Source organism: Leucopleurus acutus (genome assembly GCF_964270905.1).
Source record: "Leucopleurus acutus genome assembly, chromosome: 16".
In the NCBI taxonomy this organism is placed as follows: Eukaryota; Metazoa; Chordata; class Mammalia; order Artiodactyla; family Delphinidae; genus Leucopleurus; species Leucopleurus acutus.
The window spans coordinates 20,719,240-20,863,418 of NC_139158.1; the positions used below are offsets into that span (position 1 = coordinate 20,719,240).

Genomic DNA, 144,179 nt, shown 5'->3' on the forward strand with positions numbered 1-144,179 from the left:
GACACGTCATGTGAACAGGTTGCAGTGGACATTTGTCATTTTTGGCTGCCCAGCTTTGAGTAGTCTTCCTTTTGGAGGGAATCTCAAGATGAATGGGAGGCAGCTCTTTCTCCCACTATGTGGTCTTCTCTCTTCCTAATTCCCAGCAGCTAGTAATCAGATCTAGGATTTAGCCCAACCAAATGGATGCTTTCACTTTGGGCTTAGAAATTTGAAGGTATGATAGCAAAAGTTCAAGGCAACCAGAAATTATTCAAGATTATTAACATCTGGTATAGCAGAACCAAGGGTCCAGAAGTATGGCTGCCACTGTTCAATGGCGGTACCAGCTTTGGTGGCAGCAGTGTGTCTAGCTTCACCAGTGGTGCCAACAATGACATGTACTATGTTTAAGGCAGCATCTTCTGGTGCAGGGTCCTGACTATGTACTGTCTTCCTTGGTTTCCCAAGTCTGATTCTGAAGCTCTTCTGACAGTTCTGTGAGCTGTTGGATATCCATCCTTCCAATAAACTCCCTTTCTGTTTAAGTTAGCTGAAAGTAGTTTATATTGTTTGCTACCAAGAACTTGCGATGAGTATACAGGTCAAAGGATATAAAAGCATATGCTCATTTCTGTTGGTGCCCAGAGGCATTTGATAAGATTCAAGATCCATTTCTGATAATAACACTTTCTGAAGTAGAAATAAATGGATACTACTTTAATGCAATAAATAATATATATCTCAAACCAAAAGTAAGCAGCATGCTTAATGGTGAAGCATAATGTCAGGAACAGTGCAGGCTTTCCCACTCTCACTGCTATTACTTAACAGAGTTCTAGAAGGGCAATTAGACAAGAGAAAGGAAAAAATGAGGTACAAATATTTTAAAGGAAGAGGCCAGGTTACTATTTCATGCATTGATATTAATTCCTGAAAAACACAAGAGAATTAACTGAAAATTATGAGAAACAGCTAAAGTACATCAAGGTGGTGGGTTACAAAAATAATTTTGTCCTAGAGATAAACAACAGAAAATATAACGGCACAAAAATATCCCATTCATAATAGCAAAAAACAGGAACAAACTTATTAATGTTACACAAACCGATGGAAGGAAACTGTAGTACTCTGAGGGACGTGGAGAGCCCTTTTCTAATTTTTAAAAGATATACTTTATTCTCAGGTAAGAAGATAAATATTATGATGATGTCAATTGTCCTTAAAGTAATCTATATAAATAATCCCCCCAATAATTAAATTCATCTGAGAGAATAAGTGAACAGCCAATAAAATACTAGGAGGCATTGCCCTACCAAACATTTCAATATATTCTATATATTATCATGGAATATAAAGACACATCAATGAGAAGAGAATTTTTAAAAACTCTAAATGTATGTGGAGTTTAATATGTGATAAAAAGTGGTATTTTGAAGCAGTGGAAAAAGGTTAGATTAGAAAAAAAAAAGGTGCTGGGACAACTAGCTAGCCATGTGAGTGGGGAAAAAGGCAAGATCCTTACCTCATTTCCTTCACAAAAATAAATTCCAGGTGGAACCAACATTAACAGTAAGAAAAAGAAAAAAATAGAAACCATAACAGCACTAAATGAAAAAAACAGATGAGTATTCTTTTTTTTTTTAATATATAAATTTATTTATTTGTTTTTTGGCTGAGTTGGGTCTTCGTTGCTGCGCGCGGGCTTTCTCTAGTTGCGGCGAGCGGGGGCTACTCTTCGTTGCGGTGCACAGGCTTCTCATTGCGGTGGCTTCTCGTTGCAGAGCACAGGCTCTAGGTGCGCAGGCTTCAGTAGTTGTGGCACGTGGGCTCAGTAGTTGTGGCTCCTGGGCTCTAGAGCGCAGGCTCAGTAGTTGTGGCTCACAGGCTTAGTTGCTCCACGGTACGTGTGATCTTCCTGGACCAGGGCTCGAACCCATGTCCCCTGAATTGGCAGGCAGGTTCTTAACCACTGCGCCACCAGGGAAGCCCAGATGAGTATTCTTATGATCTTGGAGTTCCTAAGCATGTTAAAAAAATAAATAAATAAAAAAAGAAAGAAATCTTTATAGAAAAAATTGATCAATCTGACTATATAAAATAATTTAAATTCTCTATTTGATATAAAAATACTGCAAATATGGTGAAAGGTAAATAACCAAATGAAATTGCATAGACCAAGGAATAACTCATATACAAAGTACTTTTACTGATCAATATTTATAAAAGAAACACACCAAAGAAAAAGTAAGCAAATGATGTATACAGGTAAATCACAGCAGCAAAAATACAAATTGCTAACTAAAAGGCATTACTAGTCATTTTCTTGATTGCAAACAACGGAAACTGACACTGGTTAGTTTCAGCAATAAAGAAATGTATAGGAAGCCTATTAGGTTAGCTCGCAGAATAAACAGAGCTGGAGAAACAGGCTTGGACAGAAAACGCAGGTAGGCAGACACCAGTAAGAACTTGCCACTAGAGCAGCCAGCTGGACACTCACTGCCACCATCACTGGCACCGCCACCACTGGACCTTCTGCTGAATATAGAGCCACTAGATTCACTAATTATCTCCAACTAAGCTTGTATCTATACACCCAGAGCCAAGGTCCAGCTGGGAGCATCTGACTGGTCTTTCTTAGGTGATCTTCCTGGGCTCTAGCTTCCAGGGGTGGGAAGGCAAATACTTTCTCCCCATCCCCTGCTCAGTTTTCATAATAGAGTTTGAATTGTCCTGCCTAATTTTGTATCCTCTTCAAAAAGGAAGTCTGTTTAGATGTTGGATGGTAGAAGACCAGAACATGTTGTTCAACTTCACTCCTACAGATAAAAGTACATTAATACGCCATCTTTTTTTCATTGTATTTGCCAATGTGAAAAAGACTGAAAAACTCAGTACTGTCTAGGGTTTGGGTAATGTGCACACCCCATTCATCGTTGACAGGATAAAACCTTTCTGGAGGTGAGCTTGACACAATAGGTGTCAAAATATGAAATTTGCATACCCTTTGGCCCAAGGTGTCAGCTTAAGGAGATAGTTGCAGGGATGGATCAAATTTACATCACGACACTACTCACTGCACTGTTGTTTCTAATTTGCGTTTCCCTGGTTTGGGGGTAAGGGGTGGGTATAGAGAGCGCAAGATTTACTATAGAATGTTGTTTGGGGTGGGTCTTAAAGAACGACCATCTGAGCGCTCCAACTAGGAATCCTTTTCCAAGCCTGTTCTGGTCAAGCTGGGAGAGGATGGCTTTGGAGCCCTTTGGGGACCAATAAGCCTGGAGTGGAATGGTAAAAGGGGCCCGATTTGGAAGAGGGTTCATATGTCTTATTAAGGATTTCAGATGTTATTTATACTGCTGCCAAATAATCAATATGCTATACAATGGCTACCTTACTAATTATCCAGTAATGGGTAAGAGGAGCGTCTGTTGGGTTGAAGTCTATACCTTAGGGCAAGTGACAGATTGTAAGCTGACTTCCAATATGGTAAAATTAGTGTCATGACTGAGAGGTGCCAAGAGAGCCTGCGGAAGGGACACCTCCTGGAGCAGGTGACACTTAAGATAAGACTCTAAGGATGGGGAGTGCCCAGGGAAAGGTGTCTGGCCTAGAGAATATATCTTGAGCAAAGGCCCATGGGTCTGGATCAAATTGCCTGAGGGTGTGGGGGAAGAACAAGACATTCCCTAATGCTGGACTAGAAGCAGTGATTGGAGGACACTCCCACATGAGTAACATCAGAGGGAACCGTATTTTACTGGACTCTGGTGACCAAGGAAACCAGCCTCCAATTACTGCTGAACTATAGCAACTACATTTTGGATTTCAGCTACATGCTGGTGGGAAAAGGTGGGAGTGACAACTAGCTGGTACTGGGCTAGGGGAGGGGGCAATGTTCAAAGGGGCATGGTGAACCATAGCTTGCCCCTGCTGTGTGGTGGTGCTAAGGAGGTGTTAAGGTGCCCTAATTTCTTCAAAGCACATGATAGCCACGGGATGCTGAGTAGCTGGCTCAGACAAGCGAGGAAAATGGAAAGGAGGGCCCGGGGAATGTGGTCATATTTTGCCTAAGGCTCCAGTATAAAGAAGACGGGCAGGGTGCTAAATTTCCACTGGTCTTTGACCACTCTCCGTTTTAAAGTTTTAAAAAAAGAACTCTTGTTAATACCCACTGTCTTCCAGGCATGCATGTAAAGGAAGGAATGATGTTCTGGAAAGCAGCTGTCAGGACAGGCACGTGGACAAGGTGCATTGGTGGAGAAGGCCAAGGATTGTTTGCAGCAGCTAAAAGAAAACCCCATCTCAACCAATCCCAGATCTGTCCTGGGTTTGAATTCCCCAGTTCTAATTAAAGTGACTCAATGTCTCAGTTTGGGTTCCCCTTAGATCAGAGCCTGAGACAAAGACCTGGGTGCAGATAGTCTGTTTGGGAGGTGATCCTGGAAGCAGGACTGAGGGAGTAGGAAGACTGAGACAGGGAAGTAAAGAAATCTAGAAAAGGGTGCATTATTGAACTGGTTACTATGGAGGGCAACTGGGGCTCAATCTTGCTGGAGAATCTGTGAAGAACTCTGTTGGATGCACCCCACAGTTGTCCATCCAAAGGATGGGAGGCTGGGATGTTTTTCCACCACCTGATACTTCCCACTGGTTGAAGGTTGCCCCTGCTTAGGGGAGGGGGCTTATTAATTCCACTCCACCTACTGAGTTCCCTGGCATTAGGGAGAGTCCTCAAGCAGAAAAGCAAAGAAACAGCAGGCTTTTGAAGTGGTGGGGGTGTGTGGGGGTGTGGTGGGTGGCTGCCACACAGCAATGACTTACACAGTTTATAGATGAGGCTGAAATTGTAGATAGCCTCAGGGCATAAGATGTGAGGGATGAAAAGCTGTTGCTATGCTCAGTTTCCTTCTAAGACAGTTTATTCATTCAACCAAACATTTATTAGAGCCATGGTCAGTGCTGGGCATCTATGGTCAGCAAAAGAGAGCTAATCTCTGCCTTAAGAGCTGACAGTCTTTTGAGGATTTTGAGCAAGTGTGACTGGTGCTATGGACATGAGTCCAAAATGGAGAAGTGCTAAAATAAATAAATAAATAAATAAATAAATAAATAAAGGCAGCATCGGGAAGCAAACCTTGGGGGCTAACTCCCAAGTCAGATAGAAATCTACAGAGAGACCACAGCCCCAAGACCCTTCCCATATACTAGAAACAAGCAAGCAAGAAAACAAACCAACTTTCAGCATAATGGCTGAATATTGTGATAAAATGTCGTCAAACTGTTTGAAATTTCACCAAAAGCTCTTCCTTTTCTTGTCCCTTCCTCCGCCACAATTTCATATTTGAAAAAATTTAAACACGTCTGCAAGGTGATTTGGGGACTAGTGCAAAGAATCCACTGGGTGTCAGCATAAGGGTCCTGCTTACTACGGGGTGGGAGGTCAGAGGCAAAAGCCATTTACTTTGAAATACGGTGTAAGGTGGGATTTATGTTTTGAAAAGAGGAAAGGCTCTCCTTTCCCTGATTTCTCCGTTCTGCAGTAACCAGGACTCAGGCGAAGGGTTAGCAAAGAGGAGAATCTACAGAGAGGAGGTCATAAACCAGTGGATTTGGCAGCACAAAGATGTACTTTTTTGCACTATTTTCTTCTTTTTTAATTGAACCAACATTTAAAAATAGGATTTCCACCTTCTCTTAAAGAATCAGATGATCTGAGCCCTCATTTCTGCATGGGAACAATTGGCTGGAGCTGAGTGGCAGCCACCCCCTTTAAAAGGATGTTGTGCAATTTGCCAGAGTCCCTGCCATTCCTTATATTCTCCGCAACACTAAGTCACTTAAAGTAATAATAGTATGATTGAAACACCAGAATTCTTCATTCGCTGATAGGACCACCTGATATTTGTGGGTCTGTGACCTTTTGTTTAGAAGGCAAGTCTAGGGGCTTTGAAACATACTAGGGTTTGAAATGGGTAAGAGTCTACCAATCTCAAAGGAATTGAATGGAAGATTGAAGGAGAGATTGCATGCTTAACGCAATGCTTGTAACGGCGGCTATTACCAGCATCCACTAACAAGAGAGCACGCAGAAACCCTGTTAGTTTCACACTTCGTCTTACTCCCAGCGTCTAGGACCGTGCTTGGCACTAACAGTAACTGTTGAATGAATGATGGTAGAGCTCAGGGGGGTCTGAAAAGGAAGGTATTCTGATAATATAGTTTCACCGCGACCCCAAAGTGCCGCCTGGAAGACAAGCCTGGCCGAAACGTGCCAGGCTCTGCGATGGCGTTCGAGTGGGCAAGCAGACCATCGGGGTCCCTCGGGAGCCTGGCGGGGCTGGCTTGCCCAGCATCGGTCAGGGCCATGTCCATCACCTCTTCCAGAGTATGGTAAGGGGGCGTCCTGATTCCTGCACTTTCCCAAGGCCTCCACCATCAGATAGGTCAAGACGGAGTCCTACGCCGGGGCATCCACTACCCAGCGCTAGCCCAGCGCTAGCCCAGCGATACCCCGCGGCGCCTGGACCTTGACCACACTAGACATGGCCTCCCTCGGGCTTCACGGAGCAGTACCGCGCCCGGAGCCGCCAGTCATCGCGTCTGGCTGGGGAGGCAGCTCCGTTCCCGGAGTCAACATGGCGGCCGCGGCGGCTTCAGCGCGGGGCGGGGGAGCTGGGAGACGGGTCACGTGAGCGGCCCAGCTGGGCGGATCTCGCGCGCTCCCGCCCGCCCCGCCGGCCGCGGCTCGCTTGCTAGCTCCGCGGCGCTCTGAGGTGTGCGGGGCATCGAGCCCCCCGTCCCGGTGAGGCGCGGCGCGGCGCGGCGGGATGCGGCGGCGGCCGTGGCGGGGACGCGGGCCGGGCGGGCGGACGCGGTGATGAGCGTCAGCGGCCACCGCCATGTCCAAGGTAACGGCGCCCGGGCCCGGGCCGCCGGCGGCGGCAGCGGGCGGGAAGGAGAAGCGCTCCTTCAGCAAGCGGCTGTTCCGGAGCGGCCGCGCGGGCGGCGGCGGCGGCGCTGGGGGCCCCGGGCCGGCCGCGCCCTCCTCGCCCTCGTCGGCGCGCTCGGTGGGTAGCTTCATGAGCCGCGTCCTCAAGACGCTGTCCACGCTCTCGCACCTTAGCTCCGAGGGCGCCGCCCCGGACCGCGGCGGCCTCCGCAGCTGCTTCCCGCCCGGGCCCACGGCCGCGCCCACGCCGCCGCCGTGCCCGCCGCCGCCCGCCTCGCCCGCGCCGCCCGCCTGCGCCGCGGAGCCGGTGCCCGGGGTGGCGGGGCTCCGGAACCACGGCAACACGTGCTTCATGAACGCCACGCTTCAGTGCCTCAGCAACACCGAGCTCTTCGCCGAGTACCTGGCGCTCGGCCAGTACCGGGCGGGGCGGCCCGAGCCCTCGCCTGACCCCGAGCAGCCCGCGGGGCGCGGCGCGCAGGGCCAGGGCGAGGTCACCGAGCAGCTGGCGCACCTGGTGCGGGCCCTCTGGACCCTGGAGTACACCCCGCAGCACAGCCGCGACTTCAAGGTGAGCCCCTGGGGCACCCGCCTGCCCAGAGCTTCCTTCTCCGCTTCCGTCGCGGCCAGAGGACTGATGCTCTGGTTGTCTAAGGAAAGAGGAGCGGGCCTCGAGTCCGGGCAGATGGCGCTGATTGCGAGGAACAGTCATTCACTCATTCATGCATCGGGCATTTGTAAGGGCTTGCTACGTGGCGGGCCCTTTGATGGGCACAGGAGAGGGATGGGACAATGGGCAAGACCGTCTGCCATCCTGGAACTTACATTCTTGAGGGTGGGAGTGTTGAGCTTGGGTTCAAATCCTTGTTCTGCCACTTACTAGCGGTGTGACCTCGGGCAGGTTACTCTACCTCTCTGTGCCACAATTTCCTCATCTGGTACCTACCTCATAGGTGGTTGTGAGCTGCTAACAAGTTGATATGTTGGGTTGAACCCTATGAAGTTACCCACTGTTGACCGTTCTGACTTACAGATTGGCATTTTTATGGCGTTCAACCTGGTATGTAAAATGCTTCCATTGTGTGCAGTGCTATGAGTATTTGCTGCCATTATTATTTTTAGTATTAAAAACTTTAACAAGTTAAAGAGGTGGTACCAGACAGTGGTTTGAAGGAAGTAAAACCTGGTGATGTGACTGTTGTGCTGGTAGGGTACGTTACATGGGTTAGGGTGACTTCTCGGAGGAGGTGATGTTCTGAGCCTTGAGTAACCACAGGGAGGGCCAGCCTTGAGGAGCTCAGGGGAAAGCGGTTCCCAGGTGTAAGGCAAGTGTGGACACCTTGAGACGGGAAAGAGCCTGGTGTACTTGACCCGCAGTGTTAGCTCCGGGATGGGCAAACTCTTTCTGTAAAGGGCTGCATAGCAAATGTTTTAGGCTCTGCTGTTCAAGATGCAAACTCGAGGATATTAAGTAGATACGTATATAACAAGAAAAGACACATTTCTACACATTTATTATTGCCTAAAATAAAAATGTTACAATAATTGAGTACAATATTTTGTAATACAGGTCTACTAATGAGAAGCATGGGACTCTTTTTTTGGAGAGTACAAAGTTTAACTTAATTGGAGTTCAAAATTAATGTGCCCTGTTGTCAAATTGATTACAAGCATTCATCTCTCCAAATCATTCGTAGCTCACAGGCCGTATAGAAACAGGCAGTGGCCTAGATGTGGCCTTGGGTCCTTGTGAGTGCGTGAGAGCTGAGAGGGGAGTGTGAGTGGTGGGCTGGGGCCAGGTGGTGTAGGATCATAAATTTAGGCTGTGGTACTAAGGAAATGGGCTCTTACTCTAAGCAAAAGGGGAAGATGATTTGAGATTGTATAAGGGATACTTTTAGGTGGGAAATGGATATAAATAGAACTAAATAGAATGAAATCACACAATAAGAAAGTTAATTCCTTTTCTGTTCTCTTTCTCTCCTGATCATGCCCAAGAGAAAGTCTCAGCTTGGTGGTTAGCTTGTCTTTAACACCTCTTGCTCACTCCCCCACCTTTTTTTTTAAATTTGTTTATTTATTTTATTTATGTATTTTTTGGCTGTGTTGGGGTGCCCCTGCTGTGCACGGGCTTTCTCTAGTTGCGGCGAGCGGGGGCTACTCTGTTGCAGTGCGTGGGCTTCCCATTGCAGTGGCTTCTCTTGTTGTGGAGCATGGGCTCTAGGCGCACAGGCTTCAGTAGTTGCGGCACACAGGCTCAGTAGTTGTGGCTCGCGGGCTCTTGAGCGCAGGCTCCGTAGTTGTGGCGCACGGGCTTAGTTGCTCCGTGGCATGTGGGATCTTCTCGGGCCAGGGCTCGAACCCGTGTCCCTTGCATTGGCGGACAGATTCTTAACCACTGTGCCACCAGGGAAGCCCCCTTTTTTTTTTTTTTTTAAATAGACAATAAGCTTCAAGTTTAGAGATCTGAATAGGTAACAGTAGCTAGAATTTAATAAGGTTATGTCTTCATTGGATTTGTCTTTTCTAAAATAAATTTATTTATTTATTTTTGGCTGTGTTGGGTCTTCGTTGCTGCATGCGGGCTTTCTCTAGTTGCAGCGAGCAGGGGCTACTCTTTGTTGCGGTGCGTGGGCTTCTCGTTGTGGAGCACAGGCTCTAGTTGCACAGGCTTCAGTAGTTGTGGCACACAGGCTCAGTAGTTGTGGCTCGCAGGTGCAGGCTCTAGAGCACAGGCTCAGTAATTGTGGCTCATGGGCTTAATTGCTCCGCAGCATGTGGGATCTTCCCGGACCAGGGCTCGAACCCTTTGCATTGGCAGGCGGATTCTTAACCACTGCACCACCAGGGAAGCCCTGTCTTCTATTTATGGCAAATGGTACTGGCATTCCATTGGTGCTATGAAGTTTCTTTCTAAAATACACTTATTTAAGTATGAGTAAATGATTTGATTAAAATATAAATTGGTCAGCTATCTAAGGGAATCAGCTTGGTTGAGGACCTACTGTCTTGCTGAGGAACAACACTGCCAAGGTCCACTCCTCTCCTTTTAATACATTTTACTTACATGTTATTTATATTTATTTATGTTCTACCCTGTTTTTCTCAAAAAGAAAAAAATGGTTGTTGTTTGATCTTGGAAATTTGAATGGAAATACTTGACTGGGATAGGGACTGGAAAAAAAGAGATTCATGTCAGAGATCTCAAAATAAGAAAGTAGGAGGGAATGGCAGCCAGCCAGCTACTATCGGTCTTTTTCTTTTTGCCTATACGTGCCTGCAGGTAGCCACAGCAGTTGCAGACTTTTCAAGGTCACAGCCTAGTGTTTTAAGTTTGGTTTTCCATTCTTTTCCAAAATGTGAAAATCAATTTCTATAGCATTTTTGTATGTGAACATTTCTATTGCTTTTTAAGAGATTGTGTTTACTTTTTTATCAATTAAAAAGCTGTAACAGAATTGGGTCAATAATTCTAGAAAAGCATGCTTTGGCAAAGTTGAACAGGTTCTTAGAGGCCTTTTTTTCCCTGAATTTTATTTTATTTATTTTTTTATACAGCAGGTTCTTATTAGTTATCCATTTGATACATATTAGTGTATATATGTCAATCCCAATCTCCCAATTCATCACACCACCCCTACCCTGAGGCCTTGTTTTTAAAAAATGTAATCTTCTGAACCGTTAGTAGATTTCACTTTGCATTCATTCATTCATTCACCTCCCTCTGTTGAAGGTTTATTCAGTCAGTTAGGAATGCGTTCAGCACCAGAAAGAAGAAGCCCTAATGATGGTGCCTTAAGCAATAAAGATGTTGAATTAGCTCACCTGTAAGAAGTCTGGAGGTAGGTGGTTCTAAGGTGGTGCAGTGGCTTTATGGGCCCAGCTAGGACCCAGACCATTTCTGTGTTTCCATCCTGTTGTCCTTAGCTATCAGTGGCCTTTTGTCCTTAATGTTTATCACCTCAGGGTTTTCTACCCAGTCAAGCCAGGAAGTCATTAGGGAAATAAAAGTTCTTCCAGAAGCCCCCTCAACAGGCTTCTACTTACATCTCATTAACTATAATCATGTCGCTTGACCACCCTGGCTGCCGTGGAGGCAGGAAGGTGGTGTTTGGGTTTTCCTGCCTTAATAGAAGAGATGAGTAAAGGAGGGGATTGCCTTGTAGGCAACCCACCAAAGTGCTTCTCCTACCACGTGCCAGGCACTGTCACGTGGGGAAGACACTGCGCCTGCCTGTGAAGCACAAAGGAAGTTGAAGCACCAGGCAAGAGGATGCGGGCTCACCAGTCACCACGCCCCGCTCACCTGCTGGTGATTTGATATTCGAGGCAGATACTCTTCTCTGCTCTTCTTGAGCTCACATTCAGCCTCAGAATCCCGTTGAATTCTGGGCTCCAGACAGCCACTACCGGTTGGCAGAGGAGATAAAACCAATTTGCCGTGTTGAGATAATTTGCCTTGAGGTCTCAGAAAGCACTTAGTATGTCTTTGCCTGTACTTTTATCGTCCTAAAACTTCTTTAAGTTCCTAACAATTTTGTTTGTAAGATTTTCAATTCGGATTCTAACCACATTGATTTCAGCTTTAGGAGCTTGCCAGGTAAACGGATTTTTGGTTTTGGATGAGCTAGATGGTTGTTATGGTTGGATTTTCGTTTTCCAGAATGAAAGAAGTTGACTGGTCCAATCTTGGTAAGCTTTAAGAAACTTCTCTAGCTGCCACTTACATCTTTTTCTTTTTTTGTGCAGTCCTTTTTCTCCTGCTGATAGAGTAGCGGTTGTCAACCAGGGCACTTTTGCCTCCCCTACCCCCTCACTTCTGGGGACATTTGGTGATGTCTGGAGACACATACTTGGGTGTCACAACTGGGGTGGGGTGCTACTGGCAACTAGTGGGGAGACTCCAGGTTTGGGGCTAAGTGTCACACAACATGCAGGACAGTATCCCTCAAAAAGGATAACCCAGCCCCAAATGTCAGTAGTGCTGAGGTTAAGAAACTGTTGGAGGAATGTTTTGAACTTCCTTAGTGCAAGTTTTCCTTACTTTCCCAGCCTTTAATGGTTATCTTGTTGCTTTTTCTTCTCTGTGTTTGCTGCAGCACTAGAGTAAAGGTTGGACTTTACTGGCAGGATCCTTGGATCACTGTCTTAGTAAAATTATGACAGTAAGTAAATCATTTTGAAACCTGAATGCTCAGTATGCTGTTGTAAGAGGAAATAAGCCTATTGTCCTAACTTTAACAGGATGCTAGCTTGGGTGCTCCAGGTTCGTACAGATGCTTTCTGATTTCTAGTACTCAGTGCCCTTTTGCAGCAAGTGAAAGACGGAAGGTCATCTTTCAAGTAACAAAGATGGGTTTTATAGCAGCAGTTTTCAAACTGTGCTTCCAAAGAACAACTAGAACAGAGTGATCTACTGATAAAAGAAATGTGGGGACTCCTTTCAAATTTGCAGGAAAACAAAAAGTAATTGATGAATCAAATTTTCTCTCCCACATGTTTTTCCTTGAACTTTGGTGCCTGGTGGTGCTTATTTATTAGTGAGAGTTCTTGGGTTACAAAGGGAGTACATGTGTGTTAATGAGTAGTGGCAGACAAGCTAGCAACCAGGGGCTTCCGCTGGCTCAGTTTCACACCTTACTGTGTCATGGACTCATGCTGGGGAGCTCTGATTTTATGCTGCAGACCTATGATAAAAGTTTTCCTCGTTTGTATGAAGCTGTTTAGTATGTTGACATTTCACAGTGGTTCCCAAGAAGTGATCTGATTTTAGGGTGTCCCTCAAATTAATTTGAAAAATAGGAAAAAAAATATGAAATAGTGTCGGTCACATTCAGATTTGTGATGGTATTAACTAGAAAGTATGTTTCCTCCTGGTCTGTTCTCTTGTCTGTCAAATGCTGTCAGTTCTGTTTTAGTGAAGTTGCACATCTTTGAAGAAGGGCGGTGAGAGAATCATCGAATTTTAGACTTGGAAGGAGATGTGGGTGAAATGTGAGTGGTCCTCAGCCTTTCTGGATGCGGAAACTAAGGTTCACCTGCTGGCTAGAGGCTGAGGGAGCAGAACCAGAGTTCTGACCACCCCCCGCATGCCGATGCACGCACTGAGCCCTGGTTCTGAGGTCGTCTTATTAGCACAACCACTGAAGCGACTCAACATAAAACATAAACAGGGAGGGTGGACGTGCTGAAACATGTAGCATTTTTTTCCTCTAAGTTTGCGGTGCTAAATCGTAGTGAAAATAAGGTCAGCTGCAGCTAGCTTTATATATGTGCTATTGCTCCTGAGACTTAGGCACTTTTGGAAGACTTCCTTAAAAAATTATCCTTTCAGACCATTTAAATGCATATATAAACACATCTTTTACATTGATGGGCTTATACTCTCCATAGAGTTCTGTAACTTGCTTTCCCTTATGCCCCTATACTGGACTTGAAAATATATCACGGGTAGCCATAGCTTTCATTGTTTTTTGTTAATACATCCAAGTCCACCTCATTCTTTTTAACAGTTGTATAGAAGCCCACTGATGGGTGTTTTGGTTGTATAAAATTTTTAACCATTATAGCCAGTCCTTCAACATATATCAAGTCTCCTTTTCTAAGGAGTGGGTCTTAGCTGTGGCGTTGCTGAGTCAGAGGGAACGTGCATTTACACTGTGGATGCACCTCACCAGACTGCCCAGCAAAAGCCCGAGTAGGACAAGACTCTGACCCATCCATGCTGCATGCTAGGGCCTCGCTGCTGACACGTGCTTCCTCTTTCAAGTGACTGCCCTATTCTTCAGTTTTCAAACTTATTTTCTTTCACGTAGGTCAGTTTTGTTCCTCTAGGTATGCCTATTCTCCACTCTTCTTAAACGTGTATGTCTCTTTCCAGACATGTCCACCTGATGTGTGCAGCTTCTTATCAGGTGGTAAAGGGGACTCATGAGAAAGTGCAAGAAAAGCATTGAAGAGGACTAGTTGGGGAATAAAAATACACAGGACAATTATGGACTTTCATGTTTGCTGACTTAAACCACATTTACTGAGCAATTATTGTGTATAAAGGGACTAGTTTAGGGGAGAGGGTTGGGAATAGAGGATTAAGTATGACGATTATAGGACAAAGTTCTTGCCCTCAGAGAACTTACCAGTTTTATAGGGAAATTTTAAAAAAATTGTATTGACTGGGAAAGTTCAGTGGGAGTTCAGAGAAGGGTGAAATCATTGTGAGCTGAAGTGCAAGTAGAAGATTCATTCATTCATTGTTGGCAGTTAAGCTTCTACAAATTTATGAATTTATGGAGCTCGTAACTCTATGCCACGTGCTGTGCTAGTCCTTGGGTATATGGGGTAAACCAAAAGGTATGGTAATGTAAAAAAATGGTGCCAGGTCTCGTGATCCATTCCTTCTTGGAACTTTTATTGTTACAGGGGAGGCAGATGTTAAACACACACTGGTAAATGTGAAATTTAAAATTATTAGAGCTAAGAAGGAAAAGATAAGGTGTATGAGAGAGAATGATGGGTGTGGCCAGGCAGGAGTGATAAAATGTATTCAAAAGGCTCTGCAGGGGACAGGGCTGGGGGTCCATTTGAAAGTCTGACAGGCCTTTTTCATGGCTTAGAGAGCTAGGAGGGGTGTGGGATAGATGAGGCTGGAAAAGGAGGTCAGGTAGGCAGAGGCGGGTCCTGTAGGACCCCCTTGTAGACCAAGATTAGGGGTTTAGATTTGGTTCTAAGAGCAGTGGGGAGCTGGTGCAGGTTTTAAGCAGAGTTCTGGCATGATTTCCTTGAAATGTGAAGTGATCATTCTGAGTCTGAATAGTGACTATAGACTGGAAGCAGGGAGGCCAGTTCGGAGGTTTTGCGAAGGTGGTGGATGGGATGGAGAAGCGGATAGATTTGATATGTATCTGGAGGTAGACTCGACAGGACTTGCTGAAGGATTGATTCTGGGGAAGGCACTGAGGCAGAGGGGAGCAGCCAGAATAACGCCCTGGTGTTTGTTTTGAGCAGGAGAGTGATTACTGGTGCTGTGCACTTACTTGAGGAGCAGCAGTTCTGGGGGGGTCGGGAGTTCAGTTTCAGATGTATTAAATAGGACACTCATGAGATATCTGGTTGGCAGCTGGATAAGGAAGTCTGGAGTTCAGAAGATTGGGACTGACTAGAGATAAAGATATGGGACTCCTTGGTCTATAGGTGGTATTTAAAACTGTGACATATTGCTTGGAATGGGATTTGAAGATAAATAAGGCTTGGATAGTTAAGGGAAAGAGAGATGCCATTCCATATTGTTGGGGAAATATTCTGAGCAAAGGCACAGCCATGGCACATTGTCTAGGGTCAGGGAGGCCACTGGGCTGTCTGCTGTGTGCAATTGATTTGCAGAAGTTTTTTTCAGCCTTGGCACTGTTGACATACCTGGCATTATTGGCTAGATGAGTCTTTGCTGTGGGGGGCTGTCCTGGTGTATTAGGATATTGAGCAGTGTCCCTGTCCTCTACCCACTAGGTGCTGGTAGTACTCCCCTGCACCCACCCCAGTCATGATAATCAAAACTGTCTCCAGACATTGCCACATGTCCCCTGGCGAGCAAGATTGCCCCTGGTTGAGAACCACTGATTTGGAGAGAAGGGCAAATAAATGTAGATGGCTGAGGAGATGAGAGGGGACAGATTATGGGTGCCCTTGAAAGTCTGTCACAACAATTTAGCCTTGAGGCTGCAATCAGTAGTGATTCAATTGAGGCTTTTTGAGCTGTGCAGACTCTGATTTGATGAAAAAAGATGTTTTAGAAAAATGGTTCTGATGGTGAGCAAAAACGAATCAGATGGAGGAGAAAGTAAGTGCGTGGAAAGGGCAGTCACAGGTGTGACATGCGGAAAAGGAGGAGGAAAGGGTGAATCCAAGAGACATTTTGGAGGACATCGTGACATCATTAAAGAGACTCCAAGAGATGGAGAGGTAAAGGAAACACCGAGGTTTCAGACCTGGGTGATGGAGAAAATAAGGGGATATCTGACAGAGGTGGAGCAGTCCAAAAAGGGCACTAAGGGCAGAGAAGATCATGAAGATAATTTGAACATGTGGGGTTGGGGGTCATAGGATATCTAAGGAGAGTCTTAATAGTTGGAAATATGGTGCGATTTAGAACTAGCTGTGTAGACTTGGATTCAGCTGCATAGAGGTGATAATTGAATCCAGGAGCATTGAGTGTGTAGTCAGAAGCCCAAGGCCAAGCCCTTGGGGGAAACTAAAAATAAGAGGATAGGAGGAGGGAGGGACTTCTTGGACTTGTTAAAGGGGCAGAGAGATAGGCGGAAAACCAGGAAAGCAGAGTCAGGAAACCTGGCTTATTTAGGTTGACTTCCTGCTCTTAGCCCTGAGTACAGTGTAGAGCTGCAGAAACGTCAGTTTATACCCAGTAAGAGGGGCTTCCCTGGTGGTGCAGTGGTTAAGAATCTGCCTGCCAATGCAGGGGACACGGGTTCGAGCCCTGGTCTGGGAAGATCCCACATGCTGTGGAGCAACTAAGCCCGTGCGCCACAACTACTGAAGCCCGCGCGTCTAGAGCCCGTGCTTCGCAACGAGAAGCCACTGCAACGAGAAGCCTGCGCACCGCAACGAAGAGTAGCCCCCGCTTGCTGCAACTAGAGAACGCCCGCTCACAGCAACGAAGACCCTACGCAGCCAAAAATAAAATAAATAAATAGATAAATAAATTTTAAAAAATGCTATATACCCATTAAGAATCAAATTCAGGTTGGTATATTGTAGTCATGATTCGTTAAGTCTACAGATTTATTGAGCACATTTTTGTGCTGGTCCTGTGTTGGGAGGCACTGAGCTGTGCCAGGATGACTGAGATGGTCCATGCCCTTAAGGAATGCAGGGTCTAGAAGGGAAGGCAGGGGTTAAGAAACAATTGCAGAAGGGTAGGATGAGTGCTGTGATAGAGGTATAGAAGTGCTGTGTAGACCCCAGGGAGGGAAGGGAGGGTTGGGGGGGACTGGAGTCTGGAAGGATTTGGTCGGAATCCTCTAGGTGGATAAGGGGAGAGGTGGGAAAGGCCTTTCCAGGGCAGAAAACCCATCAAGTGCAAAGGCTTAGAACCTCAAACAACTTGGCTTATTCAGAAAATTTCAAGGTCTAGTGTGGTTGGAGCAGAAGGGCAGGGTGGTGGATGGGTTGGGGAGGAGGTCACTGAGTGATGCTTTGGGCGAGGTTAGATCTCTGGCTTTGTTCTTTGGGTGCCATGTCAGAGAATAGCATCTTGTGAGGGCAGCACCAAGGAATTTCAGACAGGCTTGTGGTATCATTGTCTTTTTCTTTTATTATTTTTCAAAGAATGATCACTCAGAGGCCAGGGACATTGAGGATGGGGAGGTGATGATGAGAGAGGGCAGGGACAGAACTGGGGGGTTCAGGGAGAACAGAATATATCTTAGCCTCTTTGAGCCTGGTTACATTTGGGAAACTGAGGCAGCATAAAACTTTTCAGAGGTGCTAAATTCCACGTTAGCCATGTTGTATTTGAGGTCCCATGGTAACTCATGGAGGAAAATATTCAGTAGTGTAGGCTAGAGTTTCGGCTAGAGATTTTTATTTGTTATTAAACTCCCCTTCTGAGTTTTTAAAAATATCTTTCAAACCAGCAACATAAACTAGCACTAAATCTGTTATTTTGATTTGATCTAGTTAGGTTCTTTACACATTTGCAGGGGCAGAGCTTCAGCTTGAACTCAGGGCAGTGTGATGATAACATTTATGCTCTCACTGTACTGAACACATTGCCTTGAAGTGCCATCAGTTTACATTTTTGTACTTGTCCACATACATACATATTTTACGTAGTTGCTATTATCCTGGCCAGGCCATTTTGTATTATAATTTTTTTTCATGCAACTTACAAAACATTTTTCCATGTTTCTAAATAGTACTGATAATACTGTTTAATGTTTACTGATACATATGGTATCATATTGCTAAGTGATAATTTAATCATCCAGTCCTCTTTTTTTTTTTTTTTTTTTTTTATGGTACGCGGGCCTCTCACTGTTGTGGCCTCTCCCATTGCAGAGCACAGGCTCCAGACGCACAGGCTCAGCGGCCATGGCTCACGGGCCCAGCTGCTCCACGGCATGTGGGATCTTACCGGACCGGGGCACGAACCCGCGTCCGCTGCATCAGCAGGAGGACTCTCAACCACTGCGCCACCAGGAAAGCCCTCCAGTCCTCTTTTATTGGGCAATTTCCCCCATACTCTTTTTTATTATAATGAACATGAATCATGTGTATAGCTTTTTGTTTTGTCATGTTATTTATTTAGGATAAATTTCCAAACATGTTCTCAGAGCATCAGAAGCTTATGGACATCTTTTTGACTTCTTATTACAGAAATTACAGCGCTGCTAGTTTGATCATAAGCTTCACCCAGCCCAGTGAATGGTGCATGTTGGATGCTCACAAACCATTTTTGGAATGAGTTGGATTTTATAATTTAAATTTGTTATTGTCAGTTTATATTCATTCTTTGCTCATTTGTCTGTTGTCATTTTTTCCAATTTTTTGTTGTGGTAAAATACACATAACATAAAATTTACCCTTTTAGTTGCTTTTAAGTACAGCTCAGTGGCATTAAGTACCTTCACTGTTGTGCAACCATCAACCACTGTCCATTTCCAGAACTTTTTCATCGTCCCAACCAGGAACTCTGTATGCATTAAGCAATCACTCCCGTCTAGTCCCTGGTAACCAGTGTTCTACTTTCTGTCTCTATGAATTTGCCTATTCTAGGTATCTCATATAAGTAGAATTACACAGTACAATACACAAAATCCTTTTGTGTCTGGTTTGTGTCATTTAGAATAATGTTTTCAATATTCATCTGTGTTGTAGTATGTTGCAGAATTTCATTTCTTTTGATGGCAGAATAATATTCCTTTATACGTATGTACTACATTTTGTTTATCCATTCATCTGTTGATGGACAACTGCATTGTTTCTGCTTTTTGGCTATTGTGAATAATGATGCTATGAACATAGGCATTCAAGTATCTATGTGTGTCCCTGTTTTTAATTCTTTTGGGTCATGTAGTAATTCTGTGTTTAACTTTTTGAGAAACTGTCAGACTTTTCCACAGTGGCTGCACCATTGTACATTTCCACCAGCAATGCATGAGGGTTCCAGTTTCTCCACATCCTTGCCAGCACTTGTTATTTTCCATTTTTGTTTTCACATAATAGCCATCCTAGCGTGTGTGGTTATTGTGGTTTTGATTTGCATTTCTCTAATGACTAATGATCATTAGTCATTAATGACTTAACTGATGTCTTGGACTATCTTTTCAAGCAATAGGCTTATTGCCTGTTTGTATATCTTCTTTGGAGAAATGTCTATCCAAATACTTTCCTCAGTTTTGAATTGAATTTTTTTGTTGTTGATGCTGAGTTGTAGGAGTTCTTTATATATTCTGGATATTAATCCTTTATCAGATATATGATTAGCAAGTATTTTCTCTCATTCCGTGGGTGGTTGTTTCACTCTCTTGATAACTGTGATGAAGTCCAGTTTGTCTATTTTTCTTCTTCTGTTGTCTGTGCTTTTGGTATCATATCCAAGAAATCATTGCCAAATTTAATGTCATGAAGTTTTCCGTCTTTGTTTTTTACTAAAAATTTTATAGTTTTAGCTCTTATATATAGGTCTTTCATCCATTTTGAGTTAACTCTTGTATTGATGTATGGTGTAAGGTAAGGTTACAACTTCATTCTTTTGCATGTGGATATTTAGTTTTCTCAGCACTGTTGTTGAAAAGACTACTGTTCTTTCTTTGTTGAATGGTTTTGGTGCCCCTGTCAAAAATCAATTGACTGTATATGTGTGGGTTTATTTCTGGGCTCTTTATTCTATTCCATTGATCTATATGCCTGTCTTTGTTTCAGCACCACACTGTTTTGATTACTGTAGCTGTGTAGTAAGTTTTGAAATCAGAAGTTTGAGTCCTTCCAATTTGTTCTTCTTTTTCAAGATGGTTTTGTCTTTGGAGTTTCTGGAGATTCTATTTGAATTTCAGAATAGGCTTTTCTTTCTGCAGAAAATGGGATTTTTATAGGGATTGCACTGAAATCTGTAGATTGTTTTGGGTAGAATTGTCATTGTAACAATATTGTCTTCCAATCCATGAACATGGAATGTCTTTTTTAATATTTATGTTGTCTTTAATTTCCTTCGCTTAAGTTTTGTAGTTTTCAGTGTACAGGTTTTTCACCTCCTTTGTTAAATGATTATTCCTAAGTATTTTATTCTTTTTGATGTTATACATGGAACTGTTTTCTTAATTTCCTTTCTTGGATTGTTCATTGCTAGTGTATAGAAATGGAACTGGTTTTTGTGTGTTGATATTGTATCCTGCACTTGGCTGAATTCATCTGTTAGCTCTAACAGTTTTTTTGTGTGTGTGAGTCCTCAGAGTTTTCTACATATAAGATCATATTATCTGCAAACAGAGATAATTTTACATCTTCCTTTCCAGTTAGGATACTTTTTTTTTTTTAGATAAAGCATAGTCGGTATACAATGTTGTGTTAGTTTCTGGTGTACAGCAAAGTGATTCAGTTATATATATTCATATATATATATTCTTTTCCATTATAGTTTATTAAAAGATATTGAATATAATTCTCTGTGCTATACAGAAGGACCTTGTTGTTTATCTATTTTATATATAGTAGTTTGTATTTGCTAATCCCAAACTCTTAATTTATTCTCCCACCCTTCCCCTTTCTCGCCTAGTTCTGGCTAGAAATTCCAATATTCTGTTGAATAGAAGTGGTGAAAATGGGCATCCTTGTCTTGTTTCTTCATCTTAGGGGAAAAGCTTTCAGTGTTTCACCATTGAGTATGATGTTAGCTGTGAGCTTTTCAGATATGGTCTTTATCATGTTGAGGAAGTTTTCTTCTTTTCCTAGTTTGTTGAGTGTCTTTATCATGAAAGAATGATGAATTTTGTCAAGTGCTTTTTCTGAATTAATTGAGATGATAGTGTGGTAGTTTTCTTTCATTCTATTAATGTGGCATATTACATTGATTGATTTTCATATGTTGAACCCCTTTTCATTCCAGAAATAAATCCTACTTGGTCATGGTGTCTCTTGGGATTTTTTTTTTTTCCTTGGGATTTTGAAGTTTCTTTTCTTTTTTAAAAAACTTTATAATAGCTCTTTATAGAGTGTAGATGTAAGGTAACACCTTCATTAAGACTTGATACATTTGATATAGATACTTCTCTCAGACTCTTGCTCTTTTAGTTTTGTTAACTTTTATGTATTACAGAAGGTTTTAATGTTTTTGAACCTGTACCTTTGCCTTATTTTTTGTTATGTATAGCTGAAAAGTTAGGCTTTCATATAGGATAATTTTTCTCTTTTATTTTTTGTTAGCTTTTTCTTTTATGTTCTAAAATATTTCTCTTTCCAATAATTTGGAGTTTGGTTTAGTATAGTGCAACTGTAAAGTGGGGATTTATTTTAAGGTTTGAGATTTCCCATCTTGTATAGTACATTGAGTGGTTGAGAACCTGGACTGGGGAGCCAGACAGCCTGTGTTCCAATCCTAGCTGCAGCACTTATTAGCTATAGGTCCTTGGGCACTTAATTCTCTGGGCTTAGTTTCCTCATTTGTAAAATGGGGATAAGACTATATCTACCTCATTTGGTTGTTTTAAAAAGAAGAGAAAAACTTGGCTAAGGGACTGGCATACCGTCAGTGCTAAGTGAGTGTTAACTGGTATTGTTACCCAGCCTTGTTATCACACTGCTTATTTGTAAAAGTCTTCTCCATATTTAGAATTTTATGGTCTATTTCTGAATTGTGTGTTCTGTTTCATCAGTACTTTTATTGGTACCACATGGCATTGTTGTTGCCTGTTCTTTTCATGCTATTCTTTTTTCCCCCCACTGTGAAACATTTATTTTTCTTCTGCAATATTTTCTTCTGATTAAAACCAGTGCAGAAAAGTACTCAGTACCTTGGGTAAGAGATGAGCTATCTTGCTGTTCTTTTAAAGTTCTCCAGACAAATTTTAGAATCATTTTGTCAGGTTTCAAAAACCAATCCTGTGTGAATTTTAGTGCTAAATATCTACATTAGTTTGGGACAGATAACCATCTTTGCTGAATGTCTGCCTGTCACTGATAAAATTCATAACTTTAAACAAACCATAAACTAATAATAATGTTACAGTAAGAAAACCTGGTTGACTGATAAGTGAGGAAGAAATTGCAAGAGTTATTAAAAGAACTGCCTGTTCCCCCCAAAGATTACAGAATTGGATGGATTTATTCGTACATTTTTCCAAGGATCAGATAATCCCCATGTTGTATGACTGTCAAAAGTGTAGAAAAATTTCCTCTCCGAGGCAAAAGGATTCTGTTTCCTAAACCTGTTCGTGTCTGTCTCCTCCATTCCACTGCGAGGCCCTCGAGGGCAGTGAGTCTGTCTTATTCAGCATTGTTTTGTTGGAGGTGCACAATGTATTGGTCCATCTGAACTGAAGATGCCACAAGCAAGGAAGGACAGCTTGCAGACCAGCCTCAGTTGTAAATGTAGATGTGCTGATGATGGGCCACTTCTCTTGTACACATGGGTCAGACCTCACTTGAGGACTGTGATCACGCTTAGGCTTTAAGCTTTGCAAGAGGAGGAGGGAAACTGGAGATGGGTGGCATGCCTCAGTAACAGAATTTTTTGAGCATGTTGTCTGAAAATGGAATGAGATGCCTCACCTGAGTATTTTTATCATTGGACAAGTTGAAACAGAGCCCTGGGTAGTATTGTAAAGGAGAGTTACACACCCCATAATAGATAGGACTGGATTCAGTTTATTTCTTTCCCTTTCCTTGTCTCCTGCTCCTTTCCTCTGACTTTTGAACATATAAAAAATGTACATTTGAAGCAGAGTTGACAGTGTTTGGCAGCTTTACGTGAAGGGTGGATAAGATGAGGAGGTGAAAATAACTTCGAGGTTTTGAAACAGGGTGTCTTGGGATGGTGTTCTTCACGCCTGGAAGCACAGAATGGAAAACGATTCTGGAGGTGAGTGGATAAGTTCAGTTTTAGAGAGGTCACATAGTATTTGAACATAAGAGCCCTAGGAAAACTTGTTTGTTGTTGTTATTATATTTGTTGAATGTCTCTCATATGTCAGGCAGGCACTGTGTAAAGTGAATCGTTTTAAGTTTTTGGTGAGCCATGTAGAAATGTGCCGATCTGGTCAAAATGTGGAAATCTCTCTTAAACTGATACAGATGTAGTAATAAAGATGCTTGTGCTGAGTTACAGATGCTTATCCTGAGTTAGGTGTTTTACATCTTCCTTTGTGTGGCTTGAAGTTTTTAGTTTGACTCTGCCACTTTTGTTTTGTTATTAGTGTGTGGTTTGGTGCATTTTTCCTGTCCCCATCTATACACTTGTCACAATGAGGGGCTGCTAAATAGGGCAGTGTTCTCTGTTTGTGTAGTTCCCCACAGCTGTTTCCTATAGTGAAGACTCAGGAAAACAATGACCTCATGGTTTCCACAAAAAAAGCCTTTTATATATAGTCATGGAAAAGAAATCTTTGAAAACTGAGTAATTTAAAATTCTGTCCTCTGCAGCTTTTTCCTTCAAAAATATTCTTGTTTGCTCTGTTAATTGGCTGTTCCTCAAATGACCTTTTATGTTTAACAAACAACATTTTTGCAGTGGAGCACATCGGGATATCTTGTCTTTCATTTGATTGTGATCTTTCTCTATTTAGAAATCATTGTTTTCTGCCACGGACTGTGGCAGTTCCTAGAGGAATTGGCCAGTCACCCAACATCTGTTGCTTCTTCCCTCCAGTTGTTGAGCTTGGATGGTAGCAAACAGTGTGTCCACAAACAAACAGTTCACGCATTAGAAGATTGCATAGGACTGGTCAGGAAATGCCTTTGTTGCTTCTACTGTCAGGAACCTTTGTAAGCTCATCACCAGCTTAGTAAATTCTTTTTCTTTTTTTTTTTAAATTCCTTGACTTTAACTCTTGGTCTTCTCATCTTTAAGAGCAAGGCAGAGCTGTCTGATTCTCAGGAGATTTAAGAAATAATAATAATCATAATGAAAATACCATTTATTTGTGTGGAGCCAGATTATTGATTGATTGATTGATTGCGGTACGCGGGCCTCTCACTATTGTGGCCTCTCTCGTTGCGGAGCACAGGCCCAGGGGCCATGGCTTACAGGCCCAGGGGCCATGGCTTACGGGCCCAGCCGCTCCAGGGCATGTGGGATCCTCCCGGACTGGGGCCACTGTGCTACCAGGGAAGCCCCATTTATTTATTTTTAACCTTCTTTTAAAAAAATTTATTTGGCTGCGTCGGGTCTTAGTTGTGACATGTGGGATCTTTCGTTGTGGTGAGCGGTATTCTCTCTAGTTGTGGCATGCGGGCTCTAGAGTGTGCAGGCTTAGTTGCCCTGTGGCATGTGGGATCTTAGTTCCCTGACCAGGGATTGAGCCTGTGTCCCCTGCATTGAAAGGTGGATTCTTAACCATTGGACCACCAGGGAAGTCCCTGGAGCCAGATCATTTACACTGTACATTCATATACAACTTTTTCATTTAATCTTCCCAACAGCCCGTGAAAGAAGCATTGCTATTCCATTTAAACGATTAGGATATAGGGCTTCAGTGCTAGTACTTGCTAAGTAGCAGAGCCAGAACTCGAACCTTGCATGGTTTTTATGAGGTTAAAGGAGAAGATATAATTAAGGGTTTAGTACAGAAACTTGCACATGGTAAGTATTCCAGAAATGGAAGGTGGTGATGAGGAAGGTGCTCATTCCAAGTCTGTGGCCACCTGAGTACCCGTCCCCATTCTCAACTCTGTCCTATTGGCAGTTTTTCTTGCTGCCAGAGTAATCTTACAGCTTATCTGTAACTACATTATTTCTCTTCTCAAAAATTGCCTTTACTTTTTCTTTTATATACAAAATGTGGTATAAATTTCTTAGCTTGGCATTTAAACTTTTCCGGAAAAATAAAATAAAAAAGGCATGCATAAAACCAGCCCCATTAAAAATAATGGTTAGATTCAGTAGACACACAATTACTGTTGATTTGCTCTAAATGTTACTGATGCTTACTCTGATTTCTGTACTTATCTCATCATGGACTGGTGAAAAACGTTCACAGACAGGCACCTACCTGTGGATCGTACTGTGAAGAGCGCTGCTGTGCAGCTTCCCATGGTCTGATATTGTCTCTTTATTCCCATAGTTTCAATGAAAATGTTCTTCTGTCCTTGCTTTTCTTGTAAAATGGTAGTTAGATCTAGAGGCTTAATGAGATTCAGGTTTGAGGGTTTTTTTAAGCCCTCTTCTTTTTTTTTTTGGTAAAACTAGTTTGTGGGAGGTGTTATAAACTCCCATCAGGAAGCCTATCTTGTCTGGTCGTGTCTCTTGCAGTGTTAGTAGTCGTCAATGGTTAGTCCTTGATCCATTAGTTCAATAAGGGTTGAAAAATGGTGATGTTTTACTTTTAACATTCCTTTTTACTTACTAGCTGGAGAACTTCTATAGAGACTCTCGCCCTTGTCGGTTGTTTGGTTATCCCAAAGTAAATTTGGAGAAGAAAGGCAAAATAAATACGTGGTATTTTTTTCCCTTTATTTTCTGGATTTCAAAATAATTACTTGATTTCCAAATGTAGTTAGTGAGTTTTTTTTGTTGTAACTGTATGAATTAATGGAGTTAAATGCATATTTGATGTGTTTCAGTCAATTACAGTTATTAACCTTATTATGCCCAACTTGTCCCTTTTTTGGCCATTGGGACAAGTTGGCTACCAAGTCCTTTTGACACAATACTGCTAGTAGTCTGTGATGTCAAACCAAAATGCAGGAAGTTAAGATTTTCAAGGCTCATCTTATATGTTTCCTGCTCCAGATCTGGAATCAGTCATTTCTTCAAGGAGCCCTAGTTCCTTTTGGTGGCAGATGGTACTAAGACACCACAGTCTGGGCATTAGGGGTGTACTTGGTTTCTCTGTGTCTACGTAGGCAGAGCTAGGAAATGTGTGATTTATTTTAAAGGTGTAATAAATCAAGAATTCATATTGATAGTTCCATTCAGGATTTCAGGGTTTTTATTTAACCTCATTGATCTTACATCTGTTTTTCCTTTCTTCCATGCTGAAAATCCTGTTCTTAACACTAGTGTAAATTCTCATTTACATTATCTCACAGTGCATTCATAAGTCTCAGAATAATCCAATACTACCACCAACAGGATGAGTATTTGAAAAAGGTTTAAGATTTATTTATTTTTGTCCATAGGATATGTCCTACTAGGACTGTATAGTCATATTATTATGTTTTAAAGTCACTTGGAATAGTTCTCAGTGTGGCTTTGTCACCATTGTGGTATACAGTTAAATTGATTTGTTTCTTTTTGCTTTTGGTTTTGAAGAGTCGTTTTTTAAAATGTAGCTTTGTTGCATAATTATGTAAAAAATAAAATTCATTTGCCTGAAGTCAAATCTACAAAACAAGATCTGTTCAAAGAAGTCTAGTTTCTGTCTCTGATTCCTATATGCTATTCCCTTTCTCGTTAAATTTTATGATTTATTCTTTCATTGTTTTAATATAAGCAAATACATGTATTCATAATCTTCCTCGTATTCAGATAAATAGTAGCACACCATACGTACATGATTTTCTTCGTCTTGCTTTTTTCCTATAGATAATATGTGAGTGCTTACCATATGCCCTGCACAGTGGATTATTTTATGTATTCCTTATAACATTGTAAGGTAGATATACATATTATTATTTCTGTTTTACAGATGAAGAAACAGAGGCATTTCTACAGACCTTTAATTCTCTGATTCCCATTATTCCCCATAGTATCTGGTCCTGTCCTTTGTGTGCTTGTTCATGAGTGAATGAATGAGCAGGACCTCACTTTTGTAACTGCTTTACTTTGAGCAACGATGGGAGCAGAGGAAGGCTGTTTTTAAACTGTAGGAAAGGAGATTCAACCTTTTCTTTGAGGTCCATAGCTCTCTATAGCTGGAGAAGAACGCATAGTAGAAAGAACCTTTTTCCTGACCAGGGGTGGTCCCAGCAATTACAAAGATACATTAACTTGGAACATTCTTTAATGTTACCCTAAAATAAGAGTCCCTTTTTGACAGTGCAGTGACAGCTTGGTAAATCTCCCTCATTTTAGAGTCTTTATTCCACTGAAGTTATGATAAAGTAGGATAGCTAAAGAAAAGACAGACTCCTTTAAAAGCAATAGCTCATGGGAAATAGCTACTAGTTAATGATTTCAGGATTTTAATAGTGACAGGAAGGAAGGAGGGTAGCCTCATTTCCCTGCAGGCAGGAGAGAAAGAGGAGCACTGGCAGCTTTTTATCTCATATCCAGCAGGAGGAAGGGTTAGCTAGGTTGGAGGCCTGTTTGTCGTTACCCTTTGAGGCTCTGTTGTGACATCAGGCAGCTGGTTAGGCTGTAGTAACTGCCCCACCCACTTCCTGGTGATACCCAGTTCTCTCTCAGACTTCAGGTTGTCAGCATCAGAGGATAGTGCTGGGAGGAGGATGGGGCAGCCAGGGTGCAGGTCTGCTCCTTTCCTTTTGAAAATCTGTGAACCCATGAATTTTGAATTTAGTTAGAATCCTGGTATGGCCGAGATCTTGGGGTGGTCACTGGGCCTCAGTTTCCTTATTTTCCTTTTCATTGCCATGTGGTAATGTCAGCCTCACAGACTGTGGTGTTGAATAACCACTGGTTCCTTTACACCTAAGTGGTGGAAACACTTTAGCAGGAAAAACCCACCAACCCAGCCTGTGAAAGTAAGCCTAGAACCTAGGAAAGGGACCCTGGTAGGAAGAAGATGTGGAGGATCCTACACCACAGCTAAGTGCTGAAGAGAGATAAATGTGTTCCACCCCAAATTTTCTCTGGGTATGGCCTTGTGACTGTAATTGTTTTGAGCTCACCTTTCATGCGTGTGTGCTGACCTCTTGAGTTGTAGACTGTTTTTGAAAGGGTGGTATTTAAATCTCCAGTGTAACAGTGCTAGAGGACTCACTGAGGCATCTGTCCCCCAGGAGGGTATCTCTCACTATGATATATTCTGTGCCATTTTGTTGTCATTGTATGATCTTTCTTTTTTTTTGTTAATATTTATTTGTTTATTTATGGCTGCTTTTGGAAGCCCCTGCCTGTATGATCTTTCTTGAGTAACACAGTAATAACCCATTCATCTGGCTTTTCGAGGGAGTAAGTCTTTCATGTAAGTTATTTCCTAGATAATTATTTATTTAAATATCCAGTCTTTAAAGTTTAACCTTTTTTTGGATAGATGGCTTGATATAGCGTATCTTACACACTCGCTTTCTCAGGGAGGGAATCCTGGGCATACTTTACACTCCGGTGATTTAGAGCCTTTATCATGAGCACGGTCTATTGCACTCTTCTTCTGTACTGTGGAGGTTTCTTTGGGGCCAGTGGGACTATGTAGGACTTAATGAAGGGTCCTGGCTTGCCGTATTGTTTGAATTCTTATTTCTACTTTTTGTAATACTCCTTCTTGCTCCCTACAATCGTCCCTCAAGGTCCTTCCTTCGTTTTCTCTTGCTTTATCCTGTTTTACTTTATCCTGGGGGCCTGTACCTCCTACCTCCTCATTCCTGCATTTTGCAGTTTCTAATCTGCTTCTAGTTAAATAACCAGATAAATAGAATTGGCTCAAATAAGCCTAAATATGCTGAGTTAGGGCCTGAGAGTCTGGCTAAATTAAGAAACTTTAGGGTTTTCCTTTTTGAGGTCAGTTTTTAAGAGCTTCAAAATAAAGTATGGCCTACATACAGAAAAACGCATAACATCATTAGTGTACAGCTCAATGAATACTAAATCCTAATGTGATATCATATCACCCAGATCAAGAAACGGGTTGTCGTTAGCACTTCAGAAGCTTCCTCTTTTGCCCCCTCCCAAACCCTACCCTCTGCCTTCTACCCGAAGGTAACCACTTGCCTGGCTTCTAACACCACTGATTCGTTTTGCTTGGTTTTGAGTTTTATTATGAATGAAGTAAAAGTATATGTTCTTTTTAAAGAGAGCTTTATTGGGATACAACTTACATACCATATACTTCACACATTTAAAGTGTGTGATTCAGTGGTTTTTAGTATATTCACAGAGTTGTGCCTCCATCATCATAATTTTAGACCTTTTTATTATCCCCAAAGAAGCCCCATATCCGTTAGCAGTCATTGTTCATTGCCCCCAACCTCCCAGTGCCGGATGTCCATTAATTTACTTCCTGTTTCTGTAGATTTTCCTATTCTGAACATTTCATATAAATGGAATCATACAACACATGGCCTTTTGCATTTGGCTTCTTTCACTTAGCATGATGTTTTTCAAGGCTCATCATGTCATACCATGTATCATTCCCCTTTATGGCTGAAAAATAGTCCATTATATGAATATACCATGTTTTGTTTATCCATTCATTTGTTGATTGACATTTGGATTGTCTCTGCTTTTTGGCTGTTATGAGTAATGCTGCTGTAAACATTCATCTACACATTTTTGTGTGGACATATGTTTTTATTTCTCTTGGGTGTATACCTAGGAGTAAAACTGCAGCGTCATATGGTGACTCCATGTTTAACTTTTTGAGCAACTGTCCAACAGTTTTCCACAGCGGCTGCACCGTTTTCCTTTTCCACCAGCTGTGTGTGAGGGTTCCAGTTTCTCTACATCCTTGTCAGCAGTTGTTATTGCCTGTCTTCTGTTATAGCCATCTTAGTGGGTGTGGAGTGGTATCTCATCGTGGTTTTTATTTGCAGTAAGGAATCTTTTGTGTCTGGTTTCTTTTGTCAAAATTCATTATGAGTAACATCTATTTGGATAAGAGTAATATAATATGTAAAATATTGTAGAAAACTTGGACAATATGTAAAAGTTGAATGAGGAAAATTGAAAATGTATTTTTTCCTTTTTGTGTATGCTTTAACATAATTGGGATCAAACTGTGTATACAGTTTTGCATTATGTGATTGTCTTTTCATATTGTATTAGTCATTTTTTTCACAAAAACTCTTTAGATCACTGTATGAAGGTACTGTAAACCTTTTTTTGGATGGTTTCTGGTTGCAGTGAACATATTTTTTACATAAATCTTTCATTTTGACTGTATCTTTTGGATATTTAGAAGTGAAATTCCTTGGTCATTGTTTATCTATTTTGAAGGTTCTTAAATCATATTGTTAGTTTATTTTACAGAAGGGTTGTGCCATTAGCAGTGTAAGAATGTCTGTCATACCCCACTGTTGCAAAAAAGAAACCCTTAAGTTGATAAATGGAAAAGAGCATTTTATTGTTTTATTTGCATTTTTTTGTTGATAGTGAGGTAGGACAGCTTCATCTGTTCTTTAAAGTGGGAGGATATCTATATGAGAGTAACATTTCGATAATTTAGGGAATTACTCTGTTTTGATTTCACAGATTTCTCTTGTTTGCTCTCTGTGTTTTCACACATACCCTTCCAGTTAGCTTTCACATTCTACAGGCAGATGAACAAGACCTGTACCAACTAACATTGGCTGAGATTGGGGCAGTCAGACCAGGTCTAGACTGGGAAGGTTCTAAGTTGCACTTTTCTAGGAAAAGCCTGGAGCCAGGATAAGCTGGAGGCTTGCACCTGTGCTAGTTGTCTGCTACCTGATTCTTTTTTTTTCAATTAAAAAAAAATTGATTTTTTGGGGCTGCATTGGGTCTTCGTTGCTGGGCACGGGCTTTCTCTAGTTGCGATGAATGCGGGCTACTGTCTTCGTTGTGGTGTGCAGGCTTCTCATAGTGGTGACTTCTCTTGTGGAGCTCAGGCTCTAGGCGCTCAGGCTTCAGTAGTTGTGGCACGTGGGTTCAGTAGTTGTGGCTTGCAGGCTCTAGAGTGCAGGCTCAGTAGTTGTGACACATGGGCTTAGTTGCTCTGTGGCATGTGGGATTTTCTTAGGCCAGGGCTGAAACCCATGTCCCCTGTGTTGATAGGCGGATTCCTAACCACTGTGCCACCGGGGAAGTCCCTGCTACCTGATTCTTGTGGTGAGGGTTGAAAGAACTGGTGGAGGCCAGGACTGATTGGGAGACTACACCTGTGTGCAGTTTACTAGTCCGCCTGGCTTAACTATCAAACATGCACAGTGCTGGGTATGGAGAAGAGTGAGGCCCATGAGCAGGCCCATGACTTGAATGCTTCTTTAGCCAGTTAAAATTTATTTGGAGTGGTCTGGGTTTATGGCAATATGAATGCATAATTTATAGAGAAACTTGCTGTATCTCTGTCTGCTTATGAATAACATCTCTTGATTACTACTAATTGATGCTTTAGTTATCAAAATGCAATAACAGAATATTGATTCAAAGCAAGATTATTTCCAGAATACTTTGAACCCCTTTATAAAATTGTCTATTTGGTCAAAAACATTTTAGATCTGTTTATCATCAAATTCCAATATATTGAAAATCAAGAGGATGTATACTTTGCCAGTGAACGTAAACACACTGATTATGGAAGAAGTAAATGCACGTTTGGCCTTGGAGTAGTTCAAGGCTTCATGCCTACCCCACTCCTTGTCTTTCCCACCCTATTTCACCTCCGATGACGCGTAGGTCCCTTTACTTCCACCCCAGAGAGGTATGACGCTCAGCCAGGAACATCATTGGCCCCTGTGCTGGTGAGCAGAGCCATGTGCTGAGTTCATAAGCCAAGCCCACGTTCCCCCTCTTCTTCCCTCCACTTGATCAAGAAGCTGATGCTGCTATTCTTTTTTTCTCTTACTAGGGTTAAGCTTTCCCCTCCCACCCGGCAAGCCAGGGAGGCCTTTTAAAAAGGCCCCTAATGGGTGGCTATAGGCATAAATTCTTTTCTTTCTCTTTCCCTAATTTTTCTTTGATGCTGGCTGCTTTTTCCCCCAGTTGGTAAGATCCAAAGATTGATTTGGGCTTTGGGTTTAGGATTAATATAGGCAGAAGACTTTGATTTAAGGCTCCCTAGGTCTGTCTAGCAGAGAAAAAAATTCTTAGCATAGTGCATCCTGACTCTCAGGGATTTGGGGCCAAAACTTCAGCTAGAAATAAGGTCTGTTTTTGTTTGTTTGTTTTTGTCAGCCCTGTTTTCTTTGCATAGGATTTGGGTTCCTTGGTCAGAAATACTAGGGTATGCTATCAGAAGATCACCCTTACGTACCACTTGGTTATCATTATCAACAAATTCATTTTAGAAAACGTGGAGAATACTGAAATGTGTAAAGAAGAAAAAGAACACTCACCCAAAATATGCTACTTTAAGATAATGACTGTTCATGTTTTGGTGTATACTTACAAGGATAAAAAAAAGGTCTTTTAAAATGTTTTTTAAAAGTTTGAAATCAAGTTCATACGTAGTTTTGTTATCTTCTTTCCACTTAATTTTATTATGTATTTATTTCTTTGAATTTTCTAAAACTCTCAAACATTTGTAATGTTCCATGGTAGGAATATATAATAATTTCTTAGATATTTAGATGGCTTTTCCAGTTTTTCTGTTTCGAGTTTTAACTGCTGAAGATTATTACACTTCCTGTATGATGACCTTTTAGTCACATCAGGGCTGGGTGTTTGCTTTTTTGATTGTGTTGGTAGTTAGCCAAAATTCCCCATTTAAAAAAAAAAAAAGCTTTTAAAAAGCATTATTTTACTATAGTTGGGAAGAATCTTAGATTGTGTAGGAAAATGTCAAGGAGACTAAAAAGAAGACACTCTTGAGTTACTTGATTGTATACATAAACACATTTTGGTGACCCAAGCTGACTTTGGAGTTGGCTAGGCTTGGCCTGTTAGAGTGCTCTGGGAGGGACAGACGGCATCAGAATCATCTCCACCAGCAGAACAGCTTGACCATTACAAGGTGAACACTCCCCTTTACATTTGTTGACGAGAGACAGATGCAGCTCTCCGAGGGATGGTGGTCGACTCTGGTTTCCTTTCTCTAGCATCCTGGGACACTCAGGCAGGTTATAGTTCTTCACATGCTGCACCTTGATTTTCTGACATAGTCCGAATTCCTCCTCATTTCTCGAATAATAACATTTCAATTAGATAAACTGCATTTTTCTTTCTGGGCCATGTTTCAGTCATAGGAAAAAATGCAAATTATAACAAAACTGATTAACAAGGATTTATTTAAAAGCAAATAAACTCCCAGAAGCCTCAGGCTTGGTGCAGCTGTAGTTCAGTCTCCAACACGTGTTTTGTGTCTGCATTGAGAATGGCGTTCAGAATGAAGAACCTCAAGCCCAACAGGATCCTGAGTTCTCGAAGGGAAAAAATCATTTATTGAACAAAATGATTATGGGCAAAAATATTTTAAGGCCGTTTTAATCAGATGAGGTTGAAGAATAGAGGTAACTATAGACAAGTTACTTCACTTTACTGAGCCCAAGGTTTTTTATCTGTAAATGGTGATGTTAATACTTAACAGCCTAGGGAATTTCTGGGGATTCATTTTATAGGAAATAACACCTATAAACAATTAGTATAAAGCCTGATACATTACAGGCACTCAAATATTAACTTACTGTTATTCTTTGTGTCAAGTATTTTATTCACTAGGCTTGGGGGAAATAATATGGAATAAGACATTCCTGATCACTGTCTAGTGGTGGAGACAGATGTAAGATTATATATTCTGGTGATTTGAATAAAATGTAATAACTGATATAATACAGTTACGACAAAAGAGCCTCCCATAAGTTTTAATGCTTTTGGAACTGAAACTTCAGAGTTTTTCCGGTGTAGCATGCTCTTTCTCAGTCGCAGCTTCACATTAGAAATAGAATTGTGAAAAAAGAAAGTCACATTTGACAAAAAACTAGTGATGATCAGGTCCCACCATAGACCTAATTAAATCAGCATCTCTGGGCTGCTGCCGTGCATGGTTTTTATTAAAAAAAAAAAAAATTTCCCCAGGTGATTCTAATGTGCAGCCAAGGGTCAAGAGCCAATGCTTTAGATACTCTCTTCTCTTTTACTCTGGTGTTTTCCAGGATTATACTATACCATAGGGTAATTCTTTGCTTTTTACTTGACTTTTGAAACTTACATAACGGCAGGTGTTTAGAGTTTAAAATGCTTTTATGATCTCATTAAAGCCTCACAATGATAAATTTAGAAAAGTATTATCATCCCCATTTTGCAGAAAAGATAGCCGAAGCTCAGAAAAACTACACCTTAAGTAAAGAGTAGACTTAAACCAAGGTATTCAGAATCCAGTCTTTCTGTTTCTGTTGCATTTCTAGCAGAAACTTCCAACCACTGTTTAAATACTTAAAGGTCTTCTCTTGCTGCTGTGTTTTCTGCTGATACAGCTTTATGATCTGTTGAGAAATCTTTACTCATTGTTCATCTGGCTGAACCACTTGTATATTTCTTTTTATATTTCTTCCTTTTATTCTGGCTCTAATGCTCTTGACCATACTTCCACCCTCGGCTATAATTTCTTGAAATGCAGTAGCCATTTTTCAATCCTTTTTTTTTTTTACAGTTTTTTCTTTTATAAAAGAATATACCCTTTCCTATATTTTATTTCAGCGGTGAGTCCCTGCCACCAAGTCTTTGTGGTATATATAAGTTTGTTTAATACTGAAAACTAATCTTATAACTGCAAATATCCGTTGTTGTCCAAATCTGTTTTAGTTCCTGAGTTTGGATCTTGAGAACTTGGATATAAGGGACACCTGTACTTGAGGTAACCTTTGTTCAGTTCTCTGTCTGGAAGGATCAAGGAGCTCTGTATCAGAATAACTCACTTTTCCCTGTGGCCAGACATGAACACATGAACAGGTTGTGTGTGGTGTTCTCTACTGTTCTTCCCGAGTTGTCTTTCCATCCTGGAAGGAAACTCCTTTCCCATTGCTTCCTTCCTCTTCTGTCTTTCTCCTCTCCCACCAGGGTCCCAGCTCCATCTTGCTGAGGAAGGAGGCGGGGGCAGTGCATTTGGGAGATGGGAGTGGAGGGTATTCCAGGCGTAGGGAAAGTGTGTGAAAGTCTGGAGGCCTTACGGTCTCTTTCAAGGGCCCATAGTTGCCACGGCTGGCTAGTACTGAGGGCCTCTCTGCCTCATATGTACTATTATGTGAACAGACCTCCCCACCAGAGGTGACAATAAAAGGAGGAAAGGCTGAATGAAGGTCACAGAGAGCCCCGTTGAGTGTGGCTGTGTTCTGTACCCTGGCATGGAATTCTGTTGTATGGACACTTTATCACTGTTTTTTATGGGTCATATCTGGTTTTACAGTGTTCATCCATTTGTACCAATTTCATCCACGATGTTTTTAGTTAATTATTCTTCATCAGCTTAGGTGTCCAGAAAGTCAAATACAAGAGATGAAGCTTTTCTCAAGACAAGTGCTTATCATTCTGTTCTTTCCAGCACAGTCCAGAAACCAAGTTTCACTTTTAGATACCATCTATGAACCCAGCTGTTTTTTTTACACTTCATCTTTCTCTTAAGATGTAAATATATTGTCCTCCCAAGTTCTTCTGTTCTTTCCCAGAATCACTGAAAATAAATTCTACGTTCCTTCTGGCATAGAATCAAGGAAAGTGAGTGATGATTTGGTTTGATGAGTTTTGGCAAGCCGCCTTTTCCCCAAAAGAGTAAGCCAACTCCTGATCAGTCATGTCAGGCCGGTACTGCCATGTCCATTCCCCATGGGAGGCAATCACCAATAGCCATTACTTTGTCATCTTTTTGGAGTCAGGTAAATGATTGGTCTTGAACCAATTACTGTCTTTTTGCTGGAGCCCAGGATTCTGCTGCTTCTGTACTAGGGCTCTGTGGGAAGAAAGAACCTCATGTCTAGTTTTATAGCTCCAGTTGGATAGACTTCATTCTTTTCCTTTTCTGGACCATGCTTCCAACTCATTTTTTTTCCCCTTTAAGGGAAAAAAAAAGTTCTTTGTAGTTCTAGTCCTTAAGGTTTTATTTGAAGGGTAAGAAGAAATTTTATGAGGCTTGAAGGCCCTACAAATGTGTTTGACTTTTACTTTATAGTAGCTAGATGTTAGGGATCATCCTGAATGGAAAATTAGAATGATGGTTACATTTATTTGTAATAGGATGTAAAGGATTTAAAGCAACAGATTCAGTTTAATGTTTTTACAAACCAGAATCATACCCAAATTCTATAAAATAGACACAGATGTGTAAGGTTAATTTTAAGAAGGTTCTTCTCTACTTTTCATAGAAGTGTCAAATTTAATTTTAAATGGTTTCTCAGATTGTAGCAATGCTTATATTTACAGATGACATATTCTAGTGATAATCAACTTTTTAAAAAACTGCAAAAATACGGAAGTATTAATTTTAGGACATCAAATAAACCAAGATTTATTAGGAAGAAAAAATCATAAAAGACAAACCAAAGCAGTGTCAGATATGGCCCAAAAGAAAAACCAAATCACTTGCTGGGACTCTAGGGACAGAGCTTGGGTGAAGATATGGGATGCCAGGGTCTCTGTGGTGGTCCAGCTCAACTGCTTCATTGTATGACCAGGAATCAGGTTTGGTGAGTTACCTAAGATAACCACCCGTGTGTGGCAGAGCCATGCTTGAGCCCAGGTTTCTTTTCTTTTCTTTTTTTTTTTTTTTTGCGGTACGCGGGCCTCTCACTGTTGTGGCCTCTCCCGTTGTGGAGCACAGGCTCTGGACACGCAGGCCCAGCGGCCATGGTTCACGGGCCCAGCCGCTCCGCGGCATGTGGGATCTTCCCGGACCGGGGCATGAACCTGCGTCCCCTGCATCGGCAGGCAGACTCCCAACCACTGCGCCACCAGGGAAGACCGAGCCCAGGTTTCTTGACTCCTACTATGTTTCTTCCTTCTGTAACACACGCTAAAGGATGGTTACGAGGTTATTCTGTGTTATGGTTTCTCTGGGGAAGAAGTAAAATAAATAGTCCCTTGGGTCTCTGCAGTGGGAAGAAGTCACCATTGTGAAGGGAAAAAGGAGCCTTTGTGTTGTGTATGTTCAGTGAGGTTTCCTTTAAAATTTCATTTAGTTTGAGATGTAGTGATTTAGGGCGGGGTTGACCCAGAGCAGTTTTGGCCGTAGTTACAGAGGGTTGTAGAAGTCCTGTTGCTTGTTTAGTCGTGCCCAACAAAAATCTTGTTGAGCAGCTTCAGCACAGCACCTTTTACAGAGTGACTGGAGGATAAATGCTGGATGAGTTGACGTGATAGTGGCAGGAAGCATGAATCAGATTTAATGCAATCCTGATAAAGAACTGAGTGTTGTCTCCACTCTGGTGGCCACCGTGCATAAAATATCTGCTTTGACACAAAAAGAAGCATTTGATTTCAGCTAATTTGTTTCTTAGGATACATATACTGAGAACTACCTCTCCCTCCCCGTTGGGAGTAAATAAGGGAGAGGGTCCTGAACAGAAGCTTGTTATGCTTCTAGCATTTTGTGTGCCCCAACTATATGCCATGAGATTTGTCTTTACCCTTGCTGAACCTAAAACTTCCTCTTGGCAATTGGCCTCTGCTTCCTCCACAAAACAAACAAAGCTTCCCTGCCTTCCTGTCTATAACTTCTCTGAATCCATAACTATCCTTACCTCCTTCTCTTCTCTCTTACCTCCTGTTTAAGATAGTTCCTCTACCTCTTTTCTGAATCCTTCCTTCTCCCCTTACTGAAGAATCCTCTTTCTTCAAGTATCTCCTTTCTGTTAGCTTCTTCCCTCAGCACTAAGTCCCTCTGTCCTGTAGGTGCCCCTTCCAGAGAGTTACGGCATCTTTCTTCCTGCCTTTTGTAACCAAGCTTCTTGTATGTGAAGAGTGGTCTTCTTGTAACCATTCAGTGTCAGTACCTTTTCTTCTCCTTTAGCCTCTCTGATCAGTGTCACTGAAATTGCACAGGCAGTCAATCTCTTAATTTGCAATTCCAAAGGACCCGTCTCTGTGCTTGTCTTACTTGACTTTTCTGTGGTGGTTTACGTCGTTTCCATTTCCTTGGAGGTTTCTTCTCCGTCAGCTTGTGTGATGCCACTCTCTTCTGGCTGCTACCTCTTATCTTCTTCTTGGGCTTCTTTTCTGTGACTTGTCCCTTCTATAAGATTCTGCCCCAGCTGCCTCCTTTTCTCATTAAATGTTCCCTATTTCCTCTATGCTCATATGATAGGTGTATGTGCTCTGATTTAACTTTCCGGCTCAGATCTCTTTCCTGAGCACCAGACCTAACCTCACTTGAGCTCCTGTAGGTACCTCAAACTCAACATGTTCAAAGCTCTGCAGTCCCCAGTCTCTTCCTCAGTTCCCGATTTCGTTATGCACCGAAGCCCGAAACTAAAAACCTTGGTGTCATCCCCGATTTCTTCTTTATATCACTCAATATAGTGTCACCAGTCATCTCTTTCTCTTCCATCCTGAATCAGCCACAGGTTTACCTGCTAGTGCTGCTGATGTTTTTTTTTTACTGATTCATTTTTCTTTGCTAGGAGGTCTCTGTCTTCTGTAGCTCACTTTCTTTTGCTCTTCATGCCAGTGGCTTTAGTTTTGGTTCTCCTAAATGAGAACATAATCATGGCCGCAAGCCAAACCTTTTCAAGATGGAGTAAGATGTCAAGTATATAAAATGCTACAGGGAGAATGAAAAAGGTGAAGACTGAGAAAGAAGAAATTAGATTTGGTGATGTGGGTGGCGTCTGACCTCTGGGGTAAGTTTTGTAGTGTAGTGAAGACTTTTCCCCACACTCACTCCGCCTTTTGTGTACCTGTTTCTGAGGTGGCACCCAAGTGGTATCCTTCAAGTCACTTGAAATCTTGTTTGTTACCAGGGTCCTTTCTCTCCCTTGTTCACTTCGTTCAGTTAGTGAGTTTTGCCAGTGACACTTGTATATTCTCATTTGCATTGCTTTGATTTTTTCCTCCTTAACTTCTAATTTTGTAGATCATCTTTTTGTTATTCACATCTAATTGATCATCATGTTGTGATGGTTCTTCTTCATAATTAAAAAGGTACCCCTTCTTTTCATCTCTGTTATCATTAATTGGAAAATACAATGGACAGTTATTCGTTCTTTGGCTTACTTTGTCATTCTTCAACTTTTAATACAGTTGATCACTCTCTCCTTCGTAGCTCTCTTCTCTTGACTCTTGGGACTCCATTCTCTTGATTTTCTTGCCACATCTTTGATGGCCTTTTCTTAGTCTTCTTTTAGGGCCCCCTAAATATAGAAGTCCTCTGGATTCTGTCCTCTGGCTTGAACTCTCATGATCTTGTTTGGGCAGTCTTAGCCATACTCGTGATTTCAAGTGCCACCCATCTGTTGACCCCCAAACCTTTGTCCTGAGCGCAGACTCTTCTGCTGAGTGCCAGATCTGTTTTTTTTTTTTTAGTTGTTTGCCAGGTACTTCCATTTGGAGGTTCCATAGAACTTCAGAGATAGTGGATTCTAATGGGAACTCATCATCCTCTTTTCCAGACTTCTTCCTTTTTTATTTTGTCTTGATGAAGGGAACCACCAGTGGCCCATCATCCAGATAAGACACCTGAATGACATTAATGCCTCCATCCTCACTTTCCACATTCATTAGGTCACAAATCCTATTGATTCTACTGCCCCAATTTTGAAATCTCTCTCAAATTTGCCCTCACGGACTTAGTTTAGACCCTTATTGTTTCTTGCCTGATTGTTTCATTTGTCTCCTAACTGCTCTCTCTTTGTGCAGTTGTCTCCCCTCCTTTCTCCCTACTTCCAAATCCAATATTCATAGCTAAAATTTGAGTGCTTATTATATATCATTTACACGTGAAATGTTTTATATGCATTCTCACTTGACCATCACACTAAACCATTATTATCCTTTTTACTTTGGAGCAGAGTAGGCCAGGCCTCACAAATAGTGGTAGGACAGAGAGATTTGAATACAGGCTATATGCTCCAGAGTCCATAATCTTAATTAACCAGTTCACCTACAGCCATTCATGGCCACCCCTCTTTGCATACTCTAGTTTGGAAGCAAGTCACTGTCAGTCTATATTCAAGGTTGTGGGGCGGGGTTGGGGGGTTAAGATCCAACTCCTGGAGGGGGGATTATTGACATAAATTATTCAGAATTCTTCTTTAAGGAAGATTTATCTCTTCCCACTTATTTATTTACTCAGTCATTTAGCTTACGTAGACTTGGTTATTTTATACTTTGGTTTATAATCGAATACTGTGATACTTATTTAACCAATTCTCATTTTTTTCTTTTACTTTTTAAAAAATTGAGGTATAATTGACATATAACATTAGTTTCAGGTTAACAACATAATGATTTGATATTTATAACAATTCTCATTTTTAAGATGTTCAAGTTATTACCAGTTTTTTTGCTATTAGTGAATGAATATCTTAGAAGTCTTGGCATGCTGTGTTGATGGTTTCCTTTACATATATTCCTAAAAGTAGGATTGTTGGGTAGGTGCATTTAAAAGTTTTTGGTACATGGGTGAGGTTTTTACATTGAGCATCTGTTTTCATATTTGCTGTCTTTCCAGGAAGTACTCTCTAACACCCTTGAGATCTTGCATTCCTCTTTGGGATTATGAATAGTTTCTGTTTAAAGCCAGGAACTCACAACTCTTCATGCTGATTTATTTACCTGTGTAGAGTATTGTGTCAAAGAATGCACTGCAGTATCGGGGGAATTCCCAGCATGATGCCCAGGAGTTTCTGCTGTGGCTTTTGGACCGAGTTCATGAAGACCTCAATCATGCTGTGAAGCAGAGTGGCCAGCCTCCTCTGAAGGTAAGGGCGCGCCCTCAGGGCAGTCAGGGAGCAGTGAGTGGCTGCAGCACAGGCCACCGGTGAACCTAGTGAGGAGTGAGTATAGATTCTTCTTCCAAACCTCCTCTGAGGAGTTGTTGCAGTTTGCAGTGAGTTAATATAGTAAAATTGACTAAGCTCTGGGTGAGTATAAAATTCATGGATACTTAGGGACTATTTCCCCTGTTTACCACTGTGCTGGCAGTGTCAGATAGGAGCTTACACTCTCATGAGAGGGGACACATTTGCATGTATGACTACCTTTAGACTGACATTAAGGGATTCCATCTCGCTAAACTGTTTTTAAAGCAGAAATTTGCTTTCTATTCCAGTGAGACATAGTCTGTAGATCATTGGAATGTGAATACACAATCAAAAAGGAAATGTATTGATGTCTCTGCTGTTAGGATTTGATTTGAGTGTAGGAACTGAACCCTTAGAATATACTTACTGAGAAACAGTGATTCATTCTCAATTTTTATTTATGTAATCTTAGTATGATGGGTAAAATGATTTATATAATGCAAATAAAGTGTTCTCCTCTCACAGCTTTAAAAATTTTTGATAATTCTTTTCTATACCTCAAATTTTATTTTATTTTATTTTTTTTATATCTTTATTGGAGTATAATTGCTTTACAGTGGTGTGTTAGTTTCTGCTGTACAACAAAGTGAATCAGCCATACGTATACATATATCCCCATATCCCCTCCTTCTTGAGCCTCCCTCCCACCCTCCCCATCCCACCTCTCTAGGTCATCACAAAGCACTGAGCTGATCTCCCTGTGCTATGCGGCAGCTTCCCACTAGCTATCTGTTTTACATTTGGTAGTGTATATATGTCAGTGCTACTCTCTCACTTCGTCCCAGCTTCCCCTTCCCACCACCCCCGTGTCCTCAAATCCGTTCTCTATGTCTGCATCTTTATTCCTGCCCTGCCACTAGGTTCATCAGTACCACTTTTTTAGATTCCATATGTATGTGTTAGCATACGGTATTTGTTTTTCTCTTTCTGACTTACTTCACTCTGTATGACAGACTCTAGGTCCATCCACCTCTTTACAAATAACTCGATTTTGTTCCTTTTTATGGCTGAGTAATATTCCATTGTGTATATGTGCCACATCTTCTGTATCCATTCATCTGTCGATGGACATTTAGGTTGCTTCCATGTCCTGGCGATTGTAAATAGTGCTGCAATGAACATTGTATATACCTCAAGTTTTAAATTTCTGGTTTTGGTAAGTTGTTGAAGTATTCTGATTCAAGGTCCTTTGTGCCTGAACATCTGTACTCTCATATGACTATATGCTTGCGGCTGACTTTCCCACTAGATTGAGACGTACTCAAGGTCAGGCACTGTGTCTCATTATCTCTGTATCTTAATGCCCTTTGCATTGCTCTCTGCACGTGGTAGCTGATGCTCAGTAACTGTAAGGGGGAGGGACATGAAAAGGGTAAGTAAAATGTGAAGTAGAATAATTAGGCCCAGATAAGCAGCAGAGGTGATACGTGCCAGACAAAACATTCTCTTTAGGCAGGGGAGGAATGGCCACTTCTGAATAGTTGGGATTACTTCCTGGAAGAGGTTGGAGGGGGCCCTTTGAGAGTTGGAGGGGGATTGGAGCGCTCTGGGGAAGGACTGCCCGACTGCCTGGATGGGGTGGAGAGACGGATAAGCACTGTGTCTGGGAGAGCCTGTGAGGCGATGAGTCCATGTGACCCACACCCCGGCATCTGTGTTCTGGTCCCTTTAGCAGATGTCTTTCCCTGAAACATCTGGATCTGATGCAGATCTTGTAAAGGAGGTCAAGGACATCTGTGACATTTTTAGGCTCATCTTTAATCAAGAGCTGGCACTTTTAGTCTGTGAAATTGTACTTTATTTTTTTTTAGCCACCATCAGAGACTGATATGATGCCCGAGGGACCGTCTTTTCCTGTCTGTAGCACTTTCGTACAAGAACTTTTTCAAGCCCAGTACAGGTACGAGCAAATTAAAATTTCCCTTATGTTGTGTGCTTATGTAGTTCTAGGTGATCTTAATGTGAGTGTCTTACATTTTTATTTTTGCAGATCTTCTTTGACATGTCCTCATTGCCAGAAGCAGAGCAACACTTTTGATCCTTTCCTCTGCATTTCTTTGCCAATTCCACTACCCCACACAAGGTAAGAACAGAGTTAATACAATTAAGACTATATTCCTATATGTTCCTTTTCCTCTGTAGGCTCCTGTTGGGGCTTCTTGCATATTTAAACAAGTAATAGGCTTAGTGATAAATTGAATACAGGCATTGTTAAGGCCTTATAGAAATTTATAAATGCCTGTCTGAGTTTGCAGGGTGAGCAGGTGCATGGGGCAAGCAAGTCTTTTTGGTTGGTCTGGTTGTAGTCTGTTCCGCCCATAGGTCATCCACCTATAGTATTGGGGCCGGAGAAGGTTGCTGAATGCCTTCCAGAGCCTCTAGAGACCTTACGTTCCACTTTTAATTAGCTGCTTTATTTAAACTGTTCCTTGAAATTTCTAGGAGTTACGCTGTTATAAAGAAAATACAAAGCACAGAACCAAGTATTGATATGCTGTATTTTTGTTGTGCTGCCTTTATTATTATGCTGTATTGCCTTTTCCAAAGAGTTCTTGATTGTTGTTTGATAGTTCTACTTAGGTCCAATTAAAGGTGTGGGTTAGCTTTAGTTTTGTTGATTCCAGGTCAGGGTTGTCCTGCTTCTATATTTTAGTTGAAGTAAGTGACTAATAAGAATATCTGACTTTGATCTGTACAGGCCTCTGTATGTCACTGTAGTGTATCAAGGGAAATGTTCTCACTGCATGCGGATTGGTGTGGCCGTGCCTCTGTCTGGGACTGTCGCCAGACTTCGGGAAGCAGTGTCTATGGAAACAAAGATCCCCACTGATCAGGTAATAAGCTTGCTAAGACCGATTACACACGAGCCACAAAAGTGTTGCTTTCTTTTCTTCTGGAATTTTGTAACAGTTCTCAGCCAAACATGGTTGGAGAGAAATTTAAAACCAGTTGTTTCTAGTGTTGAGGGAAAAATGAAAAATTAGGATCCAAAGGAGAAAAATATACACAAAAACTTCTCATGCTTCATTTAATTGTATATATATATTTAAAAGGAAAAGCTATGACTTTACACCAAGACCTTCTTTCAGCTTTGTTTATAAAGTATAATTAGTTAACACCTCTTAAATCATTCTGTGGGTGCTCATGTGGGCAATAGGAAGAGCATCCTGTGGTATTTGAAGGTCAGAGAGGCTTAGAAAACTCAACCAGTGGCTCTTGAAAATCCCTTCCCATTATGGTGATAAGAATGGGCCTATTTCTAGTACAGTACATATAGGTGCTCAGTTTGGTTTATTTTCTGATTAAAGCTAGGCTAGAGTCTCTTACCTTGCTTAGAGAAGAGAAAGGAAAGTTGTATCTCCTCCCTTTCTTTTTTGGGTAAATTTTTGATAAGTAGTTATATTGACCGAAAATAATTTTGACCTGTTTGTGACTTGACATACTTTTGCATACTCTTTTACTCAATTCACTGTTGGGGTTTTATTTGGGAAAAAATTCCCTATTTAAAATTTACCAAGGAAAGATGATCCAGTGGCTGAATAGCTTTCCCTAGATAACTTCTGGAAGCTGCTGTGTAATCATGTGACTAATAAAGGTGTTTTGTACTTTGGCCTCCTGTGACCTCATTTGAGAAGTTACCACAGTAAAACAAAAACAACCAGCAGTGTTGCCCTGATATAGCAAATATCTCATATTTTCATAGGCCAAGTACTGGCAGATTGATAAAATGTTCACATTTTTCCTTACTTTGAGGTGCTCATTGATTTATTTACTTATTTATTTATTTTAAATTCAAGGTGAGGGAAAAGACAGAAAGAGGGAGGCTTAGGTGTGTGTCCGAGGCAGATCTGTCTGTATCTTTAAATCTTCCAGTGCTGTCTGGCTCTTTTTGCATTGTTTAAATGAGTGATGTAATTACAAGTTTGTTTTTGACCTCAGCTTGCTGGAGAAAGTGAATTATACTTGCATGTTCACCTTCAGGAAAACAATACGGTCATTAAAATCATTAGAAGAAAAAAGGGCCAGAAATGTTTTTCTTGGACTGTTTGTGGAATATGCCACCAAGCTCCTTTCACCTCATCAACTCATAGTATGTTTGTGATAGTAGAGGGGACCTTAGGGGTCCAGTCCAACCCCCTCATTTGAAGGAGGCCCAGAGAAACCATGTGACTTGTTCAAGATCACAGGGCTGGTTGGCGGTGGCAGGCCAGAATTGGAACTTCTTCAAGCTCAGTCCAGTGCTTTTTCACTAGAGGGTGCTGCTGAGCACGTAATGAGGTCTCTAAATGTCTCCATTGTCTTTTTCCCCATCTTCTGTTTTTCTTTCATTACAAAATACTCAACCATTTCAGAAACTTAACTTAGAAGTGAAAGTATCTTGTACTAAGTATCTTAAGAACTAAGGGTTACTAACTTTAATACTGTGTTGTATATTCATTCATATTTTTTCCTGTGCATGTACTATATTAATATTTTATGAAAATGGAACCGTGTAGTCACATTTTTCTTTCCCTACTTTTAATATTTACTTAGGAGATCTTTCCACGTTAGTGCAAATATATGCAGCTCATTCTTTGGAAGCGCTTTATAATTCCAGTAGAACTATAGTATAGTTAACTAGTTCCTTTTGTTGGACATTTGAGTTGATTTCATTTTTTTTCCAACACAAATGTCCATGATTATTTGACATTTTTTAATCTGAAAAGAAGAAAATTTAATGGTAGGAGAAAGTCTCGGAGTCAGATGTGGACTCTATCCTCGCTACGAGGCTGAGTAGTTGTATAACCTTAGGCAAGTCACTCCGTCTCTCTTTAGTTTCTTCCCCCTGTGAAAGAAGGGCCTTAGACTTTGTATCTGCTGAGTCTCTTCACCAAAACTTAGAGGAAACTCTGGATTTAGTGCCACAGCACTCTGAAATCAGAGTATGTTGTTATACAATCATAGAAGATATTGTGCTTCCAAGACTCTCTTATTAAAGGCAAATCACATCTGCTTGATGAGGTGTTTCCAAGCCCTCAGATCACTGCAGTCCTGCTGGTCTGGAGACGTTCACAGCTGGATTGGGAGATCAATTCATATTGACTTTCCAGTTATCCAACTATTTGCATTTTTCCCATTTTTAGATTGTGTTAACAGAAATGTACTATGATGGGTTCCATCGTTCCTTTTGTGACACAGACGACCTGGAAACAGTCCATGAAAGCGACTGCATTTTTGCCTTTGAGACTCCAGAAATATTTAGGCCTGAAGGAATTCTCAGTCAAAGAGGTAAATGAGTATCTGTTTCCATAATACCACCTGGGTTTGCAGGTCTAACAAATGTCTACCCTCTTAGATTATATGATGGTATAATTTTTTAAAATTGTGGTAAGATACACATAACACATCTTTTTATGATGGTATAAATTTTAGGTAACATATTTCCCTGGCAGAAGGCAGTTCTTGGGAAAAACTTTGTTCCTGGCCTTAGTGTTCTTCAAGATCCTAGGGCTTCTATTCTGTTTGCTGCACTCCAGTGGTTGTCAAAACATCAATGTCTCCTGGGAACTGATTAGAAATGCAAATTCTTAGGTGCCACTCGAGACCTGCTGAACAGAAACGCTGGGGGCAGAGCCCAGCAATCTGTTTTTAACAGGTGATTCTGATGCATGTGAAAGTTTGAGAACCGCTGCTCTACCCAGTCTTGCCAGTATTTTCTACTGGTGATTTTTAGAGCTAAACTCTCCACTAGCCCCCACTTTTCTTCTGGTTCCATTCCCTGACTTCCAGCTGTCCACTGGAAACTCTATTTATAGTCCTACAGGTATCTTGCACTGAGCGTTTCTTTCTTAGCTCCTCTTGCGTTTCTTCTGTGAAATGCGGCATCACCATCCTTCTCTTCACCCAAGCTGGACCCAAACACTTCTCCCTCAGATTTTGACTTAAATTCACAACTGAAGTTTTCCTCTGCATTCTACTGTGACTGACACAGTGCAGACCAGTCTCAACTGGGCTTTTCTAGTAACTTCTTTATCCCTGGGCTTTCTCCCGTTCAGTTATTTCTTCACAGCACCACCAGACTTATTCTGACGTACAGTTCTGACCACGTTACGTGCTTATTGATTTACCAGTGCTTCCCTTTTGTCTGCGATTAAATCTGAATACCTGGGAAGAATGCATGGCCCCTCATGATTTGGTCCTTGCCTTTTTTTCAGCCTCTACTATATTCCATTTTCTTCCCCATGTACCCTATCCAAGTTACTCTTTATTTCTGGAACATGCCACATGCTTTTATACTTTCCCTACTGTTCGCTTTGCTAAAAATTCATTCCTCCAGGTCCCGTCTCATTAGCTCCTACTTTGTCTCCCCTAAGGACACCTCCCAATCTCCCCATCCCACCCAGTCCTAAGCAGTCGTTATTCTACTTTCTGTCTCTATAGATTTCCCTAGTCTAGACTTCGATATGAATGGAATCGTATAATAAGTGGCCTTTTGTGACTTGTTTCTTTGCTTAGCATAGTGTTTCAAGGTTCATCCACATTGTAGCATATATCAGTCCTTCATTCCTTTTTATGGCTGAGTATTATTCCATTATCTGTATACACCACATTTTGTTTATCCATTCATCTGCTGATGGACATTTGAGTTGTTTCCACCTTTTGGCTATTATGAAATACTGCTGCTATGACCATTCATGTACAAGTATTTGTTTGAATACCTATTTTCAGTTCCTTTGTAGGTATGTACCTAGGAGTGGAAGTGCTGGGTCATATGGTAATTCTATGTTTAACTTTCTGAGGAGTTGCCAGACTGTTTTCCATAGCAACTGCATCATTTTTCATTCCCACCAACAATATATGAGGGTTATAATTTCTCCACATTCTTGCCAATGTTTGTTATTTTCTGTCTTCTTGATTGTAGCCATCCTAGTGGGTGCAAAGTGGTATGTCATTGTGATTTTTATTTGCATTTTCCTAATGACAGATCATGTTGATCATCTTGTCATGTGGTTTTTGGCCATTTCTGTATCTTCTTCAGAGAAATGTCTGTTCAAGTCCTTTACCTACTTCAAAATTGTGTTGCTTGTCTTTTTGTTTTTGAGTTGTAAGAGTTCTTTATATCTGCTGGATACTAGACCTGTATCAGATATATGACTTGCAAATATTTTCTCTCATTCTGTGGGCTATCTTTTTACTTCCTTGGTAGTGTTTTTTGATGCACAGAAGTTCTTAATTTTATGAAGTCATATCCAAGAATCCACCACCAAATCCAAGGCCATGAGGTTTACCTGTGTTTTCTTCTAAGAGTTTTATAGTTTTAGCTCTTACATTTGGGTCTTTGATGCATTTTGAGTTAATCTTTGCGTGTGGTGTGAAGTAGGAGTTCAACTCCATTCTTTTGCATGTGAATATTCAGTAGTCCCAGCACCATTGTTGAAGAGATTATTCTTTCCTCATTGAATGGCCTTGGTACCCCTGTTGAAAGTTCTTGTTTTGGTTCCTCTTTTCCTTCACCTCTACTTCTAGAGGTCTCTGGTGCCTCTAGTCTCTGAACCTTTGGTAATTCTGTATTTTGGGTTGGTCGGCTTTCTGCACTGCCAGCTTAGGATTCAGTTGTCTCTGGTCTACTCATATTTACATTATTATTTTTTTGAGTCTTATTTCAGTTGTCATTCTTTGACTTGGGAGCTTTTTTGTTTATTTTCTAGTTGTTGTGTTTTCAGGCATGTGCTTTTGTTTGTTTAAATTGTTTTCTAATTTTAGTTGCATTATAGTAAACAATAGCCAATCATCACCTTGTCCAGAAAACCTTTCCTCACTTCCCCCACCCCAGACTGGCTGACTGACTTCTGCTCTCCTGTGTTCCAGTGTAGCTTCTGCTCATCTCTGACACTGGCACGTTGTATGGAAATGCTCTGTTCTCTATCCTTCCTACCAAACTGTGAAATTCTCTGCAGTTGGGACTACACTTTGCTTTATCTTTCTGCACCTAGCAGTTTAGTGTACTTCGTAATACACAGCGAGAGCCCAGTTAACGTTTGTTTAACTGAAAATTTCCCCCAGTCCCCCTTCATACCCCAATTGCTTACGGTTAACACTAAGTTTCTATTTATAAATGAATTTGGTGAGGTCCAAGGTTATATAGTCTAGCCAGAGAGCGCCTTTGTTGGAAGAATATACCACTAGTGAATATGCATAAGCCTCTGTTCTTCACAAAGGCCTCATCAGTATTTTGTTGGTGCATATGAGGCTACTGTCTTCCCCACGTCACCGGCGAGGGAGCTGAGACTTAGAGAGGTTAGGTCACGGGCCCCGGTCACACAGTGGGTAGTGATGGGCCTGGACTGTGAATGCGGAGCTTGATTTCTGAGCAGTTGAGTGGTATCCTCTCATCTCATTGGGAATCCTGATCACTTTTAGCAGAACTGGTCTTCCCAGCCTTACTTCTGCCAAGAACCTGGGAAATGAGCCTGTTAATTGTCTCAGATTCAGACTTCTATTTATTTTTCTCATACCAAAGTTTAAGGTGGTTGTGAAGTGAAATCTGCTGCTCTTTTGTGATTTCTCTATGGTATTTAAGCTTAAAAAGTTTTCTTCCCTCTAATAGCTTGGTGAAGATTCAGTTCTTCCTTATTTCTAGTTTCTGTGTTCTCGTTTCTAGACTCTAATTAATCTGGAATTTATTTGAGTATTAACTCTGTATGTTAATAGGTTCAGCAAATCTCCTGTTGCTGGATATTTAGGTTATTGCTGGAGTTTTGCTATGGATACTTTTGTGTAAACCACCTTTTATTTTATTCCCCTTTTGGTGATATTGTTATTATTTCTTTGGTGTGGTAGTGGTGGAGGGCTTCTTCTGTTCTCCAGTTTGGGGTATCATTTCCTTAGGCTATACTTCCAAAGGATTAAAGAAATGATCAATTATTTAGTCAAGCATTTATTGAGTTCCTACTAAGTGCAGGACCTTGTGCTAGGTGCTGAATTGCTAAGTACCTCTGATTGACAGATAGCTCTGCTTTGGGGCATGTCTGAAGACCTGGTTTTTAGCAACCAGCACTGTGCCTGTCAAACATATATTTTTGTTCACTTTATTGTAGGTCAATCCAGGCTAGCTGATTGTATTAAAGTTCTGTAATGGCTGTGAGTTTCTTATAAGTCTGGGTCTAAAGTGGGGAAAAGAAGCTGCTATTGGAATATTGAAGATCATTCTACATGTACTAGTCTTTATTTTTTATTAAAATCTTTTTATTTGGTTGCTGCTTGTATGGTCTCACTTTAAGTTTGTCTTGGTGGGTCATCTCTGCAAACTTGCCATTCTAAAACTAATATTCATTGAAGTGAAGAGTTTTAATTTTCAGTTTTTAAGGTAGTAGGTAGGTAAGGCGAGTTTAAATGAAATAATGGATGCAAAAAAATTTTCTTATGACTAGATGAGTAATCTCAAAGTAGGTCATTTGTTCCTTTTTTCAGTTGCAGCTTAAATAACATAATGACAACTTCTTAATTTCTCTAATGGGTAAATTTTTTGTAATGAAAGAATAAAAAATTTTGAAGAGATAAAGTAAGTTTTCATTTTGTTTTAGGAATCCACTTAAACAACAACCTAAACCACTTGAAATTTGGCTTGGATCATTATAGACTGTCTTCTTCTACACAAGCAGCAGCAAAGCAGGGGAGAGCGGACTTAACCCCCACGACAGCAGGAAGCGACAAGATTGTTCTGTTAGTGTGTAACCGAGCCTGCACTGGGCAGCAAGGGAAAAGGTGAAGACCAACTTATTTTCCAATAGATATTGAGACTTTAAAAGTCTAATATTTTCACTTTGATTGAACAGAACATATTATGTGTTAGTTACAATGTCGTTCTTAGCTCAGTGCTTTGTACATAATAAATACTTAGTAAATAGTTATTCAATTATTGAATAAAAAATTTTGTACATAAAAAAAAAGTCTAATATTTTCAAATGTTTTAAAAAGTAGGGATAAAAAAATCCTTACTTTTAGTAGTTAATTGTTGATTCTGATATTTAGAAAGAGCATGTGTGTAAATTGACCTGATTTGAGGGGTTGGGAGGGGGAGAAGATAAAATTAGGATGATAAGATCGGAGTTAGAATGGCTCCCAAGCTCATGTAGTTTTTAAAGGCACATTTCTCTTGTATATTTTCAGCTCAAGATCCTCCTGGGTATCTAGACCTATAGACCTATATCCAGCTACTTTCTTTACAGCATTTTTTCTTCTATTAATTCTTAACAAATCTACTTGGATGGCACGTGCACCTCAGTCTTGTGTTCCAAACTGAACTCATTGTGTTTCCCTATAAACCTGACCCTCCAGTATTTCCTGGCTTGGCAAATGGCACCAGTATTCATTCAGCTGCATGTAGTCAGACATTTGGGAGTTAGAAATCTCTCTCAAATCTGTTTCCTTCTGTAAGAATTTATGGGAGTTACTTTTCTTTTTTTTTTTTTCTAAACATCTTTATTGGAGTATACTTGCTTTACAATGTTATGTTAGTTTCTGTATGGGAGTTACTTTTAAAGTAACTTTATCACAATAGTAATGGAACTTGAGTAATAACAAGATATGGATGTGTCTCAGGGAGGAAGGATACTGTGTTTCTAATATTTGTCGGAGTAGCATTTATATTAACTTTTTAAAATGTTGCTTTGAAATAAGTTTCTTATTTAAGAATGGTAAATAATGTAGAAGCAAAATGTGTTGATTTGTATGTTTATGATGTTCATTAGCAGCTACTTTAGTGTTTACAGTGTGTTGGCCACTATTCTGAACACTAGGGATGCAGCAGGATCTGTGTGTGCTCATGGAGCTTGCATCCTAGTTAGGACAGACCCACTAAAGACAAGTAAACACATTTAACTTCAGACAGTCGTTGTCACTTTGAAGATGTTAAAATATGCGGGTGTGATAGAACGTGCTGGTGGGGTCTCTAGCAAAACTGTATTAGAGAGGGAGGCGAGGGGGGCCTCCCTGAGGACGCAGCAGCTGGACTGAGCCGAGTGGGAAGGTGCGAACTGTGTGAGCCTCTTGGGAAGGGATCCCGTGAAGAGGGGACATCGAGTACGAAGATGCTGAGATTATGGCTGAGTAATATTCTATTGTATATATGTACCACATCTTTATCCAGTCCTCTGCTGATGGACGTTTAGGGTGCTTCCACGTCTTGATTCCTGTAAATAGTGCTGCTGTGAACATTGGGGTGCAGGTATCTTTTCGGATTATGGTTTTCTCTGGATATTACCGGGGGAAAGGGGGCAAGGGATAAATTGGGAGATTGGGATTGACATATACATACTACTATATATAAAATAGATAACTAATGAGGACCTACTTGTATAGCACAGGGAATTCTACTCAGTACTCTGTAATCCCCTATGTGGGAAAAGAATCTAAAAAAGAGTGGATATATGTATATGTATAACTGATTCACTTTGCTGTACACCTGAAACTAACACAACATTGTAAATCAACTATACTCCAATGAAAATTAAAAAGAAAAAAAGTTGCTGAGATTAGAAGGAGCTTGACATGTTTAAGGGACAGAAGAAAAGGCAGCTCATCGTATTTATATAAAATAAAGAAATTATGAAATCCCTTTCATGATGCTAGTCTCTTAAAAGTGAGGGCATTGTCATGTGAAAAATATGGCTACTGATTTACCCATCGTGCTTGTAACTTATTTCGCATCACAGTTGTCTTTAGGAAGGTAGGCTCACTCTTGAGTACTACTGTGAGTAAACTGGTACTTGTTAGGAGCGGGTTTCTTGGTGACCTTAGCACCCCTGCTTTGGCCTGAGTCAGGGTTTATCTGTTTGTTTATTCACTTGTTCATTCATTCATTCAGCATCTACTGTTGTCTAGGTATGGCTGTTTGGGCTAGGAAGATAAGTCGGTCACAGTTCCTGCTGTCAGGTAACACAGTCTGTTGGTGGAGGCAGCAGAATAAGCAGGCAGTATTTGTAGTGCAGCTGAGCTCAGGGAACAGATCAACAGGGTGCCAGTGGCTCCTTCTGCGGACGAGTAGGAAATAGCTTAAACGAAGAGTGAGAAGGGTAGTCCAGACTGAGGGAATTGGCTGTACGTTGGCGGTGTGAGTCGGACGCATTCAGAGCACAGCATGCAGGTCTGAATGGCTGGGGCTTGGGTGAGAGTTAAAGGCTAGGCCAGTGCTCCTCCACGTTGGCTGCATATTAGAATCACCTGGGGAGCTCCTCAAACAGCCTTAGTGCTCCAGCCACAGACCAGAGGGCTTGCAGCAGAATCTCGGGGGAATCATTGTGTTTTAAAGTTCCCTCGCTGATTTCAGCCTGCAGCCACTGCTGAGAACCATGGCTCTGCCTCTGATTCTCTTAACACCTGTGAGCTCAGCACTGGATAGGAAACCTGGCAGGGGCCATGTGACTTCTGCCCTAGGCTAGGAGCTGACTTTTAGTGTCACTTACTTGCCAGTGCCTTCCTTGTTGTCAGGCCACCCGGATGTGGCTGCCTCCCTGCTAGACCTTCCAGCCCTGTCTTTTCCTCTGGCACCTAATAACCCCTTATATGTTTGACCCATGCTGCTTGCTAGACTCGTGTCCACTCCCATCTGCTTTCCTCCCCATCTCCACTAATCCTGTCATCTTATTACCTGGCACCATACTCTATTAGAAGCCATTTTGGTGTATGAGTTGTTAAATTCCATTTAGAAATCTCAGTTTCCCTTCTGACTGTTTCATCCACTTATGAGAGTATTAAATTTCCTGTTTGTTTTATTTTGAGAACTGTCCTAAAACTAATTGTATTGTGATTCCATTTAAAAAGGTCATGAATAAGGAGTTACAGTATTAAAGGAATTGTCATACTTTTTAAGGTGATTATAATATTTATGTGTGCTAGATTTGGACTACCTTTTGTGCTGCACTTAGAGAAGACAATAGCATGGGACCTTCTGCAGAGGGAAATCTTGGAGAAGATGAAGTATTTCTTGAGGCCCACAGTTGGCATTCAGGTGTGTAAGCCTTTTGGTACTCCAGCATAGCATGTGTGTACCCAGTGAAGAAAGTCATTACAGTGAGATTGGAAGTTCAGACCTTTGCCCTTAGGGAAGACCAGACACTGAGCTGGAACGCTGGGGAGCCCTGGAGAAAAGCTGCGTAGTAAAATCTGCTGTGTTCAGGTTTTCCAGAATGAGGACTGTCCCTCATTTTATGAAGGGAGCTGACCACTGCACGGTTTTCCATGCACTGCCAGGTGTTCCTTTATAATGTTTGTCTAATAAAGTTTAGCACATGATCGGCTTGGAGAGATTTTGTAGACTATCTATTTTCAAAATTATGATTTCTTTGTTAAGGTATCTGTGGAAAACTTATATTAATGTTCAGCTAAAGTAATATATTACTTGTCTTGCGTAACATATTTGATATGTTAATTGCATTTGGGGCAGTCATACTTAAAGTGTATTAGAGTGGCTCAACAGCCTCGCAGAATGTTGTAGAGAAGCATTTCGCAAAACAGTTTGCTCTCGCTCTAATCTGTTTTGGAAATGCCCCGGTGAACCACATGCCCTCGAAGAGAAACTCAGCCTGATTTACCTTTGCCATTTGTTGCAGGTGTGTCCATTCAGTTTGCGAGTGGTCAGTGTTGTGGGAATAACATACTTGCTGCCCCAGGAGGAGCAGCCCCTGTGCCACCCAACAGTAGAAAGGTAAAAAAAAAAAAAATCACCTTCTAGACTTTTATATATGTTTGTGTGTAATTTCTAGTGATGTCTGATGTAATTTCCATGTAAGTGTGGTGGGTCCTCCAGGCTCACTTAGAAAGTAAACACTTATTTTAATTTTGATTCATATTTGAGTAGGGTATGTTTCATGATCTTTTTTGGAATCGGGAAAGCCTAGAGTACTGATGTTAGGAAAGTAAATTGATTGGTCTCAGGACCGCAGATGAATTGCACTTTCATATTCACCAAGATAAAAGTTTTCCAAAGTAGGATTCTAATCATAACACTTTCCTCCTTGAAATCCTTAAATGGTAACCCGTGGCCTCAAAGATAAAGCCCAGTTTCCACAGTATGTGAAGTTCTCCACAGTTTGAACCCTGACTACTTCCCTTCTGTCAGGCCTCTTTCTTCTCCCCACTGTATTAAACATTCAGCAGCATCAAAGTACTGAGGGTTGTTTGAACGCACAATACGGTTTTATGTGTGCCTTTGCACGTGTAGTTTCCTCTGTTGATAATTCATTCCTTTTGAGCCTCTCTTCACACTGTCCCTCCTCTCCCCCTTAGAATTATCTTCTCCCTCTGCTATCTCTGTGCTTTTACGTACTTCTGTTATTAATAAAGTAATAGAGATATGTGTATATAGACACATGATACATATATGGATACATATAAATATAAAAACACATTATTGTTTTTATTATAATGACTTTTTCAACAAATATCGTAGTGCCCTGCATTTCAGGATTCCAAAAAAGTATACAACATGGTTCTGTTTTAAAGCAACTCACTGTTTGGTTTTAGAGATTAGAGTTAATAGATTAGATAATGATCCAAAACATTGCAAAACTTAAAAACTATTTGATGGGTAATACTGACTGTTAATGCTGAGTATCTCAGGAGATGGCAAAGGAGCCAAGGAGCTCAGGGGAAATAAGTGAGGTGAAACTTGAGGGGTGCCTTGTAGGAAGGCACAGTTTACATTGGTGTGGGCATGGTCCAGGGACCAAGTGGCCTATGGGGGCAGGTGAAGAGATGCAGGAGCAGAGTTTGTTCCCAGAGAGACTATCGTCCCATCCAGTCTCTATTGATTTGGTGAGATATTGGACAAAAATTGGAAAGATCATAACATCTTAAGAGTTATTGTGGATGACCTTATAGTGTGGTACTAAATTTATTCCAATATCTTTATTTCCATATTGAATATTTTAATTTAAGGATTTTTCAGTCCAGTTGTAATCAAGTTATTAAATAAGAGTTTATAATGGTCAGAAACCTTTTCTGATGGGGAACGATGATGAAGATTTTCAGCAATCACACTATGATTTCAGATTTCAGATAGGATGTGTATTTAATTAAAATCATTTATTTAGAAAGTAATATGTGACTTCCTTCCCCATCCTATAGGGCACTAAAATCTTGTGGACCAGGTGGCACTGCTCATGTGAAATTAGTGGTAGAATGGGACAAGGAGACAAAAGATTTGTAAGTATTTTTTTTTTACTTAGTGTTTGTAGAGTCATTGTCTTAATTATCACTATAATAGCATACCTTTGATCTTTCAAATTAGCTGAAACACAAATCTCTGTTTTCTTTAGCTAAGTATCCAAGTGTGTTGCTGATCCTTTATTTAAGTAATTTATTATTTCTCTCCTACACATTCTGTCATCTGGATCCCAAAACCTTAGAACATTTGTTTGCTGCTAATGAGACAGAAGCTATATATTCATTAACTACTGTGTAGGTCAAATTACTTCTTTTATTACAGACCCATTAACTCTAGCAAGTTATGCCAAATGCATGCCCTTTGATACAGAGGACAAGAATATATGATTAATCAGTACAGTTTGTGCCCGATCCCAGAAAAAACAATTCCAAGTTATTTCTTGAAAATAACGTTATAGATAGAGAACGTCTCACGACATTTTGGAACATAGAAAAGTTGGATTGCCACTTTTACTTTCTTATATATTGACCTTTTTGGTTATGAATTTACAGCCACGTTGTGAAGCTGTTAATTGTATTTTGTATCAGTTTTCCAAGACATTCTCTAATACATGCTTTTTCTCCCCCAATTGCAGCTTGTTTGTAAATACCGAAGATGAGTATATCCCTGATGCAGAAAGTGTCCGGCTGCAAAGGGAGCGTCACCATCAGCCTCAAACTTGCACTTTATCCCAGTGTTTCCAACTCTACACCAAAGAGGAGCGGGTAAGGGTTGGGCAGCATTTGTTGGGTGGTGAGGGTAGTAGGGAGGGCCCAGGGCAAGATGACAGTGGGGAAACAAATTATGCACCAGAAAACTCCCCAAGGATTTTTGCATTTACATAGGTTTTGCACATGTGATGTGCATCTTAGTGTTATTCCTCTTAGGATTTTAACAAAAAATAGTTTAAATTTCTGGAAAACCTTGATTAAATGAAATGCTCTAGATGTGAACCTTTGTATAGTTCCCTTTTTTTTTTCTTTTTACTTTTTAATGGTTAATGATAAAGTTATATTTTTGTTTCAATTTAGAGATTTTAAATTATTTTCCTTAGTAACTAGATCAGTGGTTCTCAACTTTTTGGAACTAAGAACATAGGTGCCATTTTAATTAAAATTAATTAAAATTAAAAATTCAGTTCCTTAGTTGCATTAGCCACATTTCAAGGGCTCAGGAGACACATGTGGCTAGTGACTCGTATTGGACAGTGTAGATATAGACATAAAGTTCTCTTGGACAATGCTTTAGACTACTTAGCATAGTGTTTGCAGATCGTAGGTACTCAGTAAATATTTGAATGAATGGATGGACAAATAGTGGATAGGACCCTTGCCTATGTGTTTTTTTTTTTTTTTCAACAGGAATATTTAATAACAAGGTAGATAACATGTTTATCTAACATATATTTTTATATAACTGAAGCTAAAGCAAAACATCCTGTTATTGGATAAATATGGCCTGCTGTACGTGTATACACTGCAGTGCAATTAAAAAAATACTGTAAATATAATTTCAGAACTTCAGAATTTGAATAGGTGCCAGTATTCTGTCCTTTTTTCATATGGGAAAAGAAAATTCCTTTGAAAATCATTTGAAGCTTGGAGCAAAATTCTATAGCTATATTCTTCATATCACTCTGGAGAGTCTTCATGATTCAGGTGATACAAGGGAAGCTTCAGTTCAGCCTTCTTTTCGGAGAAGACATTCCAGCTTTCATGATCTCATCAACCAGGAGAATATTGGTGGCAATTACAGTGCAGGAGTGAAGAAGCTGTTTCTTTACATAGTAGTGTTCCCATATGCTTCCCATTGGCTTACCTGGGTTCAGGTCCACACCCACAAGCTGACCTGAATGTTCTGCTTGGACTCAAACTAGTGTTTCCTGAAGGTCCAAACCAGAGTTCTGAGCAAGAGCCTTGTGAATAATGAGCACTGCATTAGCAAATACTCGAACTCCCAAGTTGGGCCCTGCCCTTTACCCTGACTGGGCTTTTATTTAATCAGGGCTTCTTCCATTGCCACTTGCACTGCACCAGTACCTGGAATGACACAGCCATCATCAATAACATTTTTAACAGCTGTCAAGCCACCTTTGATTGCATCTTTGATTTGCATGAGTGTGTACTTATTTGGTCCTTTGACCAGTAATGTGATGGACATTACGTTTCTCAGTTAAGTCAAACTTCTCTTCTCCCAGTGTGTAGTCATAGACAAGTCCTGCATTTCCCAAACAATCAGGGTTTAGGTCATCAATAGAATTCAGAGCTACCCCACCACGAGCAAGCGTCAGCCTTTCCACATTTCTCTTAGGTCTATGCAGAGCTATTACGCCTTCTTTTGCAAGAGCATCTAAGGCAAAGGGGTCAATTCCCTTTTGATTAATAACAACAAATCCTTTATCTGAATCACCACCACACTTTCTTTCAAAGTTCTATTATTTTTTTAACTCCATCTCAGCGAATTTTCTTTCAGTCTTCACTAATTTCTCTCTTCTGCACCCTTATTAAAAACAAAGCCAGAATTCACTTCTGTTTTTTCATATTCTAATGGCACATTTCATATGAAGATGTATGCATCTTCTACTTTTTTTTTCATATCAGGATGCCATGTCCCATGATCCAAAACAAGACCTCTGATTAAGCTTGTATAGGTTTCAGATTTATGTTTCATCCCTGTGATCTCAACCATGAAGGGGTCACTACGTTCATCTTGTTTTTTAATGGCCAAAATGGAGTCCACTACAGCGTCTGTTAAAACGTCAGCAAGTTTAGCATGAATTTTAGTATGTAGAGATGTTCTGGCCACGTCTGTAAGTGTTTTTTTACTGTTCATCTCTTTGCATATTTTGACTAGTTGCCAAAACTGAAGTGCCTTTTTCTTTGCAGCTTCAAATCCTTCTGTTATTATTTTGAGATGAAGATCCTATAACAAACACATGGTTACAAAACCACCACTAATACTAGAGATCTTCAGTTAGATGCAACTATAGTTCATGATAAAGCAGATTTATGGAAGGATGTTCTGGATCATTCATACCCTTTAATACAACTAATATGATGTGCTGACTTTCTGAATACTTTACAAAGGATAAATAAGCTTTCAGTGTAGAGGAAAAGAACAGACATTGCTCTAGCACAGAGCTGAAACCAAGGAACTAAGGCACTCTTGGTGTTCACTGTGCAACAGGCCTTTGTGGTTTTTAAACCTCTCCAGGTTCAGGCGCCTTGAGAAACCTTGACGAGAGCTCTTGGAGTTCATCTGATTTTGAGTTGATGTTTAGGATCATAATTCTGGCTACTGATTCTTACTGCTCACTCTTGCATATAGGGAATCATGCAATTTCAGGGTCAGAGGGGGCTTTAAAATTTCTTTTTTCTAATGGTTGAGTTCTGCCTAATTTCAAATAGGTGATTATCCAGCCGCTGTTTTTCAGAGACACCATTTTCTCTTAGGGTATCTCTGATGGTGACCGACATTAACCTGAAATATGTCCCTGGTTGCTACAGCCAGCAGGTGAACTCTCAGGTCGTCAAGAACAGAGGACAGGTCTTCATTTTCTTCTACTTGTTTGTCCTTCAAATATTTGAAAATAGTTTTCATCTTCTAAGTCTTTTCTCCCCCAAGCAGTTAACAGCTAATTCCTTTAATAGTTTTTCATTAGACGTATTTTTCCTATCTTGGGCTTATATAAATAATTGGCTTTGAAACTGGTTGATCACATGCTGTATGTAGCACCTTATCCTATTTAGCTTTTTTTTTTTTTTTAAATTGATTTGGGAGATGTCTGAGAATGTCACAAAGCTTAAAGCTGAGCAGATCTACTAGATGATAACATTGGTATTCTACAGAACATCTTGCTGATCTTTCAAGCTAGCCAGATACATTTTAATAGGGCTTTGTTCATTCAATCCATGTCTGTTGAGTACGTACTACGTGCCAGGTACTGTGCTAGGAACTGGGAATATAGCAGGGACCAAGACAGACAACAGTTTTGCCCTCAGCTTGTTTACAGTGTAGTGGGGATAAACAGATAAGTAAAGGAAGCAAAGGTCTTGGGGTCAGAGGAAGGTTGAGAAAAGAAACGAGGCCATTGTGGCTGGGGCACAGCAGGTGAGAGAATCCATCCTGGTCGTAAAATAACCCCAGCATGTCTAGCAGTGTGTGGCCCATGGAAGGCATTCAGCAAATCTATGCCACAGTGAACGAATGAGTGAGTGTTCCTTGGGGAGCTCAGTCACTGGGTCCAAAGATAACAGTCCAGATATGGAAGAGGAGGAGGTCAGACTTAGCAGTGGGCTGTGTGACGATCACTTTGGGGTCGCGTTGTCTTCAAGCTCAGTATGATCAGCAGTGTCATGTGGGTGTCAGCGGCTGTTGGCTACCTAAGGATGCTTTAGAAACAGTGTCCAGAACTCAGATGGTGATAGCACTGCTCTTCTCATTACCTTAAATGTTCACTGTTAAGAGACTGACATCCCGGGGCACAAGCAGAGAGTGTGCATAGGGGATGGCGCGGCTGAGTATATCTTGACGAAGGAGACCTTAAGTGAGGATCTGATAGTTATTTTCACATACTTTGAGGGCCATCCTGTGGATAAGGGGTTGGCCTTAATTTTATCTAAAAAGCAGAATTAGAGATTGGAAATTACAGGGAGAGTGATTTTGTCTTAATAAGAGGAAGAACTTTGTAACAGACTGCCTGAAAATGGAACAGCTGCCTCTGGGGCTAGTCGTCTTCCTTGCTGGGCAGTTAGCGAGGCTGGCCACGCTCCAAGGGTGCTCTGCAGGCCTAGCAGCTCTTTGTGGCAGTTTACAACGAGATAAGTACAGAAGTCGAGCAGTGTTGTAGAAACTGTCAAAGCTGCCGGACATTGTCTTGACATTCTTACTGTATCTTATCAAAGAGTATCTGTTTATGCTGTATTGGAAATTAAAAAACAAATAAACAACAACCTGTTCCTTTACCGCGAGCACTGGGCTGATGGCCACATCTGTAGACAGCGTGTTAGCACAGATGTGGACATGCCAGATGACAGTTAGGTTCCTCCTGCCTAACTTTCTTTTTTTTTTTTAACATCTTTATTGGAGTATAATTGCTTTACAATGGTGTGTTAGTTTCTGCTTTATAACAAAGTGAATCAGCTATGCATATACATATATCCCCATATCTCTTCCCTCTTGCGTCTCCCTCCCCACCTCTCTAGGTGGTCACAAAGCACTGAGCTGATCTCCCTGTGCTGTGCCTGCCTAACTTTCTGATTCACTGCTATCCACCCAGACTTCTGTCTCCCCCCATCTTTCCTACACACATGACAGGATCTCCCTCTCAGGAAAAATAACTCCCTCACTTCTGCTTCCCTTTCAAACTACTGTGCTGGTCTTTCTCTTCTTTTCTGTGTAACTTTACCATTTAGTGATTTCAGGTCTTTCCCTTTCCTCCCTTCCAAACCTCTTGTCATCTGTCTGACTTGCGTTTCTGACATTGCTCTCCGAAGTTCTCGGGGCCCATAGTTTGCTCAGTTCAGTGGCCTCTGCTCAGTCTGCATTTGACCTCTCCGTGGGCTATGGTACTGATAACCACCCTGTTCTTGCCACTCTCTTTTCTTGGTGTGCATAAAAGGAATGCTTCTGATTTGCCTATTTTTCTGACTGTGCAGCCTCAGGTTCTGGTGGTTTCTCGACCTTTGTGTTTCCCTTAAAAATCGGCCTTCTGCAAGATTCTGTCCTTGGCTTCTTTCTCTTCCATCTGAGTGGGCATTGCCATCTGTTTCCGTGGCTTCCCTTACCTCATGGTGTTGATGGTCCCAGATCTGACGCATCTTCTGAAATCCAGAGGAGATTTTAAAAATCTCTCTTACCAGACATGCTCTGTTAGTACCTTTGTGCTGTCATCCTGAAACCCTTGCCTGCAGAGGTGACGTACGTGGATTCGAGGGCTCAGATGGATGTTGAGGAAGATCTTGTTGGTAGCAGGATGGGGAGGATTGCTTGGAGCAGTTTGATGCCTGGGGGAGAGAGGACAATTAAGAGACTTGAGGACGTCCAGGTAAGAGGGAGTGAGGACTTTGAATTACGGTGGATGGAGAGGAGGAGACGGGTGTGAGGAATGGCAGAGAGTGTTACCTCGGATGGACGTGGAGCAGAGGAAGAGGGAAGGGTTTGAGGCTTTGGGTTAACCCCCCGTGTTCTGCTCTTGACGGGTGGTTGTGGTATTTGCTGGGGTAGCACATACAGGAGGAGGAGAAAAGGGAGCTGTATTGATAGAAAGGCGACGAGTTGAGCTTGGGAGTATGCTGAGCATGAGGTGCTTCTGTGGCATCTAACATCTCTGTGCAGTATTTACCTAGTTGGTCATTCCTTTTGGAGAGGTAGTCTGTTCAGCAAATGTTCGGGTGCCAGCTCTAGCCAGGCGCCACTCTTAATTGTGTTTTTCTGTCGGCTCCTATCGGACATAGTTTGGGGAGATCCAGCGCCGTGCCACGCCCTGGCTGGGAAGTGTCTGGCCGTCTCCTGTAGCAAAGTCTTGCCTGAAGCGGCTCTTAACAGAAGTCGTGCTCCTTGTTTTCAGCTTGCCCCAGATGACGCCTGGCGTTGCCCGCACTGTAAGCAGCTGCAGCAGGGGAGCATTACCTTAAGCCTCTGGACTCTGCCTGATGTGCTCATTATACATCTAAAGAGATTTCGACAGGTAAGGAAACCCTCTGTCATAGGGAAAAAAGCTGTGACCAAGTTTCTTATGCCCCTTACTGGTGGGCTGTTGGGTGGGGAGTTCTTTGGTGTCCCTGTTTGATCCTGTGATCCTGTGTTGTCGCAGACACACATCTGCCCCTGCGTTTGGAGCCTGTGTTTTGCTCTTTCCCAGAGCAGTTTGCGCGTCCTGTGGCCCTTTAAATCCTCACCATTGTAGTTCATATGGCAGGTATTTTACTCTGTCCTGAGGATTTGCTTCAGATTTGTAAATGTTGTGCTCAAGTAAGTGCACGTTGGGATTAAAAAAAAAAAGTTGAGCGCCTTTCTTGGGGGTGGGTAGAATTCTATTTCTGCCTAAAGTAATAACGGGTGTTGTCCTGCTTCCAAGGAGCAGTTGTACAGTTGTGGAGATGAGTCATAAATATATACAAAGAAAATCTGCTTTGAGTTGTGTTGCTTTGTGAGTCAGTTTCCCCACAGAGGCTCTCTATTCCTAAGGTTAGAGTTGTCCTGGGCAGCCCCCTTGTAAGAGAGGTAAATGAGAGGTAAACGCTGGAGGAGTCTGAGCCTGGCGTAAGAAAGTTTGCATCTGAAAGATTAGGAGGAGGCCTGTACCGGGTGAGCTGGGAGCGGGGCTGCACACGTATAGTGGCTGAGGGAGCAGCGGGTGCAGAGCGTGTGCAGGAGGCTGAAAGCTGAGGCCAGTGTGGCTGCAGCTCCGGGGGGTCGGGGGGAGAAAGGCGTATGTTGAAGTAGAAGAGCAGGCAGGGGCTGGTCGTCCAAGCAGTCCTTGTAGGCAGAGTGGGATTCTGAAGCAGAGGAGCAACATGGCCAAATTTGTGCTTGGAAGAGACCATTCAGGCTGCTGTGTGGAGAATTAGAGGCTACAAGGATGAAGACAGGGAGACCTGAAGGAGGCCTTTGCAGTCGCCGCGGGCGCGGGGCCGGCCGATGGCTCGCAGTGGAGTTGCGGCAGTGGAGATGGAGAGACCTGGAGAGACTTGAGATGTCTAGGGCTGGCTGATGAAGTGAATGTGTCGGGGGTGTGCACATGGTCCCCAGGGTGGCCTTTCACACACAGGTTTGGGGTCCAGCTCCTGTAGTAGTGAGGAGTGGGCACTTGCCCTGAGTGTCCCAGCTGTACGCTTCCATTGGGATCTTTCAGGGGGACAGCCAGTTGAGGGTTTGAACCCAGCTTCTCTGTCTCTTTCCATACACACAGACTGGCTTCCTTTGCTTTCTGTTTCTTTTGAAGACATATCATCACCCTTCCAGCGCCCCAACTCAAAACTGCAGTGTCATCTTTGACTCTTCTTTCCCTGTCACCTAGGCAGTCACCTCTTCGGCCTGGTTGTGCCTCTCCACTGCCTCCTGTACGTGTCCCCTTCTCCCCATTCTTGCTGTCATCCTGCCAGTTCCAACTTCTGATACTTCGGAGCTGGTTGCAGTTGCAGTGTCTTTTCATTGGTTTCGTAACCTACACTGCTCTTCCCTTTCTACCATGTTTTGGGCACTACTTAATGACAGCTCTGATGGCATCACCTCCTCCCTCAAAGCCTCAGTGCTTGTCCCTTGACTGCAGAACAAGGTCCAGGTTCTTTAGCCTGACCTTCCTGACCATGCAAGACCCATCCTACCTTTCTCTTAGGAACCTTTTTCTTCCCTTAGTAGGTCCATAGTTCCTTGGGTTGGGAATTATCTGTGCCCGATTAATTTTTTAAAGCTCCCATAGACACAGGAAACATTTGGTAAATATCTACTCAACTGATGGTTGGATTTCCCAGTGGGCTTAATGGGAAATACAGATTGCCCAAGATTGTCAACTAAATGACTATATTAAGTTAAGTCACTGTTAACTGTTAATTTGTCGGAGGAGTTGGGAAGGAAAGAGTCCCTGTTCTGTGAATGGCTGTTCTGTGCCAACACTGTGCTTTCCCTTCACATATGTTGTTATTCCATTACTTTTCATGCCTCTTTCGTGACAGAGGTTTCAGGATGAACCCTTTATCAGGTAAGGCAATGAAGGCTCATTAACCCTTATATGTAGATCATCGCTGGTTCCATTTTTGGTGATATTAAAACCTGTTCCTCCAGTTAGATAAAACTGTTAATCTGTTTCCCTGTGTTGTATGTGTCTTTGGAAACATCAGATAGGTAACTCAACCCTACTTCAGTTGATAGGGTCTGCCTTTCACGCTAAACTGATCTACCATCTGCTTGCACGAAAATATCATCAGAACTTGGTTTTCTTCTTGCCACAGGAAGGAGACAAGCGTATGAAACTTCAGAACATGGTGAAGTTCCCTCTGACTGGCCTGGACATGACACCTCACGTGGTTAAGAGAAGCCAGAGCAGCTGGAGTTTGCCATCCCATTGGTCTCCATGGAGACGGCCCTACGGACTCGGGCGGGACCCTGAGGACTACATCTATGACCTGTATGCTGTGTGCAATCATCACGGCACCATGCAAGGGGGGCACTACACAGGTCTGCAGCGCGAGAGGCCGGGCGCCTGTGCTGACGATTCCTCCCGACATGTTTTGCTTGTGACAGGGTTGCTTTGCTTTAGAACCTCGCTTTCTCTTCCAGCAGGCAGTGTGCCAACCGTGAGGGCAGTTTTCATCCTTTGGTTCTCTGCCCTGAGTTAGATCGTCTGGTCGGGCTCTGACCCAAGCAGGGAATGGTGTGTGCAGATGGGTGACATCGTCTGGCTCACCCTGGACTTGCTTTCTTGACCTCACCTGCATGCTCCGTTTAAGGTTTTGCTCTGCTTCCTTGAGGACCTAACATCTCTTTTATTTGGAGTGGTTGTGAACCACTTTTGTAGTGTCTTTAGAGTGGCTTGGAAGGGGTTTTCTTTTTGCTGTATGGTTAAATTTACTTTTTCATTTGTCAAAGCAATAGTGCTCATCATATGAAATTTAGAGACTAGAGAGAGACAGATGGAACAGTGCTATCAACCCACGAGATTATCACTCAGAAATAACCCATGAGATTAGTGCTCAGGAAATGGTAACATTTTTAGAAACTGTGGTAAAATATACACAACAAAATTTACCGTTTTAACCATTTTTAAGCCTACGGTTCAGTGTCATTAAGTACGTTCGTATCTTTGTGCAGCCATCACCACTGTCCATCTCCAGAGTTTCTTTCATCTTCCCAGATTGAAACTCTGCATCCATTAAACAGTAACTTCCTGTTTACTCCTCGCCCATCCCCTGGCAGCCACCATTCTTTCTATGAATCTGACTGCTCTAGGTACCACATGTAAGTGGAATCATACAGTATTTGTCCTTTCGTGTCTGGCTTATTTCACTTAGCATAATGCAGTCAAGATTCACCCACTTTGCATCGTCTGTCAGAATTTCCTCTTTTTAAGGCTGATAATATCCCAGTGTATGTAGGTGACATTTTGATATGTGGTGTTTCCTTCCAGTGTTTTTCTGTACGTTCTGGCCATTATTTTATACTGTTGTGATTGGCCTGATTGGCCTTTTTTTTAAATGTCCAGTGCTCTGTTCAGGTGAACCTTTATGGAACACCTCCTCTACGTCCTGCTTGCACTGGGCTGTGTCACATCAGAGACACACTGGAAATGAAAAGATCTCGACCTCTGTCTTCCAAGAGTGTAATCAAGTGGCTGAGGCGGTGTAGGTACACTTAAAATGAAAGAGCAGGATGTATATTAGGTCCTGTGGTTGAAGTGTGAACAGAGCAGGGGCTGGAGGAGAGAGTGGTCAGAGCAGCCTCCTCCTGGAGGGTCAGGAGAAGCTGTTGGGATTAGTAACCTGCTGCCTACACGTGAGGCCCTTATGGGCTAATGGGGCAGACGCTTAATTTTTTTTTTTAATAAATTTATTTGTTTGTTTTTATTTATTTTATTTTTGGCTGCGTTGGGTGTTCGTTGCTGCACGGGCTTTCTCTAGTTGTGGCGAGCAGGGGCTACTCTTTGTTGCAGTGCACGAGCTTCTCATTGCAGTGGCTTGTCTTGTTGCGGAGCATGGGCTCTAGGCACGCGGGCTTCAGTAGTGTGGCATGTGGGCTCAGTAGTTGTGGCTCATGGGCTCTAGCGCGCAGGCTCAGTAGTTGTGGCGAACAGCCTTAGCTGCTCCGCGGCATGTGGGATCTTCCCGGACCAGGGCTTGAACCTGTATCCCCTGCATTGGCAGGCGGATTCTTAACCACTGTGCCACCAGGGAAGTCCCAACAGATGCTTAATTTTTGTAAATATTATTTTTAATGACCAAAGAATATTCAGTTGATGGAATTCTAATGTGATATAACCATTCCCCATTGTTGAACACATATATTGTTTCTGGTTTTTAACTTTGAAGATAACTGATGGACGTATTTGTGTGTAGTCACCTTTTCTGTACTTTAATTCTGTATTTCCTTGAGATTGAGTCTCAGAAATGGAATTATTGGGTTAAGGGCTTTCATGCATGCTGGGGAGGCAGGTAGATTTGGGGGCTTCTTGCTTGGACATCTGTATGTCGGGGGACTTGATGTGAGGGTCCTCCTACTGTATAGGTGGCCAGGACTCAGATTTCTGCGTGCTTCTCACTCAGCCTATTTGGCATGAACACTTCTCTGGGACTTTTTTTCCTGCAGTTCAGTGGTTTCTGCAGCAAGACCCCAGGGTGCTAGTGATTCATAAAGGTAGGGGGAGGTAGAGGAGGGTAGGCTGTGCCAGTTGGTGTTTCAGTCTCTCTGAGGCTGTTCCCCGGCAGTTAACCCTGAGACCCCTGCAACATGGTGAAGGAGCCTCTCGGGCCCCAGACCCCCTCCTTGGCCCAGCACAGTTACTCTCTCAACCTGCTCTTCCTCAGGAGACAGGGGACGTGGAGTGTGACTGGACACAACAATCTTTTGTTCTCGAAACCTGTTTAGTTCTAGTTCTTTCAGTACGCTGCCGGCAGCAGTCACTTGTGAGAGGAATGATCCCGACCTGGAGTGTATCTCGTAGTGGAGCCGTTTGGATGGCCTCTACTTGCCCTCGGAAGTACTTGAAGGAGAAAAAGGGGACAGAGGACCTATTGAAAAGTCCGTAGAAGACAAAGTTAATATTAATTAAATGCTTAAGTATGTTTTACCTTGTGTTTTGGTTTAAGCCAAGTTTTAATACTGTATTTTGTGTCTTACCTATGTTATATTTATATTTTGGGGGGCCACTTGTATAATAAGTGTTGCGTGTCTAGTTGGATTTTTGCTTTTGTGGCATTCCCGGTCATATCTGCATTCTTCGATACTGAGTCACAGAGTTATATACTCGGGGACTCTGAGAATTGAAAGGGCCTTAGAGGGAATTTAATTTCACTGATTAGCTGGTGAAGTAGTGCCTTTGCCAGCGTCACTGGTTCGCGTTCATGTAGCTTCAGCTTTGGTAGAGAATCTCCTGTGTGTAACAGTGTTTCTCAGGAAAATATGGGTGAGCACGTTGTGTGGTTTCTAGCAAGAAATTGTTGAGGCAAATCGGACAGTGCCAGATTTTCACCTGTCATGTTGCTCTTTGTATAGCATAGACTCTGGAAAGTGCCCGGAAACCCATAACTGCCTTGGAGGCAGTACAAATTAGTGAGAGGAGTATGGGTTAGAAGCTAGACACGTATTCCTAGCTCTGTGACCTTAGGTGGGTAACCTTATTCAAACCTGGTCCCCATGTGAGGGAGGCAGAAGTGCTCGTGCCTGCCTCCTGGGGCCTGTTACCGACGAGGGGCTCGGATATTTTCTGCGTTGTTATCCCTTTCCCGTGCTTAGGCCATACGGCTGCTTTTCTGATGAGAACATTTTAAGTACCTCAGCATTGTTGAGTTAAAGATATCTTGTTTTTAAGCTTTCATTTGGAGTGTTTATTTTAATGTGTTCTTTTATTTTGCACTGGTTCTAACTATAATTACATGGTACATGTATGGCTGACTTGCGTAAGGAGTCTAGAACAGTGCTTCTCAAACCATCTGTGATGAGGAACCTTTTAAAAAATTTCTTAAACCTTTTTTTAAAATGTCCAATCCTTCATGAACCATGAACCAGTACTTTTGCAAAAACACAATAAAAGTATCATACAGTATCAGATTGCTATGAATGTTTTTAAATGCTTACCTCGTTGTGGTGCTTATCTCATGGACTGGCACCGGTCTGTGAGCCACAATTTGAGTAGCACTGGTCTAGGAAATACTTCAGAAAATAGCGCTGGGAAGAAAAGCACATAGAATTATTTTATAAATACGTCATTGACCCATTCATGAGTCCCTGTGCTGCCTTAGTTTCCACACCGTGACGGAGGACAGACCATCCTCAGGAGAAACGGACTGAAGCTGGTACAGGCTGCTCCGTCACCTCCTCTCGGGCGCGTTCCCCCTTACAGACCTCCCACTCCCGCTCCCGAATAGCAGCCCCTCACCGGCTGGGTCGTTCATCCGGCAAGCCTGATGACTCCACTGACCAAGCAGTCGCTGTTTACCAGCTCCATTTGCTGCTTGTGTCTCCCTTTCTCTGCCGTCTGGTTCCAGTGAGTCCACAGCTGCAGACGACTTTCCTCCCTACAGTCAAAGGTCCTTCTTCTGCTCTTCTTTTTCGGGAAAAAGAAGAGCAGAAGTATAGCCCTTCCTCTTCCGGGTCCCTTTCGTCTCCCAGGAGTCCATACTTAGCAAAGTGGTTGTGTCCTATCGAGGGAGTCACTCCTGGTGCCACTCGGGGCCTTATGTGTCCTGCCCCCGGGGCCCTACTGAGCCCGTTCCAGCGTTCAGCTAAATATTCTAGCACTCGTTTATTTTCACCCCAATAAATGGGTCTTTTTAGAAAGAATTGTAAGCGTGTACGTTTCTGGATCAAGCTTATCACACTCCTGGATCGATTCACAGGATGGTGTGTCTCCAGGAACGCTAAGCTGTGTCCTTGCTGGTACTTGAGTGCTCTTTATTTTTATCTCAGCTTAGAGTTTGGACTGGAGGGAAGGCCGCATGCATTCATGAGCTCCAGTGTTCTCAGTTTGCCAGGGGCCTTCCAGCAGGCATCATTTGTGCTACCTCTGAGGGAGGCAGGGTGGGATAAGGCTTTAAGCTCAGGGACTAGATAATCCTGTAATGAGCTGGCCCCTGCCCTTCACCAGCTGCATGACCTTGGGCAAGCTGGTTAATCTTTTTGAGCCTCTGTAAAATGGCAATGATAATAGAACAAATTTCATAGGATCAAATGAGATGCACGTAATAAGTGCTAAACAAATGTTAGCTACTGCTCTCATTAATATCATCATTTCTAGTTCTGTTGTTTTCTGACTCTAAGAAAACACTAAACTGTTACAAATGCTTGAAACAGGGTTTCTGCATACTGGTACAGTAACATTTTTGCTGGGTAATTCTGTATTGTGGGGACTGTCCCGCGCATGGTGGGATGTGTAGTGGCGCCCCTGGTCTCTACCCACTAGATTGCACTAGCATCCTACCCTCCCCACGCCCCCACCCCCAGTTGTGACAGTCAAAAATGTGTCCCCTGGGGCAAAATCATCTCTGGTTGAAATCCACTGGTTTAAAGAAGTATATTGTGTTTTCTAAAATTAAATAGAATTTCATCCATTTGGAATAGTTTGGAATTTCTTGAAACATTTTGCCTGAGTGTGATTTAGAATTTGGATTTCTTACCTCTTTCTGTATTACTATCTGCAGCCTTAGAAAGTTCTTGAATTAATTATATGAGCCAAAGGCATGGTGTCTGTGGGTCAAGTGGAGTGGCCACTGCGGCCGCCCTGGTGCTGATCGCTGGTGGGCTCTTTTTGGCAGCATACTGCAAGAACTCCGTGGACGGCCTCTGGTACTGCTTCGACGACAGTGACGTGCAGCAGCTGTCGGAAGACGAGGTCTGCACGCAGACGGCGTACATCCTCTTCTACCAGAGGCGGACAGCTATACCGTCATGGTCGGCCAACAGCTCGGTGGCAGGTAAGGCCACTCTACTCTTGGGTGGTTTGTTTTGAGAGCAGAAAATTGTAGTTGATGGTCCAGAGAACTTCTCCAGGAGGTCTCATGATGCTGTTGGTTGGATCAGATTAATTCTCAGGTTTGCATTTAATCTGGAAACCAGAATGGTTGCAGTTAAAGGAAATGGGGGTGGAATGCCAGCAGCTGTGAACCAGGAGTTCCCGTGGAGGTGGAGTGGAGCCTGGCTCAAAGCACGCTCGTGGTGTTTACTTACGGAGTAAATAAACGAGTGAGGGAGCTAAGAAGCAGCGCAGCACACTGCTCTCAGAGTCGAGGGACTGGAAATAGAACTAAGACTTGGCTTTGCCATATTTTGGTCGGGTTATCTTCGAGCATGTCCCACCCAAGCCACATATGTGTCATCTGTAATATGGGTGTACTGATCCTACCTGCCTCATGGGGTCGTTGTGTGAAACAGATTAGGTAAATGTGCATTAAATCCTTTTGTAACGGGTAAAGCACCATTAGAAATCGTTCTTTTTTGCACTAAGGTTGGCCTATTCTGTTAGGGGAGGCTATAAAAATATTAGATGGCTTGGATTTAGTTTGACGGGATCTAGCCTGTTGTGCTTCTTAGTAAATGCAGGAACCAGTACCCACGCGTGACGTTGGTGCAGCCACACGCGATCCGAACAGGGGGGCGAATGCTTCCTAATGCAGAGTTGGAGTTTAGAGAATAGGACAGAGGATTGGGACATGGCAGTGTGTGATCCGTTATTAACCCCTGCTCCCCTTGAAGCGTGCGAGGGCTAAGTTGGAAGCCGCTAAAAGGAGGCATCACTGAAGCAGAGTGAGCCCTGCTGGAGTCAAACCCCACCCAGTACAGCCGTCTGTCCGTAGCTGCTCTTAGTTCCCAGAAAGTGGGAACTCCAGGGCTCTAGTGCCGTCCCTCAGTGCTTTCCAGAGTCTGAGATAGGCTCAGAAATGACACCCTCTTGAGATCTACTCTAGAAAGTCATGTGTCTTCATGTTCTCCATTTCAAGAGCAGTTTCTGTTGCTCCAGTATATATTTAAGGGCCTCCCTGGAACAGACAGGACACAATGGCACGTGGCCTTGTGTGTGCATGTGTGTGTGTGTTTATATATTAATATTGTGAAAATGATTTAAAAATTCCACCACACAGGCCTAGAAGATAACAGTACACCGCTGCTTGCTTTTTTTCCCTCTGTGTCAGAAGTATTCCTGCAAGTGCTTAGAACAGTGCCTGGGGTGTAGTGCTTAATAAATGTTTGTAGAATAGATGAATATATGCACGATTGTATCTGTTCCATTCTGTTGCCAGCACTAAGACTCGGACTTTGCGTTCTGAAGTAGCCATCCCTGTACTTGGATTTTATTACTGCAAACGTGTGTGAGCGTCTGTCCTTTTCATCCCAACAGGCGACGTTCGAGCGGGCACAGCGTGGGCCTGGGAGTTAGTGCTGACCTGGCGGTGAGGTCCCCCGCCGCCCGGGCAGCACCCCTTGGTGAGGGCGTGTGTGGCACAGGCAGGATTCTGGCCTGACCTCGGCGCCCACTTCCTTTCCTGCAGGCTCCACAAGTTCCTCCTTGTGTGAACACTGGGTGAGCCGTCTCCCGGGGAGCAAGCAGGCCAGCGTGACCTCTGCAGCTTCCTCCAGACGCACCTCCCTAGCCTCGCTGTCTGAGTCTGTGGAGATGACTGGGGAAAGGAGTGAAGATGATGGTGGGTCTGGGTTTCGGTGGCAGATTTCCAAAATGGCAACTCACGGACACAGCACGGGCTCCCTCATGTCGAGGAGCATTTTATATAACAGGGTCATTTGCTCTTCCTCTGTGACCTAGCACTTCTTCCTTCCACTCCGTTGTTTTCCACTTTTAAGGTCTAATGTGGAGGCTGGGGCTTTAACTCTGTACAGTAATGTATGTTTCTTTTCAAAGCGCTGTTTGAAATCTTCAGAGCAGCTGTGAGGGGACTCAGCGAGGTTGTGGTTTGCCGAGGGCTGCCTGGTGTGCAGGGCCTGGCGTGGAGGCTCCTGACTCGCTCAGCTTCTCGCCTTCCCACCACGCTCTCTCCCCTGGAGGGATCTGTGGTGTGCCCTTGTGGGTGCAGAGCATCTAGAACAAAAGCTGTTGCCTTTGCATAAGGGAGTTTTTAGGAATTTTGAAGATAGTCACAGTATAAAAGCTTTGAAAATCTGATAAAAATTCAGCTCCAGTGTTTTGCCTTCAGCTGCCGCTTGAGTAGTGGCGGAACAGCCCTCGGTTCTCACGGGGACCCCAGGTGGTGTGGGGAGGGTCGGGCAGCCGGAGCCCTGAGAGCTGGGAGGAGCAGGGGAGAGTGAGCTCAGCTTCTATAACGAGGACAGTGACTCATCCCCCAGCAAGCCTCATTCTGTGGTCAGCAGTTCCATCACGTCCAGTAGCCGCTCCTAGTGGCGCTCAGGAGGCTGGAAGAGGAAGGCCAGACGAGAGCTCTGTCGCAGCTCCAGCTCTACCCCTGCTTCTGGCTGTTGCTTCTTTTTTTGTAGAAAAAGAGTCTTGGGCTGTAACTGTGAAGCTTCTGTCTGTAGCTCCTGACATTTTATGAAAAACTGACCAGTGAACCTTGGCTTGTTAATTATTTAGAGGTTATTTTCAACACAGCCTTTAAACCTAGAATTCACTGTTGTTTTAATAGTAAGCCTAGATATGGTTTGGCTCCGGTCTGTTTTTAGGTCTGTTTTTAAACGGTGTAGTTGGCGAAATCGATATCAGCACCATCATCGTGCAGTGGTGCTGGGTGGTGCCCACAGAACAGGGCCTATCTCTTAGGATCTCATCCAGACAGAGTTTTATTAATACCACAGCTACAGCATCAAGTGTGTGGAGAATTTAATTTAGAATATTTTCTGTGGAAGTTTTAAGTCACTTAAAATAGGAGTATAGTGTTCTAATTATGAATATTTTCCTTGGAGGCTTTCCACTGATTGCTTTCATAGTCAACGATTACAGGCCCGCCTACCTGTGGCATTGAGTTGGGGGGAAGGGGTTGCGGTTCTGGTGTTAGCTCTGCCTCTGTTTGTGTGATCTTGGGCAAGGACTGCACTGCTGTGGGCCCCACTGTTCCTAATAGGATGAAGAAGCTGTAAATGAAGTAGCTCACATTTATTGAGCAGCTGTGCAGTGCCAGGTGCCTTGCTGGGCACAGGACTTTTAAGATTTTATTTAATTCTCATAGTAGCTCTGTGAGTTACAACAAGGGTCAGCAGACTATAGCCCACAGGCCAAATATGGCCCCTGCCTTTATTTGTGTAAAAAAAAAAAAAAAGTTTTCTTGGAACACAGCCACGCCCATTTGTTTGTGTTGCCTGCGGCTGCTTTCGCACTAGGGTGGCAGAGTTGAGCAGCTGGCCCACAAAGCCTAAAATATTTACTGTCTGGGCCTTTAGAGGAAAAGTCTGCTGACCCCTGATGTCGAGCAGGAAGGTGGTTTGCTGATCCCCAAGTTAGAATGCCCATATTTCATAGGTAAAGGAACTGGGCTCAGAAGAGTTAAAATCACATGACTACTCCTTGACCCCAGACCCCTTGATTTCCTGCCGTCTTAGATGGATGTCCTAGTAAGGACATTTGGTAGGTTTAGCTTAATGACACTCTCTTTGCTGCATTCAGGAGGTTTCTCAACTCGACCGTTCGTGAGAAGCGTCCAGCGCCAGAGCTTGTCATCCAGATCTTCTGTCACCAGCCCCTTGGCCGTCAATGAAAATTGCATCAGACCTTCCTGGTCCCTGTCTGCTAAGCTGCAGATGCGTTCCAGTTCCCCTTCCCGCTTCTCAGGGGACTCTCCGATTCACACCTCCGCCTCCACCTTGGAGAAGATCGGGGAAGCAGTGGACGACAAGGTTTCCATCTCTTGCTTTGGTAGCTTGAGGAACCTGTCCAGCAGTTACCAGGACTCAAGCGATAGTCACAGTCGACGGGAGCACAAGGCTGTGGGTCGGGCCCCTCTGGCTGTCATGGAAGGTGTGTTCAAAGACGAGTCAGACACCCGCAAGTTGAACTCCAGTGTTGTAGACACACAGAGCAAAAGCTCAGTACAAGGGGATCCATTGCCCCCCATATCGGGTCCATTTGATAACAATAACCAGATTGCTTATGTGGATCAGAGCGATTCTGTAGACAGCTCTCCAGTCAAAGAGGTGAAACCTCCAAGCCAGCCAGACTCCCTCGCAAAGAAATCGGAGAGCACAGCCAGCAGATCCCCCGGCTCCAGAGGCGCTCCTGAGCCAAACAGAAGCTTGCGGAAGGGGAGGCCAGTCTTGGCCAGCCAGGAATCATCTCTTTCCAGTACATCCCCTTCTTCTCCTGTTCCTGTAAAAGTGTCTGTAAAGCCCTCCCGCTCCCGAAGCAAAGCCGATTCTTCTTCCAGGGCCAGTGGACGGCATTCCTCCCCTGCCCGCCAAAAGGAGTCCTCCCCCAAGTCCCAGGACTCCGTGTCATCTCCTTCGCTCCAGAAGCAGAAGTCAGCTTCTTCCCTCGCTGACAGTGCTTCCTCCTCATCCGCCAAAAAAGCCTCAGGCCCTGCCCCGAGGGGCCCCTTCCCTCCTGGGAAGAGCAGGACTTCAGACAGGAGCTTAAGCAGAGAGGGCTCCAGACAAAGCCTGGTTTCCGACAGAGCCAGCGTCACCTCCAGCCCCAAACCCAGTTCGCCTCGCGTGAGCCAGGCCAGAGCCGGGGACGGCAGGGGGGACGGAAAGCACGTCCGCAGCTCCTCCATGGCCAGCCTGCGCTCCCCCAGCATGAACATGAAGGCCGGTCTGAAGAGGGACAGCAAGTCGGAGGACAAGGGGCTGTCCTTCTTCAAGTCAGCTTTGAGACAGAAGGAAACCCGGCGGTCGACGGATCTTGGCAAGACAACCTTGTTGTCCAAGAAGGTGGGCGGGAGCTCAGTCAAGTCCGTCTCTAAGAGTGCAGTGGATGACAAGGCAGAGAAAGGCTCCCAGGCGCTAGGCTCCCAGCAGCCAAATGTGAGTGCAGTTGGAAAAGAGCAGCTTGCCTCCAAGGACCCTGCTTCTGCTAAACACTCCCTGCTGTCCGCTCGCAAATCCAAGTCTTCCCAGCTAGATTCTGGAGTGCCCTCGTCTCCTGGTTGCAGGCAGTCTGCTGAGAAATCCTCAAAAAAGTTACCTTCTAGCATGCAAACCAATGCACGGCCTTCTCAAAAACCTCAGTGATATTTCTGCAATCCAAGTGTTTTATCTGTAAAGATGTTAATTTATTTAGAACCCCTTCCCTCCCACCAAAGCCCTCTATGCTTTTGTTTTGTATTTTTTGGGTCACGTGCCTGACGTACGTGTGTGTGTGTGTGTGTGTGTGTGTGTGTGTGTGTGTGTGTGTGTGTGTGTGTGTGTAGAATTCAATTGCAAATTGTTAAAAGCATCGCCTTATTCTGCCATTGAACCAAATAACAGCCATAGGCAAAGCATTGATACCCAGTTAACTGGAATAACTGCAGACGATACCCTGGACGGTCCCTTTAGCAACTGTACATATTTCTTTCTAGAGAACTCTAATGACTTTCGTTGGACACTAGGGATTTGAAACCTGTGACCCAGTTAAGCTGTCGTTAGCGTGCTCTGTAGAAGGATGAATTATTTGACTTGGGTTTCATCTGAGCGGAATTTGTCCTCACCGCGTGCGGATTGTCGTGTGGCACCAGAAGCTCTAAAAACTGTGACACTAACAGTGAAACAAACCGAGGGAAGACTGTTGCTTTCTGCACTTTGGCCCCATCTACCAGTCTTTGTAAAGGGCAATATTTTAACACTAATGTTTCTCAGGTATATACTCAGCTAGTCTAGGATGGGTGCGCACATCAGTGAAAGGATCGAAGAAGAAGGTGGCCTGTGGGTGGCTGTCATTTCTCCTACTGCCACAGATAGAAGTTTTTAGAGGTAGAAATGAAGTCCTTCACCACCTTCATATCTGCAAAGATGTCTGTACCATAAGCTGTCTTGACCCTTGGGGTATGTCCTAAGAGGTGGCAAACTGGATAGCTGGAAAGCCAGTCGCTAGTCGTTAAATTCTTTTTTTCCTTGTCAGTTTGCGAGCTAAGGTCATTGGGATTTTGAAGTGCAGTAGAGCAGTTAATACCTTTGAAAGAGTCCTGGAGAAAAAAATGGATTCTAAACTGGATGCATAAATCTGCCATTTTCCTTCTCTGGTGTTGCTTTTTTCCACGTTAGAAGTTGAAAGCTCCACGCTGCACCATGTGTGCATGCCTTTGTTTCCTCATCTTGTAATTTGGAGAGGAAAGAAGTTGCCTAATGCCAGCAGTTAGTGATGGTATGTTAGAACGATGTGTGACAAAGTGTTATATGCACACTTCTGGTCCTGCCTGTCAGTCTTAGTTGTGACTGTTTTTCAGGAACTCATTTATTTCTTCTTTGTGCTGAAGATTTAATCTCTTACCCAGAAACTCACAAGCAGGATGGAGCATGTTCCATCTGGCATTGTCAGTGCAAGTTGCATTTCTTGTTTAGAAAAAAAAGGGAACCTCACAGAAATCCAAAGATAAGCAAAATTTTATATATATATATATATATATATATATATATATATATATATATATATATATATATATATAAAATTTCAAGCTTTTAGGAGGTATTCTGGAATTTTGTGCTTTTTTTTTCTTTTTCACTTTTTTTAAATGTCAAGAGAGTCATAGTTCCAATTCTCTTTGAAAAGCATTTGTCACTTTGCCATGAAATATAGCATGCTAAGTTTATATGCTTTTACATATTAACTTTTTTTTAAGTCATGGACTCTTCAGGTTCTTCCTGAACTCTGTGCACAGATCCATTTATAATCTCCCTTTTCAGTATTGCTCTGTGTGAAGTGACTATAACACATATTACATGCATAGCTATGAATTCTGCACTGCCCTGTTTTTTTTTTTTTTCTTTTCTGTGAATACCTCTTGGGAAATGTTTCCAGTAAGTTACTTAACTTTATTTTGCTGCTAATTTGAGCATTAGCAGGTAACTTGCAGGTCTGGAGGCCATTTATGTTGAGGGTCGCTGGAATTTTAGACCCTTGCAGTGTTTTAAGACCTACACGTTCAGCCTTGTGAGAGTTACACTAGTGCTCCATGAAATTCACTTACTGTGAGCCTGTCGCCCATTGCACTCGATCCTGACTCACCACTTTGCTTGGTGTCCTCGTTTCACTGTACAGACGTCTGGTTTCCCAAAGCAGCCTTACTCTCCCCTGCTGGGCTGTGACTGCCTTCGATCTTGTTGTTGTGTCCAGCGGCACATTGACAGCCTGATCCATGTATAGCCACTTCGAGTTTTCCTGTATCCCTTTTATTTCCTAAAAAGATGCACCAAATGTGGGGTTGTCAATATCCGGAATTGAGTGTTTGTCTGACTCTCTCATCTTTCTTTAATAGGTAAATCTCGTTTGAAATCTCCTATCTGAAGCTCTGAAACAGTCTTAGAATCATAGTTTGACTACACAGAGTGTTTTAATAACACTTTTTTGGGGGCTGTAAACAGTTAAGCATTAATTAGAATCTAGTTTAATTTTCACAGTGGTAAGTATTTTTACTCTTTGAGTCCTCCAGGAATGGATTTTCTGTTATGTCTAGTGTCTTTAAGAGAAAAAACACAACAACTCTACGAACTCCATTAAATTTCCATGGGATCTAGAAATAAATTTTCCGTATCTATAAACTTATGTCTATGGAGTTTAGTTCTTGTTTCAGATTTAAATGGAAAAAAAACCAGGAAATATTATGGCACTGTTTAGGCATCTTTAGGCTATTATATTTCTGTGCTTGGTAAACAATGAAAACTTCATTCTTAATTATTAGGTTGCAACCTTTAAGCCACAGAAAAGGATATTTTGCCCCAAAGTTTGGAGGTGCTCTTTGTGGTGTGAAGTACCCTATGGGAAAATTATGACTTGGTTCAGTTCAGTTCTTTGGTAGAGTTAGTGACTTGGTGTTTTGTTTTTTCTTTTCCCAGTGATGTTTGGTACAATGAGCTTGTATGTGTTTTGGGGTTAAAAATCACCTGCTGAGGATGGTAGACCTGGGTTCCTGGTTGACAACCAGGTGGGCCTGATTAGTCATTTCCTGGTAGGCACAAAATAATCACTAACAGCGTTGCATCTGTAATGTTTGTTTGCTTTTAAAAAACTTTATTCTTGATTTCTTTTCCTATAAACATCGAGTGCACTGAGTCTGTATCATTCCGTAGGACAGCCCTACACCTTGCCTTTGTAATCCCTTACATAATGTGGAAGCACAAAGAAACTGTTAAGCTCATATCATCTCAAGACCGTCTCCCACCTTTTTTGTATTTTCTTATCCTAAAAGCAGCCTAACTGAAAGTAAGTAATGCTCCTCTGGACCAATAGAAATGTGGGAGTATTTGTGACATGGTAAAATATTGTTAATGTCTGTGAGGCTGCTCTGACCTCTTCTGTAATCATTCTTTCGTCATTCATTCATTCATCTATTCATTCTGCAAACATTCGTTGAGGGCCTGCTTTGCTTGTAAAGGCAAGCTGAGAGCTTCGAGAGTTTGCTGTAGCTGAGGAGCCCTGGGAGCACAGCTGATGAACCAGGGGATGCCAGTGATGTCCTAGATGGAGCGACAGTCCTCCCGACAGAAAGATACAGTGGATCCTGGTGGTCAGCTGAGCCTGTGGGCCTCGTGAACAAGTCTGTTCTGTTCTGGAAACCAAAAGTGGCCTTCTTCATCTTTGGAGACATTTTATTGTCACATCCTCTTTTTCAGACTGTGCTGTCTCTACTACTTAGGGATGTGGAAACCCATGACAGAGTCACTTTTCATTAGAATTTGGTCGTCCGCATTTGTGTGAGATGGATGTGGGGATTTTGGGGGGTGGGTGGGGAGAGAAATTGTCATCCCTCTAAAGTACCTGTCATGAAAAAACAGGAGCAGAACGTGAAGGAAACAGGTGGCAGCCTTTAGGAAAAAAGGAACAGAGAAGAGCTGTGAACAAAGCTCATTTTTTTCAAATAAACATGCTTTAAAAAGTAGATTGACATCCGACGTTAAATTTCATTCTGACAAATTACCGAACAGCTGAAGATACTGTTTCCTGTGTAGGTTATAATAATTATTGGATGCAAAGATAATTAGTGTCTCCGGGTTGGATTTTTGAGATAGTATGCAAACCATAAGCACAGTTTCAATAAAACGTATTCTGTGAGGTGTGTTGAACTTTGTATTATTTGGAATTGAGAAGAGCAAAACTTGCTGACAAACCAGTGCCTATATCATAAACATAAACATAAACACAGAAAATAGCTGTTACTGTACAGGCTGTCTGTCTGCAGTTTCACAAAGGGTACGTTGTTGCTAAACCTGACTACATATTTTGGGGGGGAATCCCATGCTTTTATTTAAATGAACACTCAGTCTCATACTGCCTTTTGATCAACTCCCAAAGTGTTTTTTGCAGCTGCATTTTAAGCATGACCAATCATTTTTCCCCCAAATAATGAAAATAATTTTGCATGGCCTCCATCTAACCCAGAAAGCATGCTCTTACTGCCTATGCAAGCAACTAATAAAAAAATACAGACTATTTAACACTCAACATAAGTTTAAAAAAAAAAACCCCACACAACACAATTCTTAGATTATGGAGCTCTATTTTTGAATTTGTAATTTTTAAAATGTGGCTTAATCAGTATCAAAGAACATGAATGTGATATCTTGCTTTGCACGTGTTTCTCTTTGCCGGTTTTTCTATTTTTTTTTTTTTGATCATTGGCAAAATTGTATGTAAAATAAGTATTGTGCAAGCAGGAGTGGAAATGGGTATGTTGAACACTCATTGGTTTATATACCGTATTTAGTCTGAAGACTTTCCTGAAGTATTTTGTTCTAAAAATAACCTGCCATTTTCTATAGATCTTAATTTTTTATATCTTCTAGGGTTCCATTGTGGTCACAAGGGAAGAATGTGGCTTCTAAAACTGCTAACAATTTTAAAACACTTTTGTAGAGACTTGAGCTGTTCTGGAAAGCTTTGGAGCTCCCCAGCTGCTGGTCACAAGGAGACTAAGCTGTGGAGTTTACAGTAGCATTGACAGTGGGGTAGGTTCTAGAGCCATCTCACATTCGTCTAAGACCCGTGTTTCCCAATTTGGGGGAGAAGGGAGATCCACAGCAGACTGGGGAGGCTTTTTCAAATCTCCCACGCGTACTCTCCCCAGGATTCTGTCAAGCCTCTTCGGAATGACTCGTCTGAGATTCTGATAGCCAGTGTTCGCTAGACTCTTCTAGGGAACTTTTAAAAATGCCTGGGTCCCACTCCCAAGCTTTTGATATACTTAGTGTAGGGGCAGGTCCCAGGAATTACCATATTTATATTGAAAGCTCCGAGATATTTCTAATTTGCAGTCAGAATTGAGAACCACTGTGATACACCCTTCCTTTGCTGAGAACTATGGCGAGAATCACTGCCGTATGAAGTACTCAGGAGTGACTCAGACTTCTCTGTTGCTTTGGAGAGAAAAGAAAAAAAAAGAGATTGAGAGCTACTGATCAACCTCCTGTTTGAAATCAGGGGGGCCTTTCTGATGTGAGGAGCTTGGAGCTTTGTGTGTGCCTCAGCACTGGCCGTCTGGTGGGAACCGGTGGTCCTTAGTTTGCTGAAGCAGGCAGAGTGCCCCATGGGTTTGCCTCCTTCCCAGAGCCCTTCCCCCTGGATGCCACAGCAGGGCCAGACCCTTGGGGGAGCAGGGCGGTCACTCTGAGTTAGAAAATGCTGAAGTAAAGCCTTCAATGGCTTTGAAAAACCTGTCCCTGATTTTGATAGACCGATTGTCACCTTGTAGTAATTATAGTAGCAAACCCTAGGCTGCTGCCCAATTTCCTATTTAGCTCACTCTCTACTATCCAGAATGTAGTTTCAGGAATTTTTTTTTTTTTAGTTTAAAAATGAATGTGAAGCATTTTATTTGGGGTCTTTTTTCAGGTAACCCTCGGTATTTTTTCATGTAATTAAAAAATCAAATAATATTCATCCAAAAATTTGGCAGTACATGTTACCTGTGGAGGCAAATGAAATTTAATTTTAATCTGTGGTGAGCTGAATGCACTACAACATCTTCAAAATAAGCTGCTGTGCTTCTCAGGTGGTTTCTTCCTGTTGAGCATGTTGCTGCCTACAAAAAAAAGAATTTACCTGGTGTTTTCAACATTTCAAGGAATAATATGTAAATAAAAATCAAGTTGGAAATGCTCCTTTAGAAGGGCCGCCTGGAGCAGTGATACCTGTTGTAATGGTGAAAACGCAATATGAAATTTCCTAGGTGCTATTCTAAACGGTGAGGTGTTATTATACCAAATGGGGAAGGCAGTGTTTCTGAAGCTGAAGTTCTCTTTGTAGGCCTTTTAAATATGCATTTATGTTCCCTGTAGTTTTGCTCACCAACTGTGCCTCTCACCACTGGTTAAAATTGAATTCAAGCCCCATTACAAAAATAGTTTCTTGATTGAACTCTTAAGTTTTTACACTGGAATTTCTATAGTTGTCTTAAAAGCTGCATGTCATATCACTGTATACAAAATGCTTTGGTGGTGTTCATGCACCATTCATAGTGATTTGTGTATAATTTTCTTTAGTTGTACAGTAATGTGGAAGGCAAGATGTCTTTCCTTGAGGCTGGAAACGAAGTGTATCATACATTTTAAATTATTTTAGAACAAGTGCATGGATGTGTCACTGACTTCTGTTATTTATTTGTATGTTTTATTATTCAAAGTGTATGCACTTTTAAGAAGCAGAATTTATATTTTTATGTTTAAAACGTTTTATTTCTGGAACAGCAGTTGATTATATAGTATACAGTTGGAATTAAGAGAAAAGTGGAAAATGTAACAAAATATAATAAATTTATTACATGATGCCCTCTTCAAGCCATATTCCTCTTTCTCCCCCTTGCCAACCTCTGTATCTTTGGTGTTGATTAACCTTGGAAATTAAGCAGATACTTGTACTACACTGATGAATACAAAATGCTTTACAATTGTAGTGTTAAGTGAAAACAAGTTGCAGAAGGATACATACAGATACTCTGTAAGTAAAATTTTAAAGCAAAAAAATCACATCCGTGCTTATTTAATTTTCACAACCAAGGATTAATATAGCCATTTTCTCCAAGATGCAATTTGTCCTGGGCCATGGAACTGGACAAGAACTCACATTCTAACTCAATTCCAATGGGCTTTGTATTATTCCCCTCTTCTACCACACTTTTATGATGGGAGGAAATAGTATAAAAGGAACCATTCTTTTCTGGGCCCTCTGTTGCCCCTGATATCTCCGTTTTCAACCATCCTGTTCTGATAAAAATTTCCAGGTGGCAAAAATTTACCACCTCTCAGGAAGGGAATCCCTATTGAGGATGTCACATCACTTATGACCACTTGGGGGCACTAGAGATCACCATTATCAAAGGTATTTTAGAAGAAGTCCAGCCTCCAAGTTCTCAGCCTCTGTGGAAGTGCTTATTAAATACGAGTTGAGGAGCATTAAAAGTGAGCATGGGTTTCAGTTTTGATAAGTACCACCAGCCATCATTTTTCCTAAAAATTGAATACAGATCACAGGACAGGTCTTCTTTTCCTACAGCACAGTGTTACGGTTTAGGGTTGGGGCAGGGAGGCTGTTCTGAACCAAGGATGAGTGGGAACCATATGCATAAAACCCGAAGTACAGCACTATATACCTCTCTAGTTTTAAGTAGTAAAACTGTGCTTCATATTGTGTTCAAGAATGTAACCATGTAGTACACCGATCATTCGAGAGGCGTCATTTATGTCTGAAAGTGTTCACGTGCCGTAAAATACATAGATTTAATTTTTAGGCAGGTATTGAAGGATCACTCTGTCTCCTTAGAGTTTGGAAGATTATTTTCAAATACTTGAACGAGCAGTATCTCCCTGCACACGTTTCCCTCTGTCGGTCTTCCTGGAAGAAGCAAAGGCCTGAAAAAGCCCCTTGCCCTGGGTCCTGCGAGTCATTCCAGGCCACTGTCACTCCACAGGGTGTGACTTGAAGCTTGTTGCCGCCCCTTTGCCCCCCAACCCCCAGGATCCTCTCTGTCTTTCCCGGGATCCTCTCTGTCTTTCCCAGGATCCTCTTTGTCTTTCCCAGGTGGCTCCTGGATTCTCCCAGGTGGATGTTGCGGTGTTTCATTTTGTGGCTCTGTTCTGTGTCTCAGGCGTCTCCACAGGGGTCATCCGGTAGAGGTCCCCTCTCTCTTCCTCTTGTAGAACCCTCTGGAATTCAGTCTTGACTTGGCCTGGCCTTAGCCATGTTTCTCACCCCCTGCCAACATTTGCCACACAGAGGACCAGGGCTCTCCTCTCCCAGAGGGATAGGTTTTTGCATGATGCCGCATAACCCATCAGCCTTGCACCCTGTTTCTTAGAGCGTGCAGGGGTGTGACATTAATTTTATTTGCTCTTTGGATTTATAACAACTCAGTTTTTCTTCAAGAAAGTGGGAAGACAATGTGAGCGAAACCAGTGTTAGAATCGGGCCTCCCTGACGCTGGCAGGCTCTCCTTCTGTACCTTTTCTTTGTTTAGGAAGATTTCATGGAGGCCTACAGTGTACAGATCCTGTCCCCAAGACATAGGGGCGCAGCGTCAGATTCCTTCGGAGAGCGGGGAAGGGAAGGCGCAGGGTGGAGAATGGCGCAGTGTGGCCCAAGGATGGTCAGCGCCGGCCTCAGGGTTCCAAATCCATAGAAGGTTGTGTTGGGGAAGGTGCCCCTTTAACTGTCTTATTCAGAATTAACGTCCAAGTTTCTTCGTTTAGCAATGCCTCCTGTCTGGAGATAGGACCATGCTCCGCGGGGCTCGCTGTCTACTCAGGGGTCAGGTTGGTTGGTAGATAATGGGGATTTCAGTGTGTGCTGCCCATGCCTTTCACTCACTGCTCCTCCCTCGAGGCATCTCCCACCCCACCGGCAGCCACTTCCAGCTGTTCTGCTCAGAAACCTTGTCTCTGAGATGCCCCATGGCTCATTCCCTTCTCTCTCCTGTGCCTTTGCTCAGATGTCAGCGTCTCAGGCCTCCCCTGGCCACCTTTTAAAAAAACACTGCAGCCAGCTTCACATTCTCTCCCTCCTCCCTACTTCATTTTCTTCGTATCACTTAGTACCAACAGCCACAGCATCTATACAATATATATGCGATGTATACCACACACCTATGGTGTATATGCTCACAGGAGGGCAGGGCTGTCTGTTCAGCGTGCTGCTCTCTCCCCACCACCTAGGAGAGTGCCAGCCCCACGACAGTTACTAAGTAAATATTTACTAACTGGATTAATGGATTTGCTTGGGTAATCCACTTAGCCTTTCTGCCTTCCTATCTAGAAGATAAAGAATGATGGTACTTGCATCATGGAGTTGTGAGGGTTAAATGGAAATGATTCCTGTAAAGCATTCAGCACAGTGTGTGGCACAGAGAAAGGGCTTAGGGGATGGGGAGGGGGGGCTGACCCTGACCTTCCTGGGAGCTCTACAGAGGAGGGGGCATTGGAGCATGACTCATACATTCCAGGCTGGGGAAACTGCTTGTACTTTCTGGAAACCCCAGGAGTCCAATCTTCCTGGAACGTAGGGCAGGAAGGCAGGACTTGGTGGATGAAGGGAGAGGGAGGTTGGCAGAGGCTTCGTCTGGAAGGACCTTTTTTGACCTTACACATTTGTCCTGAGGTAAATGAGAATCCAGGAAGAGATTTTAATTTGGGAGAGAGATGAGATCCAGTTTGTGACGTAGCATGGTCACCATGGCAACGATGGGGCACCAGCGAGCCCTGGTTAGGAACTTATTGCAGGAATCTGGGTAGAGCCCGGTGGAAGGGCTGACCTAAAGCAGTGTTAGGTGGACAGAGGCCCTGAGGGCAGGCTGCTAGGTTCGAAGCCTGGTACCATGACTTCCTAGCCGGGCAACCTTGGACAGGTTACTTAACTTCCCTGTGCCTCAAATTCTTCACCTGTTCCGTGTGTCTAATGGTATCTATATGATCGTTGGGAGGCTTAATTGGGGTGCTTGGTTTATTTACATTTTATATAATCACTAATGTATTTAGTTTCATCTATAATACTATCTCACTGTTTCTTTAATATTTATCCCACCTGTTTTATATTTCCTTTTCTCTTCTTTCTTTTAGATCAGTCGTTTTTTTAAATTCCAGTTTTTCACCTGTTTGTTATTCATTCTCTTCCTCCTCTTTCAATGGTTATCCTTGTGATTTCAACATGCATTCTTGATTTATAGGAGTCTAAGAAAAACTAGTAATTTTTACCCCTTCAGAGTCTTAGAACACTTTAATTCCATTTTACCCTTTCTGCCATTTGCTATTTGTTGTGTATTCGAATTCTATGTGTATTTAACACACACATACAGTCAGCCCTCCCTATCTGCAGGTTCCATATCACAGCTGGTTGAATCCACGTATGCTGAATCCGTGGGTATGGAGGCCAGCTGTACTACGCCATCCTTGGACTCGAGCATCCTTGGATTTTGGTCTTCACGGGGTGTGGGAGGTCCTGGAACCAATCTCCCATGATACTGAGGGATGACTGTATATATAACTCATGTAGCTAACATTATTATTATTAATGTTAGATGTCATAACTAAATTATTATTATTAATGTTAAAAGTCAATATTCATATGGATTTTTTTACTTTTTTACAAGATATTTTTTTACTTTTTTACAAGATATTTACTTTCCATTGCTCTGCATTCCTTCCTGCATTTCAGTATTTCTTCTGTGATCATTTTCCTTCTTCCTGAAGAATTCCCTTTAGTGTTTCTTTTTCAAGCCCGTGCTAATGATGCATTCTCTTAGGTTTTAGGTGATTGGAAATGGCTTTATTTTGCCTTTGAAGGGTATTTTCACTGGGAATAGAATTCTAGGTTGCAAGTTATTTTCTTTCATTTTCATTCCATGGTCTTTTGCTTTTTATTATTTCTGTTGATAAGTCAGTTCCTTTGAAGGTGTTTTATTTTTTCTAAATGCTTTGAAGATGCCTCTCTTTGTTTTTCATCAGTTTCATTATGATGGGCCTAGTGTGGGGTTATTGTTTTGTTTGTTTCTATCCTGCACTTCATGAATCAGTCTTGGGAAAGTTTTCAGCCATTAACTCTTTAAATATTGCTTCTGATCCATTTTTCCATCCCCTTCTAGGGCTCAGTAAGTGGCATCACCATCCACTCTAGTCGCTCAGTCCAGAAGCCAGGGATCCATCCTTGACGCTGCTTTTCCTCTCAGCCCCCATCCTTACATCTAATCCATTTGCAAGCCCTGTCTAAGCCTACTTCCCCAATTATGTCCTGCCCACTTTTCTTTCTTTCCACTGATGACACCTGAGTCAAGTCCAAGGCTCTGTAGTATCTTGACTGGGCTTCTGCATCAGCCTCTTAAATAAATCTGCCCACTTCTCCAACCCCATCTTATGTCGCTCTCCTTCACTGCAGGCACAGAAGCCGCCTGAGTGTCTTGACCACAGGGCCTTGCACTTGCTGTTTCCTCTGCCCGGAATGCTCTTCCCCTGCATGTTCATGTGGCAAGTCCTTTCTCATCTCAAATGGAACCCCAGGACGTCCTCTCTGGACCCCCGTATGCAGAGTCGTTGCCCAGCTCTGCAGTCACTCTTTTTTTTATTGTTTAACATCTTTATTGGAGTATAATTGCTTTACCATGTTGTGTTAGTTTCTGCTGTATAACAAAGTGAATCAGCTATATGTATACATATATCCCCATATCCCCTCTCTCTTGCGTCTCCCTCCCACCCTCCCTATCCCACCCCTCTAGGTGGTCACAAAGCACTGAGCTGATCTCCCTGTGCTATGCGGCTGCTTCCCACTAGCTGTCTATTTTACATTTGGTAGTGTATATATGTCCATGCCACTCTCTCACTTTGTCCTGGCTTACCCTTCCCCCTCCCCGTGTCCTCAAGTCCATTCTCTGCGTCTGCATCTTTTTTTTTTTTCAAAGATTTTTTTTTTTTTTTTTTTTTTTGGCTGCGTTGGGTCCTCGTTGCTGTGGGCGGGCTTTCTCCAGTTGCAGTGATTGGGGGCTACTCCTTGTTGCGGTGCGTGGGCTTCTCATTGCAGTGGCCTCCCCCATTGCAGAGCACGGGCTCTAGGCACGCGGGCTTCAGTAGTTGTGGCACGCAGGCTTCAGTAGTTGTGGCTCGCGGGCTGTAGAGCACAGGCCCAGTAGTTGTGGCACATGGGCTTAGTTGCTCTGCGACATGTGGGATCTTCCTGGACCCGGGCTTGAACCTGTGTCCCCTGCACTGGCAGGCGGACTCTTAAACCACTGCGCCACCAGGGAAGCCCTCTACGTCTGCATCTTTATTCCTGTCCTGCCCCTAGGTTCTTCAGAGCCATTTTTTTTTTTTAGATTCCATATATATGTGTTAACACACGGTATTTGTTTTTCTCTTTCTGACTTACTTCACTCTGTATGACAGTCTTTAGGTCCATCCACCTCACTACAAATAACTCAATTTCATTTCTTTTTATGGCTGAGTAATATTCCATTATATATATGTGCCACATCTTCTTTATCTGTTCATCTGTTGATGGACACTTAGGTTGCTTCCATGTCCTGGCTATTGTAAATAGAGCTCTGCAGTCATTATTTATTTCATTTCCCTGTTGTATTTTCATAACACTCCTCAGTCTCTGAAATTCTTTTTTTTTTTTTTACATTTTTATTGGAGTATAGTTGACTTACAATGTTGTGTTAGTTTCAGGTGTACAGCAAAGTGATTCAGTTATACATGTACATATATCCACTCTTTTTTAGATTCTTTTCCCATATAGGCCATTACAGAGTGTTGAGTGGAATTCCCTGTGCTATATAGTAGGTCCTTATTAGTTATCTATTTTATATATAGTAGTGTGTATGTGTCAATCCCCATCTCCCAATTTATCCCTCCCCCTCCTTACCCCCTAAAAAGAATGAAATAATGTCACTTGCGGCAACAGGGATGCACCTAGATATTGTCATACTGAGTGAAGTAAGTCAGAGAAAGATAAATATCATAGGATATTGCTTATATGTGGAATCTAAAAAAATAGTACAAATGAACTTATTCACAAAACAGAAATAGTCACAGATATATAAAACAAACCTATGAAACTCTATTTATTCACTAGCACTAGTTTATCATGAGTCTGCCCCATCAAAACATAGTTACCATGAGATCAGAGTCTTTGTCTGTCTTTGCTCTGTTACTTAAGTCATTTTGGGTGTTCTCAACTCTAAGGAACAAAATGTCCAAACAAAGTAGGCTCCACTATTTCAGTGTTATACATATGTATACTGAGGTGCAGAGAGAGAAAATAACTTACCTAAAAATCACACCAGTCATTAGTGGTACATCTTGGATATGAACCTAGGCCTGCTACTTCAAAACCTGTGTTTTTTTACATTATTACTCCAATACCCTACACTATATTAAATAAGGGAATTTAATAATTAACATATTCAACTGCATTTAGTAATGCAGTTACTAGAAGGGGAATCCTTCTACACTGTATAAAGTCCTGTTTTGTGTGCAATCTCTGAGTAATTTTTTACTACAGCAAATTCAGGAATTAAGGAAATTGCTACTTTTTGGAAACAGAATTTAGGAGAGTGTCCTTGGCTTAATTTTTTGAAACTTAAAAAAATAATTTTATACTTATAGAAAAGTTGCAAAACTAGTTCAGAGGATTACCATGTACTCTGCTCAGCTGCCCCTAATGTCAGCATACTGCAGGACCATAATACTGATTAAAACTCAACATTGGTATAATACTGTTAACTAAACTACAGAGTTTATCTGGATTTTATCAGTTTGTCCACTAATGTCTTTTTTTCTGTTCCAGAAACCAACCCCAGATCCCACGTTACATTTAAGTGACATGTCTCCTTAGGTCCTCCAAATTGACAGCCCCTCCCTCTTTTATGAACTTGACAGTGTTGAAGAGTATGAACCAGTTATTATGTAGAATGTATCTCAGTTTGGATTTAGTTCATGCTTTGTCATGGTTAGATTGAGGTTTTGCATTTTTTGGCAAGAATATCCCAAAAGCAGTGCATCAGAGGGAGAATGTGACATTGATAGGTCTTATTACTGGTGATGTTAAAACCTTGGCCGTTTGGTTAAGGTGGTGTCTTCTGGGTTTCTCCACTGTAAAGTTACTATTTTTCCCTATGAACTTAATAAATGTCTTGGGGAGGTAATGTTAGATCATGCAAATATTGTCTCTCCTCCTTTGGCCAACTAATTTTAGCATCCAGTAGTGGATCTGGCCTGCAACAATTTTTTTATTACTGGGGTATTCTAGTGGTGAAAGAAAGACATCTTAAAAACCTCACTTAACAGGAAGTCCAGAAACAGGGCAGGTGCAGGGTTTTCAGTGCCTCAACAGAGTCAGCCAGGACCAAGGCTCTTCCCTCTGCCGTTCTCAGCAGGTTAGCCTGTGTCCTTGGATTTGGCCTTCAGTGACGACATCCAGTTGAAAAAGACAGGGCTTTTCTCTGCCCAGGTGGGGAATGTTTCTCAGATCGACCCCCTGCTCTCTGAAAACCTCCCCTCAGATCCCATCGACCAGGATCTTGGTTACCTGCCTGTGACCAAGTTGCAAGGAAAGCAAAGGAAGTGAATAACTGGCATTTCCAGCCAGTGTTGGGGGTTGGAAGGATGGGCTCTGGCAGAGAAGAAACTGGTGGGGGATGAGTACTGGGGAGATAGCCCCATGTCTGCTGCATTGCATCATCCCCAGCTCCCAAGGCAGCGCCCTACACCTGCAGGTGCTCAGTTAATCTCTGTGGAGCCAATGAATTCTTTGTCTCTTGCCTGGAGACATAATCTGCCATTATTACCTGGAAGCATTAGAGCTCTGGACTGTGGCCTCAGATAGAGAGAGTGCCATGGGGAGCAGATCAGGGGAAAGGTGGGGTCAGCGTGGCAAGGATGGCGAAATGGCAAGGGGGCCCCCTGTGGGAGTCCCCACTCACGACACCTTAGCTTCTTCATGCTTTGGTCTCCAGCAGGGTGATGCTCCTCCGGCCCCGCAGTTCCCTCTACCAAAGCCTAGGGAGAACCTACAGAGGCGTTTGTGCAGGAAGGCAGAGAAATCTGTCTGCCAAACCCAATGGCCTCTACTAAGAAGGTTCTCCAAAGGAAGAAGGGAGCCAGAGGGTGGTCCCTGCTCTGTACACAAAGGAGTCTGGCTCTGGGGGCCTCGGACACAGCCTGGTAGCTTGTTTGGTAAATAGTGACATTGTTATAAATATTTAATAAGTCAAGGGACTGCAGCACGTGAAAAATTGATGAGATCCCTTTGTGGGAATGCAGGCTTTTTCTCCACGTCTGCTCTGCGGGAGACAGTTAGAGGCTGACGTCTGTTCGTGCTGACACCTGTATTTGTGGTGGGGCTGATGAATGGCTGGAGAAATATTCTCCATGTTTAGGAAGCATCAATCCATCAAGCTGGAGTTTAGGCTGAGGGAAGAATTCACAGCCATCAATATTCTCTTGTTTATTAAGCAGCGCGGGTTTTGTGAGACAGCGAGCCTTGTGTCAGTCCTGGGAGCAGCGCCTCCAGAAAGGGCACAGTGGCTCCTTGATGAATGACTTTAATAAGAAGCAGCTTAGAAGTACCTTCAAGTAAGAAACTAATAACAATAATTAGATGTTCCTTAATCATTTATTTATTTTATAGTTTATGCCCTGCCTGCTTCTGGAAAAAGAATGGAAGTGGCTTGCAATTAAAACACATCTACCCAGGATGGTTCAAATGAAGATAAACATGAGATCAGAAATCGCACTGAGGGAGTGAATTTTTCTTAATCAACTTTCCTGCTACCCACTGAGAATATTGTATTCCCTCTCCTCGCCAGTCACCTTTGGTTCCTCGGCGCCACGGGATGTGGCAGATGTAAAGCGGCGGCTGCAGGTGTCGCAGGACAGGTGGATGAGGCGGGAGCAGGATGTGTGACCTGTGGTCTCAGCATCTGAGCCCTGGGCTTCCAGCCACATTTGGATTTCGTATGTCGTCGCTCCAAACAAATCTGTGTGTCTGCGGCAGGGTGGCATGAAAAATTAATGCCCCTGTGTCAGAGCTTGTCAGAGTGACAGTGCAGAAAGGGAATAACAGGGGCGACACGCGTGGTGCTTTCTACTTAACAACCACTCTTGTGTTCCCTGACTGCCGTCTCCCAAGCCTGCGTGTCTGGACTCATGGGGCTTCAGCAGCCAGACCCTCCCTTCAGGCTGAGGGCAGAGAGCCTGCCTCTGTGCAGTAGCTCAGACCGTGTGTCTGGAGTGTGCTGACCCTCCTCCCCACCCCAGTGGGAGCAGCAGAAGGGGCTGTGGTCAGAGCTGGGTGACGAGTTGACCAGTCTTGGCTGTACCATCCTGGGCTTAGAGAATGAGAAGGCAGCCCCCCAGGGGTCGTCAGAGGGTCAGGGTCGTCAGAGAGCAGGCTGGGACAGAGACGCTCCAGAGATGCTCTAGTGTGGGAGAAACTGGGGAACAGGCGGGCGAGGGGGCAAGGAGAGGAAGAGGGGAAGGCTTAAGGTTCTGTTGCTGCAGAACCTCCACAAGCGGTGGAGTGGAAGTTTCCCCGCACCTTTAAATACTCAGCAAAGGTTTGTTCACTCTGAATCTCAAGTTGGCTTCTTTCTGACCTGTGGTCATAGGGGTGGGAGTAGCCACCTCCTTCCTGCAGCAGGGTTGGTCTAATGTAGCAGTTTAATATCATGGATTCTGGAGCCAGACCACCTGGGTTCACATATCAGCTTTTGACTTCCTAACTTTCTGGCCTTAGGCAAATTGTTTAACATTTTTATGCCTCAATGTCACATATGTAAAGTACTTAGAAAAATGTCTGGTGCTTGGTGTTAATTAGGTTAACGATCCGGTTTCGCTGATCTTCATCCAGGGGGGTGGATGAGGAAAGGCCCTAGAGCTCAGTGACCTAGGCTTAGGCCATGTTGAAAGGTCGCGTGGCTGGAGCTTTGGGGAGGGAGTTAGGAGCTTGTTGACCTGCTGAATGGCCGTGGGAAAATATACATCCTCTTCTGTCTGCCTGAGCCACTGAAAAAAAAAAAAAATCCCCCTTGCCTCCCTTATCCCCCTAGGATGAACCTAAATGTGATGTTAGGTTTATAAGATGAATTACCCTCATCCAAGCCAGGGCTGAGCAAGGCACTCTCTTTTTTTGGTGGTGGGGAGGGTATACCATAATTTTAATTTTTTTTAAACATCTCTATTGGAGTATAATTGCTTTACAATGTTGTGTTAGTTTCTACTCTATAACAAAATGAATCAGCTATATGTATACATATATCCCCATATCCCCTCCCTCTTGTGTCTCCCTCCCACCCTCCCTATCCCACCCCTCTAGGTGGTCACAAAGCACTCAGCTGATCTCCCTGTGCTATGCGGCTGCTTCCCACTAGCTATTTTACATTTGGTAGTGTATATATGTCCATGCCACTCTCTCACTTTGTCCCAGCTTACCCTTACCCTTCCCCGTGCCCTCAAGTCCATTCTCTATGTCTGCATCTTTATTCCTGTCCTGCCCCTAGGTTCATCAGAACCTTTAAAAAAAATGTCTTTTTTTAGATTCCATATATATGTGTTAGCATATGGTATTTGTTTTTCTCTTTCTGACTTACTTCACTCTCTATGACAGACTCTAGGTCCATCCACCTCACTACAAATAACTCAATTTCATTTCTTTTTATGGCTGAGTTAATATTCCATTGTATATATGAAGCCTCTCTCTTCTTAAGAAATAAAAAGGAAGAAAGCTTTCCTGCTCTTTGTGGAAATTTAGGATTATTCCTAAATGTTAAGGCAGTGGATCTCTTCCCTCATTGCACATAAGAATCCCCCGGGGAGTTTTAAAATTTGTCTGAAGTCTAGAACCCTCACCTAAGATTCTGATCTGATGGGTCTAAGGTGAAGCCTGGATGACAGGGTATTTTTGTGGTTCCCAGATGCAGTAAATCCCTTGTTAACCAGGGGAGGACATGATGAAGGAGTCTGGAGCATCTGCAGGAGTGATGATGACAGATCGGGAAGCTGCGTGCACCTCGGGTATAAAGGCTACGACATGATTTTGCATGGGACACAGATGATAAATATGGCAAAAATTGTGAAGTTGGCCCTAAAATGACTAGCGTTCAGAAATACTCTGGGGTAGATCATTCACTATGGTTTGGGGCTGGGGAGGCCATCCGGTTTCCTGCTCTGGCCCATGAACTTCTGTTGACGCTTAAGCAAGTGCTAAGAGGCGTTGAGAAGTGAATTTATTTCTCTGCGTTGATGGTCTTGTTCTCTGCAGTAGACACTGATAACTGTCCTGCATGATCGCGTCTTCTCTATGCTGCCAGAGGCTGCATTTCCCAGCCTCCTAAGGGTAGGTATGGCCATGTGACTAACTTCTGGCTGGGAGAGTGTAAGAGGAAGTGGTATGTACAATGTCCAGATCACATCTTTTAAAAGGAAGCAGGTTTCCCTCCACTTCCTGTCTTTCCCCCTTCTTTCTGGCCGAAAATGATGACACCTGGAGCAGAAATGGAAGCCACGTGTCAGGGGGGCAGTGCAATCCGGCAGCTCTGGACTATTGTGTGAGAGAAAATAAAAGCCTATTATTTTATTTAAGGTTTCGCATTGTTAGGTCTCTGTTTCAACAGCATAGCCTGGACCCTAACTAATATATGCTTCCTTTGGCACTAACTTTGGCACACTCAGAATTCTAGGATGAGGGGAATAACTATATAAATGCATAAATAAAATAAGGGCAGAAGGATTTTCACAGCCTGAAGATGGTCATATGCCATAAACAGAGGGATATGTTTATCTCAACTTTCTGCAAATGAGGTCAATTAGATAAACAGACATTCTAATGTAGAATTTCCTTCTCCTTTGGTCTCACAATTCATCAACGTGAGGAATTATTAATGAAACTCCCTCAGCTACTGTCATTGAACTATCTTCACCTCATTTCCGAGAAAACTCTCTAAACACATGAAGAAATTCATCAGAGTGAGTCTCTGAGGACTCAAAACAAGTGACATGTTGCGAAGCCATATTACTGCAGTGAGACTTGGGAGGATATGGCAATGATACAAGTAAAAGCAGGATACTATGAAAAGGTATTAGAGAAGCAAAAGGAATTTTTGGAGCTACAAAGCATGATTAAAAAAAATGGAATAGCACAATCAAATAAATTAATTAAAAGGCTTTATTAAGAAACTCCTCTAGAACTTGGTAAAAAAAGACAAAGAAACAAAAATCCTGAACGACAAAATACAATGTCAAACTAGATCAAATGATTCGATATTTATGTAAAAGAAATTCCAGAAATACAAAGTGAAGTAGATGGAAGAGAAGAAATAATTGAAGAAAAGAAGAAAATTTACTTGACCTGAATATTTAAATCTTTATGTCAAAAGGGTTTCCTGATTTATCCTCAGGATTAACTGGAAAAAAGAGCCTGCACATGGATATATTTTGTGGATTTTTATAAATTCTAGGTATAAAAAAATATTAAGGTCAGTTAGGTAGGTTAAAATGTGATGATTAAAAAGGACAGGAGGGCTTCCCTGGTGGCACAGTGGTTAAGAATCCACCTGTCAGTGCAGGGGACACGGGATAGAGCCCTGGTCTGGGAGGATCCCACATGCCACAGAGCAACTAAGCCCATGGGCCACAACTGCTGAAGCCTGCACTCTAGAGCCCATGCTCCACAACAAAGAGAAGCCACTGCAGTGAGGGGCCTGCACACCACAGAGAGGAGTGGCCTCTGCTCACTGCAACTAAAAAAGAAAGCCCGCACACAGCAATGAGGACCTAACACAGCCCCAAATACAATAAATTTTAAAAAAGGACAGAAAAAAAAAAGATGCATCAGATTGTTCCCCTGCAACAGTGAGTATTAGAAGGCAATGGCAAAATTTACAGAGTTCTGAGAAAAAGTGATTGTGACCCCATAATTCTATACCTTTTCAAACTATTGTTTTTGCATAAGAATAAAAGACAAATATTTTTAGGTGTTCAAAAACTCAGAAAAGATACCATCCACATATAGCCATAAGAAATTTACTGGAAGCAGCTCTCCAGCAAAATGGAAAAATTCAAGATAAGAAACTGAACAAAAGGAAGACTTGGTATTCAAAAAACAGTGCTTCCAACTATATACATAATAACATTAAATGTGAATGAATTAAACAGTCTAATCAAAAGGCAAAGATTGTCAGACTGGATTTAAAAACAAGATCTAACTATTTGCTATTTACAGAAGATACCCTTTAGACTCAAAGATAGAAGTAGTTTGGAAGTAAAAAGATGTAAAAGCAATAGCATGCAACTAACAACCATAAGAAAGCTGAATGGTTATACTAATACCAGACAAAATAGACTTTCAAACAAAAAAACAGATAAGAGAGGGGCATTTTATAATGATAAAAGGATTGATACATCAAGAAGATACAACAGGGGGCTTCCCTGGTGGCGCAGTGGTTGAGAGTCCGCCTGCCCATGCAGGGGACACGGGTTCGTGCCCCGGTCCGGGAAGATCCCACATGCCGTGGAGCGGCTGGGACCCGCTGAGCCTGCACATCTGGAGCCTGTGCTCCGCAACGGGAGAGGCCACAACAGTGAGAGGTCCGCGTACCGCAAGAAAAAAAAAAAAAAGAAAAAGAAAATATGACAATTACATATATTCACCTAACAATAGTGCCCCCAAATACATAAAAGAGAAATGGATAAAATTGAGGGAAAAATAGATAATTCAACAGTAATAGTTGGAGACTTTAATAGCCCATCTTCAATGATGGATAGTAGAACTAAGCAGAAGATCAACAAGGAGACTTCAACACTATAAATGAATTAGACTTAACAAACACCTATAGAACACTCTACCCAGCACCAGCAGAATACTCATTCTTCTCAAGTTCACACATGGGACATTCTCCAAGATAGGTCTTATGATATGCCACAGAACAAGCCACAATAAATTTAATAGGATTGAAATCATACAAAGAATGTTCTCTGACTACGATGGAGTAAAAACAACAGAAAGATATTTGGAGAATTCACAAATGTGTGGAAATTAAACAACACACTCCTAAACAGCCAATGGGTAAAAGAAAAAATCACAGGGAGTTAGAAAATACTTTGAAGTGAATTAAAAGGGAGATACAACATACCAAAACTTATGGAAAGCAGCTAAAACAGTGAAAAATATATAGCTATAAACACATACATTAAAAAAAAAAAGAGAAATATCCCAAATCAGTAACATGCCCTTGCACGCTAAGAAATGGGAAAAAGATGGAACTTCCCTGCGGTCCTGTGGTTAAGGCTTCGCCCTTCCAATGGAGGGGGCGTGAGTTTGATCCCTGGTCAGGGAGCTAAAATCCCACATGCTGCGCAGCCAAAAAACAACAGCAACAAAAAACGAAATGGGAAAAAGAACAAACTAAACCCAAAGCAAGCAGAAGGAAACAATAAAGTTCAGAGTAGAAATTAATAAAATAGAGCATAGAAAAATAGGGAAAAATCCACAAAACAAAAAGTTGGTGCTTTGAATAGGTCAATAAAATTGGCAAATCTTTAGTTAAGAAAAGATCAAGAAAAAAGGAGACTCACATTACTAAAATCAAGAATGAAAAAGAGGACATTTGTGATTTATAATAAGAAATATGTATTTGGTCATCATCAGGTTCCTGGCACAGAGTTCCTGCAACCTTTGGAATTTCCTAAGTGATAACAGTGATAAAGATGAAAGCAATGTCTTTTCTTAGTCCTAACACTCCCCTTTCAATCACACCTGAGTTTATGTTGATGAGGTGACTTTGGGAAAGCTCTTAAGGGTTGGGGGAGGGGGGAATTGGTTGCCAGGGGAACCAACCAACTGATTAGAGGGTTGAAACTTTCAGTCCCACCCCCAACTTCCAGGGAGGAGGGGGGACAGGCTGGAGGTTGAGTTAATCACCAATGGCCAATGATTTAATCAATCATGCCTGCATAAAAATCCTTAAAGTACAGAGTTTGGAGAGCTTTCCAGTTGGTGAACACATGTTCTGGGAGGTTGGCTTGCTTGGAGAGGACATGGTAGCTCCTTGCCCATTCCCACATAGCTTGCCCTATGCATCTCTTCCATATGGCTGTCCTGAGTTGTATCCTTTAATAATAAACTGGTAATTTAGTAAATAAACTGTTTCCTGAGTACTGTGAGCCATTCTAGCAAATTATCAGACCAGAAGAGGAGGTCATGGGAACCTATGACTTACAATCAGTCAGACAGAAGCACAAGTAACAACCTGGACTTGCAGTTGGTGTCTGAAGTGGGGGTGTGTGTACAATCTTGTTGGACTGAGTTCTTCGCCTGTGGGGTCTGTGCTAACCCCAGCAGACAGTGTCAGAGCTATTGAACTGTGGGGCATCTAGTTGGTGTCTGCAGAAATTTGGGGAATTGCTTGGTGTGGAGAAAACCCTCTCACATTTGGGTGTCAGCCATGAAATACTGAGAATAGTAGTAGAGATCTGAGAGAAGAAGCAGGGTTTTTTTTTCTCCTTACAACATAACTATTGACCTTACAGAAATAAAAAGGATTATAAGAGAATACTATGAACACTGTAGCCAACAAATTAGATGACTTAGACAAAATGGACAAATTCTTAGGAAGATGTAAACTACCAAAACGGGCTCAGGAAGTACTAGAACACCTGAATAGACTTTTAACAAGTAAAGAGATTGAGTTAGTAAAACGAAACAAAATTACCCACCAAGAAAAGCCTAGGCCCAGAAATTTTCATTGGTGAATTCTACCAAATAGTTAAAGAAGAATTCTTTAACTAAAGAAGAATTCTAAAGAAGAATTCTTCCAAAAAACTGAAGAAAAGGGAACACTTTTCAACTCATTCTATGAGACTAGTATTACCCTGATACCCAAACAAGATAAGGACTTCACAAGAAAAGGAAAGTACAGACCAATATCTCATGAATATGAATGCAAAAATCCTCAACAAAAACTAGGCCAAGTCTAGCAATATATAAAAAGGATTACACACGATGACCAAATGGGATTTATCCCAGCAATGCAAGGTTGGTTTAACATCCCAAAGTCAATTAATTTAATACACAATATGAATAGAATAAAGGACAAAAGCCACATGATCATCCCAATAGCTGAAGAAAGGAATTTGACACTATTCAACACCCTTTCATTATAAAAACATACTCAACAACCTAGGAATGGAAGCAAACTTCCTCAACCTGATAAAGAGCATCTATGAAAAACCCACAGCTAACATCATACTTTGTGGTAAAAGACTGAGTATTTCTCCCTAAGATCAGGAACAAGAAGGATGTCTGTTCTCATCACTCCTATTCAACATCATACTGGAGGTTCTAGTCAGGGCAATTAGGCTAGAAAATGCAATAAAGGCATCCAGATTGGAAAGGAAGAACTCAGATTATCTCTATTTGCAGATGACACGGTCTTGTATGTAGAAAATTCTAAAGGAATCCACTAAAAAACAATTAGAACTAATAAGTTGAGTAAGTGTGCAGGATGCGAGATCAATCCACAGAAATTAATTCTTGTTCTATACACTAGTAACGAGCAATCTGGAAGTGAAATTAAGAAAACAATTGCATTTACAATAGCATCAAAAAATAAAATACTCAGGAATAAACTTAACAAAGGAGATGCAAGGCTTGTACACTAAAACTACAAAACATTATTGAAAGAAATTAAAGAAGATTTAAATAAATAGAAAGACATCCCATACTCATGGATTGGAAGACAATATTGTCAAGATGGCTGCTTCCCACATTGACCTACAGATTCAATGGAATCCCTATCAAAACCACAGCTGGCTTTGTTGAAGAAATTGACAAGCTGATGCTAAAATTCATATGGAAATTCAAGGGACCCGGAATAACCAAAAATAAATCTTGAAAAAGAAAAAGTTGGAAGATTCTTACTTCCTGATTTCAAAACTTACTATTAGAAAGATGTAGTAGTCAAGAGAGTGTGGTACTGCAATAAGGATAGACATATAGGTCAACAGAATAGGATTGAAAATCCAGAAGTAGACCCTCATATTTACAGTCAATTGATTTTTAACAAGTGTGTCAAGATAACCCAATGAGAGAAAGAATAGTCTTCTCAACAAATAGTGATGGGACAGCTGGATATTACATGAAAAAAAATGAAGTTGAACTTCTATCTCACACCATGTATAAAAATTGATTCAAAACGGATCAAAGACTAAAATTAAATGATAAAACTATTAAATTCTTGAAGAAAATGTTGATGTAAATCTTTGTGACCTTGACACCAAAAGCACAAACAGAAGGGAAAAAAATAGATAATTGACATCACCAGAATTAAGAACTTTTGTGCTTTGAAGGACACTATCAAAAAATGGAAAGACAGCCTATAGAATGGGAGATAATTTTTGCAAATCATATTTCTGATAAGAAATTTGTACTAATATATATAAAGAACTCTTAAAACTCAACAATACAAAGACAACCCAATTTAAAAGTGGGCAGATAATTAATTAATTAATTAATTAATTTATTTATTTATTGACCACACAGCGTGGCATGCGGGATCTTAGTTCCCTGACCAGGGATCGAACCCATGCTCCCTGCAGTGGAAGCACGGAGTCTTAACTACTGGACCACCAGGGAAGTCCTGGGCAAACAATTTAAATAGTTCCCCAAAGAAGATACACATGTGACCAATAAATATATGAAAAGAAGTCAATATCATTAGCTGCCAAAGAAATGCAAATCAAGCCCTCAATGAGATTTTACTTTATACTCCCTACAAGGGCTAAAATAAAAAAGACAGGTAATAACAGGGTTGGAGAGAATGTGGAGAAATTGGAACCCTCATACACTGTTGGTAGGAATGCAAAACAGTGCAGCCACTTTGGGGAACAGCTTGGAAGTTTCTCAGAAAGTTAAACATTGAATGAACGTACAATTCGGCAATTCCACTCCCAGGTATACATCCAGAATAATCCAAAACAGGTCTTCAAACAAAAACTTGTATAGGAATATTCATCGCAACATTATTCATAATAGCAAAAAAAAGGAAACAATTCAAATGTCCATCTACCAATGAATGAATAAAAACATGGTTTATTCATACAATGAAATAAGATTCAGGATACATGCTACAATATGAATGAACTGTGAAAACATGGTAAGTGGAAGAAGCTAGTCATAAAAGACCACATAATGTATCATTCCATTTATATGAAATGTCCAGAACAATCAAATCCATAGAGACAGAAAATAGATTAGTAATTGCCTAGGGCTGGGGATGAGAGTGGAGTGAATGAGGGGTGAGAGGAGTGGGGCATGTTGGAGTGAAATAGGGAGCACTTCCAATGGGTACAGTGTTTCTTGTTAGGGTGCTGAAAATATTCTAAAATAGACTGTGGTGATGGTTGCCAATTCTGTGAACATGCTATTGACAAAATCTATTGAATTGTACACTTTAAATAGGTGAATTATATGATATGTAAATTATATCTCAATAAAGCTGTTATTGCAAATAAGAACAGTGAAATCTGGGACTTCCCTGGTGGCACAGTGGTTGAGAATCTGCCTGCCAATGTATGGGAAACAGGTTCGATCCCTGGTTTGGGAAGATCCCACATGACGTGGAGCAACTAAGCCTGTGTGCCACAACTATTGAGCCTGCAAGCCACAACTACTGAGACCACATGCCACAACTACTGAAGCCCGGGTGCCTAGAGCCTGTGCTCCACAACAAGAGAAGCCACCGCAATGAGAAGCCCGCGCACTGCAATGAAGAGTAGCCCCCGCTCGCCGCAACTAGAGAAAGCCTGTGCACAGCAATGAAGACCCAACGCAGCCAAAAATAAATAAATAAATAATAAAATAAAAATTAAAAAAGAACAGTGAAAGCTGAAGTTGTGTAAGTAATTGTTAGTATGGTTGTTAAGCCTATTATAAATGATTAAAAAATGTTTTATTGTGAAAAAATAGTTCCTTTGTACAACAGCCATCAACGTTTTGCAAATCTTATTTCACGGCTTTTTGGTTTTTTTTGGTTTTTTTTGGTTCTTTTTTTTTTCCGTACATCTTTATTGGAGTATAATTACTTTACACTGTTGTGTTAGTTTCTGCTGTTCAACAAAATGAATCAGCTATATGCATACATATATCCCCATATCCCCTCCCTCTTGAGCCTCCCTTCCACCCTCCCTATCCCACCCCTCTAGGTGGTGACAAAGCACCAAGCTGATCTCCCTGTGCCATACAGCAGCTTCCTGCTAACTATTTTACATTTGGTAGTGTATACATGTCAGTGCTACTCTCTTACTATATCCTAGCGTCCCCTTCATCCCCTGTGTCCTCAAGTCCGTTCTCAACGTCTGCATCTTTATTCCTACCCTACCACTAGGTTCATCAGTACCATTTTTCTAGATGCTATATATATGCATTAGCATACGGTATTTGTTTTTCTCTTTCTGACTTACTTCACTCTGTATGACAGACTCGAAGTCCATCCTCCTCACTACAAATAACTCAATTTCATTCCTTTTTATGGCTGAGTATTATTCCATTGTATATATGTGCCCCATTTTCTTTATCCATTCATCTGTCAATGGACATTTAGGTTGTTTCTATGTCCTGGCTATTGTAAATAGTGCTGCAACAAACATTGTGGTACATGTATCTTTTTGAATTATGGTTTTCTCAGAGTATATGCCCAGTAGTGGGATTGCTGGGTCGTATGGTAGTTCTAATTTTAGTGTTTTTTTTTTTTTTTTTTTTTTTTTTTTACGGTACACGGGCCTCTCACTGTTGTGGCCTCTCCTGTTGCAGAGCACAGGCTCCGGACGTGCAGGTCCAGCGGCCATGGCTCACGGGCCCAGCGGCCATGGCTCACAGGCCCAGCCGCTCCGCGGCATGTGGGATCTTCCCGGACCAGGGCATGAACCCGCGTCCCCTGCATCGGCAGGCGGACTCTCAACCACTGCGCCATCAGGGAAGCCCTCTATTTTTAGTTTTTTAAGGAACCTCCATACTGTTCTCCACAGTAGCTGTATCAATTTACATTCCCACCAACAGTGCAGGAGGCTTCCCTTTTCTCCACACCTTCTCCAGCATTTATTGTTTTTAGAGTTTTTGATGATGGCCATTCTCACTGGTGTGAGGTGATACCTCATTGTGGTTTTGATTTGCATTTCTTTAATGATTAATGACTTTGAGCATCTATTCATGTGCCTCTTGGCCATCTGTATGTCTTCTTTGGAGAAATGTCTGTTTCGGTCTTCCACCCATTTTTGTATTGGGTTGTTTGTGTTTTTGAGATTGAGCTGCATAAGCTGCTTGTATATTTTGGAGATTAATCCTTTGTCAGTGGCTTTGTTTGCAAATATTTTCTCCCATTCTGAGGGTTGTCTTTTCATCTTGTTTATGGTTTCCTTTGCTGTGCAAAAGCTTTCAAGTTTCATTAGGTTCCATTTGTTTATTTTTTATTTTATTTCCATTACTCTAGGAGGTGGGTCAAAAAGGGTCTTGCTGTGATTTATGTCATAGACTGTTCTGCCTCTGTTTTCCTCTAAGAGTTTTATGGTGTCCGGCCTTATATTTAGGTCTTTAATCCATTTTGAGTTTATTTTTGTGTATGGTGTTAGGGAGCGTTCTAATTTCATTCTTTTACAAGTAGCTGTCCAGTTTTCCCAGCACCACTTATTGAAGAGGCTGTCTTTTCTCCATTGTATATCCTTGCCTCCTTTGTCAAAGATAAGGCGACCATATGCGCATGGGTTTATTTCTGGGCTTTCTATCCTGTTGCATTAATCTATATTTCTGTGTCAGTACCATATGGCCTTGATTACTGTAGCTTTGTAATATAGTCTAAAGTCAGGGAGCCTGGTTCCCCCAACTCCATTTTTCTTCCTCAAGATTGCTTTGGCTATTCAGGGTCTTTTGTGTTTCCATACAAATTATAAAATGTTTTTGTTCTAATTCTGTGAAGAATGCCATTGGTAATTTGATAGGGATTGCATTGAATCTGTAGATTGCTTTGGGTAGTAGAGTCATTTTCACAATGTTGATTCTTCCAATCCTAGAACATGGTATATCTCTAATTTGTTTGTGTCATCTTTGATTTCCTTCATCAGTGTCTTATAGTTTTCTGCATACAGGTCTTTGGCCTCCTTAGGTAGGTTTATTCCTAGGTATTTTATTCTTTTTGTTGCAATGGTAAATGGGAGTGTTTCCTTAATTTCTCATTCTGATTTTTTGTTGTTAGTATATGGGAATGCAAGAGATATCTGTGCATTAATTTTGTATCCTGCTACTTTACCAAATTCATTGATTAGTTCTAGTAGTTTTCTGGTGGCATCTTTAGGATTCTCTATGTATAGCATCATGTCATTTGCAAACAGCAACAGTTTTACTTCTTCTTTTTCAATTTGCATTCCTTTTATTTCTTTTTCTTCTCTGATTGCCATGGCTAAAACTTCCAAAACTATGTTGAATAATAGTGGTGAGAGTGGGCAACCTTGTCTTGTTCCTGATCTTAGAGGAAATGCTTTCAGTTTTTCACCATTGAGAATGATGTTGGCTGTGGGTGTCATATATGGCCTTAATTATGTTGAGGTAGGTTCCCTCTATGCCCACTTTCTGGAGAGCTTTTATCATAAATGGGCATTGAATTTTGTTGAAAGTTTTTGTTGTATCTATTGAGATTACCATATGGTTTTTATCCTTCAGTTTGTTAATATGGTGTGTCACATTGATTGATTAGCGTATATTGAAGAATCCTTGCATTCCTGGGATAAAGCCGACTTGATCATGGTGTATGATCCTTTTAATGTGCTGTTGGATTCTGTTTGCTAGTATTTTGTTGAGGATTTTTGCACCTATGTTCATCAGTGATATTGGCCTGTAATTTTCTTTCTTTGTGACATCTTTATCTGGTTTTGGTATCAGGGTGATGGTGGCCTCATAGAATGAGTTTGGGAGTGTTCCTCCCTCTGCTATATTTTGAAAGAGTTTGAGAAGGATAGGTGTTAGCTCTTCTCTAAATGTTTGGTAGAATTTACCTGGGAAGCCAACTGGCCTTGGGCTTTTGTTTGTTGGAAGATTTTTTTTTTAACATCTTTATTGGAGTATAATTGCTTTACAATGGTGTGTTAGTTTCTGCTTTATAACAAAGTGAATCAGCTATACCTATACACATATCCCCATATCTCCTCCCTCTTGCATCTCCCTCCCACCCTCCCTTTCCCACGCCTGCTGGAAGATTTTTAATCACAGTTTCAGTTCTTGTGATTTGTCTGTTCATATTTTCTATTTCTTCCTGGTTCAGTCTTGGAAGGTTGTACTTTTCTAAGAATTTGTCCCGTTCTTCCAGGTTGTCCATTTTGTTGGCATATAGTTGTTTGTAGTAGTCTCTCATGATCCTTTGTATTTCTGCAGTATCAGTTTTTACTTCTCCTTTTTTGTTTCTAGTTCTGTTGATTTGAGTCTTCTCCCTTTTTTTCCTGATGAGTCTGGCTAACGGCTTATCAATTTTGTTTATCTTCTTGAAGAACCAGATTTTAGTTTTATTGATCTTTGTTATTGTTTCCTTCATTTCTTTTTCATTTATTTCTGATTTGATCTTTATGATTTATTTCCTGCTGCTAACTTTGTGGGTTTTTGTTCTTCTTTCTCTAATTGCTTTAGGTGTAAGTTTAGGTTGTTTATTTGAGATGTTTCTTGTTTTTTGAGGTACGATTGTATTGCTATAAACTTCCCTCTTAGAACTGCTTTTACTGCATCCCATAGGTTTTGGATTGTCGTGTTTTCGTTGTCATTTGTTTCTAGGTATTTTTTGATTTCCTCTTTGATTTCTTCAGCGATCTCTTAGTTATTTAGTAGTGTGTTGTTTAGTCTCCATGTGTTTGTATTTTTTACAGTTTTTTCCCCCTGTAATTGATATCTAGTCTCATAGTGTTTTGGTTGGAAAAGATTCTTGATATGATTTCAGCTTTCTTAAATTTACCTAGGCTTAATCTGTGACCCAAGATGTGATCTATCATGGAGAATGTTCCATGTGCACTTGAGAAGAAAGTGTATTCTGCTGTTTTTGGATGGAATGTCTTATAAGTATCAATTAAGTCCATCAGGTCTAATATGTCATTTAAAACTTGTGTTTCTTATTTATTTTCTGTTTGGATGATCTGCCCATTGGTGAAAGTGGGGTGTTAAAGTCCCCTACTATTATTGTGTTACTGTCGATTTCCTCTTTTATGGCTGTTAGCATTTGCCTTATGTATTGAGGTGCTCCTATGTTGGGTGCATAAATATTTACAATTGTTATACCTTCTAGGATTGATCCTTTGATCATTATGTAGTGTCCTTCCTTGTCTCTTGTAATAGTCTTTATTTTAAAGTCTATTTGTCTGATATCAGTATTGCTACTCCAGCTTTCTTTTGATTTCCATTTGCATGGAATATCTTTTACATCCCCTTACTTTCAGTCTGTATGTGTCCCTAGGTCTGAAGTGGGTATCTTGGAGACAGTATGTATATGGGTCTTGTTTTTGTATTCATTCAGCCATTCTGTGTCTTTTGGTTGGAGCGTTTAATCCATTCACATTTAATGTAATTATTGATATGTATATTCCTAATACCATTTTCTTAATTATTTTGAGTTTGTTTTTTTAATAAATAAATAAATTTATTTATTTATTTATGGCTGTATGGCCCGTTGCTGCTCACGGGCTTTCTCTAGTTGTGATGAGCGGGGGCTACTCTTCATTGTGGTGCGTGGGCTTCTCATTGTGGTGGCTTCTCTTGTTGTGGAGCACCAGCTCTAGGCACGCAGGCTTCAGTTGTGGCGCGCGGGCTGAGTAGTTGTGGCTTTCAGGCTCTAGAGTGCAGGCTCAGTGGTTGTGGCACATGGGCTTAGTTGCTCTGCGGCATGTGGGATCTTCCCGGACCAGGGCTCGAACCCCTGTCCCCTGCATTGGCAGACGGATTCTTAACCACTATGCCACCAGGAAAGTCCTTTGTGTCTGTTTTTGTAGGCCATTTTCTTCTCTTGTGTTGCCCACTTAGAGAAGCTCCTTTAGCATTTGTTGTAGAGCTGGTTTTGTGGTGCTGAATTCTCTTAGGTTTTGCTTGTCTGTAAAGCTTTTGAATTCTCTGTCCAATCTGAATGAGATCCTTGCTGGGTAGAGTAATCTTGGTTTTATTTTCTTCCCTTTCATCACTTTAAATATATCGTGCCACTCCCTTCCGGCCTGCAGAGTTTCTACTGAAAAATCAGCTGATAACCTTATGGGGATTCCCTTGTATATTATTTGTTGTTTTCCCTTGCTGCTTCTAATATTTTTTCTTTGTATTTAATTTTTGATAGTTTGATTATTATGTGTCTCATTGTGTTTCTTCTTGGGTTTATCCTGTATTGTACTCTGTGCTTCCTGAACTTAATTGACTGTTTCCTTTCCCATGCTTGAGAATTTTTCAACTATAATCTCTTCAAATATTTTCTCAGGCCCTTTCTTTTTCTCTTTTTTTTCTGGGACCCCTGTAATTTGAATGTTGGTGTGTTTAATGTTGTCCCCGAGGTCTCTGAGACTGTCTTCAATTCTTTTCATTCTTTTTTCTTTATTCTGCTCCATGGCAGTTATTTCCACCATTCTGTCTTCCAGCTCACTTATCCGTTCTTCTGCCTCAGTTATTCTGCTATTGATTCCTTCTAGAGTATTTTTCATTTCAGTTATTATGTTGTTCATCACTGTTTGTTCTTTAGTTCTTCTAGGTCCTTGTTAAATGGTTCTTGTATTTTCTCCATTCTATTTCTGAGATTTTGGATCATCTTTACTATCATTACTCTGAATTCTTTTTCAGGTAGACTGCCCATCTCCTCTTCATTTGTCTGGTCTTTGGTTTTTACCTTGCTCCTTCATCTGCTGCATATTTCTCTATCTTCTCATTTTGTTTAACTTACTGTGTTTGGGGTCTCCTTTCTGCAGGCTGCAGGGTCATAGTTCCTCTTACTTCTGTTGTCTGTCCCCAGTGAGTGAGGTTGGTGCAGTGGCTTGTGTAGGCTTCCTGGTGGAGGGGACTGGTGCCTGTGTTCTGGAGGGTGGAGCTGGATCTTGTCCCTCTGATGGGCAAGGCCACATATGGTGGTGTGTTTTGGGGCGTCTGTGAGCTTAGTATGACTTTAGGCAGCCTGTCTGCTAGTGGGTGGATTGTGTTCCTATCTTGCTAGTTGTTTGGAGTGAGGCATCCGGCACTGGAGCTTGCTGGCCGTTGGATGGAGCTGGGTGTTAGTGTTGAGATGGAGACCTCTGGGAGAGCTCTCACTGATTAATATTCCATGGGGCTGAGAGTTCTCTGGTGGTGCAGTGTCCTGGACTTGGCTCTCCCACCTCAGAGGCTCAGGCCCAAGCCTGGGCCAGAGCAACAATACCCTGCAAGCCACACAGAACCGAAGAAAAGGAAGAAGAAAAAAGTAAAACAAAACCCCCAACCCCCCCAAAACAACAAACAAACAGACAAACCCCCAAGATAAATGGTAAAATCACAGCATATTTTTAAGGATAAAAATTTTCTGACATTTGGAACCATCTAAACATTTTTGCATTTATTTTATTTTTTAATTAAAATTTTTTTATTTTTTATTTTTTATGTTTTTGGGCTACATTTGGTCTTCATTGCTGTGCGTGGGCTTTCTCTAGTTGCAGCGAGTGGAGGCTACTCTTCGTTGTGGTGCACAGGCTTCTCATTGTGGTGGCTTCTGGCTTCTCTTGTTGCAGAGCTCTAGGTGTGTGGGCTTCAGTAGTTGAGGGTGTGTGGGCTCAGTAGTTGTGGTGCATGGGCTTAGTTGCTCTGCTGCATGTGGGATCTTCCTGGACCAGGGATCGAACCCATGTCTCCTGAATTGGCAGGCAGATTCTTAACCAGTACACCACCATGGAAGTCCCTTTTTTGCATTTAGAAAGTGTATTTAGCATTGTTTTCAGATGTCTACAGATGAATTGGAAAAACTCATCACTCTTGTGTCTTTTGCCCTTAACTTTCACTCTACTACCACTACCACACTTGCAACACTTCCCACACAGAAGCTTCTGTCCCTGTGGAGTTGGGGTGCATCACACTCCTAGTACGTGGATGTGTTCACCAACCTGGATGTTCTCCAAACCCTATACTATTAGATTTTTTTAATGGAGGCTTTCTCACATAGGCATGATCAATTATTAATTTCATTTTCAGCCCCTCTCCCCTCTGGAGAATGGGGGGTGGGGTGGGGCTGAAAATTCCAAGCTTCTAATTATGTCTTGGTCTTTCTAGTGACCAGCCTCCATCCATGAGTCCACCAAGAGTCCCCTCATTAGAACAAAAGACACTGCTATCATCTAGGAAATTCCAAGGGATTTAGGAGCTCTGTGTCAGGAACTGTGGTCAAATACCAAATATTAGAACAAAAGATGCTCCTAGTGCTCTTATCACTTAGAAAATTACAGGGGTTTTAGGAGCTCTGTGCAGGAACCAGGGGTCAGAGACAAATATATATATATCTCTATTATCTTACAACAGAATACTTCCAAAGGATTATCATTCATTTAAGATGGAAATTGTCTATCTTGTTTATATGCTGAATTCTTTCAGATGCAGGTAACAAGAAACGCAACCACAGTGGCTTGTACAAACATGAGTCTATTTTTTTCTTCATGTGAGAAATCTGAAGGTAGGCTGCTGCTGCTGGTATTGGTTCAGATGTTCAACAATGTCAAGGCAAACATTTCTGGGATTCTCTTGGCCTTTCTCACATTAGCAGTCAAGACAGAGAGAAAGAGGAAGAAGACAGGGCAGCACCAATACCAGAAAAGCAAAATCTTTTCCAGGAACCTCACCAACTTCCATTTATATCTGGGTCACATGGTCACCTCTGGCTGGAGAGTGGATGAGGAAAGGAGGCAGGGTACCAACTAAAAATTACCTGTCAGGATCTCAGTGTCTATAACCATCTTTGGTGTATAGTAGGAGGTATGCCCATAGTCCTTTATAAGTATCTGTTGAATGCATATGGTAAAATGTTTATTCACGAACACTCAGTGCTCCTCCCTTTAGAGGATAAGACATCCATGCTCTGTTGAACTCAGGAATCTGAGTTTTCTTTGGCCAATGAAATGGGCACAGAAGTGGCTTCAAGAGCCAGGCTCTTTTCTCTGTCTCTGTGATCATGGAAGCATGTGTCCAAATGGGGCTTGGGTCCCTGAGTGACTGCGATGAGAACTCTGAGCTTACCCATATTATTTAAACCACTGATATTTCTCGGGAGTTGTTTGTTACTGCAGCTTAACCTAATTTATCCTGGCTGATGTGATGTATGTATCAGGTAAGAAATCCACAACAAATCTCCAAATTAAAATTTTGCAAACTATATTTCCTGGTCACATGAATAGCAAGAGTATGCCTAGATTAAGATAAATGATAGCCATTTGGAAATTAAGCAAAATAAAAAATAGCTTTTCTGTCAAAGTGGAAATCAATACTGAAGAGACAGACTATTTAGACATTTAAGATGATGAGACCACTGTATAAAAGTACATATGTGAATATGACAAAAGTTATTCTTAGTAAAATCCATAATCTAAACCTGTTCTTACTAAAATAAATATGCTTAAGTGTTGAAAAATTGAGAATAATTGGATTAAGAATTCAAAATAAGAAGCTGGAAAACAAATAGCAAAATAGTGAGAGGAAGAAATTAATAAAGATAAGAGCCTACATTAATCACAAAGCAAAAGTCAGGGAATTGATTAATCAAATCAACAACCAGAATTTTGAAAAGATAAATCAAATAGACAAGTCTGTGGGAAGTTTGACTCCCCTCAAAGCAGGTGAAAACATGATAGATACTCAGTGTGAGGCACGAGAAAAAGACAGTATAAATTGGTACAACATTTCTGGTGAGAGGTTTGACACAACTGTCAAAATGTAAAATGTTCATACCTTGAACATTTGATGAATAAATAAATGTTAGATTGAACTGAATGAGCTTCTCAAATGTGAAGTCTCATGAAAAAATACTCTTTTCTAAGAAGTTTGTGAACCTGGGCCTGGTGAATAGGGGATAAAGTGGAATGCCCTGTACATCAGCCTTTGGAGAAGGATGTGTCTCAATCATTTTGGTCCTGGAGATGGGCCACCTGGAGAAGGACCCTATGATCCTCTGACTCCTGTACAAAGGGAATGGTCCTGGCTATATCGCCTCCCTTCCCTCTTCCCCTTTCAGAAAATTTTCCTGGATTCTCCTGGTGCTCTAACAGACAAAATCATTCCCCAGGCTCCCAGAGCACCCACAAACTCTGTGGGTATTCACAGCAATGCCTTACATATTCTCTGAGCTATCCTCACCTCTGATGCCTCCAGGGAAGCTCCTTGAGTCAACTTGTCCCTTCTCATGCTATGAACCAGGGCCCTTTTTGAACTCAGGTTCAAGCTCCCTCCTCTTTCACCATTTTACCTCAGGATTAAATAAACACTTATGGCTGGAATGTTAAGGCTCATTCTGAGCTCTGGACCTCGCTCTGTAGATGCCCACTGGATGATGCCCTTAGCATCTCCATCTCCCATGGGAAGATTTCTTTAATGCCCAGCATCCTACAATGCAAAGTGCAAATGTATCCAGGCTCCTGGCCTAGAGTAGACTCTGGCCATTGGTATTCGTGGCCGGAGACAAGTGACAGACTATTCATCCATTTATATATGTTTACATTTATTCATTTACTCCATTCACTCAAAAAATATTTGCACACCTACTTAGTGCTGGGCATTTTTCTAGTCACTGGGGATTCAGCAATGAAACCAACAGAGAAAAATCCTTGTCCTCCTGGAGCTAACATTCTAGTAGGGCAGATAAACAATAAACAAAATAAATAGGTGAACTAAAAAGGTATGTCAGAAAAAAAAAAAAAGGTATGTCAGTAGTAAAATCTATGGAGAAAAATAAAACCAAGATGGAGGATAGAGAGTATGTGGTAGTTGGAATTTTAAAGGGGATGGTTAGAGCCCCGCCCCGCCCCCCCACCCCCCGGCCCAAATGAGAGGTGACATTTGGATGAAGACATGAAGGAGTGAGGGAGTGAGCATGCAGCTTTCTGGGAGAGACATATTCCAGGAAGAGGGAATGGCAAGTGAAAAGCCCTAAGGAGGAAGCACGTGAAGAGCATTCAAGGAGATAGCAAGGAGGTCAGGGGGGCTGGAGCTGAATGAGCAAAGGGGAGAGAATTAGGAGAGAAGGTCAACAGGAACAGCAGGTTGGAGGCCATTGTCAGAACCTGGGCTTTCTTCTGCGTGAGCTGGGAGCCTTTGGAGGGTCCTGAGGTGGGGAGGGGGCCATGGAAGGCCTCCAGATGCTGTGGTGGGAACAGACGGTAGCGAGGCTGAGATAAATGTAGGAGGACAGTTAAGGGGCTTCTACAATAATCTGGGTGAGAGGTGAAGGTGGCTTGGACCTTGATGATGGCATGGAGGTGATGAGACGTGGCTGGATTTTGGTGACCCTAAGGGTAGTGCTGCTGAGAAGGGGGTTTTAGAGAAAGAAAGGTAACAGCAATGGCTCCATCACCAGATTTTAATGCCAAGAACCCGTATCTTCTACAGGAAATGCTACAAGGAACACGTGAGTTCTTATAACTCATCTTTTAACCACCCTGGTCATTTCCGAGGACCAGCATGAGATCATCTCCAAAAGCTATTCCTGAGAACTCTGCGATTCTCCCTCCAGAGGGCTCTGCTTCCCATTGTTGGACGGAAACTGAATAGGATGAGAGCACGGAGTGAGCCTGGGCTCATCTGAATTCTGCCTCGGTCCCCGTGTTCTATTCATTGACAGGAAAAAAAATCACTGTGTAAGCTGCTCAATGAAAAACAATATTTAATTAGGGCTGAGAGAGTTAGACAAGCAAACAATTAAATGTTCTATTACGATCAGTCTTGAGCCATTTAAGCTTCAGTTCAATAAGAAATCATTATAAAGGTCTAATAGAAATGAAAATATAAATAGCGTAGTTTTGTGTTTCATTTCAGCTGTTTCCTCAGGCTTGTGGATCTAAAAGTCTGTTTGACCATGGTGGATGAAGGCTGTCGGCCACAAAGGGATTCAGCACAGACAGGAAGGTTGTGGAAGGTGGGCATGTCCACCAGCTGGCTGGGTGGGGGCAGGAGCCTTTCAGCTAAGCTGGTTTGGACCTGAGCGACAGGGGCTTTTTCATCTTATTTTTAATGTCTGAGAAGCAACATGAGAATTCTGTCTGGGAGGGAGGAGAGACAGCTTAAAAATAAACTCCTGGATGTCTTGTGAGAAGCTGGGTCATAGAATAAATACGTCTAATAAAATCCCCCTGGTTACCCAGCTTTGAGGATTTGGAAATAACTTCAGAGTGTTTCATGAAGGAATTTCTTCACAGCAACTGGAAAAATGCCTGCAAAGGGCACCACCATCACCACGGAGGGCTTTGAGATAAAGATACCATCCATTGCTGAGATTTGAGTCTCTGCAGCCAGGACTCCTGCCCAGGCTTCTGGGGATGTAGAGGTGCAAGCCCAGGTCACCTCTTCCTTGTATCCTTTCAACATCTCCCTCCTTCTCTCTAGGAGTTCCAGTCTTCTTTCTGGAATACCCAGTGTCATGAGGATACGATCTGGAGGTAGTCCTAGTACAAGTTAGGTCTTTGGGGTTGCAAGTGACAGAAAATCCCACTCAAATTGGTTTAAGCAAAATGCAGAACCTGTTGGCTTATGTAACTGAGAACTCCAAGGCTGGACTAGCTTCAGGCATGGCTAAATCCAGGTGCTAAAATGACACCCATAGGAATCCGTCCCCCTCACCCTTGACTCTGCCCCCCTAAGGTGTTGGCATCACTCTCAGACAAGCTCTCCCTGAGTGGTGGCAGGATGACTCTCGGAAGTGCCAGGGTTATGCATCGGCCTTTCAGCAATGGTAATAGAGAAACCGCTTCTCCTAATAGCTCTAGTCAAAGACCAGCTTTGCCTATGTGCCCATCCCTAATCCAGTTACAGTGCCCAGAGGAGTGGAACATTCGGATTGGCCAGGTCACATGTTCATCCTTGGATTCAGAGGTGAGATTAGTCTCTACAGAAAGCACATGATTATGGGTGGGAGAGGGGTGGTTTCCCCCAGGAAAATCAGACTACAGTTCCCCAAAGTGGTGGAGGTTTGCTGGGTAACAATAACAGATTACCCCACATCCTCGCCTCCTGATTTTCATAGTCATGGTTCAAAGCTTGTAGGTCCCTTTAAGGCCAGACACACACTGGGCATGGCAGGATGGCTTTGTAGCTTTGTCAGGAAGGTAGTGGCCAGTAGGAGAAGCCAGTCTGAACATGGTGAGATGACACAGATCCTACCCTTGACCTTCCAATATCTTTCAGGCTCTGAACTCTGGACTTGTAGTTCCTTATCTACTTTAGGGTCTTGTTTGAGACGAGTTGTGAGTCAGGGAGAACCACACATAAAATGAGGCACAGAGTGGGTGTCTCAGGCTCATGGGAAGAGACCATAAGTTTTCATTGCATTAGTCTTTGGTTGCCCTCAGAACTCTAATAATCTAGAGCAGAGTTTGGCAAAGATTTTTCTGGACCAGATATGGAATATTTTAGGCTTTGTAGGTCTGTGTTGCAACTGCTCAACCTGGCCATCGCCACGCAAAAGCAGCCACAGACAACAAGTAAACAAACAAGTGTGGCTGTGTGCCAGTGAAACTTTATTTACAAAACGGGCCACAGGCCAGGATGGGGCGCCGGGCCACAATTTGCTGACTTCTGATCTAGAGCATGGCTGTAGGCTGGGCTCCTCAAGACGCTGCAGTGGACTTAGAAGCAAAACCTTTTGTCAGGAGTAACGTGTGTAAAGAAAACGGGAGAAGGCAGGATGGGCCAGAGGAGCCGTGAGACTACCCTGCAGACATTTAAAGGTCTCTGCCAGCCCAGGGAGTGCTCTGGGGCACAGGTTGCCCATTAGAGGGGCCCTGAATTGAACAGAAATGGCCAGACCATGGTACCACTGCCTTACTCAGTCACTGGCCCGGGGCCAGCCCAAGAGGAACGTGACCTGAGGCCCCTGAAGGAGCCGCCTGATGGAGGCTGTCAGTCAGTCACACTCCTTGCCGCCGGGCAGCGTGCATCTCTTGAAGGGGGACTTGAGTGGCTCATCTCTGGATCTTCCGCAAGACCCAAGATCAAGTAGTAACACAGGGGGACGGCCCGGGAGGAAGACTGGCTTGCATTGGAGGAGGACTTTGGCCTGCCTCTGGAATGGGCCAGAAGTTTTAGATTTGGGCCAAAACCCTTTCTGCAAAGTGTGCTTTCGCCTGGAGCATACCTTCTCTTGAGAGCCTGTGGTGGCGTCCAGCAGCTGAATGAGAAGTCAGAGGCCCCGGGTCCTGGCCGAACTCATCGTGGCCATCACATGCGAGGTGACCGAACTGATTTTGTTCCGCTTTAATTATTTTTAATTTAATTTTAGTATTATTTGGCTGCGTTGGGTCTTAGTTGCAGCATGTGGGTCTTTTGTTGTGGCGCGTGGGCTTCTTTAGTTGTGGTGCACAGGCTCCAGAGCGCGGGGGCTCTCTAGTTGCTTTGCGCAGGCTTTTCTCTAGTGGTAGCTTGCGGGCTCCAGAGCGTGCGAGCTCAGTAGTTGCAGCGCGTGGGCTCCAGAGTGTGTGGGCTTAGTTACCCCTGCGACATGTGGGAATCTTAGTTCCCCGACTAGGGATCGAACCCGCATCCCCTGAGTTGGAAGGTGTATTCTTTTTTTTTTTTTTTTTTTTTTTTGTGGTATGCGGGCCTCTCACTGTTGTGGCCTCTCCCGTTGCGGAGCACAGGCTCCGGACGCGCAGGCTCAGCGGCCATGGCTCACGGGCCCAGCTGCTCCACGGCATGTGGGATCTTCCTGGACTGGGTCACAAACCTGTGTCCCCTGCATCGGCAGGCGGACTCTCAACCACTGCGCCACCAGGGAAGCCCTGGAAGGCGTATTCTTAACCACTGCGCCACCAGGGAAGTCCTTGTTCAGCTTTATTTTTAATTGGCAAACTTTTGAGTATAATTTGGCTTCCCATGCAGCCTTCTCTATAGCAAAGAATGCACAGGGCACTAGGCTTGAGTGAACGATTGTATCTCTCATTGTAAGTGAATACTTCGGAATTATAGCTCATGTTCCAGCCTCAGTTTCAGGTGAGTCAACCTCAGAGAAAGGGGTTCACTGTCAGAGTCTGGATTCAGCCTAAGAAACTGAGAACTGGACTGTGAACCTTTGAAATGCACCAAAGCCAGTGCCTCCCCGTAAGGCTTTTTGGAACTCAGGAAGGCTGCCCTCCCTAGACACTCCCCTGCCTCGTCCAGCTCTTCTTTGGATTGTCTACATTGCAAATATTTGAGAAGGTCGTCTGGGTGGATGACAACCACCAAACTTGCAAGATGTGGAAGGACTCATCATTCACAAATGTCTGTAATACCACGCGGGTGACATGGGAGGCTGACAACCGCAAGATTTCAACCCCCCTGCAGTGAGTCTGAAGGCTCCCAGCCAGAGACTACATTTCCCCGACTCCCTACGTGGAGCCCCTGGTTGACAGTGTCCTTATCCTCTTCGGGAGGGCAGAGCTGTGCTTGCAGCCCTATGACCTGAGCTAGGGACCGCACAAGGCCACAGCGGGGTGGCACCTTCCTGCGGAGTGGAGTGATACCACTAGAGCTGCAGAATCTCCGTCATCTTGTTAGGCATGGATAGCTGGCCACTGGTACATGTGAGGCTCTGGGGTGGGTGGGGCATGAATATTGGGGTGGGGGGTATCTATGTGTGGAGTCACTGTCTCTGGGTTGTCTCTGGGCGAGTGGTGTTGCAGGCTGAGGGAGAGGGGTTTTGCATCTGATGGCGTCAGAGGGAGTGCAGGTGCCGTGTCTACGCGGATGTAACGGATGCGGAGCCTGTGCCTCGAACGGAGGGTGTCAGACGTGTGTGTCGCATCCGAATGAATGTGCTTAATTTTTATTATCACACAGCTCTTTTATCAGCGTATAATTTCAGTTCAGTTGATAGCGGCGCTCCCTCCTCCAGGATAATTCATTCGGGTTTATCATTGAAAGCAGAACTAAGGCCCATCCGTCCTGGTTTCTCAAGGTGTTGCAGGCTCGTCTCCTGGTCCTGGTTGGCCTGTCCATTTAGCTGGTTAGCTAGCTGGTTGAGCAGTCACACTTTGGACCACCTCTGTGGGTCTCCTCTCTTTTCTGAGCCACATTTTTGGCTTGTTCGGTGGAGTCATCAAACCCCCGTTTTCTCTGCAGCTCATTGCTGCAGAATTCTTTGTTTTATTTAAATGAGTTTAAATCACTCAGAATATATTAGATTACCCTCTCGCTTGGGCTGGATCTTTGTAGGGATGGAAGTAAACTGAACACTCAGCAGTCATCTTTTCTTCTTCTCTTAATGGAACAGGGGCTGGCTGCCGGGAAGATTGGTATTCTGCCCAAAGACATCCCCCCGCATCCAGAGCTGGGTTCCTGTTGGGTCGGTAAATACATGAGGCCAGGCTGGGATAAAGGTGTGTCAGGGTTTAGAGCCGGAATCTCGCTGAACAAAGCCCCATTTGAGGCCCTACTTAATTTACGATGGCCAGTCCCTCCTTAATTTGCAGCCATCTGCCTACATAGCAGTTCACAGAGACCTCATGCCAGTGTTTAGGCAGCGTCCTCTTTTGCAAATGATTTATGATTCATAATGAGCAAAAGACTGCTCCTCAGATGACCTGTCAGGGTTAGCCTGACCCAGCACTGGGGTCCATAGGAGAGGAAACTGTTCTCCATGTTCTGGGTGGGAGAAATGGAGAGACACGAAGAGCAGGGGTGCTGCAGACCAGGGCTGCTGCCAGCCTATAGAGTGCCTTTGTGTGCAATTGCAAAATATGTCTCCTCTGGGTAGACACAGCCCCATGGCCACACAGTTAGAAGGGGAGGGCTCCTTCTAGGAAGAAACATGACTTTCTCCAGGCACACTTAGCTCTGTGCCAGGGAGTGTGTAGTAGTGAGGAGAGTGTGGACTGTATTTCAGTCCTAGACCTGAAGCAGATGCCACTCCTTCTCTTGTGGCAGCTGGGCCAGGCTCCCCCAGTGCTGATTCTTCCCACCTTGAGAGAAAGAATAATCTACCCTCTTTGCCTTTTCTTCCTCATGTCCTCTTCATGTGTTAACCATTCTGCTGTGATGTAGGTATTATGTGTTCCATTTTAGAGATGAGAAAACTGAGGATCAGAGCAGTTTTCCAAGGCTGTGTAGCTTGTAAGTGATTGGACTTGGCTGATTAGAACTCAGATCTGTCTGACACCCATGGTCTTTCAACTTCATTTCCTTATAAAGTCATTGGATAGATTTGAATTTTCTGTGATCAGGACACATTCACCCTTCGGTATCCATGGGAGATTTGCTCCAGGGGCCCCCACGGATAACAAAATCTGCAGAGACTCAAGTCCCTTATATAAAACGGTATAGTGCAATGAAGACAATAGGCCTTTCAAACCCCAAAACAACTGCGATCGAAATTCTAGGGTGGGACTGTCCTGCGATGTCGGGTCTCTCCCTCCTCAACCCTGTGATGATGACTTTAGTCTAACTCTAGGTACCAACTCTTTGTCAGGCTCTGTGATACACACTGGGCTTAAGAAGTAAATGAGCAAAAGGGGTCTCCTGTCTAGTTGGGTGAGATTGACAAGTCCTGTCACCCAGCACACCAATGTCTATTTCTGTTTCTCCACGAGAGGTGCCTGGGGTGAAGGAGGAGCCCTAGACTGGGGATCAGGGGTCTGGGAGCCTCCCCTAAGGCTGGCTGCTGATTTGCTGTGCGATGCCCTGAGCAAATCACCCAACTAGGTGACCAACTCACTCCGGTTTGCTTGGGACTTTCCCAGTTTTAGCACTAAGGGTCCTGTATCCCAGGAACCCCCCATTCTCACCCCTGCAAACCGTTGCACAGTTGATCACCCTACACTCAGCCATAAAACTTCCCTCTGGCTCCTTCATGGACTGTAAAGCACTTTGCAGAAAAGAGGGGGCCAGCATTTTTTTCTTTCTTTCTTTCTTTTTTTTATTATATAAGTCATGCATGTTGATTGCTGAAAATAGAGATAACCAAAAAAGAACTATGCTAAAATGGCATATCTATCAGTGTTTGAGTGTGTGTACATCCTTTGTCCTAGTAAATCCATTTTAAGAATGTGCCCTACAGAAATACTTGCATGGGTCCATGAAGATGTATATGAGAGAATGTCCGATAGAGACTTTTTGTTGTTGTAAGAAAAAGTTGGAATTAATCCAGGAGTTCACCAACTGGGGTGAACAGTGGAACAATTGCCCATCATGGAATTTGAGGCATCTTCTTCTCGTAACTCCTGTAGACAAGGGTTCTCAAACGTCAGTGTGCGTCAGAATCCTCTGGAGGGCCTGCTCAAGCAGATTGCTGGACCACATTCCCAGAGTTTTTGTTTTTGTGGTCTGGGGTGGAGCGCAGAATTTGCATTTCATATAAGCTCCCAGGTGATGTTTGCAGGTCCCAAAGTGTGGTCACACATTGAGAACCACGGATACGGAGAGAAATGAGAAAACCTTCTTCAAGTATGACCTAAACCAGATCTGGGAGCAGCACAGTCAAAGACAGAGAGGCAGGGGTCCAGGAGAGGGTTGAGGGATCCCCTCTGATTTCCCTTCTGTTGGCCTGGAGCCCTCACCCGATCCCTCAGAGCATGGGTCAGGTAAAACGTGGCTGGATTCCTTGGCAAACATGAATGCCAGGGGTTCCTGCAGAATGGGTCTTAGCTGTGGGCAGAGGGAGGGAGAAGCTTGTGGGTTGGCCTCACCAGCAAAGGTACAGGGCTGAGGGCTTCCCTGGTGGTGCAGTGGTTGAGAGTCCGCCTGCCGATGCAGGGGATGTGGGTTTGTGCCCCGGTGTGGGAGGATCCCACATGCCGTGGAGCGGCTGGGCCCGTGAGCCATGGCCGCTGAGCCTGCGCGTCCGGAGCCTGTGCTCCGCAACGGGAGAGGCCACAACAGTGAGAGGCCCGCGTACCGCAAAAAAAAAAAAAAAAAAAAAAAAAGGTACAGGGCTGAAAGGAGGAGTGAGGGTCAGCTGGGTGACTCCTGCCAGCTGTGTTTGTTGGTGTCTCTGCTCCTCCCTGGGAACATGGCATTCTGGTTTCAAGGACAACATCAGATGCTTGGGGAATAGAAGGGCAGGTGTTTTCAGGAACCAAACCTTGCAAATGAATTAACAGGTGTTGATTGCTGCCATGCAGAGGTGTGTTATGTGTGGATATCGTTTTCTACCTTCTTCTCCCTTCAGTCTCAGGCTAACACCATGACCTCATCCTCCTCAGCTAGAGCTGCTATTAAACTCTCCCCATGTACATACTGTGACTTAATTTGGGACTTTCCCCTAAGTACACATTTCTGCTGTCTTCTTCATCCAAGGCAATGGTTTGTGGCCTGATGAGGAATATGAGAAAGGAGTGGGGAAAAAAACGCTTCTTGCCTCCCTCTTGGAAACGCCCCGCAATTCCCATCACCACCACATTTGCTAGAATTTTTCTCCGTGTCCTGGGAAAGGTCAATGGAGGGATGGAAAAAGACAATAGATCACTGCTACTGCATTGCCCCTCATCCACTAATCTGGACTTGGCTCCATTTCTGGTCTCTGTTTCCCTGGTGGGTGCTCTATCTTTTGTTTTCAACAGGCTGACCTAGCTCCTTGAAAATGAATACCTTCTCCACATATCCTATGCATCACTTCGTAAGGGCATTCTGGCGCCCGCTAGCTCTTCATGGTCTTATTCTTGAACCACTTTGATCCATGCATTGCTCCTTGCTTTATTGTGGACTTGACTCTTCCGGCTATTGAATTTGCCAGGCATTCTCCCATTTGTCTCTCTTCCTCATCCTTCAGATTCATATGAATTTGGCTCTTCTCAAAAAATTCTTAGTTCCCCACCCGAGCTACACTGTCCCGGGTTATCATGGGTAGTTCCCATTCCTAGTCCTCCCTAGTAACCTTTGTCTCACCCTTCCCTTACCAGCAGCCCACGCCTGCAGACAGAGCAGCCCCCAAAGAAAAGACTGGGAATTCCTGCTGGAGGAATCCCTGACCTGAACCGGAGAAGAGAAATACGAACTTGGAAGCAAATGTTCCCCACTCATGACAGCCAAAGCCACAAGACTTCAGCCTTACACCGAGTCAGCTGTACAGCTCACAGCAAGTCTTCGAACCCTGAGCCAAAGTGCCAGCCAGTGAACGAACTCCGTGAGACTCTAGCAAGCAGCACCCCCGCTGTCCACGGTGCTGAACCCCTCCCACCATTTGCCTCTGGGACAGGAACAGGTGCAAGAAGCCCACGTGAAGGAAATGAAAACTGCCCCGAAACCTAGGTCCCCATCAGGAAGGCGAATACCACTAAATTAAGATCTAGTTAAACTGTTGTTGTCTGAGGTCATCTGGTTTGGCTTCAGGTCCACCGATCAAGGAGAAAGGAAATAACGTTGAACACCTGGACAGGCAATGTGCTTGACACTTTGGGTACATTATTTATCTTAATATTTAAAATAACCAGCAGGGGTAGGCACTGTTATCTTCATTTTACTGATGAGGAAGTAGGGGCACTCATGCTTTGGCTAAGCTCCTACAGCTATTAAGTGGTGGAGCCAGGCCCCAAACACAGAGGTGCTTATTCCCAAAGCTGGAACTGATGACATTAGACCCACACACCCCTAAGGCTTGGGCTGATGGCCCTTTGTGAGGCAGCTGCTGACATTTGGGCAGGTCACCAGATTTTTTTCTCCCTGGGACATTTAAAATTTCAAGTCTTTGAGACCCTGAAACCATTTCGAAACCCGTCATTGCCCTCAAAAAATACACACTACACCCACACAAATGAAAGTGTTTCATTTACTTTCTCATTTATGGGAAAACGATGTGAATATAAGCAAGACATTCAAATTAAAATGGACCATTTTATTTTAATTGACCTTTGATTCCCAGCTCACTGCCTCCCCAACGTCCCCATCCTGGCCCCTTCCATCCCTTGCTGTGCTCTGTGATTCATCAGGGCCTGAGGCTCAGCAGCTGTAATTGGTTTGTAACTTCCTGGAATGTCAAAGCCAAGATGGAAATTTTGCGTATCGCTCCACCAATTCCATCCTGGCTTTAATAATAAGTTGGCAGAGGGAAAGGCAGATTTACAGCAGAAGAGAAATGTAATCAAATTTGGAGGTGCAATGCAATAAGTACAAATGCTAGTTTTCATTTGGAAGCTTCTTAGATAAATGTGATCTCACCCAGCTCCCCAGCCAAATCTGTTGTTTCTTCAGGAGCAGTGGAGGGCCCCAGTGGAATAATAATCCTCAGAGAGAGAGTTTGTATCCAGTATTCCCCCACCCCAGCCCCAGCAGAGTGACCCTGGTAGACTGGAAAGCAATGAAGGGAGAGGCATGAAGAGTCAGTTAAGGAGACAAGGCTTAATGGGGGCCTCTGATAAACTGAATACTTGAGGGAAAAGCAGAGTTAAGTACTTGTTAGGCAGTGTAGTAAGTGCCTTACATGTCTTATCTGAGTTTCACAGCAACGCTGTAAGGTAAGTAACGTTATTCTTCCCATTTTTTAGAGCAATAAAGTAAGACTTAGGGAGAGGATTCTCAGCTACAGTAAAGTAAGGTTCTGTTTGACTCTGCAGCTTGTACTACTAACCCCTCTCTTACAGGAAAGTAACAGCTGACATTTCTTGAATATTTACGTGCCAGTCACTCTTCAGGTGCTTCATGAGAACTTTCACAGCATTTCTGTGTGGTAAGTGCTATTGTCATTATTATCTTCATTTACCAGGTGAGAAAACTTTCTGAAGATTGATCCTGTAAAAGTCAGTGAGGGTCATGTGAAAACACGTTCACATCATTAGCTGTTAGTGAAATGTAAATTAACACCACAACAAGATACCACTATGTATCTATCAGGATGGTTAAATTTTTTGTCTTTTTAAATAGCGATAACACCAAAGGCTGGTGAGAATGTAGAGGACCTGGATCACTCATTCATTGCTGGTGGGGATGTAAAATGATACAGTCTCTCTCGAAAAAGAATATGGTAGTTTCTTATGACATGAAACATGTGCTTAGCATACAATCCAGCAATTGCACTCGGGCATTTGTCCCAGAGAAATGAAGACTTAACATTCACACACAAGCCTGTACATGAATGTTCATAGCAGCTTTATTCATAATAACCAATAATTGGAAGTAAACCAAATGTCCTTCAATGGGTGACTGGTTAAACAAACTGTGGAACACCCATACTATGAATTACTGGTCAGTAATAAAAAGGAACAAGCTATTGATACATGTAACAACTTGGATGGATCTCAAGGGAATTAGGCTGAGTGGGAAGAAAAGCCAGTCCCCACAGTTTACAAACTGTAAAATTCCATTTAAATAACATTTTTGAAAGGATAAAATTATAGAAATGGAGACTCCAGGTTGCCATGGATTAGAGAATAGGGGAGGGAGGCCGGTGGCTCTGGCTATGAAAGAACAGCACAAGAAATTCTTTCGGTAATGGATCTTGACTGTGGTGGCAGTCGCACAGATCTACACACATGATAAACTTGCTTAGAGCTAAACACACACACGACTGCATGTAAAATGAGTGAAATCTAAATTAGGTTGGTGGATTGTATCAGTGTCAGTTTCCTGGCTTTGATATTATATTCTACTTATGCAAGATGTTACCACTGGGGAAAAACTGGGGGAAAAGATCTATGATCTTTTTCTTTTTTTTCAAACATCTTTATTAGAGTATAATTGCTTTATGATAGTGTGTCAGTTTCTGCTTTATAACAAAGTGAATCAGTTATACATATACATATGTCCCCACATCTCTTCCCTCTTACATCTCCCTCCCTCCCACCCTTCCTACCCCATCCCTCTAGGTGATCACAAAGGACCAAGCTGATCTCCCTGTGCTATGCGGCTGCTTCCCACTAGTGATCTATTTTACGTTTGGTAGTGTATATATGTCCATGCCACTCTCTCACTTTGTCCCAGCTTACCCTTCCTGCTCCCCGTATCCTCAAGCCCATTCTCTAGTAGGTCTGTCTCTTTATTCCTGTCTTGCCCCTAGGTTCTTCTGACCATTTTCTTTCTTTCTTTTTTTTTTTTTTTGATTCCATATATATGTGTTAGCATATGGTAGTTGTTTTTCTCTTTCTGACTTACTTCATTCTGTATGACAGTCTCTAGGTCCATCCACCTCACTACAAATAACTCAGTTTCGTTCCTTGTTATGGCTGAGTAATATTCCATTGTATATATGTGCCACATCTTCTTTATCCATTCATCTGTTGATGGACACTTAGGTTGCTTCCATGTCCTGGCTATTGTAAATAGAGCTGCAATGAACATTTTGGTACATGACTCTTTTTAAATTATGGTTTTCTCAGGGTATATGCCCAGTAGTGGGATTGCTAGGTCATATAGTAGTTCTAATTTTAGTTTTTTAAGGAACCTCCATACTGTTCTCCATAGTGGCTGTATCAATTTACATTCCCACCAACAGTGCAAGAGGGTCCCCTGTTCTCCACACCCTCTCCAGCATTTATTGTTTGTAGATTTTTTGATGATGGCCATTCTGACCGGTGTGAGATGATATCTCATTGTAGTTTTGATTTGCATTTCTCTAATGGTTAATGATGTTGAGCATTCTTTCATGTGTTTGTTGGCAGTCTGTATGTCTTCTTTGGAGAAATGTCTATTTAGGTCTTCTGCCCATTTTTGGATTGGGTTGTTTGTCTTTTGTTATTGAGTTGCATGAGCTGCTTGTATGTTTTGGAGATTAATCCTTTGTAAGTTGCTTCATTTGCAAATATTTTCTCCCATTCTGAGGGTTGTCTTTTCGTCTTGTTTATGGTTTCCTTTGCTGTGCAAAAGCTTTTAAGTTTCATTAGGTGCCATTTGTTTATTTTTGTTTTTATTTCCATTTCTCTAGGAGATGGGTCAAAAAGGACCTTGCTGTGATTTATGTCATAGAGTGTTCTGCCTATGTTTTCCTCTAACAGTTTGATGGTGTCTGGCCTTACATTTAGGTCTTTAATCCATTTTGAGTTTATTTTTGTGTATGGTGTTAGGGAGTGTTCTAATTTCATTCTTTTACATGTAGCTGTCCAGTTTTCCCAACACCACTTATTGGAGAGGCTGTCTTTTCTCCATTGTATATTCTTGCCTCCTTTATCAAAGATAAGGTGACCATATATGCGTGGGTTTATCTCTGGGCTTTCTATCCTGTTCCAGTGATCTATCTGTTTTTGTGCCAGTACCATACTGTCTTGATTACTGTAGCTCTGTAGTATAGTCCGAAGTCAGGGAGCCTGATTCCTGCAGCTCTGTTTTTCTTTCTCAGTATTGTTTTTGCTATTCGGGGTCTTTTATGTTTCCATACAAATTGTGAAATTTTTGTTCTAGTTCTGTGAAAAATGCCAGTGGTAGTTTGATAGGGATTGCATTGAATCTGTAGATTGCTTTGGGTAGTAGAGTCATTTCTCAACAATGTTGATTCTTCCATTCCAAGAACATGGTATATCTCTCCATCTGTTTGTATCATCTTTAATTTCTTTCATCAGTGTCTTATAGTTTTCTGCATACAGGTCTTTTGTCTCCTTAGGTAGGTTTATTCCTAGGTATTTTATTCTTTTTGTTGCAATGGTAAATGGGAGTGTTTTCTTAATTTCACTTTCAGATTTTTCATCATTAGTGTATAGGAATGCAAGAGATTTCTGTGCATTACTTTTGTATCCTGCTACTTTACCAAATTCATTGATTAGTTCTAGTAGTTTTCTGGTAGCATCTTTAGGATTCTCTATGTATAGTATCATGTCATCTGCAAACAGTGACAGCTTTACTTCTTCTTTTCCTATTTGGATTCCTTTTATTTCTTTTTCTTCTCTGATGGCGGTGGCTAAAACTTCCAAAACTATGTTGAATAATAGTGGTGAGAATGGGCAACCTTGTCTTGTTCCTGATCTTAGTGGAAATGGTTTCAGTTTTTCACCATTGAGGACGATGTTGGCTGTGGGTTTGTCATATATGGCCTTTATTATGTTGACGAAAGTTCCCTCTATGGGTTTCTATCATAAATTGGTGTTGAATTTTGTCAAAAGCTTTCTCTGCATCTATTGAGATGATCATATGGTTTTTCTCCTTCAATTTGCTAATATGGTATATCACATTGATTGATTTGTGTATATTGAAGAATCCTTGCATTCCTGGGATAAACCCCACTTGATCATAATGTATGATCCTTTCAATGTGCTGTTGGATTCTGTTTACTAGTATTTTGTTGAGGATTTTTGCATCTATGTTCATCAGTGATATTGGTCTATAGTTTTCTTTCTTTGTGACCTCTTTGTCTGGTTTTGGTATCAGGGTGATGGTGGCCTCATAGAATGAGTTTGGGACTGTTCCTCCCTCTGCTATATTTTGGAAGAGTTTGAGAAGGATAGGTGTTAGCTCTTCTCTAAATGTTTGATAGAATTTGCCTGTGAAGCCATCTGGTCCTGGGCTTTTGTTTGTTGTAAGATTTTTAATCACAGTCTCAATTTCAGTGCTTGTGATTGGTCTGTTCGTATTTTCTATATCTTCCTGGTTCAGTCTTGGAAGGTTGTGCATTTCTAAGAATTTGTCCATTTCTTCCAAATTGTCCATTTTATTGGCATAGAGTCGCTTGTAGTAGTCTCTCATGATCCTTTGTATTTCTGCAGTGTCATTTGTTACTTCTCCTTTTTCATTTCAATTCTATTGATTTGAGTCTTCTCCCTTTTTTTCTTGATAAGTCTGGCTAATGGTTTATCAATTTTTTTTGTCTTCTCAAAGAACCAGCTTTTAGTTTTATTGATCTTTGCTATTGTTTCCTTCATTTCTTTTTCATTTATTTCTGATCTGATCTTTATGATTTCTTTCCTTCTGCTAATTTTGGTTTTTTTTTTTGTTCTTCTTTCTCTAATTTCTTTAGGTGTAAGGTTAGGTTTTTTATTTGAGATGTTTCTTGTTTCTGAAGGTAGGCTTGTATAGCTATAAACTTCCCTCTTAGAACTGCTTTTACTGCATCCCATAGCTTTTGTGTCGTTGTGTTTTCACTGTCATTTGTTTCTAGGTATTTTTTGATTTCCTCTGATTTCTTCAGTGATCTCTTGGTTATTAAGTAGTGTGTTGTTTAGCCTCCATGGGTTTGTATTTCTTACAGATTTTTTACTGTAATTGATAACTAGTTTCATAGCATTGTGGTCGGAAAAGATACTTGATACGATTTCAATTTTCTTAAATTTACCAAGGCTTGATTTGTGACCCAAGATATGATCTATCCTGGAGAATGTTCCATGAGCACTTGAGAAGAATGTGTATTCTGTTGTTTTTGGATGGAATGTCCTATAAATATCTATTAAGTCCATCTTGTTTAATGTATCATTTAAAGCTTGTGTTTCCTTATTTATTTTCATTTTGGATGATCTGTCCATTGGTGAAAGTGGGGTGTTAAAATCCCCCACTATGATTGTGTTATTGTCGATTTCCCCTTTTATGGCTGTTAGTATTTGCCTTATGTATTGAGGTGCTCCTATGTTGAGTGCATAAATATTTACAATTGTTATATCTTCTTCTTGGATTGGTCCCTTGATCATTATGTAGTGTCCTTCTTTGTCTCTTGTAATAGTCTTTGTTTTAAAATCTATTTTTTCTGATATGAGAATTGCAACTCCAGCTTTCATTTGATTTCCATTTGCATGGAATATCTTTTTCCATCCCCTCACTTTCAGTCTGTATGTGTCTCTAGGTCTGAAGTGGGTCTCTTGTAGACAGCATATATACAGGTCTTGTTTTTGTATCCATTCAGCCAGTCTATATCTTTTGGTTGGAGCATTTAATCCATTTACATTTAAGGTAATTATCGATATGTATGTTCCTATTACCATTTTCTTAATTGTTTTGGGTTTATTCTTGTAGGCCTTTTCCTTCTCTTGTGTTTCCTGCCTAGAGAAGTTCCTTTAGCATTTGTTGTAAAGCTGGTTTGGTGGTGCTGAATTCTCTTAAGTTTTGCTTGTCTGTGAAGCTTTTAATTTCTCTTTCAAATCTGAATGAGATCCTTGCTGGGTAGAGTAATCTCGCTTGTAGGTTTTTCTCCTTCATCACTTTAAATATGTCCTGCCACTCCCTCCTGGCTTGCAGAGTTTCTGCTGAAAGATCAGCTGTTAACCTTATGGGGATTCCCTTGTGTGTTATTTGTTGTTTTTCCCTTGCTGCTTTTAATATTTTTTCTTTGTATTTAATTTTTGATAGTTTGATCAATATGTGTCTTGGCGTGTTTCTCCTTGGATTTATCCTGTATGGGACTCTCCGTGCTTCCTGGACTTGATTAACTATTTCCTTTCCCATATTAGGGAAGTTTTCAACTATAATCTCTTCAAATATTTTCTCAGTCCCTTTCTTTTTCTCTTCTTCTTCTGGGACCCCTATAATTCGAATGTTGGTGCATTTAATGTTGTCCCCGAGGTCTCTGAGACTGTCCTCTATTCTTTTCATTCTTTTTTCTTTATTCTGCTCTGCAGTAGTTATTTCCACTATTTTGTCTTTCAGGTCACTTACCCGTTCTTCTGCCTCAGTTATTCTGCTATTGATCCCTTCTAGAGAATTTTTAATTTCATTTATTGTGTTGTTCATCACTGTTTGTTTGCTCTTTAGTTCTTATAGGTCCTTGTTAAACGTTTCTTGTATTTTCTCCATTCTGTTTCCAAGATTTTGGATCATCTTTACTATCATTATTCTGAATTCTTTTTCAGGTAGACTGCCTATTTCCTCTTCATTTGTTAGGTCTGGTGGGTTTTTGCCTTGCTCCTTCATCTGCTGTATGTTTCTCTGTCTTCTCATTTTGCTTAACTTACTGTGTTTGGGTCTCTTTTTCACATGCTGCATCTTCGTAGTTCCCGTTGTTTTTGGTGTCTGTCCCCAGTGGCTAACGTTGGTTCAGTGGGTTGTGTAGGCTTCTTGGTGTAGGGGACTAGTGCCTGTGTTCTGGTGGATGAGGCTGGATCTTTTCTTTCTGTTGGGCAGGTCCACATCTGGTGGTGTGTTTTGGGGTGTCTGTGGCCTGTTTATGATTTTAGGCAGCCTCTCTGCTAATGGGTGGGGTTGTGTTCCTGTCTTGCTAGTTGTTTGGCATAGGGTGTCCAGCACTGTAGCTTGCTGGTCGTTGAGTGGAGCTGGGTCTTGGCGTTGAGATGGAGATCTCTGGGAGATTTTTGCCATTTGATATTACATGGTGCTGGGAGGTCTCTTGTGGATCAGTGTCCTGAACTCGGCTCTCCCACCTCAGAGGCACAGCCCTGATGCCTGGCTGGAGCACCAAGAGCCTGTCATCCACACGGCTCAGAATAAAAGGGAGAAAAGAAAGAAAGAAAGAAGAAGATTAAATAAAATAAAGTAAAATAAAGTTATTAAAATAAAAAAATAATTATTAAGAAAAATAAATTTTTAAAGTAATAAACAAACAAAACAACAACAACAAAAAAAACCGGACAGACAGAACCCTAGGACAAATGATAAAAACAAAGCTATACAGACAAAATCACACATGGAAACATACACAGTCACAAAAAGAGGAAAAGGGGGAAAAAAATATATCTTTGCTCCCAAAGTTCACCTCCTCGATTTGGGATGATTCGTTGTCTCTTCAGCTCTTCCACAGATGCAGGGTACATCAAGTTGATTGTGGAGATAAAATCCGCGGCTCCTGAGGGTGCATGGAGAGACTTCCCTTTCTCTTCTTTGTTCTCACAGCTCCCAGGGGCTCAGGTTTGGATTTGGCCCCGCCTCTGCGTGTAGGTCGCGGGAGGGCGTCTGTTGTTCGCTCAGACAGGACGGGGTTAAAGGAGCCGCTGATTCGCGGGCTCTGGCTCACTCAGGCCGAGGGGAGGGAGGGGCACGGAGGGCGGGGCGGGCCTGCGGCGGCAGAGGCCGGCCTGAGGTTGCAGCAGCCTGAGGCGCGCCGTGCGTCCTCCAGGGGCAGTTGTCCCTGGATCACGGGACCCTGGCAGTGGCGGGCTGCACAGGCTCCCCGGAAGTGGGGTGTGGATAGTGACCTGTGCTCGCACACAGGCTTCCTGGTGGCGGCAGCAGCAGCCTTAGCGTCTCCTGCCCGTCTCTGGGGTCCGCGCTTTTAGCCGCGGCTCGCGCCTGTCTCTGGAGCTCCTTCAAGCAGCGCTCTTAATCCCCTCTCCTCGCGCACCAGGAAACAAAGAGGGAAGCAAAAGTCTCTTGCCTCTTCGGCAGGTCCAGACTTTTCCCCGGACTCCCTCCCGGCTAGCCGCGGCGCACTAACGCCCTGCAGGCTGTGTTCCCGCCGCCAACCCCAGTCCTCTCCCTGCGCTCCGACCGAAGCCCGAGCCTCAGCTTCCAGCCCCGCCCGCCCCGGCGGGGGAGCAGACAAGCCTCTCGGGCTGGTGAGTGCCGGTCGGCGCTGACCCTCTGTGCGGGAATCTCCCCGCTTTGCCCTCCGCACCCCTGTTGCTGCGCTCTCCTCTGCGGCGCCGAAGCTCCCCCGCTCCACCACCTGCAGTCTCCGCCCGCAAAGGGGCTTCCTAGTGTGTGGAAACTTTTCCTCCTTCACGGCTCCCTCCCACTGGTGCAGGTCCCGTCCCTATCCTTTTGTCTCTGTTTTTTCTTTTGCCCTACCCAGGTATGTGGGGAGTTCCTTGCCTTTTGGGAGGTCTGAGGTCTCTGCCAGCGTTCAGTAGGTGTTCTGTAGGAGTTGTTCCACACGTAGGTGTATTTCTGATGCATTTGTGGGGAGGAAGGTGATCTCTGCGTCTTACTCTTCTGCCATCTTGAAGCTCTTCTCTATGATCTTTTTCTATTTTCTTCTTAAAACTGCACGTAAATCTACAATTTCTTAAAATAAAAAGTTTTTTTTTTATGTCAATGAGAGAAATGGATGGAGAGAGGACAGAGGGAAGAAACAAAGGCACTTGTCTAAATCCACACAGCGGGCAATCAAACTACTTGTGCTCATCAGAGCCTTGGGCTCATATCCTCTGCTCTGTGCCACCTCCCCATCTGATAAAAGACTGTTATGTCCTCTACTTCTGGGACCTTCCCCTTCCTCTCTCCATCTGAGCCTAGCGATGTGATCAATCAAGGGGTCTTGAACCCTCAGTAGCAAGGCCCAGGCTTTTACCCACATTCCAGGTTGGGCACGTGAGTTCTGTGTCCACCACTCCCACAGCAGAGAGGAGGGGTGCAGGAGGGCTCTTTGACTCTGCAGCTTATTCTAAGCCATGTTGGGTTAGAGGGATCAACATGGACACTGAGGAGAGACTCTTTAGTTCTAAAAGGACCACTGAAACAGAAATTTCTGAGTGCCATTTTCCTACCATGTAAAACTAGTATACCTAAAAATAAAGTAAGATCAGAGGTGAGGAACAGAGGAAGGGAGGAAAAAGCTGATGATAAAAATTGAGCATCTGTGTCTATGTATCTATATGAATATGTATATGTATAAATACCTTTATATTTATATGTATATCTATATCATCTATGTCTATATGTATATGTATATCTATATCTATGTCATCTCCCTGTATTCATATCTGAAGCATTCAAACTCATGGACTTCTTTGGGATGTGAAGCAATATGTTTACTTTTTGGGTGCTTAAGTGATGTTTGAGTATCATTTCTATTCTTTGCAACCAAAGAGTCCCAGCATATAGCCTCCCACCTGCTATATGCCTCCTAGCACTTCGCCCACCAGCCCAAGCCCTACTCAACCTCGGAACGCATTAGTAAACTCACAACCCCGTATGTGCCGAGAGCTGGCCAGCTCCCAGATATTTGAAGATTCTAATCTGAGCTTCCCTCTGCAGGGTGTGCTGAGCCCTGTCTGAGGAGGGGGAGAAGGGAGGCTGTGTCCTGAGACGGGATCAGTGCCTCTGAGGTGAGGCGTAGCAGGCTCTAATCTACAGCGGGTCTTCCTTGGAGGCTATGCCTTAGAGTCTGTTTCCCACTTCATCTTGTCAGCTCATCTGCAAAATGACTTACAGTGGGACTCTGGGAAGGCAGATTCTCACCAAGGCTCTGACGCTAGCTGGGGACATGGGGCGCCACCGCCAGTTTCAAGGGAGATGAGAATAGCTGCCCTCATTGCCTGGGATTTGTCCCCACCAATGAAGGCTAATTTTGGAAGCCTGGAGGCCTCTGTTGCTAGTTACTAGACCAGAACCACGGGTGAAATCATAGCATAAAGGTCGTAGCACCTCACTGAGGTCGTCGAAGAATGTTTGAGGTCATAGCCAGGTTCTGGGAGCTTTGCTCTACAGGTCGAGGGAGAGGGAAGCACACGTCTTGGTGAGCTTTGAAGTGGGTGAGTGTCAGGAAGTTCAAGCATTTAGGGGGATCCATTCTTGCACGTGCATCATGGCCTCTCTACCCTTCCCTCTTGTTGGTCTTACCAAGGAAGGCAGCCTTGAGGTCCCCCTCCCCACACCATCCCTGATGCCCTGTCAGATAACAGCTATGCTGGGGCACCCCGTGTTGGTCAGGAGGCAGGTCCCATCTCATGTTACCCCACTTCCCCAATTCTTCCTTCCTCCCTCCATTCTGCCTCACACTACCCCTCCCTCCTCTCTCCCCCATTCACCACACCCCGTCCCACTTCATCCACACTCCTCCTCTGCTTCCTGCCTGCTCCACTCATTTCTCTTCCATTTATGCCATATTTCCTGTTTCATTCCAGCCACACCCTCCCCTTCGCTGCATTCTACTTACCTGCATTTCATCCCATTCAATGTTGAATCTAGAATCCAGCCTACTCAGCAATGCCTGGGTCAAATCCCAGGCAACAAAGGCAGCTGTTCTCCTCTCCTTTTGGCAGATGAGGAAACTCAGAGAGTTGCATGTGACTCCCTCCAAAACATGGCACGAGAGAATGACCTAAGAAGAGTGATTCCAGAATCTCAAATGAAGAGAACAGCTGTTACTCTGGCTGGCACTGTTCTAAGAACTTTAATTCTCTTAAACAGCTTAATGAGGTAGATACAAGCATTATCTCCATTTTTCAGATGAGTAAACTGAGGCACGCAATGCTAATTAACTCCCAAGGGCAAACAGCCACTGAGTGGAACAGCCAGAACTTGACCCTGGTGCCCATGCTTTCATCCACACTCAGTAGCAGTGGTGGATGTTTATATGAGAAGGTAGCCAAGGGCTGTTTTGATTTCCTGCCTTGACTAGATATTTGTGATGTTTAAACATTTTCAGGTATCTAGTTACTTCCTCCAAGCTTATCTCCAAGGGGATGGTTTTGCCTAAGACTTATAGGCCGTAGGAAACACCTTCTCCCAGGGCAATAATAAACAGTCTTTCCCAAAGTTTAGTCTCTCCCATGCAGCATTAGAAGTAGCCACGTTGTGTAACCAGGCAGGATGCAAGGTCGGGGATGGAATGCTGTCAGGAGACAAGGGAGAAATTCACTTGCTGCTCTGTCTTGGGCAGATCCCCATCTTCTCTTCCTGAACTCTTCATCACTTTAGGATTTTTTAATGCCTACTTGGGATATTTGGAGGATATGCGTTTTTTACTAACCAGTGTAGTGCTTGAGTCCCTCTCCTTTGACCCCACGTCCCGATGGACACCGACATTAAATCCATCCTTCACGGCAGTGACACCAGTGTTTCTCACAGCAAAGTCTGTGGCCAGCCTCCACCCAGACCCACTGGGTCCAGAAATCTGCATTTTACTAAACCATACCCAAGCTAGGTAAAACTTACTCAAAGGAAAGATTGAGATTGAACTGAGAAAGGCTCTAAATTTTAGAGGAAAGTTAAAAGAATACGCAGGCAATGGGAGTTGCGTTTTTCACTAGGGGGCTCTGTTTGATAGATAAGTTTTGTCAGGATGGAGAGCTGCAGTGTTTAAGGCTGGATCTGAAGACTTTAAGCATTGAAATGATCTCATTCCCCAGATCACCACTGTTACTTCAAAATAAAAATAATACTGAAGCATAAAACACAAAGTGTACGTGTTGAAATAGCTTCCTCTTAGATGTGCTAATTGGCAAATGTTGAGTAAGTTTATTGAAATGCAAACTGTCTTATTTTGGGGCTGCCCCTGCTTAGTTGGTGTCCTACAGATGATGCTTCTTCTGCCTCAAGTCATCTGGCTCTGGTAACATTCATTCGTTTGTTCTTTCACTCATTCATGCAACAAATATTTATTGAGCTTGGCACAGCAATTAACCAAAAAGCAAGGATCTTTGCTTCTACAGAGCTTGCATTCTAGTGCTGGGGAGACAGGCGAGAAACAAAGTCAATATGTAAAATCCATGGCATGTTAAGAGTTACAAGGCCTCCGGAGAAGAATAAGATGGAGAAAGGGGAGAAAAGTTCTGGAGCTTGGGGGAGGGGTTATCAGGGAAGTCTTCTCCCAAAGTGAGGGTTAAAGAAAGTCCTAAAAGAGGTGAGGGAGCCACGTGGTCCCACAGGAGGAGGCTGCAGGCAGAGAGGACAGAGCTTTGCCTAATCCTGTAGCAGCCAAGACATAGACCCCTGACTCCGCACAAAAAGACCTAAACAGTCCCCAATTCCGAGGGAAGCCAAGCTGGGCAGTCGCTCCCATCTCATTACAGCAGCAAAGCTTGACCTCACTGCCTGGTGGCCTTAGGGGCTGTCACCCAAACCCTGCCGATAGGTACCACCTTCTCCCTGTGGGTTCGGGTCAGATCTGTTCAGTGAAGACCAATTAAGCACCGACTCTGTGCCCAGACCTGTGCCAGGACCCGTCAGAGCCTGGCCTGCAAACCTGACACAGAAAAGTAGAATCCAAGTGTGAGGGTCAGAGAAGAGGCGTGGAGTCAGCCTGAGGGCAGCAGTTGTTGGGTTTGCTCTCATCCCACCCCCGTCATTCCTGCTCCCCAGACACGCTGCTGCTCTCAGATTTGTTCTTCGTGTCAGGGCTTTTGCTGTTTCTTTCCCTTGGATTCTCTCTCCCCAGACTTCCCCAGGGGTCAGTTCTCACTGTTCTGGCTTCAGCCAAGTGTCACCTCCCCAGGAGCGTCTCCGAGATGGCCCTGCCGTCTGTGTCGCTGTTACTATGTGCCTCGTCCTTTTTTCCCTTCCTATCATTGTCCCCGCCACCAACTGAGATGACTGGCGTCGCGGTCCCCTCTCCCCTACCCTCCCCGCGGGAGCTGGGACCCAGTTTCTCCCATTTGCCCCCTCCATCCCCAGGGCCTCAAAAATAGGAGGTGCTCAATAAATGTCAGCCAACAAAGTTATTTACTGAGCAAGGGACCATCAATGCTTTACCTGAATAACCCATGCCGTCTGTCCAGCTCTCCTCCTGCCTGCACCCCCCCTGCCTGCTCCTGAGGCCCCTGAAGTACATTCTCGGATACTCTCGCTGACCATGGAGAACTGTTGTTATCCATCCTACAAAAAGGAGGGCAAGGTGTTGATTAAGAATACGGATTGGACATCAGATGGGTTTGCTTTGGCCTCTGACTCCGCCACTTTCAAACTGTGTGCCCTGGGCAAGTTCATTAACATCTCTGAACCTCAGTTTCCCCACCTGAGCAGAGCTGCTTTCCGTAAACAGTAGTCTTTGTTATTCTCCCCAAATAACAATGGTTACTAACTCCAGAGGGGAGGTACCACTTTCTTCCTGAGATGAGCGCCCTGGCCCAGGCTGGAGCCCCCAGGGACTCCTGCAGAGAGACCAACAAAAGGGAAAGTCCAAAGGCAGTGACTGTGCCGCTGGGGAGCAGGAGTTAATGATCCGGGGACGCTTAATGAGCTTCCTCCTCTGCTCTCTCCCATTGCAGGTGGCGTGGCAGCCTTCCAGGACCAGAGGCTGCTCCCTGCACCTGCCCCTCCACATCCAATTTGTTTGCAGTGTCCTGAAAAGCTAACCAAGCTGAAATCGCTGATACCAAGGCTCTAAAAGTCCTGCACCAGTATTTAGTGTTCTCCAAGGCCCCAACCTTGTCCCTGCCTCCTAATCCTTTCCATCTGTTGGGAGCCGTTGAGGGATTCAGTGATGATAACTGCCGAGATGATCTCTTCTGCTTGGGGCTGGGAGCACAGCTGTCCTGGAGGCTTGCTTCCTGTGAATTCCTGCAGTGTCCCTTCTCATGCCTGAGCACTCTTCCTGGGGGCTTCCTGAGGAAGCCCCATGCATTAGCGTCGCAATTATATTAGGATACAATAAAGCTGCTGGTGATTATACTGGAGAGGTGGCAGGCCGTAGTGGCGTAGAGCATAGACTGGGAATCAGGTTGCCTGGATTGAATCCTGGCTCCATTTAATAACTGTGTGATCTTGGCCCCAAATAATGTTATCTTATCTATTACATACAGCCTGCCTCATGGGAGCCAGGCATTGTTCATAAACCCCCGATATAATAATAATAACAATACCTAATATTTATTGAGAGCCAGGAATGCTTTGATGCGTCCACTGAATCTCTAGAAGACAGTCCTGTTAATGGACAACTTTCACGGTGGTCAGGGCTGGGCCTCAGCCAGGACTGGACCCAGAAGCCTAGGTTCCTGAGTTATTAATTGCATGGGTGGCTTGCCTGAGGGCAAGGAGACTGTGATGAGGACCTTTTAAGGGTTCATTTCTAGGCTCAGAGTAGACAGGATGGCACGTCCCCTCCCAGGTCAGCCTACACCATATCTCATGGCTCTTGTCAGCTATCATGAGATTTGTCTTTCTCCATCTGGCTTACTTCACTCAGTATGATCGTCTCCAGTTCCATCCATGTTGCTGCAAATGGCCTTATTTTGTTCTTTTTTATGGCTGAGTAGTATTCCATTGTAGATATGTACCACATCTTCTTTATCCTTTCACTTGCTGATGGACATTTAGGTTCCTTGCATGTCTTGGCTATTGTGAATACTGCTGCAGTGAACATTGGGGTGCATCTTTTCACGGGATTAGTTTTCTATTGCCGTGTAACTGATCGCTGCAAACCTGGTGGCTTAAAACGGTATCTGCTTATTATCTCACAGTTCTGTGGATCAGGGCTCAAGGAGAGTTTAGCTGGATTCTCTGTTTCAGTTCTCCCAAGGCTGAAATCAAGGTGTTGGCTGGGCTAGGCTCTCATCTGGAGGCCCTGGGGAAGAAACTTCTTCCAGAGTCATTCAGAGTGTTGGCAGAACTCTGTTCCTGTGGTTGTAGGACTGAGGTCCCAGTTTTCTTGCTGGCTGTTGGCCACTCTCTAGTCCTTAATGTGGTCCCATTTATATACAAAACCAGCAATAGCACGTTGAACCTTTTTCATCCTTTGAACCTCTCTGACTTACTCTGCTGTCAGCTTGAGAAAAGTCTCAGCTTTTAAAACTCACGTGATTATATATATATATATATATATATATAATTTACTTATTTATTTTTGGCTGTGTTGGGTCTTTGTTAAGGTGCGCAGGCTTCTCATTGCGGTGGCTTCTTTTGTTGCGGAGCACGGGCTCTAGGCACGCGGGCTTCAGTAGTTGTGGTTCACAGGCTTAGTTGCTCCGCGGCATGTGGGATCTTCCTGGACTGAGGCTCGAACCCATGTCCCCTGCATTGGCAGGCGTATTCTTAACCACTGCACCGCCAGGGAAGCCCAAAGCTCACATGACTATATTAAGCTCACTGGATGATCTCCCTTTTAATGAACTCGAAGGCAACAAATTAGTAACCTTAATTACATCTGCAAAATGCCTTTTGCCACGTAAGGTAATGTGATCACAGGCATGTTTTTACATCATATTCACAGTCCTGGGGATTCGAGCAGGAAATCGTGGTGTCGTCTTAGAATTCTGCCGACCTCATCTACACTGCCTTGAATTTTAGAATGTTCAAACTTCACCTTTCCTTAGGGCACAGGAAAGGTGATCGCTTAATGCTGGATTTGGGGGAGACCCTCACTAGGGCAAAGCGTCCAAGGATGCTTGAAGGGAGTGGGATTAAGAGTCAGAAGGATGATTAATCTTGGATAAGGACAGACATTTTATTTGCTTATCCAGCCATGTTTATTGAGAACCTCTAGGTGCCCAGGATCTAGCAGTCTGCAGAATAGACACAGTCCATGCCCTCATGGAGCTGATGGTCTGGTGGGTGATGAGGTTCCCCAAAGAGAAGTATGGGGTTCAGTGGGGGGAGGGAAACGAAGGCTAGCCTGTCATCTGAGGGCAAAGAGGGCAGGGGTTCAGGTAAATTTTTACAGCTTATGTGAGGAATGGGAAGGACACCATCTCCTAGGTGAGGTAGAGCTCAAACAATTATAGGCTGATCTAAAGAGCACTGAGTCCTCTAAGGATCCCCCCTCATGCCCCAGGGATCACCAGGAAACTCTGTCTCAGCCTATTAGCTTAGCCTGGCAGTCACTAACTTGAATATAGAAATGCCTACAAGGGCAGGAACTTGACGTAAATAAATGGCGCGTCTGAGTGTGAACAAAAGAATAGGGCAAGTGTGATGGCAAATGGTGACTGGCCTGCGGCTTTGGTGTCAGGAGGGTAACAGGGAGTGCTGGGGTCCGCGCACACTGGAGCATGGACACCTGTCTACAGGGGTTGCCAGTACCTACTGCAGCTGATTGTACCATCAGGAACAAATCATCAGGTCTTCTGATTTTTGACAAAATTCAGATGATTTTGTGGAAAATCCCCGATTTTAAAAATTTAAGTAATTGTTTGAAATGTAAAGATCTTCAGAGAGGTGACATACGTGCAGGTGTCTGTGACACAGGGCCAGCCTGCAGACATCTATTTGTGAACTTCAGTAGAGCTGCCCGCACTAAGTTGTGTTTGGGTGTCGCATCATCAGCTTTTTTTTTTTTTTTAATATTTATTTATTTATTTTGGTTGCACCAAGTCTTTGTTACGGCACGTGGGATCTTCGTTGTGGCACGCGGACCTCTTAGCTGCGGCATTCCGTCTTCTCAGTTGCGGCATGCATGCAGGATCTAGTTCTCCGACCAGGGATTGAACCTGGGCCCCCTGCATTGGGAGTATAGAGTCTCACCCACTGGACCACCAGAGAAGTTCCCCCCATCATCAGCTTTAACTGAGAAGTGCAGGTGGCCTCTGTATCCCAGGGTTCCCAGCCCAAAGTTATGCATCACAAATGCCTTTGCACACTTTCAATGGAGGAAACCTTGTGTCTCCTTGAGATTTCTATTTCTCCCCTTTCATTGTGACCATGGGAACAATCGCATTGCCTTCTCTGCCATGCATGTTAGAAGCTCACAGTTCAATTCAAGTTTTTGCTCCTCTGGTATCCAGTGTCTACCTTTTCCTCCTCATGGTCTCATCAACTGAGGCAGCCGTCCAAGCTTCTGTTCCATTTCCTGGTACGTACTATCTGACTCTGGGCTGGGAAGCTAACTATTTTATTTACCTTAGTGTCTACAGTGTCTAATACATGGGAGGCACTCAATAAATACTTGAGTGTTGGGCAAATGATCAGTTGCCCATTATTTTTGGTTGATACAAGAAATAGACATGTGTGAAAAGAACACTTTTGTAGACACTATTGTTGAAAACTCAACCCTTAAGGTCCCTTAATGAATTAGAGTGACCAACAGTCCTCACGTGCCCAAGAATGAAGGGGTTCCTGAGATGCAGGACTTTCAGTTTTAAAACCGAGATGAAAGAGTTTCCCAAGACACAAAACTTTCAGTGCTAAAACTGGGAAAGTCCCGGGAAAACTCAGTTGGTCACCCTCCCTTAAATAAAAACTCAAAGGAAAACAAGATTCTCTTGAAGCTCAAAAAATGGAAAAAGACCATTTCTCCTGCTAAACAGGGATGATTCCTTTTATCTGCTGATGGGAGGTTTGAAAATCTCATGTCCCCTCTTTACCTTGACCTCTAAGAAACAACAAGGTAAATTCTCTGGATCATGTCAGCAGCATCTGTCAGTCTGTGTTGTCTGAGATAATTGTTTCATTGACTCTGCCTTGTTTTTCTTAAATCACTTTTCTCTTTAAAAGTGGTAACATGGTGTAAATTGCACCCAGAATTACATTAAATAATTTATGCCAAGCAAACATGAGGGAAAGCCTATGTCTTTCGCCTTTTTCCTTCTCTTCAATTGGCTGTTACTTCATTCTATGTGTGTATTACTTCAGGGGTTGGCAAACTATGGCCTGTGGGCCAAATCTGGGACCACTGCCTCTTTTTGTAAATAAATTTTTACTGGAATAACAGTCATACTTATGAACTTATGTATTGTCCATGGCCGTTTTCATGTTACAAGGGCAGAGTTGAGTAGTTGCAACGGACACAGTGTGGCCCACAAAACCTAAGATATTTGCTCTCTATAGTCTGTCAACCCCTGCATTATGTCACAAACCACAAATCCTTTTGAAAGGATTTATATAGAATTTCAAATTTTACATATATATTACCCTTTCTGTTCCCAAATGTAGTTTCAAAATTTATACATGTATATATATTCTGTTTACAAAAGTAGTACATGCTAATTATAAAAATGTTAACATCACAGAAATACGTAATGATGTTAGTACCCATCCCTTTTTAAACTCAGTTCCTACTGGTAAACCTCAGTTAACTAGTCAGTGTAGATTCTTCCTGATTCCTTTCAGTGCATAAACGAATTCACATATATCATTAAAATAATACTAAAAAAGACATAAATCTCTCTGTGAGCACATTTCCCTGGGTAAGCATTTTTAAATTCTCCATCAGCAGCATTTTTCACCCATGTCTCCACTGGCACATTTGCAGACATTCTCACTCATTGTTTCCAATATCTTTCCTCATTGATCTAGTTTAATCAGAAGCCCTTTCTAACTCGTCTTCACAATAGCCACATCATTGCAAGTTCTAATTATTCCTGGTACCTCTCATTTTAATGATTCTTTTTTGTCATTGCTAATTACTGTTACTTTAAAACATCTCTCAGAACCAATGAGGATGTCAGATGCCTGCAGACTGTCACTTTGCTTCTAAATCATCAAGCTAAGTGTTCAGGACATGGCTTCATCCATTTGTGTCTGAGAGACTATCAGGACCACAGCCCTCACGCAACACATGCATGATCGCGTCCAAGTCTTCTAGGGCATCCGTCATCACCCAGAATCTTAGATCCACACTGCTTTCTACGTACTGATTGGACCAGCTTCCCTCCCCTCTCCAAACATTTCCTCTGAGCCCTTTGGAATTCCCAGTTTGTAACCAGGAGACATCCCTATGTTTTCTTTTCTTTTTTTTTGCGTTATGCGGGCCTCTCACTGCTGTGGCCTCTCCCGTTGCGGAGCACAGGCTCCAGACACGCAGGCTCAGCGGCCATGGCTCACGGGCCCAGCCGCTCCGCGGCATGTGGGATCTTCCCGGACCGGGGCACGAACCCGTGCCCCCTGCATCAGCAGGCGGACTCTCAACCACTGAGCCACCAGGGAAGCCCCATCCTTATATTTTCAATTTCTCCTCCAAACGTTTTCTTTCATTTCTTGCCTTGGTTTAAGCCAGAGCTCCCCCCACCCACCCCGCCTCCTGGCCAGCCTTCCCAAGTGTAAGTTGCTTTTCTCTCTCAACTCATGTACCCCAAGGTTCCCCTTTGCCACTTCCAAAACATTTCCCAGAATCTTTCAAGCGAAGCCCTTTCCAAAAAGTCCTGGAATCTTTCAAGCGAAGCCCTCAGATTATAGTGCCAGCTATGGTCAAAATGGTCACCTGCTCTTCTCTCAATCATTAGAGACGCTCATGCTTAATGAGCCACTATCTTTATTCCCACCCTGTTTTCGTCATTCTCAGTGATTTCAACATTTACACAGATAACTCATCCAACCCTTTGATGTCTCCATTCCTTGGCCTTCCCACACATCCACGTCTCTTTCCCATCACTTCTCAGCCTTTCCCATGGCCTTGTCATTGATGGTAACTGTACAACCTCTTAAATCTGAATTTCAAATCTCCCCCTTTTTGACCAATATTTCCTCTCATACTCTAATACCTCCACTCCAAACAGTTTCCTGACTCGGTGAGACCTTTAGTTCAGTCCCATCCAACAGAAAAATAATGCAAGCTACGTGTGTCGCTTAAAATTTTCTAGTAGCCGCATTAAAGAAATATAAACAGTTAAATTTAAATAATATTTTTGTTTAACCCAATGGATCCAAAATATTATCATGTTATCATTGTAACCAACATAAACATTATTAATGAGATAGTTTACATTCTATTTCTCATACTCTGAAATATGTGTACATTACACTTACTGTACATCTCAATTTCGACCAGACACATTTCAAGGGCTCGATCGCCACATGTGACTATCATATTGGACAAAGCAGCTCTGGTCCATTGACCTAATTAAGTTTTCATCCCATCTCTTGAATGTCCTCCCATTATTTCTTATCCAAAGCAGATTCCATTTCCCAGTACTATCATCACACTATTTCAAACATCCTCCACTGTCTGTTTATCTAGTCATCTAGAAAAAACTCATTATTGGTTGGACCAAACAATCAGTTTGCACTCATGCAGTTACATACAGGAGAAAATCACACATCTGGGCTGCCTTGCTTCATGTTAGCTTTAGGACCACAGATTTCAAACGGGCACATAACCCTCCACAGAGACCTCATCACGTGTTCATGGCATTTGTTTACTTACTCTCTGAGACTACTATCTCAAACGTTTTCATCTCTTCTTAACGCCCCCGCTGCCCCCCACGTCTCCCTCTCAGCAGATGCCCAAGTTCATTATCCACTAACAGGCATCACAAAGGAAATATGTCCAAAGTGGAACCCTACCCTGCAGTTCAGGTGATGGTGCCGTCCTCAAGCCCCGAACCTAGGAATCAGTTTGCTTTCCTCACTTCTAAGTCACCAGCATGTCCTATTGTCCAAAAGGTATCTCAGATCTTTCCCTTTGTCCCTGAGTTTATAGCCACCACCTCGGATCTAGTCAGCATTACCTCTTGCCTGGACTTCAGTGACAGCTAACCGGCTTCCTTCTTTCCACTCTGCCACCTTGCAATCCCTTTTCTACTCAGTCTTTAAGAACACAAACTGGAGAGTATTGCTGTCTTTCTCACAACTCCTTGTTTCCATGGCTACAAAGGTCCTACACGATGGCCCGTGCTCACTTCTTCAATGAAATGTTTGATTGCTTTTCTCCCTACTCCCCACATTATACTCACACTGGCTTCTCTCTTGTCTCTGGAACACAACAAGCTCTTTCTTGCCTTCTGGCTTTGGCACTGCTATTCCCTCTGCCTAGAAATATCTTCATTAGTGTTTCTCATGATTGGTTCCTTTTCTCCCTTTGATTTTTAGAGACATCTTCCCAAAGACCGCATGTAAAGCCCTCCTCTCCTGTCACCCGTCAGTTATTCTCTTGTCAGGTCTCCCGTTATTTCCCTCGTGGCACTTATTGTCTGAAATCACCTGGTTTATCTCCTCATTTACTTCTTTATCATCTGTTTACCTACTAGAGATAAGCACCATGATGGTAAGGATGTTGTCTTGTTCAGCACTGTGTACCCTGAGCCTGGCACAGTACCCAACATATAACAAACTCAGTAAATATTCATTGAATAAATGAATGAACAGTCAAGGAACTGGATGTTCCAGTATATCAGGGCTCCTCTCATTACTGTGAAATGCACAGAATCACAAGATTGAACTTAACAGCCCCAGCAAGATCATTAACCTCCGATCTGGGTCACTGATATTGACAAAGTACCCTTCCCCCCACTTTGATAGAGATCATGTCTATAAATACTGCTGGGTGTTTAAGCTCTTTAAATGCGGTAAAACAGCAAATCTAAATAGACTGCTTTCCTGACAGTGCTGGGTCAACAGAATATATTATCCCAGAGGGGAAGATGGGGTTGAAGCCTCAGGGCTACATCACTTCGAGAACTCAAGGGATGTTCATCACGCAAGCTGTACAAATAGGCTATGACCTAGTGGTAGTTCTGAGAACTTATCATATATTCACAAATCATGCTGGCTTCTGTGTGGAGGATGGATTGGAATGAGGCAAAAAGCAGTATGAAGCATCTGTTAGTAGTCTTTCATTTGCAAGTGATAGAAATTCAACTCAAATTGGTTCCAGCAATAAAAGAATGTATTGACTCATGTAAACCGAAAAGGCTGGGGGTGTTTGGCTTCAGGTATAGGTGGATCCAGGAGCTCAAAACTAGTCAGGATTTGGAGCTTAATTACCTCCTCTCTTGAGCATAGGCTGGACTTAATGACATGCTTCCCAAGAACAGAGTATG

General features: G+C 42.7%; 1 protein-coding gene and 1 pseudogene across 2 annotated transcripts; one reads left to right on the plus strand and one right to left on the minus strand.

Moving 5' to 3' along the window:
- Positions 1 to 6,842: 6,842 nt before the first annotated feature.
- USP31 (ubiquitin specific peptidase 31) lies at positions 6,843 to 75,969 on the plus strand. Its single transcript, XM_082858122.1, has 16 exons — positions 6,843 to 7,505; positions 40,661 to 40,798; positions 42,712 to 42,800; positions 42,891 to 42,983; positions 43,599 to 43,734; positions 46,024 to 46,168; positions 50,464 to 50,644; positions 53,777 to 53,888; positions 54,490 to 54,584; positions 56,006 to 56,083; positions 56,680 to 56,809; positions 62,653 to 62,772; positions 65,036 to 65,261; positions 70,550 to 70,708; positions 72,281 to 72,433; positions 74,362 to 75,969. The coding sequence occupies exons 1-16, from the start codon at positions 6,885 to 6,887 to the stop codon at positions 75,921 to 75,923; spliced, it is 4,038 nt and encodes a 1,345-aa protein (XP_082714248.1). The 5' UTR covers positions 6,843 to 6,884; the 3' UTR covers positions 75,924 to 75,969.
- LOC309972881 (T-complex protein 1 subunit zeta-like) lies at positions 57,760 to 58,916 on the minus strand (annotated as a pseudogene). Its single transcript has one exon. The product of its transcript is annotated as a T-complex protein 1 subunit zeta-like (transcript).
- Positions 75,970 to 144,179: the final 68,210 nt, after the last annotated feature.

Coding starts and splice junctions, on each gene's coding strand:
- USP31 (XM_082858122.1), top strand. CDS start 6,885: ATGTCCAAGGTAACGGCGCCCGGGCCCGGGCCGCCGGCGGCGGCAGCG. Junction 42,984..43,598: donor ATTCCACTACCCCACACAAG/GTAAGAACAGAG, acceptor TGATCTGTACAG/GCCTCTGTATGTCACTGTAG. Junction 54,585..56,005: donor TGCCACCCAACAGTAGAAAG/GTAAAAAAAAAA, acceptor CCCATCCTATAG/GGCACTAAAATCTTGTGGAC.